The following is a 143716-nucleotide window of genomic DNA, read 5'->3' on the forward strand; positions in this document are numbered from 1 at the left end:
GTGGGGCAGGATCTCACTAACCTCTGTCTGCCTCATCTCATTGCTTCTCCTTTTTGTCTATTGTCAAATCTTCCTCTGCCTTCCTCTCATGAAGACACTTGTGTATTTAGGGTCAGGATAATATTCCCATCTCGAGATTCTTAACTTAGTCATAGCAGCAAAAACCCTTTTCCCAGATAAGGGACTATTTACAGGTTCTCAAGATGAGGACTTGGTATCTTTGGGGGACCATTTTCTAGTGTGCCACAAACACTGAACTTCAGAAAGCATTGATGTGGTTGATATCCTTCAGGTAGACCAGATGTAGGAAACTGGAGCCCAGAGAGAAGTGACCAATCCAAGGTCGTACAGCTTGTAACTCACTTGTGAGATTGGAATCAAGGCTTCTGATTCCAAGGCCTCTCTGGGAATCCTGGCTCCAAGGAATAGTGATACCTGACATTCACTGAATGTTACTTCCATACTGTTCTAAGCAGATGACATCTACTATCTCATCACTCTTCCAAACAACCCTTTGAGGTAGGGTCTCCTATGATCTTCCAGTTTATACATTAAAAAATTTAGGATAAAAGAGGTTAAATAACTTGCCCAACATGACAGAGTGAATTACTGGGGGAGCCAGGATAGAAACCGAGGCAGTCAGAGGCCAAAGCCTTCACTCACAGGTGGAACCTCCTCCAGTAGGGCTTATTCCAAATCTGGCCTATGAATCACCACTCTCTGATATTTTTTGCTTTCCTAGGAAATATGGACCCAAACTTTTCTGGCAGGAAAGGAGTGCCCTGTAGTAACCACTTGCCTTCTTCCTGCTCAGAGCCATGCCTCCAATTCCTTGGTGAATATTTGCTTCAAGCTGCACAATGAGCCTTCTTATCTCAGTCAATGGGCTTGACGCAAGGCAAGCGGATCTTGCAAAGAGGTGTGTGGAGGGGATGCCGGGGTGGGGGTAAAGATCCTAATGGATTTCTTAGGCTAATGGCCTGGGATGGGCCCTGGAAGGTTCCCAGACCCCAAATTATTTGCAAAAGGCAGAAGAAGAAGGTGGGGTAGATTGGCCTGGACCTTGGGTACATATTTGTCCCTAACCATGACTCACTTCCTTCTGGAACAGGGCCTCAGGTGAAATGTTTGTCTGCTCCACCTCCCTTAGTGCCTTATAGCTCCCCTCCCAGTGGAGCAGGTGTCTGAGAGTACGGTGCAGCCTTGCCCTTCTGTCCACCCTACAGAGTCCATGGCATGGCAGCCCAGGCGGCTGGTGTATCTAGGCAGCGGGCTGCCGCTCAAGGTCTTGGCTCCAACCAAAAGGCTTTGAAATACTTGGGCCAGGATTTCAAGACCCTGAGGCAACAGTGCTTAGACTCAGGGGTTCTATTTAAGGACCCCGAGTTCCCGGCATGTCCATCAGCTTTGGGCTACAAGGATCTTGGACCAGGCTCTCCGCAAACTCAAGGCATCATCTGGAAGCGGCCCACGGTAAGGAAGTGGGCTTGCTGTTGAGTGACATACAGGGTGGGGGGGCCTTACATCTGATCAGGAGGAACTGAGGGAGAAGTTGAGGCTGTGGATCCTAAGTGTCTGGATCTCACATTTCAGACCCCTCCACCACCCCCCCCCCCTTTTTTTTTTTTTTTTGAGACAGAGCCTTGCTTTGTCGCCCAGGCTGGAGTGCAATGGCACGATCTCAGCTCACCACAACCTCCACCTCTTGGGTTCAAGTGATTCTCCTGCTTCAGCCACCCGAGTAGCTGGGATTACAGGCATATGCCACCATGTCTGGCTAATTGTGTATTTTTAGTAGAGATGGGGTTTCTCTATGTCGATCAGGCTGGTCTCAAACTCCAAACCTCAAGTGATCCACCCACCTTGGCCTCCCAAAGTGCTGGGATAGCAGGTGTGAGCCACTGCACCTGGACCCCCCCACCATCTTTTGAACTCTTTTTTTTTTTTTTTTTTTGAGACAGAGTCTCACTCTGTCACCCAGACTGGAGTGCAGTGGTGCAATCACAGCCCACTGCAGCCTCAACCTTCCTGGGCTTAGGTGATTTTCCTGCCTCAACCTCCCAAGTAGCTGGGATTACAGGCATGTGCCACCACACCCGGCTAATGTTTATATATTTTTGTAGAGACAGGGTTGTGCTGTGTTTCCCAGGGTGGTCTTGAACTCCTGGGCTTAAGCCATTTGCCCACCTTAGCCTCCCAAAGTGTTAGGATTACAGATGTGAGCCACCATAGCCAGCCTGAACTCTTGTTCAGAGGCAGTGAGGTATAGAGAGAAGAGCATGGATGAGCTTTGGAACTAGGTAAGTTAGATATGAATCCTAGCCCTGCCTGTGTTGTCTTGGGCAGGTAAACTCTGTGAGCTTTAGTTTTCTCATCTGTAAAATGGCATTTACTGGCACCTTATTTTTCAGGATTGGTATGAGAATTAGAGATAAATCTCAGGGCATAGTGCCCAGAACATAATAGATGCAGAATACATAGTTGTTATTAATGCATATGGTCCCTGGACCAGTGCACAATGGAGCAACTCAGTGCTGGATACAGTTAGCCCGCTGGTAAATTGTGACAACATCATTGCTGAAAGGGGCACGGTTGCTCAAGGTCATGAATTGACATTCCATCAGGGCTGGTGAGTGGAGAGGTGGGAGCTGGGGCTCTGGGGATGCAGACGGAAGGCAGGGGCTCCTAGATGTAGTTACTGATACTACCCAAAGCTCAAGGGCAAGGGGTGGAGAACGGTCCTCCCAAAACCTCGGCCCATGACCTATCACTATGTGACCCTTGTCAAGTGATTTAACCTCAGGGTTGAGAACCGCCTCCATACAGAGTGGTTGTGAGAATTGAGCTCATCCATACAAAGTGCTCTGTTCAACAGAGCTCATAGCAGTGTCTCAGGAGCAGGACTATGAAACGACCTGGGCACCTTTTGTCTTCTAAGCCATGATAGGGAAATCAAGTCAAGGTTCCTATTTTCTTGGCAGTGGTTGAAACAGGAAGATAAAGGGAGAGCACTTCTTCTAAAATGGTCAAAATCACTATTTAACTCCAGCTACCTCTACCCTTTTTGCTTTGATCCTGCTGATTTTGCGCAACAGTTTTCATCTCTGAGAATAACTCCTTGGCCATGCTGCCCTTCCACACACCGTGGTTCATCTTCCCATTCTCCTCTGAAATCTATGAGGTTACCTGGTATGTTGATAAAATCCAGATTGCGAGTTACGGTTTTATATTCTAATTTCAAGACGGCCACATTTCATTTCAACGGACAGTTTTTTTGGGCTTCTGTTTTGTGCCAGGCATGGACTCTGCACTGATTGGGAAGGTGGTCAGGGAGAAACTGAGGAATGAGCTGTGGTCTCAGCTCTGATGGAAAGTGTGGGGAGACACAGGTGTGAATAAAGGACTGATGCCCAAGGCAGAATGAAGTAAGAACTCTACAGAGGCATAAATGATGGGCCATGGGAACCTGGGCTGTCACCACTGGGTGGTGAAAAGCCTTAGGGAGGGGTACTATTGCAGATCCCAAGGGTCTTGGGGTAGGGGAAGGAGGGGGAGAAAAATTTCCTTTAGAGACCAAAGTCAGGTTTCAGTTAACCTTTGCTTAATTTTTCTCCTTTCTTTGAAATCCTTAGAGACTTTACCTCCTTAACCACGTAGCCTATTCTTCCCCAAACCGTGTCTTCACCTGTTCTCATGGTCTGTGGAAATGCGGTAATTGTAGACTGGATGTGCTGATTTGTGGCTGTCAATGGAGGAAGTAAAATTCAGAGCATGAGGCAGTGGAACCTGAGTAATGTGGAAGGTGCAATTGAAGGGCTCCTATCTGGAGTATTCAAGTGTGTGTTGAGTAAATAAATGTGTGTCAAAATTTAACCTCTCCATCCCTAATCATCAGTGAAAAATGATCACACAGCTGCTTTTGGGCAGGCTCATGCTCATATACCACAAGGTTACATTAGAGAATGCAGACTTATCCTCTAAGATCTTACAGGTTATTGAATAGACTCCTGAATCAGTAAAGATTCTGATCCTATCTCTATGAGGAACATACACTGAACGCTGAGAAAATTAGCCTGCTCCTAAATGGTTCATTATTATTTTTTTCCTCCCAAGAGGCCTTTCAAAGGTTTGCAAACAGATTGGGGTATCCAGAAATGTGATGCATTATAAGTTTACTTGTTGCATTTACTTATTTATTTTTAAATTGTGGTATGATACACATAACATACAATTTACCATCTTAACCACTTCTAAATGCACAGTTCAGTGGCATTAGGTACATTCCCATTGCTATGCAACCATCACCACCCTCCATCACCAGTATTTTTTTTATCTTGCAAAACAGAAACTAAATACACATTTAAAAACTTCCCATTCATTCTTCCCCCAATTTCTTTCCTTTTCTTTTTTCTTTTTTTTTTTTGAGATGGAGTTTCTCTGTTGCCAAGGCTGGAGTGCAGTGGCACAATCTCGGCTCACTTGCAACCTCTGCCTCCCGAGTTCAAGCGATTCTCCTGCCTCAGCCTCCCAAGTAGCTGGAATTACAGGCGCCCGCCACTATGCCTGGCTTATTTTTTGTATTTTTAGTAGAGATGGAGTGTTGCCATGTTGGCCAGGATGATCTGGAACTCCTGACCTGAAGTGATCTGCCCACCTTGGCCTCCCAAAGTACTGGGATTACAGGTGTGAGCCTTTGCGCCTAGCCATTCCCCTAGTTTCTGACAACCACTGTTCTACTTTCTGTCTCTTTGAATTTGACTGTGCTGGGTACCTCATATAAGTGGAATTATACAGTATTTGTCTTTTTGTGACTGGCATAACTCACTTAGCATAATATCCTCAAGATTCATCCATGCTGTGGCATATGTCAGAATTTCCTTCCTTTGAAGGTTGAATAGTATTCTGTGGTGTATATAGACCACAATTTGTTTATTCACTCATCCATTTTTGGTCTTGGGTTGCTTCCACCTTTTGGTTATTGTGAATCATGCTGCTACAAACATGGGTATACAAACTTCTCTTTGAGACCCTGCTTCCAGTTCTTTTTGTTATATACCCAAAAGATATGACCTGTGGCTGGATCATATGGTAGTTCTATGTTCAAGTTTTTGAGGAACCGCTGTACTATTTTATATAGTGGTTGTGCCATTTTGCATTCCCACAGCAGTGTACAGGGTTCTGGTTTCTCCACATCCTTGCCAGTGTTTGTTATTTTCTTTCTTTCTTTCTTTCTTTCCTTCCTCCTTTCCTTTCCTTTCCTTTCCTTTCCTTTCCTTTCCTTTCCTTTCCTTTCCTTTCCTTTCCTTTCCTTTCCTTTCCTTTCCTTTCCTTTCCTTTCCTTTCCTTCCTTTCTGATGGAGTTTCACTCTTATCACCCAGGCCAGAGTGCAATGGCGCAATCTCGGCTCACTGCAACCTCTGCCCCTCAGGTTCCAGTGATTCTCCTGCCTCAGCCTCCTGAGTAGCTGGGATTACAGGCACTCGTCACCATGCCCAGCGAATTTTAAATTTTTAGTAGAGACAGGGTTTTGCCATGTTGGCCAGGCTGGTCTTGAACTCCTGACCTCAGGTGATCTGCCCCCCTTGGCCTCCCAAAGTGCTAGGATTATAGGCATGAGCCACTGCGCCAGCCATTTTCTGTTTTTTGATAGTAGCCATCCTAATGGGTGTGAGGTGATATCTTATTGTGGTTTTGATTTGTGTTTCCCCAAAGATCAGCGATGGTGAGCATCTTTTCATGTGCTTATTGACCATTTATAGACATCTTTGGAGAAACGTCTAACCAAGTCCTTTGCCTTTTTTTTTTTTTTTTTTTTAAAGGCAGAGTCTCACTCTGTTGCCCAGGCTGGACTGCAGTGGCGCAATCTCAGCTCACTGCAACCTCTGCCTGCCGGATTCAAGTGATTCTCATGTCCCAGCCTCCCAAGTAGCTGGGACCACAGACTCCCACCACAACATTTGTCTAATTTTTTTGTATTTTTAGTAGAGATTGGGTTTTGCCATGTTGGCCAGGTTGGTTTCAAACTCCTGGTCTCAACTGATCCACCTGCCTCGGCCTCCCAAAGTGTTGGGATTACAGGTGTGAGCTACTGCGCCCAGCCCCTTTGCTTATTTTTAATTGTGTCATTTGCTTTTTTGTTTCATTGCTGCTTTTGAGGGTGATTTTGTATTTCTTCAGTGTTGGGGGCTTTAAGCCAGCTGACTAAATGTGACTCCTATGATCCTGGTTCCCACACAGACGTTAACTTCTACCGGCCTTTGGGGGAAAGGAGATGAGATGTGCTGAACGTATATGTACACATGTTTTTGTCCTTTCAATAATAAAATAAAGCTTGATACTTAGATGTTTTCTGAAATCATACCATTTGACATCTTGTCACTGCTGGGTGTTTCTGCCTATTCATAAGCAACTGAGCAAAGATTTGCTTGGGCTCTTGTCCCAAGGGTTTCAGGACAAGTTTGCCCAGAGAAAGGGCTCAAGGTCAAGCATGGGTTCTCAGGATGAGCTTTTGGTTATTCACAGTCCTGAGACTATTTAGGGCTGGGCAAGAACAATCCTATCACAAACAGCATGGTTGGCTATGCGAGATCAGGGGGTGTTCTTAGCAGGCAGATTTTTGCCTCCTTATTTTCTGACTTCCCTTCTGTGCTTGGTCAATGCCCAGCCCAGGTCCTGTGGTTTGAGGAATGCCCAGCATGAGCGGGCCCTGGTGCAGCGCAGTCAATGATATTATTCCCTGAAGTGTCCACTTTTTGGCAATTAAGTGGTTTATTGATCTTAAGGAGAAATACAGCAAGACAGCAATGAAGTGATGTCAGCTGCATAGTAAGGACCCAGTTCAAGAGAAATGTCAAGGGGATGAATTGTTGGGAGGTTAGGGTAAGGATGAGGGTGAGAGGCCTCAGCTTGGAGCCACTCTTTCTTCAGCTGCTATGTCTTGGATTAGTGAATCTGGAGTTTTCAGTTTAGCCGTGATTTATTGCGTGCTGGTTGTGTTCAGATGCTGGAGAGGAGGCTTTGTGGAGCTTTGGCTCATCAGGGAGAGACATATGGACAGCTGGCGGGCTGCAGAGTGGTTAAGAGCATGAGCTCTTGCGTCAGGTAGATCAGGTTTCTGGTCCCCTCTGTGCCATTTGCTAGCTGAGGAACCACGGATAAGTTACTAACCACCCCAAGACTCAGTTTCCTCATCCATAAAATAGGGATAATAATATTACCCACTTCACTGTTTTTTGGGAGGCTTGAATGAGGAAATCTAGCTATTATTACAAGACAGAATATCCAGAGGGTGAAATAAGTAGAAATATGAACAAAATGCATGGGAGTTCAGGGGAAGAAGCAGTTAATTTTGACAGTGAAATTGGGGCAGGTTAATTACTGGAGACATTTGAGTTGGGATTGTTGGAAGAGAATCGGGAGAGAGACTGAAGAGAAGGCGCAGGTGTGGGCAGAGGCACTGGGTTGTGGCAGTGCATCGGGAGCAAGTGTATTCAGAGGAAGGTGGGAGTCCGTTGTGATGGGAGGAGAGTCGTAATCACTCACTGTGGGAAACTGACAGACAAAGCTGGAAACATCCGGTGGGGCCAGATCACAGAGGGACGGAAGTTCTGGGTCAAGCAATGTGGCTGTCCTTGAAGGTGATGATGATGAAGATGGCAGCATCTCTGGGGGTTCTAAAAACCAGAGCTCCTAAAGTGCAAACCAAAGCTATCAGACATGGGTAACGCTCTAGGAGAGCAGTGTGGCCAAGTAGTCAGCATCACTGAGACAGTGTGGATTTCTGTCACTTACTGCCTTGGATTCTTAACTGATACCTGTATTTCCTTAGGCCTGGTCGTCAGAGGCTGATCCTAGGTTAGAGTAATTTGTATTTATGGAGTGTTTTAAAATCTTCGCTTGAGTAATAGAAAACAGTATTACTAAAAAGACACGGTTGTTATTAGGAAAGATTAAAAAAGGGTTCCAAGTGTGGGTAGGTGTGAGGCTGCCTCTTTACAGAATTCTGCCTCTTTAAAACCTCTCTGACTGCCAATTACTTTGTATTTCTGATCTGTGCTTCAACAGCAACTTAGGAATGGAGAGAAGACTTGGGGTAAGTTCTTTGGGCATCGTAGTGAGATGGAATCTCCTTGCAAAGCTGGGGATTTTCTTTTTCTTTTTTGAGACAGAATTTCACTCTGTCACCCAGGCTGGAGTGCGGTGGTGCAATCGTGGCTCACTGCAACCTCTGCCTCCTGGTTTCAAACAATTCTTATGCCTCAACCTCTTGAGTAGCTGGGATTACAGGTGCACGCTACCATGCCCAGCTAGTTTTTGCATTTTTATTTGTAGAGACAGGATTTCACCATGTTGACCGGGCTGGTCTCAAACTCCTGATCTCAAGTGATCAGCTCACCTTGACCTCCCAAAGTGCTGGGATTACAGGCATGAGCCACCATGCCCAGCCCAAAGCTGGGGACTTTCTGTGGTCCCTGAAAGATTCATGCAACGTATTAGTCATGACATTTATTGGTGTGTGTGTATGTGTTTTTCTAGGGTGGGGATATTTTTGAATTATACTGAGTACCACATAGTAAAATGGACATTCCATCTACCTACAAACCACTTAGCACCATTCTGTATATTTCACTTTCAGTTGTCTGTAGCCTTTGCCAATCACTCTGTCTTCCAACCCAAACTCAACATTTTAATAGAACTTGGGAAGCTTATTAGATATGAATCTAATGAAATTCTATCTCATGAGCACTGTGACACAAGTAATTGAAGATACAGCTCAGGGAGTTATTTTGGAAGCATCAGCATATTCTGCGGTTAATAGTTGAAGCCATGGGGTTGAATGATGTCACCGAGCAAAAATACTTAGGAGTGGTACTGCTGTATGAAATGGGATAATCTCAGAGGGTTCAGGACCAAGAGTCAGGGGTTCCTTGGTACTTAGGGGCAAGCACAGTGGAGGAATGCATGAAAGAGACTGAGAAGAAATGCTCAGAGAGGCGAGGAGAAAATCAAGCGTGAGTAAGGGTATGGAAGTTAAGGGAGCAGAACTTTCAGAGAGGAATAGCCAATGGTACCAAATCCAAAGAGAGGTTAGTTATTGGTGACATGGGTGAGAGGAGTTTCATGAAGCTATGGATGTAGAAGTCAGATTTCAGGAGACTGATAGATGAATGGAGAATGAAGAACAGGAACCTATTTATCTATTTATTTTCTGAGACAGAGTCTCACTCTGTTGCCCAGGCTAAAGTGCAGTAGTGCAATCTTGGCTCACTGCAACCTCTGCCTCCCAGGTTCAAGCGATTCTCTTGCTTCAGCCTCCTGAGTAGCTGGGACTACAGGCGCCCACCACTATGCCTGGCTGATTTTTGTGTTTTTAGTAGAGACAGGGTTTTGCCCTGTTGGCCAGGCTAGTCTGGAACCCCTGACCTCAGGTGATTCACCTGCTTTGGCCTCTCAAAGTGCTGGGATTACAGGCATGAGCCACCACGCCCAGCCAAGAACCTATTTTAAGAGAGTTTTTAAGAAAAGAGATTCTTCCAAACCTCTATAGAGTATGCTGTCTTTTCTTCCCTCTTGACAATACAGCCTTTTCCTTCTTTTGTTTTTAAGACAACATTAAAATTAAATTTTTTTTTCTCTTTCTTTTTACTTATTACTCTTTCAGATCTCTCTGCCTTTTGTTTGCCAAAAAATGACTGCCTGGAGACTGGGAGCTCTTGAGCACCCAGGGTGAACATTTGCAGCTACAGACTTTTAGAACACCCAGATTGGCTGGTGCCACCTTTCTCTTTAAGTTGCTGCCAGAGATTGCAAAAGACTGAAAGCGAATGAATAAACAAAAAACTAAAGGTCCACTACTAGAGAACTTTTATTTACAAATAAATAAATAGAAACAAAATAAGCAAGCTAAATAATGTGTGGTACTTTTAATGAAGTTACAAAGCTCTCTATGTCCTAAGAAAAGATGCATGTACAAGACATATGTGATAAAAATGTATGTACGTATATAGATGTGCTTTTATATCAGAAGACAGTTTCTGGAGGGACACTTAAGAAACATTACCAGTGCGGACTCTGGGGTGGAAGGGATTGTGTGTTTTACACCATTATTTACTCTTGGGGATTTTCTCATGTTCATGTGCTAATTTTTCAAAGAAAAACAGGTAAATAAATTTTATTGTTGTTGTTGTTTTTGAGACGGAGTTTCACTCTTGTTGCCCAGGCTGGAGTGCAATGGTGTGATCTTGGCTTACTGCAACCTCTGCCTCCTGGATTCTCCTGCTTCAGCCTCCTGAGTAGCTGGGATTATAGGGGTGCACCACCACGCCCGGCTAATTTTTGTATTTTTAGTAGAGGCGGGGTTTCACCATGTTGTCTAGGATGGTCTCGAACTCCTGACCTCAGGTGATCCGCCCGCCTCGGCCTCCCAAAGTGCTGGGGTTACAGGCATAAGCCACTGCACCCGGCATACATTTTTTTAATATTTGAAAAAAAAAAAAAAAGTCAGCCCAGAGGAACTGTTTCTGCCATTTCAGCAGGAGCCGTCACCTTACAGAGGCTATGGGGCTGCCACCTGGAAGGGTCCACCTCCCACAACAGAATCCCAGAATCCCTGTTGCCAGCTCCATCCAGACCCCAAACGTCTGCCCTCAGCCCACCCTCCTGCTTCCCGGTCCTTTTTGATCTGCCCTTTCTTCACCTCTATGAAGTAAGAACGAAATGATTCTCTCTCTCTGTGGCCAGACAGTCTTTGATGTAGTGCAGCCCAGGATGCCTCTGATTAAATGTAGGCTGACTTCCGTTTTGTCCGTTGAGGTCCTGTCCTTTTCCCCTTGTAGTTTGCCTGGTGAACAGGTAGACCCACCTTTTCTTTAGGAACCAGTACATAGACTGCTCCTGCATCCTACCTTTCTAACGGACAGGCGTCATCTCCCACCCACTAAATCTCGCAGCCATCATCCCTGTTGGGCCCTTCTCATTTTTCTCTCTTTGTGTTTTTTCTCCTTTTGTGGATATAGCCTACATTCTATTATTATGCACTAGCCTTTTTTCTCTGACTTTTTCATAATGTCAATCTTGGTTTCCTATATACACCACAAGCACCTTGAGGCCAAGAACTACGTGGTTTATTTCTTTTCTTTCTGCATTTCACCATGTTTCCCTCTTTCCCCTGCCTGCCATGGTTCAAAGGGTACTGGATACAAAATGGGCACTCAAAAAATCCTTGCTGGGTAAACAAAGAAAGGATGACTAAAGCATGTGTCATTGTGCCCCAACAGAGCACCAGGGCCATGAGACTGCTTGTAGGCAGATGCCAGTTGAGATAGGTGAGTGGAGGAAGTGCAGGTCAGGTGTGAATGTATCAGAGATGAGTTCTCTTCTCAGGATACATGGTACTTCTGACACCTCAGTGTGTCCATCAGCACATGGGGTCATTATCATTTAGTCAAGACTTTAACGAGTGCCCACAGGGTGCACAGCAATGTGCTAAATATTCTTCTAATCTTCTCTTTATGTAAATAGGGGTGTTTTCTGAATAGGTGATATCATTTTTCATCACATATTATCTCAGCCTTTGCCTTTCTCCTACCTCCGTGTTCCTCACCACCTTTTCACACCCACACACCCACACCACACATATAGTATTAAAACACTAGTCCTATCTGGGTACTGTGGCTCATGCCTGTAATCCCAGCACTTTGGGAAGCCAAGGCAGATGGATCACTTGAAGTCAGGAGTTCGAGACCAGCCTGCCTATAATGGTGAAATCCCGTCTCCACTAAAAATACAAAAAAACAAAAAACAAACAAACAAACAAACAAAAAAACATTAGCCAGGTGTGGTGGCACGTGCCTGTAATCCCAGCGATGTGGTAGGCTGAGGCAGGAGAATCACTTGAATCCGGGAGGCGGAGGTTGCAGTGAGCCGAGATCATGCCACTGCACTCCAGCCTGTGCAACAACGCGAGATGCTGTCTCAAAAAAAAAAAAAAATAAATAAATAAATAAAAAATAAACAAAAAATGAAAACACTAGTTCTGGCAGGGGCTCTGGACTCCAGCTCCTGCTCTGTTCATCCCCGGCTGTGTGACTGTGGGCAGGGCTCGTCTCCTCTCTGGGCTTCAGAGTCCTCAGCAATAAAACAATGTGTTGGACAGTAGACGATCTCCTGGGTTTCTTCCCGCTCTGCACTCTGGGACTCTGATGTTCCTTTCCCCAGGCTGCCACCGTCACTGAGCACCTTGTGACTTGTGTTTTGTTCCTAATTGCTTTCAGGAGTTGTGTCCCAGCCCTCAGTTTGTCACTGGTGGAGCCACACGCACAGACGTTTGTCAGGGCAGTCTAGGTGAGTAATTGGGGAGAGTCTTATTTGTTTTGGGAGAGGGTGGGTCTGTATGTGTCATGAGTAAACATCAGATGAAGCTGTGAGACTTCACTGAGTGAATTAGCTACCTGATGCATCTGTCTGGGTTTGTGCTTTTTGAGACTACATCCTTCACTGTGGGTCCAAATGCTGGAACTACCTCTTGGCTCCCCCTAATGAGAGATTTTGCCAGCTCACTTAACCACTTTAATGCTAGAGCAAGGAGCCAGGATTACAGGCGTAGAGTACCTATCTGTGCTATACCGTGTTTTTGTTGTAGTTTCCTTTAAGTAGACATAATTTGTCCTATGGAATGACGGGCGGTCATAATAAGTGCTTTTATAATTAGTAGGAAAACAAGAATCTTATTTTTCTAGCCAGGCATTCTTTCATAGGCCTGGGATCCTGTAATCAAAAACCTTCATTTCTGACCTTATCATATTCGTTTTAAATTGGGGGCAGTTGAGTTTAAGACATAATTTCATTTAGTTTTGTAAGGTCTAGTCTCCATTGTCAGAAACCGAGGCTCTCCTTGGTAGCAGACGAGCTTTATTGATCTCATTAGCTCTCCTGATACCAAGGCCTCACAGATGGGAGTTTCTGTGTTGAATTGGACAATCCTTACACTTTATGGACAACATGGCTCTGAATTGAATTTGAGGGGCTTCCAAACCACCCTCCAGTGACAGTTACAAAATACAGAACTGGAAATGAAGGCGGAAAAGAAACAAACGCTGCTCACTGAAAATCGGCAACACACACAGAAACCTCAGCATCACATGGATCCCATAACCGCCCCCCCTTTATTTTTTTCAGGAGGTTTTCTCTTTTTCTTATTCTTATTGTAACCAGAAAAGCCCTTTCTCTTCAACCTGCTGGAAATGTTCATGATTTTGAAAATCACAAGGCGTTTTATTTTAAATGCTTCCAATGTTCTCTCCTTTAATGAATATAGCAAATATACCTTAGAAAGAGCTCACAGAGCGTGACATCAAGCAGCGGGAATGATTCGGGGTGCCACATGCGAGCGCGTGCCCGGTTCCCTGAAAACCACAGCCTCAATTTCCCGAGCTTTTGTGTGAGGGCTCACAGAGGGGTAGCGTTCTGACCTTTTCTTGTTCTGGGTAAGTGTGGTGCCTTTTTACTTCCAGCTCCACGTTTAACCTAATTATGCCTGTGTCTCAGGGACACACAACCTCGAGTGCGCCCCAAACAGCTCCTTGTTGGAGATGTGTTAACTGTGGGAAAGGTATTTAATAAGTACCTTTTCCTTGATGGGCTTGGATGGATTTTTCTTTGAATAGTTTTAAGCAAGGAGAAGTGAGGGTTTCCAAAAAGCGGCCTGAGCGTTACCATGGTGAGTGCGTGCTGCCAATGGAGACGGAGGCTGGAAGCACAGGAAACGAACCCAACCAGCTCTCCGAATCCAGCTCACATCAGAACAAATGGGGCAGCCTCTGTGGTGGCTGCCCCGGGGAGCCCAGCCACTGCGGTGGTTTTTAATGAACAGAGTGGAAAGGGGCTAGGGAGTCCAACCTCCTGAAAGGAGCCAGGTGCAGACTGAGCCTCTGCCAGTAGAAAAGAAGATTCACAGCGCCAAGGCTATAACCCAGAGCATCAGGGTGGGGAGCTAGGGGCTGAGTTGCAACAGCCTCTGTGGCCTGAGGGATCTGAGTCAGGGCTGGTCCTGAACAGTGGGTAAATTGTGAGAGATTAAGAGGAGAGATTTCCCACTCGACATACTGTGTGTATTCCCAAAGAACAAGGGAGCAGCACACAGCACTTGTTGAATTGGGGCCTGATACGCATTAACGTTTGTTAAATGTTCTGTTGGCTTTTCAGAGTACAACACAGCACAGTGTAATCTGCTCTAAGGGTTTCTTAAAAAAATGTGTATATATATAAATAAATAATAAATAAATATAAATATAAATAAATATATACATTCATATATATTTATATATTTTTATATCTATATGTATTTTTTTTTTGAGACAAGGCCTGGCTCTGTCTCCCAGGCTGGAGTGCAGTGGCCCGATCTCGGCTCACTGCAATCTCCTTCTCCTGGGCTCAAGTGATCCTCCCACCTCAGCCTCCTGAGCAGCTGGGACAACAGGCGTGCACCAACACACCCAGCTAATTTTTTTGTATTTTTTGTAGAGACAGGGTTTTGCCGTGTTGTCCAGGCTGGGTTTTTTTTAAAACAGTTTATTTGTATGATGAAAATGATGTCTTTTTCATAGAGTTATGTGTTATTATTTCATCATTATTTTGAATACACACAATATAAAAATTAAAGCAACTGAAAAGCACCCAGTGAAGTCTGTTTCCCAACTGTCTCCACTGACTCCATTGCTCACTGCCTTGCAGCCACTCAAAAAATCTCCTCCGTGTTTCTTTATGCAAATTCAAGCAAATCTAAGTACATATTCTAAATATCCCTTTCTTGTATTGAAGGCAGCACACTATCAACACTGTTTGGCACCTTGCCATTATTTGGTGTTATTTCACTTAATAAAGTATTTGGGAGATCTTTCCACACCAGTCTATAAAGAACTTGGTTCTCTGTGAACCATTCCAAGTGTTGCACTCCGTCGTGAGTGTGCACTGTGGTGGATTTATCCTGTCTCCAAAGCATGGACATTTGAGTTATTTTCTTTCTTGCATTCTTATAGAACACGTGGCAGTGGATCTCCTTGTTCGCACTTCATATTGGCTGTGTGAGTCTATTTGCCAGCAGGTCCAAAGTCTGGCTGCTTCTGTCAGGGTGGGCTATGTGTTGTCCCTTCCTCCCTGCTGTCCTTGCTAAGCCAGATTTTCATCCTAAATGTGTGAGTCTCTTGGTTACCATCAGATCTTATGCTTACATGGAGCCCAGGAGCTGGCTTTCCTTGAAGACATATTTTAGGAAAATAAAGATTGAGGAAGCTGAATGCCAAGGATCCAATTGTTTCAAGTAATTTTTTCCTGTAGAATATGACTTTTCTTTGCGCAGCTCAGTCCCTGAAGGAGGACAGTATGATTTTACCTCCACTTAAGTAATTAAATGACTAATCCTTTGTTGAAACAGCCCTCAAATGAAAGCCCTCCCACAACACTCAGGCCTCCTGGCACACTGAGAAGGAGAGTTCTTCTTCAAAGTTGCTGTTCCTGGCAATCCCAGCCTTTCCTTGCTCCATCTTCTCAGTGGAGCCTGTTCTCACCATGTCTAGCAAGGGCCACCCACACTCAGTGTCTTACTGGAGTGCAAGGCAGACTCAGGGCTGCCCCATGTGGTGATGGAGTAAGCTGTAAGTGTGTGGTCCCCTGTGGGTCATGTCTGTGGGTGCTTTTTCCAGTGGATGCTCAAGGGTGCACATCACTCAGGAAACTGCAGGGACCCAGCCAGTCCCTCCACTGCTTATTCCATCACAGTCTCTCTCCCTTGCATTTTGGCCTATGCACATTTCAGAGCATCTCCAGACCTCTGTGGCCACTGAAATAGACTTTGTCCTATGAATATAGTACCCATTTCTGGCTTTGTGCAACGCCTTATAAGTCATACCCATATATCAACTAGAACTCCTTTGGTCACTGGCTTTCAAAGTCCAACCCAACTATTAATAGCTTAAGGAAAAGGAGAATTTACCGGCTTATCCAACTAGATCATGGAAGGGGAACGGCATTGTTGGCCTCGAAGCCTGGTTCCAGGGATCTAAATGTTCCTGGCACACTCTCTGCCCATCTCTCTTCTCTGTTGGTGTCTACAGGTTGGCTTCATTCTCTTCCATGGCAGACAGGACCTATCTGGCAGGAAACAGGACCACTAATGATTCCAGACTTTCTCTCAGTATAATCGTAAACCTGCTTTGGTTTTACTGATCTCAGAAAAGGACTGTGATGTTATGGTTTGGGTCTTCTGCCACTCCTTGAGCCAGTTACTGCAGCCAGGGCAGTGAGGTGCCATACGGTTAGCCCAGCCTGGATCAGAGGCCCATTCTTTTTGTTGGGAGCCTCTTGTGACTGGGAACCTTCTCTAAAACCACAGGGAGAACTATCCAAAAGAAGGGGCATGGCCATGGCTCTGGGCAGACAGAATAAGGCAGGTACACCCCAACATGTAAATGGAGGGGGATCCCAGGTCTGGTCCAGCCTGCACTCTCCCTCTCCAAGGCCACCTCTTCCCTCTGAGCCCCATGGCCCTGGCATCTTTCCCCCTCTCCTAAATCCATCATTCTGCAATGCTCCTGGAAATGTCTTTGCCAAGGGCCCCTCCTCTCTCTCTCTTGATCTACCACTAGCAGCATCTAATTCAGTTTGCACAGGTAGTCTTCTTGTTGCACCTCTGCCCTCCCCATCTCAGATTTCACAGCTGTAAAGTGCGGATATAATCAAAGCCAGTTGGTCAGGTGGCTGTGATAGGTAGAGAGTTGACACTTGGTTCCTTGTCCTCTAGGAAATGGGGGCTCCCATGGGTGGAGGGGTATGTTAATAACCCTGGGAGCCCTGACTGTGCGCTCCATGAGACTGTCTTACACATCGATATATCCATGGTGCCTGGTGCCTAGCAGGGCTCCATAAATGTCTGTTGCACTTTTGATCTGTTGGTGTAAACCCTCTGCCTGTCATCGTTATTAAATCATTTGAAAACACAGATAGCCTACATCCAAGGGTTTTTGTATTTTTCATTTTCCTTTGCCAGTATCACTCTTGGCAATCAGGCTGGATCAGGCATTTAGAATAAAAATTCCATCCTGAGGTTGCCTATGTGTCTCTATTTGCAAAAGATTTCAGAGTTTCATGCAAACCAGCTTGTCTGCATGTCTGTCCCCAGCTTGCTGACACTGCTGGGTGGGTACATTAAGAGGGTTGGAAGTTCTGGCTGATCCTTGACAGTGGAAGGATGTCCTGGGAACAGGTCATGAAGGAGACTGTCCCCAGCCTGTGATAGTGGCTGTGGATAAAGGAACACAGTGCTCATTGCATCCTGGGGACCCCAGCAGGACTCTCAGAGTAAGCCTGTCTCTCACAGGCTCAGCAGTAACTGCTAACTGTACCTGCCATGCAAGCTCCATCCAGTTCTTACCTGAGTGCATCCACAGGTAGGGAAACACTAAGGCATGGTATCATTTGTGCCTATGGTTGTGAAAATGCAACAGGACTTGAATCGTCTTTATGTGTAACTAGGCCCAGAGGCCACATGAGCAATGCTACATATAAAAGTAGAAGAACTTGGTCTCTAAAAACTGAAATTTGATGCTTGCTGCTTTCAGGAATGGGGAGCAAGAGACTTTCTTCTTTCCTAAATAAGGACCAGAGACTTCCAGAATGTAGAAAGAAATTAGAGTGCTTTTTGAGTAACACATTGCTAATAGGTTTATCCAAACTTTGAATCTAGTGGGTGGTTTATTTTCCACTGGGATTCATGAGTGAGATGAGCTTTGCCTTAAGGGTTTGGTAAGTGCCGGGGTTTCTTTCTCTGTCTCCTGCCTTACCCGTCTATTTTTCACTCTGTCTTATACTGCGTGTGTTTGTGCTTGTGTGTGTTTTTCTCTTCTAACTCCCTTTTCTCTATTGACCTGATTTTTCTCTTCACCTCTATGAAATGGATGTCTTTTTCATTTTTGTTGCATTTATTGAGTAGAGTTTTATATTCTGTATTTCTGTTTTGTAAAAAGAATGACTGGACCTTTTCATATGTCTCTAAAGGCAAACAAGGAACCAACAGCAACAACCGAAATCCAGTTGCCTTCTCTTCTGCATCCTGCACATTGATTTTCCTCTGTGAGTCCACGCTTCCCCACGGAGCCAGGCCTGGACTCCTGGAACAGGGGCCTGGCATGCACATCACTAGTCAGTAATTGGGAGTAGTGTCAGCATCTTTAAGATCACTTTCCTGGACACCTTTTGATCTGTAGCATCCTTCGAGGACTGTGGCAAAGTAAATCAATTCACTAGGACTGAGCAGATACTTTTAATGAGCAATCAGGGAAGCCTCAGGGAACGTAAAGGGCCAAATCTACTCATTGATTCTGGAGAGCACAGGGTCAGGCCTCCGGCAGGTGGGAAAAACTGCAGATGACAGCTCCATGCGATCCAGGGGGCTTAACTGATTCAGAGGAAGTTCACTTTGCTACCCGCGGTGGTTCCCTTTCTCCGCGGCACATCTTTTCCCTCAATCTTGGGTCCTGGTGCTCATCCCCCTCTGGTTTTGTTACACTAACACCACTCTCCTTTCTACTCTGAACAAAGGGTTCAGGACAACTCCTTCCACTTTAATGAGAGTTTGAGGTCGTGGATTACAGGAGGATTTGCATATTGCACGTTATTTCAGGAGCACGAAAGAATTCTGCTTTGCGTGGAGAGTTCCACAAACCTTCACTAACTTAGCTCCTTGCAGTATTACTGCAGGAGATGAAGTACAGTCATGGACATCAGGGGTAATTTTCATATCACATGACAGTTGCTGCAAATATCCAAAACCTCACGTCTGCTCACTGCCATTTCATAATTATGTTGTCTATCAGGCCCATCTCCAAATCTTTTGTTCAAGACATTAATAGAAAAGCATAGCATTATTATACTTTTTAATAAACATATTTTGATAACTTTCAGTATAATTGTTTTTATGGCCCTATTTTTAGTCTGAAGCATTTGCCAAAGAGGTCCTTCCTGTAAACCAAAAAGTGACCGCAGCAAGTCTCAATCAATTTGAGGTTTTATTTTGCTAAGGTTGAGGACACATCAGGGAAAAAGAAACACAAGTCACAGTAGGATCTGTGACCTGTTCTTTTTCCGAAGAGGGTTTTGGGAACTTCAACATTTAAAGAGGAAAGAGCAAGCAGGAGGGAAGAAAAAAAAGGAGAGGGTAGGCAATGAGGCAAGTGGTTACATTCTTGTGAGGCTCTGATTAGTGCTCAGTGAATCTACATTTTACATGTGAAAAGAAGTGGGCAGAGGAAAAGTCATTTATGCATTTTTCTTGTGTTCAGTAAATCTGCATTTTACGTAGGATAAAGCAAGCTTGTGAAATTACAACTATCTGTTTGGGAAGAAAAGAAAGGTAGTTCTTGGGCAACTCAATTCCCAAGTTCAAATTTTCCTTTACCATAATGAGTTTGGGGTCCCAAGATTCCACTTTTCTTTCACGATGCACAGGAAAGGTTAAGAATCTTGCCTTACAGGCATGCTGGGCTCCTTCTGCTAGGGGAGACTTCTTTTTGCCAGAAGAGAATTTTGTCAGCTTTCTCCAGTTTCACCTACTCAGAGGTGACCTGACTATTCCTCACTTTGTAAGAAAAGTGCAAAATTGCCAGTGAGCCTGAGTCTCCAGGAAGACACCTTCTGAACCTTATGAGAGGTGGCAGGTGGTCCCAGGCTAGGAGATGCTCTCTGAGCTCCAGCTCAGCTGGGCCGCCTGAGGTTTGGGTCTGAAAATCAAGTCCTAGAGTGTTGCTGATTCCTACTGAGAGGGTTGCTTGTTAAAATGAATCTGTTCTGCATTCTAGGGGATAATTATTTTAACACCTTTCACAGACCCCAGTGGTAGGACTTGACTTCACACCTACCAGCTCTGCTCTCTGCCTGTGCCTTCAGTTTTGCAGACATCATCCCAGGGCCAAAGGACAATTTCTCTGTCACAGACTGGCCGTGAGTCTTGGGTTTCTTCAGCTCTCTCTGACTTATTAGGGGTACCCTGCTGCCCTGCCTCAGCCATTAGTTCCAGCACTTGTGGATGGTTCTTAAAGGGGACAACTAAAAGAGATCTGAAGACAATGCAGTTGATTAAGCATCGTAATGCAATGTTCCAGTCCCCAAGGCTCAAGGGAGCCTATGCGTGCTCTCTTGGGGATGTGGTTGAAGAGAAAAAGGTGGAGGCAGGCTGGTGCAGAAGTAGGAAGCGTGAGGTTACAGGCTGTGTTAAGGCCTCTGTCACATTCAAGGCAGCTCTGGGCATTTACTGGAAGCCCTGGCAGCAGCATCTGGCACTGGCTGGGAGACGTACACCCTCAGTTCTTCAGTAGGCTGGCTCCCGCCATCCAAGGAATAGAGCAGGATGCTCCCAGAAAAGGCTGATCCTTCTGGAAGCAAATCCATACCACCTGCTCACGGGAGAAAGGACAGGTGATGCCCTTCTAAGAGGCCATGAACCTGAGGAATGGAAACAAGTCCCATCTAACAAGTCCTTTGCAGACACTGTTCTCTCTCTAGTGCTTTCTCTTGGCCCTGTGGTTGCTGTGTCACCTCCCTCTTGTTGTCTCAGCTGTTCTTGCTGCTTCGGGCTGGGCAATCCCTCGCCAGCTGGCAGAAGTGGATTGGGTCTTCCCTGTATAGAGTGCAGTCTATTTTCCCCACAGTACTCCCATAGTCACCTTGTAAATTTACAGGTGGCATTTCTTGCTGGCTTAGGGAATGGGCTGAAGCCACTCCATACTTTGCCCCAAACCTGCTCCTTGAAAGTGGAGCACTTTGGTTTACCCTCTCCCTTCTGCTCTGGGAGGCCTCTTCGTGCCTCCCTCAGGGGTCCCATAGGGTAGCTAAGCAGCCCTGGGATGTGTTCTCTGGCTTCATGACCCAGTGCCTGGTTACTTTGGTCTGCATTCTTGTTCAACCTTGGTCCCTGATGCTCTGCCACCTGGGACCCCAGCCTTCTGCTCTATAGTGGGAGAGAGACCTGGGGATCCCTCCCCAGTTGCATCTGGAGCCCCTTCTGTACATGTGTTCAGGACTCAAAAACTGTGTTTCTCCATCATTTAACAGGACAATGCCTGGAGTGGTCCCCCCATCCCCTTCAGACTTGGCTTAGGCTCATATTTCCTCAAATTCCATTTGCTCTGACTTGTTTTGCATGTCAGCTTGGGAGCAGTGTCTCCTTTCTCTGCTGGATCCTGGGTATCCAGAGTTGGAGGGTGTGATGGTTAATACTGAGTGTCAACTTGATTGGATTGAAGGATACAAAGTATTGTTCCTGGGTGTGTCTGTGAGGGTGTTGCCAAAGGAGATTAACATTTGAGTCAGTGGACTGGGAGATGCAGACCCACCCTCATTCTGGGTGGGCACCATCTGATCAGCTGCCAGCGTGGCCAGGATAAAAGCAGGCCAAGGAATATGGAAGGACAGCGCTTGCCAAGTCTTCCCAACTTCATCTTTCTGCTGTGCTGGATGCTTCCTGCCCTTGAACATCGGACTCCAAATTCTTCAGCTTTTGAACTCTTGGACTTACACCAGTGGTTTGCCAGGGGCTCTTGGGCCTTTGACTACAGACTGAAGGCTGCACTGTTGGCTTCCCTGCTTTTGGGATTTGGGGACTTGGACGGGCTTCCTGGCTCCGCAGCTTGCAGACAGCTTATTGTGGAAATTCATCTTGTGACCGTGTGAATCAATACTCCTTAATAAACTCCCTTTCACTATATCCTATTAGTCCTGTCCCTGTAGAGAACCTTGACTAATATAGACAGATCTAGGGAAGGATTAACTCTGGGGGCCACAACTCCGATGCCTACAGAGGCCACATAAATGAGTAAAATAGGCCAGGAGGAGGTAACAAGAGAGGGCAGTGGGGACTGTGGCAAACCCGAGAGCATGTGCTGTGTGAGGAGGAAGCCATGAGCGAGGAGGAGGAACCACGAGCGAGGAAGTCACCTCGCTCTAGCTGGATGTCACCACACAGGAGCTGGGAGACCTTCCCAGACTGCCCTGCGTTTCCTAGTGCTCCCCTAGAAACTCTCACTCCCCTCACCCTGCTCTGGTTTCTTTACAGGATTTACCACTACCTGTCACATGCGTTTATGTATTGTTTGCCATTCTCACTAGTATGTATACTCCATAACATCAAGGATTTTATTTTTCCCCACTGTTGTATCCTTAGGGCCTGGAATAGTTGGCACAGAGGGAATGCTCAGTAAACATTTGTAGAATAAGTAGAGAGAGAAATTTTGGCCAGATTTTGCAGTTTTTCTAAGAAATCAGAAATCTAGGAAATTCCATCATGGTGTACTGTGGTCAGGGCCAGAAAGTGCAGAAGGTTATGACAGAGCCCATCAATCTCATCTTCAGATTCTTACAAAATAGATCCCAGATTCAGGTATGGCTCTATGAGCAAGTGAATATCTGGATAGAAGGCTGTATCATTGGTTTTGATGAGTATATGCACTTTGTATTAGTTGATGCAGAAGAGATTTATTCTAAAACAGAGTTAAGAAAACAACTGGGTTGGATCATGCTAAAAGGAGATAATATTTCTCAGCTACACAGTGTCTCCAACTAGAAATGATCAATGAAGTGAGAAATTGTTGAGAAGGATATAGTTTGTTTTTAGGTGTCCTTTGTCCAATATGAACATTTATTCATATTGTTTTGATTACCCTTTTGTTATTACAAGATGACAATAAGTACTGTGGGATTATTTGTATTAATTTTTTTTTTTTTTTAAAAAAGGAAATCAGAAGTCTAGATTTTCTAGAAATCTAGAAATCACTACGCTGGCCAGGACTGTATGTGCTGGACAGACTAGATCTGCAAGCAGGTTAGGACAGGTTTATCGCCTTCAGTCTACATCAAGCCCCTATTGGGCCTGAATTATGGTGCGGACCCTGGGGACTTTCTACATTCCAGTCAGCTTTCACCTGTGATCTGCATTGAGCTACTGCGAGCTGTCCTCACTTTGGTGTTTGGAGAAACTCTGTGCTTCTGTAGATTGTGTTCCAGGCTTCTGTGCAGTCAGAAGGCTTTCTCTGCAGTTGCCCTGCCCACCAGCCTGGCCAGGGTCCCCTCTACTACTCCCTTTAAGAGTTTTGCTTCCTTTCTATTTCCTTTCACATATTTTTACTCTTCAGCATTGTACTCAGGATATTTTCCCCAGCCTCAAAATATCTTGTTTTCTGCTCACATCACCCCACTGGGTTCCTTGGCATTTTAACATTTGAGGGCAGTTCATCTCATCTCAGTATATTTGAGCCTGGAAGACCACTCTCATCTTGCTAGGAGATGCCATTATCTCTGTTTAATATTTGATGCAATTTGAAGATCTCTGTGCATTTGGAAACCTCAGGATACCTAGCCCGGAGTTGGAACTGCCGTGCCACTTAGGATCATTTTTGGAGGGGACGTTTGACAGTGTGTCAGGACTGTCCCCAGCAATAACGACAACGTGCCATTTTTGTATCTCATCATGTGTATTTCAGCCATGGCTGGAGCTAACAATTCCATCTCAGTGCTCATCTTTTCATTTCTTTCCCTGTTACACCTGACTTCTAGCATTTTTGTCTTATTTTTGAAACCAAAGAGCATTATAATTAAACTCAGTAAGCAAGCTGCTTTCCCTTGAAACAGGCTCTGAGATGTATTTACATAAGCCTCAAATATATTTACTCAGTGGGTTTTTTCCCCCTCTGGTGAATCAATTCCATTTTTTAATTTACTAAGAAAAATTTTTCCCTCTAAGCAGCATTAAAGGTTTGATTTAAAGCTGGAGGTGAGGCAGAAAGTCCTGAAGCTGTTTCATGCCATTCAGTCTTATTCCTTCCACAATCACAGAAACAAGATGGATGAGAATTGGCTTGGTGGGCTTCATAAGCAACTAGGAGGAGCTCTGAAATAATCTGAACAAGCTTCTTCAGCTGTGAAGAGTTTGCTTGCTTTTTTTTTTTGCCTTTCCCTCTCCACTGAAAACTTAGAAGGTAAGGCAAAAATGGCTTCTGATTCAAAGATGACCTGCCAGCCTTTCCTGTTCTTTCCTCTGTTTTGAAGTACATTAACTCTCTGGGGTGCTCTGTAGCTCCTGGAAGCCAAAGACCCCCCTGGCCCAGAATTGTCCTCGGCCAAATGCAGTGATGTGTGATAGCTGCCCTCCCTGTGGAGCTGGCCCCCACGCTGCTATCAGGTCTGACATCAGGTCTGAGAGGTCCCTTCTGGGTCGTCATGGGAACCAGGAGTGGAGGTGCCGGGAAACCTTTGGGGGGCAGCAGAAGTGGATTATTTAGTGTGCCTTATTATATGTAGCATGACTCCAAAGAGTTATTTTGAGGCTACAAAAAATATAGTTGCCATAAATGAGTCATGTTACCACTGTTCAGAAAAACACCAGTACTTTGGGGGCCAATCTTTGAAACTCTTTGTTTCAGAAAAATACCAGACTTGGGGCTAATCTTTGAAACTCTTAGTGACTTTCTTCCCTGGGTGACCCCAATACCCCACCATCTGCTGAAAACACAGCACTTGGGCCCTTTTGAGTTTTCTGGGTATCTGTTATGCCCAGGATTGGTGTTCTCTATAATCTTGCTTCTAGAACACTGGTAACTTGCTATCATCCACTCTAAAAGGAGGATGATGTTCTAGTAAGGTGTGCCAGGTTCTTAATTTACAAGTACAGTAGGAGGTGGGCTCACGGTGTTGAATGGTGGTGGATTGAAGTACTGTTGGTTGGTTGTGGATGCTTACAGGAGTGAGGAAACATGTGGTTTATCTGACATACTCATTTGTCAGAATCAGGAAGAACTTTCACAGCCCACTTACTCATTTAAATATTTGTCAAGTGTCTTCTTCATGCCAGGAAACAGCAGAGAACAAATAGGCACTCTTTCCTCTTCTAGGAAAGAGGGTGGGGAAGAGGGTTCCAGGCTGCAGGAAGGAGATGAATAAAGGTCCTTTGGCTAGGAAGTGCATAGCACTGGGGCAGGGGACTTGCAAAGTAGTGGTAGGACCGGGGCAAACATGGAGCAGTCAGTGCAAAGGCTGAGAGTGGAGAGGGGGCCAGTGGCCAGATCACGCAGGGCTCCAGCACTGTGTGAAGAATTCTGGACTTTATTCCTAAGGGCAATGGGGAATATGGAAGATTTTAGAGCAGGGCTGTTTATAGCCAGATTTGCTGCAGTGTGGAGAGTGCAGACACCAGAAAGAGACAATTGCAAGACAGGAAACCTTCATTATTTGCAGATAACTGATATTGGAAAGGGACCACTGAAAGTAAAATGGGGGCCCATATTTCTTAGTAAACAGTTTTTTTTTTTTTAAAAGGTTTGATTAGTATCTTACTTTGAAAAAAATACAAACAATATAAAAAATTTTCATGTGACTTCATATTTCTTGATACTTATGTAATAATTGCAGCTTTGTGCTAGCTCTTAGAACAAGGAATGAGTCAGTTATTGACTTTTTGGAGGGAGAACTCATGCTGAAAAGATGACAAGACATCAGGATGCAACACTTTTCACTTCCCGATTGAGTTTTGAGGAAGAATCATGAAAACTTTCAAAGATTTCATTAGTTTCTCTAAGGCCCTCCTTCAGTACTTTGACACTCAAACCATTCCCTTTTCAAGGACCAGTCCTGCCTTGAACCTCAGTACTTTTCCTTCCTCAGCTGCAACCGCTTTAACTCTGCCAACTTCTTCTTGGTCAGTGGCACTGAAGTAGATCTCCAGTATCACTTTCATCGACTTCATGAAATCCAGCAATTTGAGCAGAATGTTCAGTGTCACTTTGCAACCACCTTGCATTGTATCTGCATGTGAGGTGGGCATGGTTGGTAGTTCTAGTGTGTCTAGTGTTAGGTGGGGAGGGATGGTTGGGTGAAAACTCATGAATATTTTCACATCATGACAATTTTGCTTCTTTTTGCAACCTCCTAATTACTGCTCCTGGATAATGACTATTTGGAGAAAGAGGGTCCCTTAAAGTCTTACTGGGAGTGGAGGCAATGGCAGTAATGTTAGGGAGGAGGATAGGATTTGAGAGCTATTTAGGAATAAAATCAAAAGCACTTGGGAAGCAATTGGATACGAATGGAGTGAAGAAAAGGAATCAGAATGGCTCCTGGGCTTCAGCAACTGACAAACTAGTGATTCTGATGCCTGAGACAGGACACCTGGACAGGAAGGCAGGTGGTGGGAGTGAGATAGTAGTCCTACATGCTATACCAAACACAGGGGTGGATACGGAAGGACACCAGCAACTTCCTGGTATCATTTCAGTTTTTGTTTTCCTATAGGCAGTAGACGCTCAATAAACATTTGCTGATTCACTTGTTTGGGTTCCCTGGTGTTTGTGTTAATTGTATGTTGGGTGATAACAGTGAATAATAAGGAGGTTTATTGAGGGCTTTCTATGTGGCAGGCACTCAGCTATGCACCTTTTGTATCTTATCTTATTTTTATCTTTATAACAACTCTAGGAGTCAGGCTGTTTTATGTTATTGCAATGTAAGGAGATGCTATTTCATGAGGTAAGTCAGAGGGTGAACCAAATGCTAGCAAAGGATGGGGAGAGAGGGTGGTTGGTGGCAATTGGAAAGTGAGGATGAAAAGGGGCTGATGAGAAGCTATGTGTAGGTTTACAGGAGGAGGGACTGTTCCTGAAATTTCTTTTTTCTCTTGTACAGAGGTCTAGGGCATTTATTTCAAATGATGTGAATGTATTTACTTCAGCTTCCATGTGGCACTGCAAGATTTGGGAAGGCAGAAAACTCATCATCTTGCTAGAACTAGTCCTGGCTCTGACACTGTCCGGCCTTCAGGGTCCCTTGAGCTCAGAGCCTCAGCTTTACTTGTCTGGCAAATGGTCATTAAATAGCCACTTTGTCTTATGCAAAGCACAGGCAGATTGAAATACAGGAAGTGTTAAAGGAAAAACTTTAGACAAAATAAATGTGACAGGGTTTATTCAAGCAAAGAAGGATTCGTGATTTGGGCAGCCCTGAAAACCAGAAGAGGTTCAGAGAACTCCGCTGCAGCAGCGTGGGCTTTAGAGGCTGAATATGGAAGTCAGAGAAATACAACACATTTGATTGATTACATGGAAAGACTGGTTTTAGGGATTAGTTGGTGGTTTCTGATTGGTAAAGTCTCTAGTTTCATTTTACTGTTTGCATCGGGCTTTGGCTTGCTTAGGTAAAAACTTAAAGTGGTTTAGCTGCCCCAGTCTAATGGCTTCCCGATTAAAATGTTTGTAACAGAAGCCACTCTCCTTGTGCAATACACTGATGAGGGTGTGGCTTATGTGATTTCAACTCTTGGAGGGTAAAAGTCTGAGCCTACAGTACATTTTTTTTCTCATGTGCACTTTCTAGGAACTTACCCTGTCCAAAAGCCATCTGATTAATCTACTTTATTTTATTTACTTATTTATTTTTTGAGACAGAGTCTTTCTCTGTGACCCAGGTTGGAGTGCAGGGGCACTATCTCCGCTCACTGCCATCTCTGCCCTCTGGGTTCAAACAATTCTCCTGCCTTAGCCTCCTGAGTAGCTGGGATTACAGGTGCGGGCCACCACGTCCAGCTAATTTTTGTATTTTTAGTAGAGATGGGGTTTCACTATGTTGGCCAGGCTGGTCTCAAATTCCTGACCTCAGGTGATCCACCTGCCTTGGCCTCCCGAAGTGTTGGGATTACAGGCGTGAGCCACCTCACCTGGTCGGATTAACCTACTTTAATTCTACATTAGCAGGATTTATTGTGGGCAACTTCCAGATGTGCAAAGTCCATTAGGCTGAAGTACATTTGCAGGTTCAAAGAAGGTGCAGAGAATGGTGCTTTAAACCTGACTCAGAGCAGGCAGGTGGTAACGGGGTGAATGGATTAGGACAGAGCAGGGCCCCAGCATAGGGACTCATGTTTTTAACTGTGCATGTGAGCTTCTGCCTGAGATTATTTCCTTTGGTTCTACGTTGTTTGTTTGAGGGAGAGTAGGGACCACAGAGCCTGGGGTGTCAGCAGAAGGCCCTGCCTACAATTCCCGGAGGCACTGAAGGTCCTATTTTGTCCTGAATATGGAAAGGCCAGGGAATTGTTCCTTATCAGCAAAGAAGCAGTTGCTTATTGGAAGAGATTGTACTCAGTTGGGGAGAGAGAAGCTGGCTTACCCTTGGGGGAACATTAATCAAGATACTCCAGAGGCGCTCTAAAAATATCATACCTGCTGTTACATATACACTCATGTGTATCTTTGATATCTTTTATGTCATGATGTCCTCTCTAGCCAACTGGAGACTACACACACACACACACACACACACACACACACACACACACGCCCCATACACAGTCTTCCCTCTGTATCTGTGGTGTACTGGTTCCAGGATCCCCATGAATACCAAAATCCACAGATGCTCAAGTCCCTGATATAAATGATGTAATATTTGCATATAGCCCATGCATATCCTCCCATATACTTTAAATCACCTCTGGATTACTTATAATACTTAATACAGTGTAAATGTTATGTAAATAGTTGTTATATGGTATCATTTAGGGAATCATGACAAGAAAAAGTCTGTACGTGTTCAGTACAGACAAACCATCCATTTTTTTCAAATATTTTCAGCCTGCAACTGGTTGAACCCATGGATATGGAACCCATGAATATGGAACCCATGGATACAGAAGGTCAACTGGAGATATATACAGATATCCCTAAACATTTTTCTTGTTACAAATACGCCCTTTTTGCTCAGTATCAGATGATCTTGTACAATAAACTATGAGGTCCAAACTCATTTTACAGATTAGAAAACTGAGAATCCTAGGAGTCAAGTGATTGCTGCTGGTCACTCAACAGGTAAGTAAGGGTCTGGGGCTTTGAACACAGGCTTTCCGAGTCCAAAACCTGTGCTATTTCTACTCTTCTAAGTTTGTAGCCTTCTCAAGGGCAGAGACAGTGTCCTTTAGGTCTCTCTTGTCCCAGTGTCCTGCAGATGGCCCCACACATGTTGATGCTTGGTAAGCACTGGTGAGTGATGATGGCATACAGGAGCTACCCCTTAAGCCTGAAGGGAGAGGACCTCCAGGAGGGTTGGAGGTTGGTGCAAGATAGGGGAGATTTACTAAGTGATTCTAAGAAGATGGGAACTTAAACAGAGGATCCTGCTTAGGATGCTCAGGAGTAGGAACATGGCTGACTCATTCACTCCCCAGTCCCATGTGCCACCTGGCCAGCCTGCCCAGGTGCTGCTGCTGGATGGTGATGGGAATCAGGGGAGCAGGTGACAGGAGCAAACAGGAGTACCTGAGGATGCTAAGAGGCCATGGCAGAGCTGGAGCCATCTGTGCTCCAGGGCTAGGCTGGGGAAGAGGGCAGAGGTGGAGTGTGGCTACAGATAGTGCTAGGGCTACAGGGCGGGGGCACAGGAGACCCAGTTGAGCTGGTGTCTGCCAGGTTTAGAAAAGTCTAGGTTCACCTCTGGTCACAGTGGGTAAGGATTGGCATCTGTATCATTTGGAGAGAATGAAGAATGGTATAATTACATGGCTTGAGGGAAGTCAAAAGGTCAGTCTCTCAAATCCAGGTAGACCTGAGTCTAACCATGATACACATAGAGTCTTCAGAGAGGTGGGTGTCAGAAGGTGGGGGAGATGAGGCTCTTCTTGAGGCATGGGGACCAAGCTTGAGAAGCAAGTCAGAGCCTTTCTTTGAATGTCAAAATTTGCTTTTAGCCAGAGAAGGCAGAAGTGAGAGAAAAAGGGGCGAAGCAGAAAGTGGGTCCCAGAAAGCTTTACTAGTGACAGGCTACTCAAGATCTGAATTTTCAAATCACCTTTGACACAATTATACTGAGGTGAGTTCAGTCAGTAAGCATTTTATGCTGGGGTCTGTTAGAACCACTATGCCCACTGTCTGCCTCCAGGCAACTTCCAAGTCTAGCCAGAGAGATGGGAATTGTCAATGAAGCAAATAGAGATAAAAGTCAATGTGTGGGTCGACTCTGGGCACACTGCCTATGAATTAGCCCTGCTCCACAAGGAGTGGTTTAAAAAAAAGTCTGTGTGTGTGTGTGTGTGTGTGTGTGTGTGTGTGTGTTTTAAGGTAGTCAAAATGGCATGAATTAAACGCCAAGGGCTTCCAAAGGCATGTTCACCAAGTGGGGGAAGGGAGGCTCTGTGACTGCTTCATGGTAATGTACAGAGCTGAAATAGCTCCCTGTGTACAAAAACATTTAGAGCAGCCTTCTGTGGAAGAGTAGGCTAAGGATGCTTCAGCTGTGATAAAATATTGAAGATGGATTTTTAAAAAACAAGCATATATTAGCAGGGTCAAAATCTTTACATTACACTCAGATGTGCAATCAGCACAGCATTCATTATTTTGCTCAACTACTCTCAGCTTGCTGTGGAGCCCCAATTTCCATGGACCATAAGTAGGAAGGAAACATAAACTAGCCGATTAAAGGTATTATGCCTCTCCCTGTTTCAAGTTCTTCTCTCTTTTAGATAAACATTGCTTTTAATTACTCTATTTGAGTGGTGCTATAGACTGAATGTTTCTGTCTGTCCCCCCTCCCGCCATTCATATGTTGCAATCCTAACATCCAATATCATTGTATTAGGAGGTAGGGCCTTTGGGAGGTGATTAAATCATGAGGACAAAGCCCTCATCAATGGGATTAGTACCTTTATAAAAGAGGCCCTAGAGAGCTCCCTCACCCGTTCTGCCATTTGAGGACACAACTGGAAGACAGCCATTTATGAACAAGGAAGTGGGCTCTTGCCACATATCAACTCTGCTGGTGCCTTGGTCTTGGACTTTCCAGCCTCCAGAGTTGTGTTGTTGTTTCTAAGGCATCAAGTGTATGGTATTTTGTTATAGCACCATGAATGGATGAAGACAGGTGGTTTCTCACTTTGTAAAGTCTGGTTCCTCCCCCACCATCCCAGGATGGCACCTGGGTATAAGGAAGGTCAAACAACGTCCTTCCACCAATGGGAGAAGCCTGCTAGTCAATCTCAGCTCAATCTTATGTAATACCCGAGGGAGACTTGGGGGGCACTTCCATTGTCTCTCATCTTCTTCTTAAGTGCTCCATGATGCCATCTTTACTCTGCTCCTGGATTCCTGAATGGGAAGCAGGACATACGTGTTCTCTGCTTTGGCTTCTGCTTCCAACTATCTGAGGCTTTACTCTTGTTTCCACTTCAGCCATTGTTCAACCTCAAGGTAAGGTAGGGGCCACCGCAGGGATTCCGATGTCTGACCTCTCTTCTTTCCTTCCTCTTTCTTTCTACCTGCAGTCCAGAAGCATCTCCATTTCTTCCCTTGGTGTTTGGGAAATTCCGTTAAGCTATAGCTTGAGTTCTTGCTACCTACAGTTTATAATAACATTAGACATCAAGACCTTTAAGCTTTGATTTTCATGTGTAAAGGGAATTTTTGAATTAAGGGATTTTTTTTTAAAACAATGTTTGATTCAGGATTATTGTCTCCTGGTGGATTTTAATTTTTTTTTTTCTTTTTGAGGCGGCATCTTGCTCTGCCACCCAGACTGGAGTGCAGTGGTGTGATCTTGGCTCACTGCAACCTCTGCCTCCTGGGCTCAAGTGATTCTCTTGCCTCAGCCTCCCGAGTAGCTGGTACTACAGGTGACTGCCACCATGCCTGGCTGATTTTTGCATTTTTGGTAGAGACGGGGTTTCACCATATTGGCCAGGTTGGTATTGCACTCCTGACCTCAAGTGATCTGCCTACCTCGGCCTCTCAAATACATTTTTTTTTAAGAGAGCATTTGTTATAGTTTTGTGTTTTTTTTTTTTTTTTTTTGAGACGGAGAGTCTTGCTCTGTCACCCAGGCTGGAGTACAGTGGTGTGATTTCGGCTCACTGCAAGCTCCGCCCCCAGGTTCACGCCATTCTCCTGCCTCAGCCTCCTGAGTAGCTGGGACTACAGGTGCCCGCCACCACACCCGGCTGTTTTTTTGTATTTTTAGTAGAGATGGGGTTTCACCGTGTTAGCCAGGATGGTCTCGATCTCCTGACCTCGTGATCCGCCTGCCTCGGCCTCCCAAAGTGCTGTGATTACAGGCGTGAACCACCGCGCCCAGCCTTGTTATAGTTTTTTAGAGAGCATTTATCTCCGTTTGGGGGACCAGACACAGGCATTCCCATCCAGGTCTTCTAGTCTCCCTAGAATAAATGTAACCCAGTGCATGGGAAAATGTGTGTATTTGAAAGGCTATTCCCAACCTTATTTTGGAATTCCTTTTGTGGAATTCTTTTTTCAGAGCCAATTTATGGGGCATACCAAACCACTCTGTAGTCATGCTTCCAATATCAGTTAGAAAAACCTTCGGCTACAAGAAGCATAAAACCCACTGTTGTGGTTCAGACAAATGGGGGCAAGTTCTTCTTTTATAACAAGAAAACTAGAGGTAGATAGCCCGGGGCTAGTGTAACTTTAATAATGCCCTTGGAGAGCTAGACTCACACTGTGCTCTGCTCTGCACTCTCCTGTGCTGACTTTCATCTTGCACCTGCAGCCTTGGGATTGCAAGCTGGCTCTGCACCTCCAAGCACAATGTGGACTTTCCAGATGGGGACAAGGGGGAAGGGCAATGGGCAAAAAATACTGCCAGCCAAGCCTGCCCTACTTCATCAGGACATGGAAACCTTCCCTAAATTCCCACGGAATGCATCTCTGCTTAAAGCGCATGAGTGAGGACTAACTCCTGAGCAGCGCTAGCTGGAAGGTAGCTGGGAGGAGGGACTTGTCTATCAAGGTATTTCCCAGTGTTTTTTGTCCGCCTTATTCACCACCTAACTAGTATCTTAAAGCCTCCTGACTGCTTTTGAAATTAAAAAAATTGAAAATTAGCCAGGTGTAGTAGCTCATGCTTGTAATTGCAGCACTTAGAGAGGCCAAGGCGGGAGGACTGCTTGAGGCCGGGAGTTCAGGATCAGCGTGGGCAACATAGTGAGACCCCATCTCTGTATTTTTAAAAAATAGCTGGGCATGGTGGCACATTCCTGTAGTCCCAGCAATTTGGGGGGCTGAGGTGGGAGGACTGCGTGAGCCCAGGAGGTCAAGGCTGCAGTGAGCTGTGGTTGCTCATCTGGGCAACAGAGGGAGACCTTGTCTCAAAACAAAACAAAACAAAACAAACAAAACAAAACCTATGCTCCAAGATCAAAGCTGTTTTTCTGCTGGCAGGTCCCCAAACAAGTTTCTGAAATGTGAACAACAGAGTAAATGTCCATCTTCCAGGGGACTCTGAAGGGAAGCACATTTGGACATATTCCTTTGAAAACGCATTCTCGTCATGACAATCCATTCACACTTCATGCAGTAACTGACAAGGATCCAAAAGCCTACACAGCCACGGCATCTCCTCGAGCCTCTGTGCTTGCTTGCAAGAGCTGGGTAGACCCTGTGAAATGTCAGGAGTGAGGTAGATGAAGAGAAAATTAAACTCTCCTCCAGCTGGGCCACCTCTTTGATGTCAGCAACGGAGGGACATTTTGTTGCCGTGACTTGAATTGTAATATCTAGGGAGTGCTCTGGGTGGGCTGTCGGAAGAAGCTTAGACAGGGAGCCAGAACCTTCACATCAGAAGGGAACCAGGACCACGCCCAGTAATGAGGGCTATATGGCCGCTCTGATCTCTTTGAGAAGCCACTTGCTTTAGAGGTGTTACAGAGCAGTCGCCCCCCTTCACTCCCCAGAAGACTGGGCTTCTGTGCTTGGCTTACCTTGTTTATCTCCCACTGCCTGATGCTGGTGGAAGTGAAATCTGTCAGGTTCGATGCAGATTCTTGTTGAATGTCACTTCCCTACAGACCTGGGAGGTTGAGGTGCAAATATATGTAAGATGCTGTTGGAGATTTGCAGAAGAACAAAATATGATTCATTGATTCATGTGGTCATCTGCTTATTTGTTTTTATTCATCAAACATCTGTTGAGCTGCTTATATGTGTCAGCCGCCTGCTGGGGATGCCGAGATGAGTGAATCCACATTGCTGCTTTGCAAGAAGAGGTCAGAGAGTGAGAGAGAGAGGGTTGGGGAGAGAGATAAACAGATGTACTCAAGTGGCCTTAGAACTTGCTGGAGAGGTGTGAAGAGGAAGGGCTTGGCGCTGGTGAGACAGGCCAGGGGCAGGGGTAAGGAAAGCTCTGCCAAGGAGTTGATGCATAAATGGGGTTTTGAGGCCACTCTGGGTGTGAATCGTGATCTGAGGCAGCTTGTGATAACTCTGTGAGAGAAGCGTAAATAAGGTCTTTAGGACACATACAAAAAAGAAGTGACTTCTGGCTGGAGGGTAGGAGGTATCAGAGAAAGCTTCATGGAGAAGGGGTAAGATTCAGCAAGAAGTTTGCAAGCAGAGGGAACAAACAAGAAAAACCACATCAGTGAAAAAGACCAGGGTATGTTTTGTACATATCCAAGTTTGATTGGGAGATTAGATTCATAGCGGGGAGCGTAATAGGAAAAAGACTGGAGAAGTAGGTTGGAGTCATATTGTGAAGGGTGTTGATGCCCTGTTAGATTGCATTTCATTGGTGAGCAATGGAGGACAGTTGCAAGATTTCGAGCAGGGGAGTGACATGATCACAGGTGTTCATAGAAGAAAACTGGGCTGAGAGGAGTTGGGTGGGAGGAGGAAAGTGTGTTATTTTGCTCAACCTTTCGAAGTTGCCTTTTAATAAGATACAGCCCTGCTTGAGGCTTCTTTGGTGAGAAGCAACATAACTCATGCCAGTCCAACCACATCAACTCTGTTTCTCTCAGCTACCAGGTCTAGTCTCACCTAGGAGCCCTGTTGCCATTAGGAAGATAGTGTTTGTCTGTGAAGGAGAGCCTGGTGAGAGAGTGAGGCAGGAAGCAGGTTGCCTCCTGGATCAGAAAAGATCTTCAAAAAGTAATATGACCAGGCATGGTGGCTTGCACCTGTAATCCTAGCACTTTGGGAGGCTAAGATAGGAGGATCACTTGAGTCCAGGAGTTCAAGACCAGCCTGGGCAACATAGCAGGATCCCGTCTCTATGAAAACATTTTTAAAAATTAACCAGGCATGGCATGCACCTGTAGTTTCAGTGACTCAGGAGACTGAGGTGGGAGAATGACTTGAGACTAGGAGGTTGGGGCTGCAACGAGTCATGATGGTGCTACTGTACTCCAGCCTGGGCAACAGAGCAAGACCCTGTCTCTTAGAAGAAAAAGAAAGTAAATGAGTATCTGTGTGTGTGAGACAGAGAGAGAGAGTGAGAGAGCGCGAGAGTGCGCGCGCGAGAGAGAAAGAGAGGAATTAATTAATTTGGGGTCAGATCATGAACCTCTTTGTTGGGAAAGATCCACGCAGACAGAGGCCAGGGCTTTCTAGGCTGACCTGGTGATGCAGCAATTCTGAGTGATGATGAAGATGATGGCTCCTCAGATGTGGGTTCCTGGCTTACTGCTTGCTCAGGCAACTGGTTTTCTGAGAAAACCATAATGTGTTCACACTTACAATATGTATGTAGCTCTGGCCACAGTGTTAAAAGAAAACTTAGAGTGAGACAAGGTCCACAAATGGTCTCTAAAAGGTTGAAGGGCCTTACTTCTGAACACACATTGAAAAGATTCAGATCTTTTATATGGAAAAGATAAAGGCTGAAATGCACAGGCAGGATTTTGGAGCTGTTTGAATGGAATGAATAGGAGAAATAGGGACTTGTTCACCAAATCTTAGACTACTAGAGCTAGGGATCTACAGTGGAGGTGGAAAGAAGCAGTACCAGGCCAGAAAGATGCCATAGCCTTTCACACGATGAAAAGCACACTTGAGGACACTGAGACCTCAGAGGTTGATGTGAAATAAGCAAATAAGTAGAAGTGAGCAAAGTTACGTCACTTCCAAGATGACAGATTTGCCATAGGATGCTAAGGTAGGCAGTGGAGGCCTGGAGCCTGTGCTGCTTCTTTTGAAGTTGACACTGCAAGGGACAACGATGGCTCCCAGGGAAGCACCACTCAGTGGCATCAGTGTGGTGGGTCCCAACTTGCACAGAAAGGGGTTTTCTGTTTTCTTCTGCATTTCCTTGAATCTCCAATGTGACCAACATCAAACCGCAGGATTTGTAACCTCTCTTGACTTTTATTTCTTCTGCCTCAAATTATGATGATTTAATGCTAAGCAATATCTCAAGGGAGTTTTAAGCAATGAGGCATCAAGGCTCTCCTCGTGAACTCTGAAACAAGAAAGGGCAATACTGTAAACAGATCACGCAGAGCCAGCTCTCCATTATCCAAGGTCAGGAGGGGCAAGGAACACACACACACACACACACACAGACACACACACACACACAGACACACACACACTCTTACATGTACACATCGTAGATTGGATTAACAGCTTCAATATTTCCCTCAACCAACTTAATCAGAGCTGCTAATAAGGGGCCAAACGGACTTGACTTCTCTTCTCTTCTCTTCTCTTCTCTTCTCTTCTCTTCTCTTCTCTTCTCTTCTCTTCTCTTCTCTTCTCTCCTCTCCTCTCCTCTCCTCTCCTCTCCTCTCCTCTCCTCTCCTCTCCTCTCCTCTCCTCTCCTCTCCTCTCCTCTCTCCTCTCCTCTCCTTTCCTCTCCTCTCCTCTTTTCTTTTCTTTTTTCTTTGTTTTCTTTTCTCTTCCACTCCACTGGCTGAGTGTGTAGGAGTGGGGAAATGATCAGCATGTGGGGGAGGGGCAGCCACAGGGAGGAGCAAAGGATGGACTCCCGAGTAAACAAATCCCAGGGAGGCAGGGGAAGCTGATGACTGCAGGTGCACTTCCAGCACCGGAAGAGGAGACTCTGCCTGACTTAGAAGGGAATGGGGCAACGCAGGCTCTGGGTTAAATGGGACAGGGTCAGAGAACGCAGGGCCCCTGCAGGCTGGGCCTGACCAATCTGTGTCCCCCGTGACATTGTGCAGGTGACTGCTGGCTTCTGGCTGCCATTGCCTCCCTGACCCTGAATGAAGAGCTGCTTTACCGGGTGGTCCCCAGGGACCAGAACTTCCAGGATAACTATGCGGGAATCTTTCACTTTCAGGTACTGTGCTCTGCTCAGGCCCTTTGTCGCTGCTTTCCGTACCCTTAGGTCCCACCGCAGATCCACTGCATCAGAAATTCTGGGTTTGGGGCACAGTGATCTATGTCTTAACAATCCCTCTAGGTGACTTTGATGCACATTTCAGTCTAAGTACCTACTTCAATGCATCCATCCAGATATCCACACATCCACCCCGTTCCCAGCTCCCCCAGGCCAGGTGGCCTTGAGGAAAGCACTGTAGACTTGAGGGTCAGGAGGTGTGGGTCTGAATCACTTCCTGCTGCCACTGGGTGGCGCTGGGCAAGTTCTCTGGTGCACAAACGCAGACTCTAGACTAGATGTTCCCGGGTTCATCTGGCATCTCCTATGTGCACAGATAAGGCAGACACAGGTCCTGCTCCTACGGAGCCAAGATTTGAACACTGATGGCACAGAGTCCCCACGTGAGGTCCCCTGGAGGGACTCCCTTTACACATCTGCTTATTCATGTGAGCTGCCGCTGTGTCGCCTCTCCCCAGTTCTGGCAGTACGGAGAGTGGGTGGAAGTGGTCATTGACGACAGGCTGCCCACCAAGAATGGACAGCTGCTCTTCCTACACTCGGAGCAAGGCAATGAATTCTGGAGTGCCCTGCTGGAGAAAGCCTATGCCAAGTAAGTGGGGGAAGCCAGGAGCTGGGAGACACTGGAGCCTCCCTGAAAGCTCTCACCTGTCCCTCCCACGTCTGCCTCCCCACCCCAAACTCAGGGCGTCATGGCCACGTCTTTCCCAGCATCCAGACCCCCATGAGCTGGAGAGAGAGCACTTTTCAGTAACAGAAACAGAAATCTGGGCGGAGAGTTTAGCATCTCAGCTCTGCCTCGGGTGAATGTGTATGTGGTGGGGCGAGCCTCCCTGCTCCTCTGGGCCTGAGCTTTTCCTCTTTCAAATCCCAAGGTAGGTTCCTGGGGCAATGTAAATGTTTGAAAGAATGATGAAGAATAATAAAACAAATGTACTAGATAGCAAACTCAACAAAGTGTCTGCTCTTTCCTCAGGAGTTCTTCTCACCGGCGTTTGATGTTCAAAACCTTCTTTGGGGTTCTTTTAATTATATTTGTTTACTGATATCCTTTTCTGCAACCCCAGTTCCTTTCTAGTCCTATTTCCCAGTAAGCCTCAGCAGATGCCTCTCAGCCTTAAGGGAAAGTTCTCCTTCTCCCCATCTGTGGCCCCAGCCCCAGAAACCCAAGCAGCTGGGGCCAGCTCTGGAGGGATTGCCTTTGGCTTTGTAAAGGAGAGGGTGGCTGGAGAGAGGTTGGCTGAGGTCAGTTCTTAGTGAAGTGCTGAGCTGGGCACACGAAACAGTGGCCTAAGCACCTTCCTGGCCCAAAGGCAAAATTGGCAAAGAGCCCTCCTTTATCTTCCAGGCCACAGTGCATCCTAGCACTGTCCCAGTCCCCAATCCCTGGGTCTCCTTGCTGGGGGTGCTAATGGGGCATGTGTTCTTTCTTTTCCAATAGGCTCAATGGTTGTTATGAGGCTCTCGCTGGAGGTTCCACAGTGGAGGGGTTTGAGGATTTCACAGGTGGCATCTCTGAGTTTTATGACCTGAAGAAACCACCAGCCAATCTATATCAGATCATCAGGAAGGCCCTCCGTGCAGGGTCTCTGCTGGGCTGCTCCATTGATGTGAGGCATATGGCTTCTGTACTGCCCCATCTCCCCACCACGGCCACCCCTTGTGTGGTAGGGAAGGGACGAGACAGCGGGAAAGAGGCATAGGAAGGCTTTGGGTCAGAGCAGAGTCTGGGGCTTAGTGGGCAAGTCTGGTGACACATAGGCCTGCACATGTAGGGGCTGGTGAAGACCTAATTGGTAGGTAGGAACTGGGGTTAGTTGCATTGCGGGAGTCCCAATTTCCCTCTCGCTGTTAAAGCCCCTTCAGTACTGCTGGAATGGTCCTAAGAACATAGTTTAGGATCCCTGGATCCTTGGCCACCCGTTTGCTACGTCCTTTTTGCTAAATAATCTTGAGGTTTTGGAAAACAAATGTGATGCTTGATGATACCTGATGGATCTTGAGATCCCTGAAGAAAAGAGAAGTTCTGAAACCAGAGGCTGTGGCCGGACACCAGGCTGAGCTGTGTGGATTTCCAAGGTGGCTGTGGAAACCAGAGACTGGAGGCCCCCAGCCCTGAGGTCCTGTCACCACCTCAGCCTCCTGTGATCAGCTGCCTTCTGGCTGCTCTGTCTTCCTCTCTTGTCCTTATCTGGTGATTTTAGAAATGTGAAAGACAAAGTGAGAAGATCCTCCTTTTTTCCTGTCTCTGCAAACCCCAGCAGGAGACGTGTGTTTTTGGTGGAGGGGTGGCATGGGAGAGAGCGTGCTGAGGAAATGGGAAGGATAATGAGGAGTCGGCTCAGGGAGAACCTTGGAGGACTGGGACCTGTCCAGAGCCATCAGCATGGAGAATTAGCCTTCTTCAGGCAGCCGGGGGTCACTCTCAGAGAATAAATGACTTCCCAGTTTCTTGGTGGCATTTTGAAGGCTGGTAACTTGTCTTTCAGGCTTGGCAGGCACCTGCACTGGCCCAGAACTGCAGGACTAATTAAAGAGGGAGTCTGGTTGGAGATGGCTCTATTTACCTGAGGTTCATTGCCACTCCTGCACCCCTCGTCCCACACTGAAGCCCCCAGTGGCTGTGTAGTGTGTCCTTGGAAAGCATTCTATGGCCAGCCACTGAGAGGTAAGGGCCAGCCACTCTGAATGAACTTTCTCCTCTACCTAGGTCTCCAGTGCAGCTGAAGCAGAAGCCATCACCAGCCAGAAGCTGGTTAAGAGTCACGCATACTCTGTCACTGGAATTGAAGAGGTAAAATTTTGTGTGTGTAGGGAGAAGGTAACATGTGATAATATTTCCATGAATCCAAGCCATCCTGGCAGGAAGAAAGAGGTGATTACTACTAGAAGGTTCAGAATTGGCTTTTGAGCTTCATTGTCATGTTGGGGTGCACTCCGCCTGTGCAGAACCCCAATACCACAGATGTGCATTAGCTCTTGCTCATTAGAACAGCTCTTCTGGCCAGGTGTGGTGGCTCATACCTGTAATCCCAGCACTTTGGGAGTCTGAAGTGGGAAGATTACTTGAGACCAGGAGTTCAAGGCCATTCCTGGGCAACATAGTAAGACCTCATCGCTACAAAAAAGTATTTTTTTTTCCCCTAAAACATAAAAAATAAATACAGGCTCTTCTGACTCTTACTCACTTGAAGATGGACAACGTAACCTCTCTGAGCTTTTGCTCAATAGGTTTTAACTAAATGCAAGCCCTCTCCTTGGATGAGGCCAGCAAAGCTGTAGAGATTTTCGGTTAGATTCTACAGACATTCGAAAAAATATGTTTGTGTGGGCAAAACAGTGGGAACTCACAGAATCCCCAAATGGGAAAAGGGGCAGTAGTCCCAGCTTTTAGGGTGGAGTAGAGTCATGGAAAGGCAAGCAAGTATTCCTTACTCTCCAACCCAAGGAAAAAACAAGGGCTATACTATTCATTATTTTTATTTTCTACATTGTGTCTTCTTTCAAAAAGGATTTAAGGTGGCTTACAATTATTTTATTTATTTATGTATTTATTTATGTATCTATTTATTTAGAGATAGGGTCTTGCTCCTTTGCCCGGGTTGGACTGCAGTTGCATGATCTTGGCTCAGTCTCGACCTCCTGGGCTCAAGTGACCCTCCTGCTTCAGTCTCCCAAGTAGCTGGGACTACAGGCAAGTGCCATCACGCCTGGCTAATTATTAATTTTTTAAAATTTTCATAGAGGCACCATCTCTTTATGTTGCCCAGGCTGGTCTTGAACTCCTGGGTTCAAGCGATCCTCCTGCCTTGGCCTCCTGAAGTGCTGAAATTACAGGTTTGAGCCACCATGCTCAGCTGATGGTTTACCATTAAAAGAATAGACACAATAAAACCATATAAATACAGTAAAATACATCAATCCAGGCTGAAGGCAGTGCTATAATTGAGAAATTAATTTTGCTTTGGGCTTCCCAATGGCCAAGGCAGAAAGGGAAATGCAGTGAGTGTCCCACTTCTTGCTATTTATTTAAGTGAAATAGGCCAGGCATGGTAGGGCGTGCCTGTAGTTCCAGCTACTCAGGAGGTTGAGGTGAGAGGATTGCTTGAGCCCGGGTAGTTGAGCCTGCAGTGATCGCACCACTTCACTCCTGCCTAGGTGGCAGAGAGAGGCCCTGTCTCAAAAATAAATAAATAAATAGTGTTAAATGAAATATATGTTCTTTACATGTGTTTGTGTTTCATAGATACGCATTTTTTTTTTTTTTTTTTTAGATGGAGTCTCTCTCTGTTGCCAGGCTGGAGTGCAGTGGCACAATCTTGGCTCACTGCAACCTCCAACTCCCTGGTTCAAGTGATTTTCCTGCCTCAGCCTCCTGAGTAGCTGGGATTACAGGCATGCACCACCACACCCAGCTAATTTTTTTTTTGTATTTTTAGTAGCAACGGGGTTTCACCATGTTGGCTAGGATGGTCTCAGTCTCTCGACCTCGTGATATGCTGCCTTGGCCTCCCAAAGTGCTGGGATTACAGGCATGAGCCACTGCGCCCAGCCCAAATACGCTCTTTAATGAAGTTAATCTCATAAACGGGAATTGAACATATACATGTAAACATTGGGCCAGGCGAGTTGGGGGATACACAGGAAATGAAGACAATGAGGACCTAACAGCTTATGCAGTTGGTGTGTGCATATGTGAATGCAGGTGTGTGTGCAGGGCGCAAGGGGCTTATGCTTGAGTGTTCAATAAATAGGGGAAAGCAGTATATGTGGATTTAGAAGTGTGGGCTTTGGAGACAGACTGCCTGGGTTCCCAGCCTGCGCTCACCACTTACTAACTAGATAATCTTGGATAACATAACTTCTTTAAGTCTCAGATTTTTGAGCTATGAAATGAAGATAATTCTTTATCTTTTCAGGATTGTCGTGAGTGTTAAATGAGGCAATAACGCATCTTAAATGCTTAGCCCAACACCTCATCTATAGTACCTGCTCAATAAATGTTAACTGCCATGCTTTGGGGTTTGTTGGGAGGGTGTTTATTATCATTAGGCCTCATGTATTAAGAGCTCAGTCAATCTTAGTCAACTATAAAATCTAAATCTGAGTTAAAGCAGACATAAGCTTGTTTTTGGGTTAGACTCACTCTTCATTTATTCAAACAAATTATGAAAAATAGAGTACTTGGCTCAAGCCTGAAAAGATGCATTAAGGGAAAATAAAAGTGTGGTCCTTTAGGAACATTTGAACAATTTAATGCAGATCCTCTCAGGTGCAGACATGCCTGCAAGGCAACAGGAACATAGTAATTCAGCTGCTTTTCTGTGTGGAATTTGCAGGTGGATTTCCAGGGCCATCCAGAGAGGCTGATCAGACTCAGGAATCCATGGGGTGAAGTGGAGTGGTCGGGAGCCTGGAGTGATGAGTAGGTTTTTTCCCTGCTTCTCCAATCCTCTCTCCCTCTGCGGAAGGGTGTCGTGTAAAACACGCAATTATGAGAACGATGTCACAGTGAGTTCAGCAGCACGTCCTGTCTGCAGATCACACAGTGTGTTCAGCAAAGAGTATTAAATGGATCCAGGCTGAGGAAAGCAAAATAAAAGCCACTGGGCTGTAGTCTTCGATTCTGGCTTTCTGCTTTGGCATTTGAAAGTTTGGCGGCTCTGTGGAATTTTGCTTTGCGCTGAAAGGTTTTTGTGTTTTTTTACCTGACACACTGTGCTGGTCCAAAGGTCAAATCGATCACTCACAGTCTGTTTCTTTCCACTCCACAAACACTGGACACTCTGACAAAGGCCAAATCCCTCAGCACCAAGAAGAAACAAGGATGCTGAGAAAATGAAATTTGACCCTTGGAGCCCTGGGCCCTGGCAGCAGTGATGAATGAGGCAGCGGCACTCGCTCCTGCCCTGTGCAGGTTTCATCACTGACTGGAGAGACTCCTCTTGGGCGGGCCTCTTTGCTGAGTCGGTCAGAGGTGGTGATGTCCCAGGACAGCTGTGCCCTAGAATCTATGTCCCCATGATGCAGGAGGGTGGAAAGCATAGGATGGTTTCTGTCCAGTAAGCACAGCTGGCCTGGGGGAGGCAGGTTAGTGTGGGGGAGGAATTAGAATTAGCCAGTCTCGGCCGGGTATAGTGGCTTACGCCTGTAATCCTAACACTTTGGGAGGCCTAGGCAGGTGGATCACTTGAGCTCAGGAGTTCGAGACCAGCCTGACCAACATGGTGAAACCCTGTCTCTACTAAAAATACAAAAATTAGCTGGAAGTCACTTGAACCAAGGAGGCGGAGATTGCAGTGAGCTGAGGTTGTGCCGCCGCACTCCAGCCTGGGCAACAGAGCGAGACTCCGTTTAAATAATGATGATAATAATAATAATAATAATTAGCCAGTCTCATGGACAAAGAACCACCAGAAATGAAATTGGTCACAATAATGTCCCCTCCCAATATATCCTTAATCCTTAAGTGCTGTCGGTACTCTGTGATGCCACCAGGGCTCTCTAAGGGCATCACCACATTTAATCACAGCATCGTGACTGGTCATGACTGCACAGAGGTGTAGTAACTCCCTTCAGGGTTGTGTCATGAAGAAACACATGTCTCTAGGGCCACACATGAGCTTCCTGTAGGAAGGATTTTTCATTCCACTGCCTAAGTTTGAGCAAAACCCAAAACCTCCGTTCCGCCAACTTCCCTAAAAGGATGATAGGGCTATGTGAAATTGAAACCCTGAATTTGGGTCATCCTTACCAAAAGTCACTTACCGAGCTGTCCAAAGGGCTTGTTTGACTTTCTCTCCTTTCCCTGAGCACCTGCTGCCTGGCAGGTGGGAGGTGGTGACTGTCAAGGCCTGGAGGCCCCACCAGCTGGAGATGCAACCTGGGATAGTTACATATATCAGCTATTGGAGAAGGAGGGCGCTGAATCTCTAAGGCGACATCCCTAAGCTCAGCTCAGGGATTAGTGAGATTTTATTAAAAAAAAAAAAAAGTTTAAAAAAAAAAACCAAAACCAATTGGAGCAGTAGGTCAGATCTAGAATTTTCCAACTCCTGCCCTAATCTTTGTTTATAACAAGCACATTCTGAGATTTGGTTTTAATCAAATTAATGTTTCAATGAATTGAAGAGGCCCTGGGAACTGTCCTGCTGACCCCCGGGGTCTTAAAGCCTAGCTTGGAGGGAGAGGCTGGGCTGGAGTGCGCCCAGCTTTATGCTGGGGAGAGAAGGTGCTTAGGTTTTGCAGAAGGTATTCAAGCAGGGATTTATTTTTTTATTTTTATTTTTTAAGGTGGATCTTGCTGCTGCTCTGTTACTTAGATGTCACATACCTATTTCAGGAAAACCTAACTTTGTAAAGGTCAGGAAGCTGGAGATGGCATTTGAACAAAGTGCATGGATATTCCCCTTGAAAGGCTACCAGCAGGAGGTCTCACAGGTTGACGTTACTTCTGGGAAATTGCCGTAGTACTGGGCTGGATGATCATTCTTGCAGGTGGAAGGAAGTGAACCAAGTCCATGTCCCCAGAGCCGGTTAGACTCTGTCAGCATATTCACCCCAGATTGCTGGATAAGCCAGAGTGACAAGTGACTAATGGGTACTGGAGTGCCTGCCTTTCTAGTGACAAGAACTCATCCATGTCCTCTCCTGTGCCTCCCCATTCCTGAGAACAGGGGCCTGGGAGTCTTAATTAGAAATGTCAAATGTGTCTAGAGAGTAAAAATTAGAGAATAATGTTTGAGCCCTAATGTTCCTGTCGCATGTCCAAGGCCACCCTGCTAGTACCCATGGAGTACATGTCCTGGGTCTGTGTTCCTTCCCTAGACTGTGCTCACCCCACACTGTCCATCTTGCCTTTCTGTCTGCATGTGGTGCTTTTGGTATTTTGTTTCTGGCTCTTAGGGGGAAGTTTGGGTGCAGTAAACAGCTTGCCCTGTGTGTAGAACCCCTCAGAAGCGACCACCTCTGCTTGTTTTCCCCTCAGTGCACCAGAGTGGAATCATATAGACCCCCAGCGGAAGGAAGAACTGGACAAGAAAGTTGAGGATGGAGAATTCTGGTGAGTTTTCTGCTGAAGCGCTGTCCCATTGGTGATGGGTCCATTTTCCGTTCTGATGTGGGTGCAGCCAGTATCTAGGTCTTCCAGGAAGGCAACGTGATTCCTGACCATGATGAATTCATTCTTCTCCTCCTTTTGTCCTGGTAAAATTCCACCTCTATACCAGCACGTCTAAAGCTCTGAAACCATGATATCTGGGCCCTCAGCCTGGCTTAACTATCAGCCTGTCTTTCTCCGTTCTACTATCTTTCCAATGAACTGAGAGCACTGCTTCTATCTGTTTAAGCTAAGATTTACCTACCATCAATATGGGATAACTTCCTTTGCTAGTGAGCTAAGGAAGATAATAAGGATACTCCTTGAATATGGTACGGCTTAACTGTACATCACTCTGAATTAAACAAAAATAAACCTCTTGTGAGCTTAGACTTAACCCAACCTAGAGGCAGAGGCTTTGTTGAGATGACCTCCTGGGGTCTTTTGCAGTTTACAGTTCAGATCCTTTGCTTGGCTGTTAAGATACGTGAGGGGGGCTCCCTATAAGAGCCAAGAAGCTAGTGCTAGTGAAGAATGTGGACCGTCGTCTCTGCGTGTTTGGATCAGTGTGCTGCAGGAAAGATCAAGCTAGCCCACGGCCTCTAGGGCCTGTGCCACGGCTCCTTCCTGTGCCCGGTATGCGTGCCTTTAATCACAACCCAGCCCTCTTCACTGAGAGCCCTCTGGTACCTCTGCCCCCAGGATGTCATTTTCAGATTTCGTGAGGCAATTCTCTCGGTTGGAGATCTGCAACCTGTCCCCGGACTCTCTGAGTAGTGAGGAGGTGCACAAATGGAACCTGGTCCTGTTCAATGGCCGCTGGACCCGCGGCTCCACAGCTGGGGGCTGCCAGAACTACCCAGGTAAGGTGAAGGGCTGCCTCGGCCCAACCTCCTCCAGCTTATCCTCCCTGAGCTGGGTCACTTTATATAATTTTTTGTTGGTATGTTGTGTGTTTTTTTGAGACGGGACCTCACTCTGTTGCCTGGGTTGGAGTGTAGTGGTGTGATCTCTGCTCATCACAACCTCTGCCTCCCAGGCTCAAGTGATCCTCTCAACTCAGTCTCCTTAGTAGCTGGGACCACAGGCACGCACCACCAGGCCTGGGTAATTTTTAAAAAAATTTTTTGTAGAGACAGGATCTCACCATGTTGCCCAGGCTGGTCTCGAACTCCTAGGCTCAAGTGATCCACCAACTTTGGCCTCCCAAAGTTCTGGGATTACAGTTGTGAGCTGCTGTGCGCAGCCCTATATGTTAATCTTTGGATAAGGCCTTTGGACTTTGTTCTTTGACTTCTGGGCACCCTCTGGAGGTCCTGCTTCTCCCTAGGGCTTGGGGGCCAGGGTTGTGAGGGTGGGCAGTGGCTCTGCAGCCGCTCAGCTGCAGCCTGAACTGTGTGTTCAAACCATCCCTGCTTCGCCCACCCTCCCCTCCTCCAAAGGATGCGCTTTCCACACTAACGCTGCTCTTGGCACCTTATGCTAAGGCCTCCTGTTCTTCCCTTGGGTTTTTGCCCCTTCCTCCCCACTCCCGCAACCCACCTGGCTAACAGTCATCCCGCTGAGCTCTGGGACAGAGTGGCTGATGGTGTGCTAGGGGAACACGGGTACAACATCTGCTGTTTCAATAGACTGCATCCATTAGAGCTGCTGTTTCACTGTGTGTTTGTGCCTGAGTTGGAGGTGGAGGGGCAAAGACAGCGTGGTCCATGGTGGCCACACACAGGGCATGCATGTCATGGGGACTCAGTCCCTGGTGGAGATAGCATGGTGATAGTATAGGCATATAGCATGGCCTCCGCACTAACCCTGGGTCCTCACCTGATGAAAGGTGGGAAGCTTTCCTGGCTCACAGAAGATCACTAATGTGTCCCCTGTGTAGGCTCCTCCTAGGTTGAATCAGCTGAGGCAGCACCTGATGAAGAAACTCGGGAAAACAGCCCCACATCTCTAAGCAGAAATGAAGAAAAGCAAATCCTGCTCTCTCTACTTTTCACCTCCTGCTCCCCATGCTCCCTGCCTGGTTTGCTGTTGATGTGTTTATTGACTTAGACTGTAAGCACATGAGGCAGGGCCAGTCACTTTTTTCTCTTGAACAGAGCTCACTGCAGGGCTGTGCTCAGTGCTAGGGAAGCAGCATTAGAATAAAACCCCACCTGGGTGCAATGCTGGGTCTTGACAAGTTCTCTCTTCTTTCATCACCTATCCAACCCAAAGCTCCCAGTTCAGGCAGCTGTGACCAGAGTGCTGAACAGAGAGGAAGGAAAGGGGTCCATGTCCTGCCCTTGTTGTTTGATTTAGACCCTGGGAAGGGCATTTCCCTCTTCTGAGCTTCAGTTTCCTAATCCTCCAGATGGGGTTCGACCTTTGAACCTTACTGGGTCACTGTGAGCCTTGGAACACAGTGTAGGGAAGCACTTTGTAAACTGTGTAGCATTATGTAAACAGGACGCATTGCTTTATGGCCCATTCTCTTCCTCCAGTACTGTTAAGGAGTAAACAAAATATGTATGGATTGCAGTAATGTTGCATTTGGGAGAAATTAGAATCTGCTCACCATTAGCAAGCTCTTAGAAAATGTGTAGGAGATTTGCATGGATCATTTTCGGAGCTCAGAACCGTAGGGGGTGCCCAAGGTATCTGCAAACACCAAATCACAATCCCATCCTTGCCACCAACTAGCTGTCAGGAAGACATGGATAGTTCCTGCCCTTTGGTAGTGATGGAAGTATAGGCGATTACGGAATTTTTTCTGTCTCCTCTGGAATCCACAGATATCTGACTTTAAAATCCATACACTTGAGCCCTAAAATCAATCAATCAATCAATCAATCAATCAAACAAACAAACCTGGAAGTGGGGATTCTGGGAGGGTGGAATTGAATAAGAAATCCTACTGTAAAGAAAAGTGATAATCAATGGCTCTTGGTCAGCTGTGAATGCCTTGTTATTTTTCAAGTTAGACTCCTCCTTAAAGGATGTAAGGAAAAATCCCACGCCCTTCCACTTCTTTTTTCCTCCAGGGCACATGATTATTGAAATTGTTGAGGCCCTAGAGTGGAGACACCTGTCAGGCATGTCTTCTGCAATTATGCTCTGCCACTGGACTCTGTCATAGACTTGCTGCGTGTCCTTGGATGATCCTTTTAACCTCTCTGTGGCTTGGCTTGTGTACTTACTATTCTGAGAGATTTTTAAAAAGCCATCTTTGAAATGAAGGAATCTTTTTCAATATCCATAGGTGGTGTGGCAGGACTGCTTCTTAACTGCCAATCGTGATTCCTCATGCATTATTAAATGACTTTCTCTTGAAGAAAGTGTGTCTCGTCAGTTGGCTGCGACACTGAAGCCATCCTGTAAGGACCCTGGGGTGATAGACGGCAGATTAGTTCTCAGGGGTGCTGCCAGCTGTGCTCTGCAGCTGGGGCCCTCTCAGAGGGAGAATAGGTGTCAATCAGATGGCAAGAGCAGTTGTCTTTATAGTGTCAGGCAGAGACCTCTTTCTTAGCTAGTCTCTTCTGGGACTTTCTCCTCTTCTGTCCTGGGGACATGGTTTTTACCCAGAGATCTCCCTTCCTCCAGAAGGTGGGTTTGCCTTCACAGGTCAAGTGCTGAGAGCAAGGTGATGTTAAGTCTTTCCCCAGGAAGACTTGGAGGCAGTGCTGCCCAGTGTGGCCCTCGGATCACGGGATCCTGAATAGTCCCAGTCAAGCGCTTCTGGGCTCCTCATTGATCAAATGGACAAGTACACATTTCCAAATGCGATGGGATATGTCTGTGTGTGTGGATGTGTAGGGAGGTAGGAGGAAATGTCTGACCACCTTGTAAAGAACACTTTCTGAGGCCTGCTTACTAGGCACAGTTTGGACAGAGCTGTGCATTCATTAGGATGATCAAGGTTCTTCCTTTTACTTTATTCTTCTTCATCTCCTCACCCGCTACATGGGGAACCACCATCACCTGGGTGACTTCCAGCCACTTACTGGACCAATCCTCAGTTCAAAATCCATTTGGATGAAGTGGATGAAGACCAGGAGGAGAGCATTGGTGAACCCTGCTGTACAGTGCTGCTGGGTCTGATGCAGAAAAATCACAGGCGACGGAAGAGGATAGGACAGGGCATGCTTAGCATCGGCTATGCTGTCTACCAGGTACTGCTGTGCTGGGTTTGTCTTTCATTACTCACTTGATGTTTTGGGGCTGCATATCTTGGCCAGTCATTGTAGCACATCTTTCTTATTGCTGGAGTATTCCTAATCGAGAAGTGTCCTTGCTCCCCTATATAACAATCCCAGTGGCCTTACTGAGGCCTGAATTCCACAATTAGAGATTCATTGCTATGGCTTAAGTCTCTGCTGTTAACACTGAGATGTGTGACACGTTAACCTTTGCCTGTCATTGAGGGCTCAGTGTACAGGTGTTCATTGGACTCTTTTCCAAGTACAGGCTTCCCCAGGGACAAGAGCCAAGAACATGGGGGCATAAGGCACTTGAGGTGGCACAAGGAGGATGAGGGGCATCACTGAGTCAGGGAAGGAGGCTGGATATGGGAGCCAAAGACAACTATTCCCTGGGAGGCCTTGAGACACTTGGAGCACACAGGGCATGAGCTGGGGTGATGGAAACCACGCGCCCATTTTCAGTTCTGGTGTCTCTGGACTCTGGAATACAGCTGACTCTGGGCTCACGCTACAGTCCCTGGCTAACGTGCCAGTTTTCCTGGCAGCCACCCCTCTACAGACTTAACAGCCTCACAGATATATTAAAGTAAGACCTTTGTGTCTTGACAAGTCTAGCCAGAAACAAGTTGGAATCCACTTTTTTATACAGGCAAAGACTTCTTTTAGCAAATTCCAGCGGGGCTTATGGTGGTGGTTTTTTAAAACAATTTTGTTGAAAGAATTTCTTGGGAAAAATACAATTCTAATCAGGAAGACCAAGAGCTGACTGGAGGCCCAATATCTCAGTATAAATTAATGTATAAAAAAAATTGTAATAAGAAACCAGTAAGGAAATAGTGCAATTGTCAAGATCCTATCTGCATCCCACCCTTTATTTCTCATATTCTGGAATTTAGGGCTTTAGCGTTTAGGGTGTATATGTGTATGTGTGCACATGCACGGGCACGTGAGTGTATTTTATGTTGAAGAATGGGAGTTGGAAAATAATTGCTAATTGATGGCAGGAGAAAGGAATTGCAAATAAATAAGTTCCAATTCTACTCCAGCTTAGCTCTTTCATCTCCACCTGGAATGTTAGTAGCACAAAGCCAGACTCTGTTTGAAGAGATAAAAACCTGTTTAGGCACTTAGTGTATGCACATCAAGTCAACAAACTTTAATGAGCATCTACTATGTGCTGGGTGCTGTACTGTAAGCTGAGGACATGGAGGAATATCACATAGTTGCTGTCCTCAAGGTGCTCACAATCTGAAGTGGAGAGTCAGATGCACACTCCACTGGCAACAGAGCAGGGCAGATCTGCTGTCATGGGGACCAGACACAATGGGCTGGGGTCACCTCAGCTTCGTGGAGGAGGAGATTTTGATGAGAACCTTGAAAGATGAGCTGGATTTCAAGGGAGAACATTCCAGCCAGAAGGACATTTCTTGACAGCTTGAAAGTTAAGTGATGGTTTTGGAGAGTCGATAGTAGGTGGGCATGGATGCAAGGTGGGCTACTCAGTTCTTCATCCATCAGGTCTACCTTTTTTTTGAGATGGAGTCTCACTATGTTGCCCAGGCTGGAGTGCAGTGTTGTGAACTTGGCTCACTGCAACCTCCGTCTCCCAGGTTCAAGCAATTGTCCTGCCTCAGCCTCTTGAGTGGCTGGGATTACAGGTGCGTGCCACCACATCTGGCTGATTTTTGTATTTTTAGTAGAAATGGGGTTTCACCCTTGTTGGCCAGGTTGGTCTCAAACTCCTAACCTCAGGTGATCCACCCTCTTCGGCCTCCCAAAATGCTGGAATTACAGGCGTGAGCCACCGCACTCGGCCAGGCCTACCTTATATAACCAGACCAGCAAAGCATTCTTTCAAAGGGACTGAAATAGCTTTGTGTGGCATGACATTTGCACTTATAAATAATATATAAAGCATATCAGTTTTTTAGTCATCAGATTACTGTTGCTTAAACAATATTCCAGTGTATGTGATCTGTGGTCCTTCTACATCTGGCCAGAGGCATATAATTTAGAGCATGACATCCGTAAGTGAAAACAGTTTAAAAGTCAGGTTAAGAGGGTATCAGGAGTAGCTGGGGTTATAGGGAGTAGCTGGGGTTGCAGGGAGTGGATGCCATATTCTTATTCCTGTATTTCTCTCCTCTTGCTTTAACTGGAGTTTGGATTGAGGATGAAAACCTGCTGCTGACTGAGAAGCAGCCAGGCGCCTCCAAAGGCTAAAGAGCCCTCCTTGTCTGGGCTCCTCTCTCTCTGCATTATCTTCCTGCAGTGATGCCAGGCCAGCCTGTCATTTGCAGTCAGGATACTGCATTTCAAAGATGACTGTTTCTTTCCATCCACCCACGGGCAGTGGCTAAGGCCTGCTCCCTTACCTCGTTGCTCTGGATTTGTGCCACCAAGAGGCCCCACCTGCCTGGCTCAGTTCCTGTCGGGTGATTCTTGGCAGGGTGAATCTGGAGCATATTGATGGCAGCAGAGGTGGTCAAGTTGTTTGTGAAAAGATGGCCCACATGGTTAGGAAAACCCCTGCCAAGGGTGTGTAAAGGCTATTAGACCAGGAACCAAGAGGAAGATACTTGTGAGGCCTCCGCATGGGTGATTTTGGTTTTACACTCAAAATTAGAGGAATGATTGTGACCCTGGACTCTTCTGCTTCTGCTGCCAATGACACAGGGGGCTCCAGAAGTGAGCATGCTAGCATTTTCCCTAATATTGTTGTTTCTGAGAGTTTTCGGCAGTTGACCATAGACCTAAGTCACGAACAATGGTTATACTGGTCTTCTGGTCAAAAGGGCCTATGTGTCAGGGACAAAGAATGGAAAGGGACAAATTGGGGGGTTTGAATCCTCTTCTCTAGCCTGGCATAGGAACCCCAGGCATGGGGAAGCTCCTACTCTGGATCTGAGAGCTACTCTCTTGTGGGAGTCAACACTTCCAGTTACATAAAATAGAGCCTAACTTGAGCTAGGGTAGTGAAAAGAATGTACCAGCTCATGAAACCAAAGCAAGGGAAGGAGATGGAGGCTTGGGACAAGGGACTTAGATACTACCAGGATTATTTCTCTTGACATCTCCTCCCTAGTGTTGATGACATTGTGCTAGTCTAGATTTCTTCATTCCCTAATATCACTAGCATTAAGAAAGGATCCCCTTCTGTTAGTTCTGATTCAGAAATCCCAGAGAAGTAAGTCTCTGATGGGCTCAGCTTGGGTCACGTGCCTATTCTTGACCCATTTCACCACAGCCAAGGGCAGAATAAACTATGGCTCAGGTTAAGTGAGATTCCCTCACTCTGGTCAAGGTCTTGATCTTGGACTCTAGGTCTGTAGGTCTATAAGAAGAGATTAGCTCTCATTGAAAGTCCAAGGCTATTACTCTTGAAGAATTTGAGATCTTGGTAGATCCTACAACTAGAAAAGTATGAAAGTAGAACTTAGAAATCTGGTGGGCCCCTACCAGGTTTCTAGGATCCTGTTTATAGATGGCCTTGAAATTCATCAATAATGTTCCAGTTTCAGAAATGCTGACTGGCTTCTCACTTTAGCACAAACGTCTTCCTCAGTGGCCCCAGGACTGCATAGTCTGTTTGCAAGACATAGGAAGGGAGGAAAAGGAGCAGAAGGAGGACCTTGGAGCTCTCAGGTGATCTACTCTTTTCTTCTGCCCCACAGGTTCCCAAGGAGGTATGTGAGTGCTGACAGAAATTCCTTCCTTTGGTGAGAAATAGTTTGGCTGCCTTCAGGATGGGCAGCCGGCAGCATCTGTTTCCTGCGATAGAAGCTGGTTGTTCCACAGCTCTTACATGATCCAGTCATGAATCAAACCACATGAGTAGGCTGGTAGCTCTGAGAGTGGGTGAGGACCATTGCAAGTCCCATCTGTCAGGCCCTCATGGAAGGAACAGTGGTGACCTTTTCCCCCATGCCCCTGGTGGTCTGAACAACGTGATTCTAATGGGCAGCCAAGGTTGAGAACCAGTGTTCTATCTGGGCTTCCTCCAGCTGGAGTCAGTTGCACTAATTAGGTAGAGGTGTATCCACCCTGCTGCAGCTTTACCCCAGTTCTTCTGGGTTTTCAAGCTTGGCTAGCCATGAAGCATGTGCCAATAAGGCTCAATTCATCAAGTCTAGTTTATGCCTTGGTCCAAGGCTGCAGATTACTGGTCCACCTGCCCTTGGCTCACAAAGTGCATGTTATTGATTATGGAGGGAACAGACAAGCAAGTGAATGGTTTAGAGCAAATACCTCTTACTGATGCAGGACAGGTGAGCCCTCAAATTGGGGCTTAGCCTGGGAGGGTTCTTGGCTTCACCCAGGAAAAAATTCAAGGACCAGCCAGTGGTGTTAGACAGCAACTTTTATTGAAGTGGCAGGGTAGAGCAGCAGCAGAGGTCCTTGCAGAGCAGGGCTACCTCATAGCCAGTGAGCCCAGAGTAGCAGCTGACAGGCAGTTCCACACTCATACCAACTTTTAATTATATGCAAATTAAGGGGCAGATTATGCAGAAATTTCTAGAAAAAGAGTGTTAACATCTGGGTTGTCAGATTGTTGCCATGGAAAGGGGCAGTAACTTCTGGATGTTGCCAAGGCAACAGTAAACTGATATGGCACACTGGTGGTTATGTCTTATGGAGAGGTGCTTTCACCTCTTCCCTGTTTCAGCTAGTGCTCCATTTGGTCCAGCCTCCTGCTAGGAGTTGAGGCTTACCTCCTACCTCACTAGTACCAGAAAATAATTAAAACCAAAGCTGAGTTAAGTCTGGGTGATGGTGGTTCCCATCAGAAATGCCCCATTTCTATGAGTGAGAGGTGACATACACACACAATGGAGCTCTCTCCACCAGCACCTCACAGTGCCCTCAATTTGTCACCCTGGATCCTGTGCTCTGCAAGTGCCAGGCGGCCTTCAGGACAACAGTTGTCAAACTTAGAATGTGCTTCTGAATCCCCTAGAATGCTTTTTAAAGCACAGATTTTTGGGCCCTGCTCCTGGAGTTTCTGATTCTTTCAGTCTAGGGTGGGGCCTGAGAATTTGCATTCTAACAAGTTACCCTGGGGTGCTGCTGTTGATCCTGACCCCACACTGACAGCCACCCTTGGTTAAACCTGCCCAACCTCCATCCTGTCACTTTGAGCTCTGCTATGTCATGGGCAGATGTGGGGACCAGGGACCTTGTGGCACCTGCTTACTTGGGGTTCCTGGTAGGAGAGAGTCTTACCCGGATTTTGCCTCAGGGTTCTTCAATCCCCACTCTGGCCTCCCAAATAGGACTTTTCTAACCTGCTCCACCCTGGATTCTTGCTGGAACTCAGTTTGCCCCCTTCCCAACCCAAGTCAAATTACAGTAGCTTCCCTACTTCAACTCTCCTGAGTGCTTTCTCCTGCCAGTGCCCTGTCTCCTCCCTTTGCTACCATCAGGTATGGCAAGAATGACCTTTAACTCATGACATGTAGACCTTGGTCACATCCTCGCTGGCCACACCGTCAGCATTCTCCTGCCCAGAGTGTAAGCATTTTTAGGGAGAATCTCAAGGACTGTGGGCACCCTAGTGGCGGGGTCAGTGAGGACTTCCTGGGGGCTCTATGTGGAGTCCTGGCTAGGGTAGTGGGGGCAGGTGGCCTGCTTCCTTCTTTGCTTAGCAGGTCTGTAATCCAAAGAGGGTCTGATGACCACGAGTGAACACTGTCCACTCTGTGGTGGACATTTCAGCTCCAGGTCACACAGAAGTTATAGCCCTTGCAGCGTATCAGCACCTGGCCTCTGTCACAGGCATCTTGATGAAGATTGATCGTAAAGACGCAGTGCTATGGGGAGGCTTAATTACAGCAATAATAATGTTGGCACCTGTGTTTTGGAAGCACTCTGCAGTCACTCATTAGCCTGTGTCATGCACCAACAGCCTCCCACCTCCCCGCAACAAATAAGTGGGTCCTGGAGAGCATCATCGCCTGTTGAGGAGAGTCGAGGCCCTGGGGAGGCTGGGGGGACTCTGGATTAGGCCTAGCTGTGGCTGCCCCCTCTGCCTGTCTCTTTTAGAGCTGCCTCCCTGGGCTCCCAGACTGACCATCGTAGTCTCTTTGCAGAGCAGTTTTCCCAGATAGTCAAAGGTGAGCAAGTTTTTGTGGCAGCTTTTGCTTGAGGACTAGGATTTAAGCTCTTTTCTCCAGCCTTGGGCCTATACTGGGAAGGTCAATGCCACACTCCCAGAGACAGCTGCAGAATAAAAGAGTCTATTGGATTAGAGAGGAAAAATATCCAGGCAGAAGCTGAGCGCACACTAGAGATCCTGCTACTCAACCTTCGTTTAACTGGGGAGGCCCACAGGTCAAGGTCACAAAGGCAAGATCAATGCCTCAAACAGGGCCTGGCACCCAGAAGGCACTCAAAATACACTTGATGATTGACATACAGTGAGTTCACAATAGAATCCGTGGCCTCCTGATTCTTAGTGCAATGGTAAAAATCAATAATTCCTAAATCAGCATGATAAAGCTGAACTCTTGGGCTCTCATCTTCCAGGATTTAGCAATAAATTGACTCTGCCTGTTGTTTTGTGCAGCTGGAGAGCCACACGGAGGCACACGTGGGCCGGGATTTCTTCCTGGACTACCAGCCCTTGGCGCGCACCAGCACCTATGTCAACCTGCGGGAGGTCTCTGGCCGGGCTCGGCTGCCCCCTGGGGAGTACCTGGTGGTGCCATCCACGTTTGAGCCCTTCAAAGACGGCGAGTTCTGCTTGAGAGTGTTCTCGGAGAAGAAGGCCCAGGCCCTGTGCGTCTCCTTCCCTCCGTGGTGGGGAACAGTTGTCTGTGGGCCCACAAAGGGAAGTGGCCCCATGCAGGTGCAGGTCCCACCCCAGTTCCCAGTATATATTCCCAGAAAAAAGCTCGAAGAAACTACAAGGCCAAAGGACCCTTCGCTTGGTGTCCCCCTCCTACCCCTCCACCTTGCTCTATAGGTCAAGGAGAGAAAGGGAACCAGGAGACCAGCAGCGGCCTGGACTGGGGCTCCCACCCCTGCAGAAGGAGCATGTGAGGCCCTGAGAGCGGGACCTGGACCAGAGTACCCCTCCTCCCCTCACACACCCCCCCCATATACACACCACACATACACACATACACACCACATGCCACACACATACACACCACGTACCACACACATACACACCACACACATACACACACTCCACACAAACATGCACCACATACCACACACATACATCACACACACACCACACACCACACACATACACAACACACACACGCCACTCACACACACCATGTATGTACACACCACACACATGCACTACATACATACACACCACATGCCACATATACACACCACAAACACATACACAACGTGCACATTCTCCACTCACACACATACACCACACAATGCTCCCCTGACACACACCATGTATATACCACACACATATACACATGACATGTACCACCTACACACATATACATACCACATACCACACACATACTCCACTCACACATAACATATACACCACACATATCATGCACACACACCACACGTACATACCACACACACACCACACATACACAACACACACACACCAGGTATACACCACATGTACACACCATGTGCATACAACATACCATGATACACATACACCATGTACACACACATACACACACTACACACCAATCATACACTGCACACTATATACCACATACATTCCCCATACATAACCTGCCATTTACACACACCACGGACACACCATGCACACACATACACCACACACCACACACACATGAACATTATGTATTACATATCACACACATCACATACTACACAAACTATACACACTACACATACACACCACACATATACATCACACACACAACATGTATACCACACACACAGCAAACATACTATAAGCACATGCACACCACACATTACATATCACACACACCAAACACACCACACACCATAGGTATACGCTGCACACATCACACATCATACAGTACACACACCGTACACCACTCACACACACCATGTACATACAGTGTACACTCCACACAATCACACAGCACAGCCTCATACCACATACACACTATATACATATCATTCACGCACACCACATACATATGATACACACACACACACCCCCCACAGCACACACAACCTCTATGCACCCCTGCAACGACTGTGAGCTTGCTGCCTCAGTCCCCAGAGGACATGTCAACAGGGATCATCCTTCTGGGGAATTCTCTCCCTACCTTACCCCAGTTACCATTCTTGTCCCTGGGAGTGACCCATCAGGGTGAACACTCTGGAATCCTTGAAGGGCCAATTGCACTGGGAAGCTCTTGTCTCTGATGAAAAACTCTGGGTGGGGTGGAGGTTGAGGAGGTGAGGGAGACGAATCCTGGCTAAAGATTCTGTTTATACAGTTTTTAGTAGGAAATGAAGTCTGGGGTGTGAGGCCAATCTCTCAGCAGGGCCAAAATCTTCCTCAAAGAACCCAGCCATTAGCTGTACTTTCTGTACTCATGTTAGGTTTATTTCTTTCTTTGTATTTCAGAGAAATTGGGGATGTGGTGGCTGGAAACCCACATGAGGTATGCAATCTTTTTGTATGCCAAACTCTGACACTGTTGCATAGCAGTCATTTCAGGTTTCTTATTGATTTCTCAGAATTCTTTATGTATTAAGGATGGTAACTTCTTATTAGTTAGGGCCACAACATTTTCTAGTCCCTGTCTCTTCCTGAGGAAGATGAGACAGAAGTAGCCCTGGAACCCAGGCTTTGTAATATATCCCTATCCCCTGGGGGAGGTCTTAGCGTCATCTTGCACGTTTGATAAGCAGGACCCACAGATAGAGCACCCACTGTGCCTAAGCTGTGCTGTGAAGGATAGAGAAGTCCATGGGAGAACAGATCCAGTGTCCTGCTCTTGGATTGACCTCCAGTCTTTTGGAGGACAAATGATGAAAATATACACAAAAGATGAAGAAAAGAACACACCAGAAAACCCATCTAAACTTGAGGACATGTAGTCTGAGGGGTGCTGGGGGAGTGCCTAGTCTGGGAAAGCCCCATGGAGGAGATAGTTCTGAGCCGACTTTGGAGGAAGAAATATGTAGGGTTTGCGGTGTGGGTTCACCACCTGACTCCCTTTATCCCTCACTGTGTCTTAATGTACTGTCCTTGCCCTCAGATGGTGGTGTGCTGGGTGATGGGTATGTTGGGTGCTGCTGCTCCCTGAGAGCCATGCTGTGTCTGTGGCCAGTGGGCCTGGGGTGGGGCAGGACCACCTACATGGGGGCACAGGCCCAGCTTGCACCCCTCCGTCCAACACTGACGTGTCTCTGGCTGCAGATGCCATGCGGAGTGCTCCCAGCTGCTGGGCTTGGCATCTTCGGCTGAATGGGGGTGAGGGCAGACATATTCTGTGATTTGACACGTGTCAAATTTACAGGCTCCTGTTTCTGCCGATGCATGAGATGGTGCCAAATAAGGATCCATCTTGCCCTGGGGGTTTTTACTGTGAGTTTATCAGATAGAAAATGCATGTCCCATGTCTGTTTTTTCTTTTTTTTTTTTTTGAAGGTTTTTTTTTATTATTATACTTTAAATTCTAGGGTACATGTGCACAATGTGCAGTTTTGTATATATGTATACATGTGCCATGTTGGTGTGCTGCACCCATTAACTCGTCATTTACATTAGGTATATCTCCTAATGCTATCCCTCCCTCCGTCTCCCTCCCCACAATAGGCCCCGGTGTGTAATGTTCCCCTTCCTGTGTCCAAATGATCTCATTGCTCAATTCCCACCTATGAGTGAGAACATGCGGTATTTGGTTTTCTGTTCTTGCGACAGTTTGCTGAGAATGATGGTTTCCAGCTGCATCCATGTCCCTACAAAGGACACGAACTCATCCTTTTTTATGGCTGCATAGTATTCCATGGTGTATATGTACCACATTTTCTTAATCCAATCTGTCACTGATGCACATTTGGGTTGATTCCAAAGTCTTTGCTATTGTGAATAGTGCCACAATAAACATACGTGTGCATGTGTCTTTATAGCAGCATGATTTATAATCCTTTGGGTATATCTCCAGTAATGGGATGGCTGGGTCAAATGGTATTTCTAGTTCTAGATCCTTGAGGAATCGCCACACTGTTTTCCACAATGGTTGAACTAGTTTACAGTCCCATCAACAGTGTAAAGGTGTTCCTATTTCTCCACATCCTCTCCAGCACCTGTTGTTTCCTGATTTTTTAATGATTGCCATTCTAACTGGTGTGAGATGGCATCTCATTGTGGTTTTGATTTGCATTTCTCTGATGGGGAGTGATTCCAGTGAGTTTCTGAACTGGTGTGACTGGTTCCCTGCACACTGTACTTCAGCCAGTGGTCAAAAGCGGCCCCTGCCTCGAGTCGGTGGCAATACCTGGCACCAGAGGCCTTTTCTGTGCTTGTGACTCTTGGTGATCTGAGATGGGCAGAATTTTCCCTCCTACCCCTCGCCTCAGTTGCCGATGCCAGCTCAGCCTTCTCACTGCTCCCAGGAGGACTTATCGCTCACAGTGGCATCTCTTTCTATGGGTCCCAGGCATATTAGAAAGGCTGCCGTTTGCCAGTGTAGAGTATGGAGCTGAGCTTGAATTCAGGTGCTAAGAATTATTCTCCCTCCTTTTTTGTGTGGGAAGGGCAGGGTTCTGCTAAATCAACTTCAACTGATTCTAAGCCCCCCTTGCACCAGGTTGGCAGGAGTTCAATCTTAGTCACTACTGGGACTTCCCATCTCCACCTCTCATGGTATTGGGGTATTCTAAAGCCCCCAAGCAACAGGAAGTCTCTTCTGGTCCTGGGTCCATACTGGTTACCCCTGTGGTCAGCTCACAGGTTCCTTTATGACTGACAGCTCTTGGGCTTCTGTGCTCAGCATGGGGCCTAGAATCTTTGGTGAACTGGGAGTCCTCAGGCCAATGGTCCAGCCTCCCCTGCTGAGGTATCAGGACATGGCTCTGGAGCCATTCAAGGGTTCCCATATACTCAAGATCCTGCAAACTTCAACATCTTCTTGGTCTCAGGGAAACCCTGCTTTTTCTCTTTAGGGCACCACTGTGCTGTGACTCTGTCTCTCTCTCTCTCTCTCTCACACACACACACACACACACACACACACACACACACACTCCAGAATACACAGATAATGTCCTCAGGGGACTCAGGACTTAACAGGAGACAGGAAGGGCTATTGCCTTCAGGAACTTCTGTTTTACTCCCTGCAGAAATCTTCAAGTCACGAACAGTTGGACATTCGAAGAGCAGAATCACCTGCTTTGAATGAGGGAAGGAAAAATTACACGGTGAACAAACACACTCTTGGAATTTAGCCACGTTCACTTTGAGCAGGGTTGTAAAGATATTCCCAACATGTGATATAATGAATAACAAGAAAATAATTCCTTGCTTTTGCCATGCTGCCATACCATTTGCAAAGCATTTTCATATAGATTGTATCAGGGAAATAGAAAATTCCACTATAATAAGTTCCTTGAGAACAAAAAATATGCCTTGTTCACCATTGCATTCAGACGCAGGTTCTGAACAGTTCCCAACATGTGCCAGGTGTTCAGTAAATCTTTTTTTGAATGAACAAATTGTGAAGAACCACAGTTGCAACCATGTACACACGTTTCCCTCATTCCCAGTGTCCAAAAATTCCCTCATATCCAATGATAGCCAACAGTCCCGGGGTGCCTGCTCTGCGCCTGTGTGTGTCCATATCCATATACTGTTTTGTTGTTGGTTTTTTATATGCAACTTTATGCTTTTTCCCCAGAATAATAGAATATTACTCCATGTCCAGAATTTATGGACATCTGACAAGATTTTGGTATACTGTATTACATGAATGATATAATGTTGTTTTGTCCCCTACAAAACCACTTTAAAATCATAGATGTGTGATGAGATACGATGTGTTTATCATGTTTTCTTCTAAAAATCTAGATGTATTTTTGGATTAGCACATCTTCTATGTAAAACAGCATGGTAGACGTTAATATCCTCATTCTACACGTGAGGAAACAGCCCCAGAGAGGCTGAGAGTAGTCAGATGCAGAGAGCATCTTCTGTGATGATCATTCCAGAGGGTGGTGGAGAAACACACAGGCTGGAGTTTAATCTGGCTTCAGTGTTTACTAGCTGTGTGATCTTGGCCTGTTATATAACATTTAAAATGAAGTAACATTTAAAATTCCAGTTTATCCATTGGTGAAGTGTGGACCGTAATGAGACGAACCTCACAGGACAGTCATGAATATTAAATGAAATAATCCATGCAAAGTACCTGACAGGTAGTAAGTACTCAGCAAAGACAAGTATTATCACTACAGTGGTTATCCTTATGAGTACAGCATCATCAAGCTATATTGGGCCTTTTGTACTCATCTTAGTGATAGTTTTGGAAGAAATTGACCCGGCTTTCTAGAAATTTCATGTCATCTGGGAAGCTGTCACTTTTCCATTCTGTCTTGTGGTGACAGCTGGGCATTGTTCTATTTTGGGCAGAGCCCATTGTCACATCAGAAAGTCTCTGGACAGAAGCATTTATATATTGGTTTGTAATTTCCAAAGGACTTTGACTCACATTAGCTCTCATTTGATTCCCAAAATGGCCCCATGAAAATGGTCAGGTTAAGTCAATGTTAGAGTAGAGGCCATGGATGTTCAGAGCCCTGAGATAGTATCCAGTAAGGGGCCAATATGCTATTAGAACTCCTGGGTTCTAGTTCTGCTCTTTCTACTAGGCGATGTTCTCAACTACTTTTGAAATCATGTTGCTCTTTGTGAATCCGATGAAAGCTAAAAAAATTTTTTTTTCTGAGACAAGGTCTCACTCTGTCACCCAGGCTGGAGTGCAGTGGTACAGTCTTGGCTCACTGCGGCCTCAGCCTTCTGAGCTCAAGCGACCCTCCTACCTCAGCCCCCCAAGTAGGTGGGACTACAAGTGTGCGCCACTACACCCAGCTAATTTTTGAATTTTTTGTAGAAATGGGGTTTCACCGTGTTACCCAGGCTAGTCTCAAACTCCTGGGCTCACGTGACCTGCCTGCCTCAGCCTCCCAAAGCATTAGGATTTCAGGTGTGAGCCACCGTGCCCAGCCAAAAATGCGTTTAAATATGACCCCAAGTTTTCACGCAATTTCTGGAGTTCAGACTCCTTGGAAAATTATCAGTGATTCCCTTAGGAGTCCACAGATTCACACCAAGATTTTCTGGTGTCGGTGTCATTTTCTGAAAGTGGTTCAGGTGGTAACCTGAATTCAGAAATTCTGGGTTGGTGGGGCTCACTGCCCCAAGTCACTTAGAGAGAAAACTGCTAGGCCCCAGGGCTGCCTCCCTGCTCATCCCTGCTGGAACGTAAGCTCCCGGGGGCCGGAACCTTGGCTGTCTCTTGGTTTACCACCATGTGCCCCCACTTAGCCCAAAGCCTGGCACACAGTAGGTACATCATAGATACTAATGGATGAAGGAATGAATTTTAAATCTTTGTCTTTCATTCTCCTTGATGATTCCCATTTTAACTTTGCAAATGTCCTTCTTTTTAGCCACATCCCAGTGAGGTGGATCAGGAAGACAGCCAGTTCAAGAGCCTGTTTGAGAAGCTGGCAGAGAAGGTGAGTGGAGGGCAAACACGGCTTCCCAGGTGGGCAGGAGAATATTCAGGAATGTTCAGGTCACTTCAATCTTTACTCCCGGAGGTCTCTAGGAGTAAAAAGGGTGAGACTCAGATCTCAGGGGTCCCCAGCTTCTGTGTCTATCACCATCCTGTCTTAAGATCGAGGACCTTTCCTACATTGCTTGGGAATTGGTACTGAGGCCACGTTTCTTGCTGCATTGACTGATTCTTGAGAAAATAGAAAAGCCAGATCTCCAGGTCCTGCCAAATGCTTGCTGTTTGCAAATTGGCCCTGTCAGATTGGGGCCTCTGAATAAAAAGCTGGGACGGCAAAACCTCTCCAAATCGATATGCTTCAGAGTGGGGATTGCCCAGTCGAAGTGGAAGCCAGCTCAGCTAACCTGGCTTGGGATTAGTGTGCAGGACTAGCCCTGTTCCCTGTCACTGTCCTACAGCCCTGCCTGCCCTCTGGGAGACCAGCAGCCTGAGGAATCCAAGCTTTGCCTGACACGAATGTAACTTGGGCACCTGGAGCAGAGAAAAAAGAACCCCTGATCCTTCTCCCCTGCCCTGGCTTGCATTCACTTTGGTAACAGCCCGGTGGGGGCCATAAGTCAAAGCATAGCCAGGACTTGAAATGTCAAAACCGGCCCCATAAATACAGTGAATGTGTTGCTCTTTGGAGGATAATAAAGTGTGTGAAAAGGACCCTGAAGAGGAAAAAAACAATGGTCTCCACCGCCCCCCCCCCAGGGAAGCTCAGGGCGACTTTCTAGACTTAAGGATAAAATAGAAGAAAATACATCAGAATCCCTCGCAGGAAATAAAACCTGGGAACAGTTTCTTTGCATAGCCATTGAATAAAACCCTTGCAAAGATAAGCCAATTTATGTTTTAGATGGATTTATAGGCCAGTATTTTTGCTAACAAAACCTTGTTTCCTTAGCTGCCAAGGGGTCATATTTCATTAAGAACATCAAGAATGATGAAAGGAAAAGCTCATATTTGCATAGTTCTTCATGCACCTTATCTTACTTTTCTCTCTGGCTGCATGGGGCAGTATTGGTCACTCTCCTTGCTCTGCTTGTAAAGTGACCTGCACAGAGAGGTTAAGGAGCTGGCTGAAGTACAAGGCTTCATGAGAAATGGGGTCAAGGTCCAAATGTAGACTCTCGACATCCCATTTCTTTCCTGGCAGGCTAATGGGGGTGGTCTTCTAACCCCAGAGGCTTTTTAAAGCGGCCTTAGGTCTTTTTTTTTGAGACGGACTCTTGCTCTGTGACCCAGGCTGGAGTGCAGTGGTGTGATCTCAGCTCACTGCAACCTCTGCCTCCTGGGTTCAAGCGATTCTCCTGCCTCAGCCTTCCAAGTAGCTGGGACTACAGATGCCAGCCACCACGCCTGGATAATTTTTGCATTTTTAGTAGAGACAGGGTTTTGCCATGTTGGCCAGGCTGGTCTCGAACTCCTGAGCTAAGGTGATACACCTGCCTCGGCCTCCCAAAGGGCTGGGATTACAGGTGTGAGCCACCGTGCCTAACCCAGGTCCTCAGGCCTTATTATTGGGACTGATCACTCTGTGCTGGGGTGAGGCCAGTTGTCTTCAGAGGAGACATTGCTTTGTGCAGCTCTCGCCTCTCTCATTTCCAGTAGAATTGCCAGGGTCTGGCTAGTGGAGGATGGGAAGATGGAAAGTGACTGGGCTAAAGTCACATGATGAATAAGGGACTGGGTTCAGACTGGGACCCAGACATCAGCCCAGCACCCTTTCTCTGCATTTCATTGGTCATCCTGCCTGAGATCTGTCCTCTGTCTGAGAGTTAAGGGATGACTCTTCCCTCTGACTCAGTGTTTATCCCAGATGCACACAGAATATCCTATTCTCTCAATCTCTGTCCCCAGTTTGAGATGGGCTCCTGTGTGAAATACCAATTCCTGTAGGTGCAGTGGGGAAAGCTGGCACTTTGGGGTGACCCAACCTTAGGTTTCCAAGTCCAGTTCTGCCTCTTGGTAGCTACAAACCACAAGCAATTACATCACATGAAAGTGACAAATGATGTTGTATGTATACAGTGCTCAGCAGTTTACAAAATCGTGACTTCCTTAACTCAAAAATGGCTGTGGAACTGTTATGAGGATTTAAGGATCTTCCACACTGGCTCTGGCACATCTGGTTCAATCCTATCATTGCTGTTCCTGTTACTTTATCCCTGTTCAAGAGAGCCCTGTGAAAGGCAGCAGCGCCCTGGCATGTCAGTCTTCTGCCACACTGCATACCACACTCATGGCACTAACACACCTCTGGCCAGGCTGCTGGAGTCCCCAAAAGAAGAGGAGAATTTGAGTTTTTAAAGATGTCACCTGCTTTTAAAATCACAGGGTTGGCCGGGCACGGTGGCTCATGCCTGTAATCCCAGCACTTTGGGAAGCTGAGGTGGGCGGATCATGATGTCGATGAGTTGGACATCATCCTGGCCAACATGGTGAAACTCTTGTCTCTACTAAAAATACAAAAATTAGCCAGGTGTGGTGGCATGCATCTGTAGTCCCAGCTACTTAGGAGGCTGAGGCAGGAGAATCGCTTGAGCCTGGGAGGTGGAGGTTGCAGTGAGCAGAGATCGCACCACTACACTCCAGCCAGGGTGACAGAGCAAGACTCTGTCTCAAAAACAAAAACAAAAACAAAACAAAAGTCACAGGGCCAGTGGACCCGGTGTCTGACTGTGAGGAAGCACTGCATTAATTCACTGTCTTGAAACAACTTGTCAGGGCCTGACATGGCTTGCATTTGGGTTCCTCTTTCTAGGATTCTGAGATTACTGCCAATGCACTCAAGATGCTTTTGAATGAGGCGTTTTCCAAACGTAAGTTCCTTCTTGGGGTCTTTCAGAAAATCTTAGGAGATGCTGGGACAGGGTGAGGGAGGGGCAGGCAGGCATTGGGCTGGGAGCACTACAGGTAGGAGAAAGGGCTTTGGTGTCTGACCCCAGGGGTCCTGATTCAGTCCAGCAAGACAAGAGGGGAAGAAGGAGAGGCAGGAGAGGGGGAGACGACGATGGAGTTGAAGGCGGCGCTGGCGCTGGCGACCAGCCAGCCCCTGCGGGAACAAAGCTCCATAGTGTCAAATGAAATTGCAGGCTGAGTCCCAGGAGAAAAAGAGCTGGGCTGGGATTGACTTAAGTGAAATTTTTTCACAAAATTAATAACTTGGATATCGTGGAAACCTCTGCAGATGAAAGATCTAGTTTTGTAGTGCATCTTGGGGGAAGGAGGAAGGAGGAATGATTCTGACTCTCCTAGACTGTCCTCAGTTCCCCATCTTTAGATTTTTGCAAGCCTCAGAGCTGTCAGAGGGTCAAACTGCAAATCTTTCTGAGCCCCAGCCCATAGAAGGCCACAGGGAGTTGGTTTCTCTCCGAGTCCAGGGATGGGCCAGGTTAAGTCTTCCAGTGAGTGATGGGCTCTCATTCACTCACTGCAGCAGGACTGGGCTTGAGAATTCAGGAAGCAGAGGCTTGGCCCAGGAACCAAGTCATACCCTTCCCAGGGATGAACCCAGGGCTGAGCAGATGGATCCCCAGGGCTCAGAGCACAGGCCCATCTCCTCTCCAAACCACTCTTGCTCCTGCAGTTGTGGAATGGTGGAGAGAAAGAGAGGGGGTTGCAGGGTCTTTGGCACCTGTCTTGGCTCCCAGGTATATGGAAGGTGAGGGTGGAGGCCAGGGATGGCTTGAGCTCCAGTGACATGCCTGCAATTTAGTAAGGAAGGGCAGCAGCTGTCATTGAGTGGCTGTATGTTGTGATTAAAAGCTCAGGCTGTGGAGATGGCTGGCCTGCATTTAACTCCTAGCTTTGCTCCCTACTGGTTGTGACCTTGAGCAAATCATATAATCGCTCTGGGACTCAGTTTCCTCATCTATAAAATGGGTATAATGATAGCATCTACTACATGGAGTTATTTTGAAGAGTAGCTGTGCAGTGCTTATAACAATACCTAGCCATATAAAGTTAGTTGTTTTATTAAGAACTTATCATATATCAAGCCTGGGCTAAAACTTCACTTCTATTATCTCAATTAATACCCAACCAGTCTTTGGGGCAATTATGGTCATTGTTACTGTTATGATTATTCCCATTTGATGGAGGAGGAAATTATAGCACAAAGATATTAATTTGCTGAAGTCTGTGGCTTGTGGGGAGCCAAGCCAAGGTTCAGATGCTGTACTTGGATGCTGGTGCTTGTGTGTCCTATCTCCCAGGGCACCAGGAGGCTCAGGCATATCTGCCCACAAGCCTGCCATGACGCTGTCCTCATTTGGCAGAGACCAAGTTTGACTCCACACTCTTGGATGGTATCTTTGGGGGTCTTCTACCTTGGTGGTTCTTTCCCTCACCTTCAAATGATCAATTCCCACTCTCCTTTTCTATTTAAATCTTTAGGAACAGACATAACATTCGATGGATTCAACATCAACACTTGCAGGGAAATGATCAGTCTGTTGGATGTATCCTTTAAATGTTGCATTATTTTTTTACTTTCGTCCTGTTTTTAAAGACTCCTCCACCTTTCCAGCTAGAAGGAAGGGAAGGGTAAAAAATGAGAAGGGGAACGAGCAGGCATGGAGCATATGTCAGGGATTGTACTTGAAGCCTCAAAGGAAAAATGTATCATATCATGGATGTGCCTCAAAAAGCTTGAGATTATCTCCATTTCACAGGTGAAGAAACCGAGGTGTGTAGTGTTTAGGTGACTTATTTAAAATCATGTAATCTGGAGGTAGCAAGCATGGGGCACTTGCGTACCTCCTTCCTCCACACTCTGTTCATCTCTTCATCTTCCTCCTCCCCTTCATTTCCACCCATCCCCACCCTCACCCTCTACTGCTCCCTGCTTCCTGAGCTATCCACATCACTATCTGATCTTTGCTTCAGAATGTTAACATGGCTTGTGGACAGCCACTACTGATGGTTTAGAATTATCACACAAGATAAAACCTATTTGTTCTCCCTGATCTAATTTAACCCTCACTTGATATTGAAGTATGATGTGTTAGGCTGTTCTGGCTGCTATAACAGGAGACCATAAACTGGGTGGCTTATAAACAACAGAAATTTATTTCTTGCTGTTCTGGAGGCTGTGAAGTCCAAGATCAAGGTGCTGGTAGATTTTGTGGTGGATGAGGGCCGGTTTCCTAGTTCATAGATGGCATATTCTTGCTATAACTTCACATGATAGAAGGCGTGAGGGAGTTTCCTGGTGTTCGTTTTATAAGGGCACTAATTTCATTTCTGAGGGTTCTACCCTCATGACCTAATTACCTCCCAAAGCCCCATCTCCTAATACCCTCACATGGGGATTGGGTTTCAGCATATGAATTTTGGGGGACAAACACACTCAGTCTATAGCAAATGGGCAGTAGTTTTTGGGAGGAATGGAGGTTAAGGCATTCTAGGTGGAAGGAACCTTCTAGGTGTGAAGGCACAGAGGGTGAGTGGTATAACATCACTTCCTTAGAGCTTTGCCTACGGTGGGTCCAGGTTGCCATTCATCACAGTGCTGATGGTGAAGGTGATTTCTTTAAAAATTGAAGTCTTGGAGGGTCCTTCTCCGTTCCTTGGGGCCGCATCCATGATGAGCTCTGTTAATCCATGATGATCTTTACTGTGGGTTCTTTCATTAACTGCAGGGGAGGAAGGATTTTCCTTTGCGTGGTTGTCATGCAGTGTGGTCCTGGATGACAGAGCGTGTGTGCACACCTCTGCAGGGCTGATCTGCCATGGAGGTCTGGTGCTATCTTTTGGCTTCTGAGCTTCAGGCTGCCACTCCCTGCAAAAGGCTGGGGCTCTTTAGCCCTCGTGTCTTTTCTCCCTGCTTAACAATTTAATTTGTGGGCCACAAGGAACTGTTAAGTGTTGATTCACTTTACTGCAAATAGTTCCTTGGTTTCTGAATCACTGTCATCAAACCCTGTCTGTTGACTTCAGTTTAGATTTGAGAGTTGCCTTGTAATCTACCCATTCATTATTCCCAATGGTATTTGTGTCTTTCACGGTTCCAAGAGGAGTGTGACTCTCTGCCACTCTTCAGGAGTTTCTGTTCCACAGTTTAGGTGGTGTGGGGCAGTGGTTCTGAATCAGCAGAAATACCCATGGAATCCTTAAAAAAACAACAGCTCTATTGAGATATCATTTACATACCATACAATGCACTCATTTAAAGTATATCAGTCAATGGCTTTCGTGCATTCAGAGTTGCGCAACCATCATCACATAATTTAGAACATTGTCATTACCCTAAAAAGCAACCCTGTACTCATATTACCAGTCGCTCTCCATTTCCCCCAACCCCCACCCCCATCCCTAGGCAACCACTAATCTACTTTCTGTCTCTGTAAATTTGCCTATTGCGGACATTTCATATAATGAAATTATACAATATGTGGTCCTTTGTGATTGGCTTTTTTTACTGAACATGATGTTTCACGTACTATAGCATGTATCAGTACTTTATCACCCATGGGGTGTTAAAAATACAGTTAAAAATACAGGCTTTCACATGTCCTACAAAGTGATAGAAAACAATTATAAAAATTGGCTGAGCACAGTGGCTGATGCCTGTCATCCCGGGACTTTGGGTGGCATTGGCAGGCAGATCACTTAAGGCCAGAAGTTCGAGACCAGACTGGAACACAGTGAAATCCCGTCTCTACTGAAAATACAAAAATTACTTGGGCATGGAGGCACATGTCTGTAATCCCAGCTACTCGGGAGGCTGAAGCACGAGAATCGCTTGAGCCTGGGAGGCAGAGGTTGTGGTGAACGGAGGTCGCACTGCTACACTCCAGCCTGGGTGAGAAAGTGAGACTCTGTCTCAAACAACAACAACAAAGACAACAACAACAACAAACAAACAAAAACCCCTGATTCCTGGAGATCCTGATTCCATAGGTGTGGTCTCTGCAAGCAATTTTGTCTGGAATTGAAGACCACTGGTGTTCCGGGACAAAGGCTTAGAAACAGACAGGGGTCTAAATTCTGGCTCTACCACTTATTGAGGTATATAAATTTGGGGAGGTTGCTAAATGCTCTGAACTTCAGTTTCTCCTGGAAAATGGGATAATGATACCTAGCTTGTGTGGCTATTGTTAGGATGAAATGAGATACAAGTCTGTAGAGTACCTAGACCCAAGTGTTAGCTTCCTTCGCATACTACTCTTCTGAGATGTGTTGGTTGAATTATTAGTAAGGATTTGAAGGCTATGATGCATTCAACACTCAGTGCAGATTATAGATCCAATAACACCGACTTTCTTAAAGGATGAGGCTTACAAGACTTTTTGTTTGGCTAGTTAAAGGAGGTGAGAGTGATAGTCTGTTTTAGAATTCTAATGATTTGTTCAGAGATGGGGTCTTGTCATGTTGCCCAGGCTGGAGTGCAGTGGCTATTCACAGGCACGATCTGAGCTCACTGCAGCCTCAAACTCCTAGGCTCAAGCAATCCCCCTGCCTCAGCCTCCCAAGTATCTGGGGCTATTTCAAAATTTTAACATTGGTGCTGTAATGTACATACTGTTTATTGATTAGTTGTGATTGGTGAGAAAATTGCAGAGTCTCTAAGAGACTTAACTTTAGGAGCGTAAGTGCAGTTCAAAACGAAACCCCTGTTGACTAGCACAGTGTTAAAAAAACAAATAGTTGTGGCCCTTTGGGAGGCTGAGGCAGGCAGATCATTTGAGGTCAGGAGTCCAAGACCAGCCTGGCCAACATGGTGAAACCATCTCTACTAAAAAAAAGAAAAAAGAAAAAAAAATTAGCAGAGTGTGGTGGCGGGCGCCTGTAATCCCTGCTACTTGGGAGGCTGAGGCAGAGAATCGCTTGAACACTGGAGGCAGTGGTTGCAGTGAGCTGAGATCACACCACTGTACTCCAGCCTGGGCGATAGAGTGAGACTTTGTCTCAAAAAAAAAAAAAAAAAAAAAATGTTGTGGAGTAAATGTAAATTGGACACAGAAAATCCCTCATAATATCCTCCTGTTTGGTTGTATATTGGCCTATCGGCAGATCCTGTGGCTTAGACTCCCAATCCCATGGTTCCTGGCTCCTGATGTCTTTTCCCATAATATTTTGACATTCCAATAAACTCTAATTAGCTGAATGATCAATCACAGAAATGTAAATCTAGAAGCAAATTTACAGATCATACAGCTCCACCCTGTAAATAAACCAGGATGATTAGGGTATTCATGATTTTGCAGATTGGCCAGCTCATGACTTGCCCTTTTCTCCTAGCTCTGTGCTTGGCCTCAGAGGAGGGTCTTGGTGCGTGTTTGACTTTTAAATCTTTATTTGAACCTGTTACACACTGTCACCCCTACTGCTCTGCTTGCCACAGACATGGAAGGTTCACTAAGGCCTTAAGGCACTCGTGCAAGCTCACAAGAGAAAGAAATCCTTAAGGCATGTAGAATTTGGACTCAATCATGTTGGTCTTTAACGTGCCTAGAGCAATGGAACGGGCACTTTGGGGCTGGTGGAATTCAAGATGCTCTGGCTGAAGATTCAGAAGTATCTGGTAACTCTTCTCTTCCTTCTGGGCATCCTCTCTTCTGTTCTAATCCTCACTTACACTCATTCCTGGTCCATCATAGTCTGACCACATCCTTAATCATGGTCAAAACTATTGAGACCTGGGCACATTGGTCATGAAGGAACAAGAAGGCAATGAGAGACTCTCATGCCAACCACTGCCCTGAAAGCCCTGCTGTTCAGACAGCGAAGGGGCCAGCATTGGCCAAGTTCTTATCTTTGCTCTGAAACCTTCTTGGGAGGAGTCAATAGGGTCTCTTTTTGAATGTGTCCCTGGCCTTTTGAGGAAGCAGTGTGGTGGAGGGAGATGATTCTGGTAGGGGCTGTGAATGGCTGTTTTCTATTTGGGATTTCTTTCCTGCTTTAGGAGATCTATCGGGAAACTGATTATAACCACTCGGGCACCATTGATGCCCACGAGATGAGGACAGCTCTCAGGAAGGCAGGTGAGGACACATCCCATAGACAGGGTCTTGGGATCCAGGTGTGCACATTGTAAATATTTATTCTCATGATAATGATTGCTAATGATCATCATTTGTAGCTATCTTATATGGGATATCAAGGCAACAACAGAGCTTTGTTGAGTATCTTCTCTGTCCAGGAAAGGGAGAATATTGCTGGATTCCATATAGCATAATATTTTAGAATTTTTCCAAGATATCTGCCTGTTACTGGGAAGGTGACAGCAATTACAGAGGATGGGGCTATGAAGGAGACAGAGAGGAACTGGCCAGACAGGCAGCTGCCTCACCTTCTCTGCTTTCGCTTGCTGATGTCACCCATGGCTGAGTTGGTGCTGGTGCTAGTGCTGGACGTGGAATGAGGCTGAACCTGATGAGGAGTGGCTACAAGGAAAGGGATGGATGGCAGGACGCCTTCTGGGATCCCCTGGAGAAGGCAGAGTCAGACCTGGGTTGCAGATTGATACAGAACCACAGAGGGGCCCCTGCGATGTCAGCTCCTTGAGTGTTTATGGGAGACGGTGCTGAGTCCTCCGCTCCACCCGTGACCCAGGCCCCCTCTGCCCTCAGGTTTCACCCTCAATAGCCAGGTGCAGCAGACCATTGCCCTGCGGTATGCGTGCAGCAAGCTCGGCATCAACTTTGACAGCTTCGTGGCTTGTATGATCCGCCTGGAGACCCTCTTCAGTGAGTCACTCTGTCCTCCAGCGCCATCCTACTAATCCCAAGGTGCAAGGTGGGGCAGGGGCAGGACCAAGGGGCAGAACCAGACATTGCCTTTAGGAGGCCAGGGGCCCAGAAAATGATAGACAGGATTTCTGTAATGCTGGCATCTTGGGGGTGAGAGGCAACTGGACCTGAAGGGGCTGAGGAAGTCCAGCCTGGCCAGATCCAGGACGGAGGCTGCCTGTTTTTGGAGACTTACAAAGCTGCCATCCAGACTACTATGTATCTACAGTGTGCAGTCACTAGGCCAAGATGAATGAGTCCCAGTAACTGTTCTTAGATGGCTTCTAATGTCTATTTATATTTGTTTTTCAATACGGATCATATTGAGAGCATTCCTCCCAGTGAAGGGATGGAGGGGTCCCTCTGGAAGGCAATAGGCATTTTCCTGCCGTATTGGGCCTTGAGATTAGATATCTTATTAGGGAAGGATTTTTTCCTTGCACTGAGGTTTGGTAGGTGTTATGTTCTAGTGAGTCAAAGTCAGTTAGCCAGAGACAATGCTAAGGGGCTGGATTACCCACAAGCAAGACAACCACCATCTGTCTGACAACACTGCACCTTGATAAAGTAATTGCACGTTTCTGATATAAAGCTTCTGAGGATGGAGATGCCAAAGGGACCATCTCTGCTGGCAATGGGGTTTGTGTGTTTTGGCAGGGGGGCATCTGATCCCCCAAAAGCTCATTGTGTGCCCTGGATCTAGCTTTTTGAGGTCCCTGGGGCTAGGTGGGGACTGGAAGGGAAGAGGTTGTAAGGGAAAAGGGAGTTCCCCAGGTGGGGATGGGGCAGACAGAGGCAGCTCTCTGACAGTTCCCAAGTCCAGGAACAGCTTTATCTAATTTCATTCCTTCTCTGGTGTTTTAGAACTGTTCAGCCTTCTGGACAAAGACAAAGACGGCGTGGTGCAGCTCTCTCTGGCTGAGGTAAGTGTCCTGAGGTTTGATGAATTGCTGGCTGAAATTCTTGGACCACGTAGTTGCCGAGTGGTGCTTATTCCTGTTGACTGTCTTAGTTCCATGTGAATACCGTGCACATTCTGTGGCAGGCACTGGGGGGAGGAAGGCAACTGTTATACAGTTTTCCAAACATTTTTGTTTATTATTATTATCATTGTAACGATAAAGCTACAGCTACATTTCAGATAATTTCAGAGATGCAAGCCCTTGTTAATTTGGATGGAACTGTGGGTGGTGGGCACAATATAAAGTGTCTGGCTTCTAGGACCAGCTGTCTTAGAGGGACCCATGGAAGGATATAGGAAACAAAAATGAAATTGCAACAGGTAGAATGAAGATGCAAAATGAATGGGTGTTTTTACTGTGTACAAGCCACACAATGTTTTTGCAGAAAAAATCAGAGTACTTCCCCTGTGGACACTGCACCCCTGTATGGCAGAGGCCTTTACTGGCCAGAGGGGACAGCAGGAAGTGTGGAGATGTCTCTAGGGTCCAGGCAGGGGAAGGCATTGGCCTTTGACTTGCTTCTGAGGCGGTGGAACTAGAGCACCAGGTTATTACTGGCTGTGCCCAGTTGTCCATGCCCATCCACTTTCTTTTCTTCTCTAAAGTGGGAGTGCCATTGACCTCTTTCCTGTAGCCCAGGAAAGGACTTCCTAGAAATAGACCTGTGGATTCTTACAGATACCTGGACAATATAGTGTGGAACCTAAAATGGAGTGTGGTTGCGTGGGTGCATAAAATATACATATATACACATACACACACAAATATACATATATAGGAATATATAGATACATATAGAAACAAATACATATATAGGAAAAGATATATACACATATATAGGAATCTATAGGGATATATAGACACATTTTTTGTGTATATATGTGTGTATATATTAGTATACACTATTGTGTGTGTATATGTGTGTGTGTATGAATATACATGCACATACCTATTTTTGGAGCTCCCTTTGGGTCTAGAACTTTTTCTGAGTCACGTTTCTGTAGTGCCCTTGTTCAGGAGTTAGTGACGTAGTGAAGGCCTTCCTTGCTTCCCATGTTTGAGCAAGGCACTTACTGGAGAATGGAGATAAAAAGTTCATTGCCATGTGAGGCAGGAGAGCATTGATGGTGAAAGCACCCCAGCCCCTGAAAAGCCAAGAACTCAATCTCATCCTTTTCCTTTGCAGTGGCTGTGCTGCGTCTTGGTCTGACCTGGGGTTTCGGACATCAGTGACACTCCCTGCCCCACTGCTTGCCTCTTGTCACCCCTTCTCTACAATTTTATGAACATTTATGCTCCAGTGGCATTCACTGGTTGTTCATACCTTTTTTGCCCTGGGTCTCTTTCAGCAGCACTGAGCTATGAGCTATGTAAGCCGACCCAGTGGGCCCAGTGGAGGGAAAGCAATCAATTAAAGTTGTGAGCCAGAATGGTTTCCGCCTTTCTCTCGTGATATGCTATCTGGGCTGTATCCTGGGCTTTTTATCCTTTAGGGAAGAAAATGTTCTCGGGAAATGGCACAATACAAAACTGCTGAAAGATACAAAATGTAGGTTAATTTCTCAGAGGAGAGGTCTTCTGTGGACCCAGAGGCATCCGGAGGCCACCTTCAGGAAAGGAGCCCAGGAAGGGAGCAGGGATGGGATGCTGGGAGAACAGGGCTTTCTTCCTTATTTGCAGACACAGGAGGCTGCTGGACTGTACTGAGGAAAATTCTTACCTGGCAAATAGCTAGAGGGGAAAGGCAGTTCAGGTTAGTTTTGCTCACAGCTGAATGCTGGCATCTTTGTTGTTGGTAAGAAAATAGATGGCACAGCCATGGTGTCCTAAGGGAGGAATGGGGACAGGGCTGGTTGTTCTATGCAGACACAAAATATCAAGGAGAACACACACACACACACACACACACGCATGCACACACACACACGCCTTGGCCCTGGATCAGTCTGATTGATTATGGATTAATTTTCTCTTTCTGGAAGTAGATGTAGATGAATGTTCCTTATAGGAATATGACTCCTAAGTACAGCAAGCACTAGTTGGCTTCAATGCTGCCTTTGAGTCTCCCAAGACCCAGTCGGGAGGAAGGGGCAGGCCCTTCACCGAAGAGAGGAGCTTTTACAAGCTCTGGGCCCTCACTGATCAGGGAGGGGCTGTGCCATCACACCACTGCAGGGACGGCTCTGTTAATGTGATGGGAGAGAAAGAGATATAGTTGTTTTAGCAGCCTGCGGGTCCCAGAAGAAAAGGGGTCCTTCCTCGTCCAGTCAGGGATAAGACAGAGACGCTTCGGCAGCAGGACTCAGCAGGTGTGTGCCCGGCCATGCTCCGTCTGCCTGGAGAGGCCATGCAGCCTGCTCCTGTGCCCAGCTGGTGTGATTCTCATGCTCATCGACATGCCAACCAGGAACAAGTCTTTGTTCTACCCACTGTAGAGGACCACAACCAATTCTCCCTAAGTAGAAAGTGCTATGTTATAATCAACTTGCAACAGGTAGCTTTATTTTGAAGCCCTGCAGGGTTCAACAACTTGAGGGAATAGTCTGGTAATAAATAAAATACTGTCTCATTACAAAACATCCTTTGCTTTCAGGGTCCTGGGTCTGAGGTAAGGACTGTCCTGGGGACTCCTTACCAATACAGCCCAAGAAGCAGGTTAAAGATCCTAGCACTACACTTTCCCTCTCAAACGCATGAGAGTGTGCCTTTTGCTTCCTTCTCCCCAAAGATGAAGGCTGTGGGAGATGATGCTTTTGGTCATGGCCTTGTCCTTGCCCCTAGATATGGCTGCATCTCAGGAAAGCTCAGTGTCTCCTGGAATCCACAGCACCCACAATGCCCTGCACTTCCCCTCCGGGAGCTGGCACCACACTTTATTGCATTAACATGGTGACTTGCTTGTCTTCCCCACTCCAGTTGGATAGTCTGTGGATGCAGAGATGGAGTTTTCCTTGTTCCCTCAAAACCTAGAACAATGCCTGGTGCTTAATGAATGTGAACTCTGTCTTTCCCTTTGCAGAAGAGGAGGCTCTGTAGACTGCAGAGCCGGTGCCTCTCTGTGTTTTCCCAGCAGAGAGGCTGTGTTTGCACTGGTCCCTCACAGATGACACAGCAGCGCCTGACAGCAGAAGCCCCAGTGGGGACTGCCATTGATGTGCAGATTCATCAAAGCTGGGTCTCTGTTGGCAGGGAGGTGCTGGGAGTTGAAAGGCTATGGAGCTCTGGGAGGAGATGTGGCCCCTGCAGGGACTCCTGCTGAGCCAGTCCCTCCCCAAACTTCTCCCCACCCTGACAATGCCAGGAGGAGAGAAAGCCATGGCTGCCTCCCACGTCAGGGGTCTTTGATTTGTTCAGAGAACCCCAGGGAGCTCTGATTCCCCCAGTGGGAGTAGGGGTGGGGTGAAGTCAGCCTGGAGTCACGGGGGTCTTCCTCTGTTGCACTCCCACCCTCCTTAGCCTTCAGAGTCAATTCGTGTCACCTCTTAAAGGCACAGTTTGTTTCCTTATTAGTAAATAGGAAGAAACACAAGCACCATCAACTCCCAGACTCAACTGAGACCTTCTGGAACACGGAAGCTGACATTTCGGTGAAAGGTGTTTGGGGTGTCCGAAATATTCTAGGTAATTCCACCACCACAAGACCATCTTCAGTGAGCTCCCGTTTCCTGCTGAGAGTTGTGGATTAGCTTTCTCCTCACATCCACCTGCCCAGGCAGGACTTTTTGTAATTATGCACAATCACAGAAGCAGCTTGGAGCAGGGCTGGGAGAGCCAGGCAGACAGCCCATCCGCAGGCAACAGGAGGCTCTTCCTGGCCAAGGTCCTGACAACAGCCGTGTCTCAGCAGCCCGGCTTTGCGGGGTTATGCACAAGGGCCCAGCACAACTGGCGGACAGGCTCCCCGCCCGCCTGGGTGGTCTCTGTCTGCCTCATTGACTGGCTTCTCTCTCATACCAGCTGTTATTCTGAGTCAGGGCAGGCTCAGCCCGCCAGCTTCTCCGATGTCCAGCATCTCTGCAGCTTTGGATGTTCTAATTCCCTCTGAGCCCCAGCCCCTGTCATTGCTTCTAGCTCTGGCTCTGGGATGTGGCAGTTCCACCACACCCTAACCTACCTCTTTTCTGCTCTCCTCTCAGTCTCCCAACCATGTCTTCCATCCATATGTTAACCCTTTCCTTCAATTTACGTATGAGGTTGGCTGACCTTGGGAGTTGACATCATTGATGGTGAATAACCAAGACGCCCACTGACCTCTCTACTTCAGAAAAGATAGCATCAGAAAGAACCCACTTAGAGATGGACCCCGCTGCCACCTTTTCACTTTCTCTCTCTCTTTTTTTTTGAGACAAGCTCTCGCTTTGTCACCCAGGCTGTAGTGCAGTGGCGTGAGCTCAGCTCACTGCAGTCTCTACCTTCTGGGCTCAAGTGATTCTCCTGCCTCAGCCTCCTGAGTAGCTGGGACTACAGGCATGCACCACCACACCCAGCTAATTTTTTGTATTTTTGGTAGAGATGGGGTTTCACCATGTTACCCAGGCAGGTCTTGACCTCTGGGACTCAAGCAATCCGCCCACCTCAGCCTCCCAAAGTGCTGAGATTACAGGTATGAGCTACCACGCCTGGCATAGGTTGTAAGTGGTGTGACTATAGAGGCCATCTATGTGTTACAATAAGTGCTATGGCCTGAAGGTTTGTCCTAGGTAACCCAGTCCTGAATTCATACATTAAATTCTAACCCCCACTGTGAGGGTGTTTGGAGGTGGGGTCTTCGGGAGGTAATTAGGTCATGAGAGTGGAGTCCTCATGAATGGGATTAGTGCCCTTCTAGAAGGCACAGGAGAGCTTCCTAGTCCCTTCCACCCTTCCAGGACATAGTGAGAAGACAGCCCTCTATGAACCAGGAAGGGGGCCCTCACAGACACCAGATCTGCCAGTGCTTTGATCTTGGGCTTCTCAGCCTTCAAAACTATGAGAAACAAATTTCTGTTGTTTATAAGGCACCCAGTTTACAGTATTTTTTTGCAGCAGCCAGAACAGACTAAGACAACAAGGATGAAGAGACGCATCCTGGATATCCTCTGCCAGGAATCCGGTCTGATGTGTGGCACTCCATGCCCGAGCTTATTCCATTGGCTTTGGTCTTTGGAAAAGACAATGTTAGTCACTTACTAGTGGCAGTTGCATGGAGAAGGAGGGCTCACTAATGGGGGACAGGGTGATCATTTGGAGTTTGCAAGCTGTGAAGACAGATGTTGGCTCTTCACAATTTTGGAAGGGTTCACCAGTTAAGTGTAGGACCTTATGGGGAATGGAAATAAGGCAGAGGCATGGTTCTGGTCACTGAGTTCCTTAAGGTCTGCTGAAGGCTGCCGATGCATCTCTCACTCCCTCATTATGCTTTGGAGCAGAGCCAGGGGCTGGAGGAATGTGGGGTGATCCTTTCATTAACCACCATCTGTTGACACTTTTATGTTTCTTTGTGAAAACATTTATATTTATATCTTTATATTTAACATTTTTATTCTATATAAATCATTTTTTTTATTATGTACTTGTCAAATTATATACAAATTTATATATTTATTTATGTATTTAGATATTATTTATTTATTTGAGACATGGTCTTGCTCTGTTGCCCAGAGCTGGAGTGCAGTGATATGATCTTGGCTCACTGCAGCTTAGACCTTCTGGGCTCAAGTGATCCTCCCACCTCAGCCTCCCAAGTATCTGGGACTGACTACAGGCATGCGCCATCACGCCCAACTACTTAAGAAATTGTTTGTAAAGGCACAGTCTTGCTGTGTTACCCAGGCTAGTTTCCATCTCTTGGCCTCAAGTGATCCTCCTGCCTTGGCCTCTCAAAGTGCTAGGATTACAGGTATGAGCCACTGCGTCTGGCCCAAATATTACTTATATTATACAAATCTAATATAAGTAAAAGTAAAAGAACAGTATATTGAAGCCCCATCATTATGAATTAGGACAGAGCGAGACTCCATCTCAAAAAAAAGATATTAATATTTTATCATACCTATTTTGTCATTTTTTGCTGAAGTAAATCAGAGATACCATGACATTTTACCCTTCATTATGGATGTCTAGGAAAGGACATTTTATGACACAACCACAGCACCATTCTCCAGCTAAACAAAATTCACAAGAATTCTTTAATCACATCGAATAACCAATTTATATTCAAATTTCCTTGATTGGTTTCAAAATATACTCATAGTTGGTTTATTTGGATGACTCAAAGAAGACCCCTAGCTTGCACCTTTTAATCTAGAGCAATCTAGATTGAGTGATTGACAAATAATTGGACCTTTAAAAAGGGGCTCTGGCAATATGAATGTGCTTTACATGTTTCTCAGTCTAATTAAATCTCACGCGAAGTTCCCATTCTACCCAGCTTCCTCCCTCTCCCCAGGGCTACACAGAATGGTTTACAGGGGCAGCAAAATGGGAAAAGGGTGTCTAATTTTCCCTCCGCCGTGGTTGCTGTCGAAGCCTGCTTGTTCTTGGAGGTGCCATCTCCTGCTTCGGCCCCGTGGGCTCCAACACTAACTGGGCTGGGAGCCACTGCCTGGGTGTGGGAACGAGTCTCTGCTGTGGGAATCTTTTTCCTGGACTCTAAGAATCCCCCTTTCCTCTGAATCTTTCCTCCCTGACTACTCCTGACTCCCTTCCAGAGCTTCAGCTTTGAAAGAAGAAAAATCACAAAGGCATTCTCCTCGGGCTGCTTCTCTTGGTCACTTGTTGTCCCCTGAGGCCAGAGAGCACACAGCTTGACCACCCGCTGACTTGACCGCAGAGGGAAGGAAGCTTGAGTCCTTTGTGAATTATGCTGCCCATTAAAGAAGCAGCTCACCGGTGGAGAGAGGAGAAGAAGAGAAAGTTTACAGTCCCTGAAAGGGCTTCCCTGGGCTGAAATTTCATTTCATTGATTCATTCACTATTAAAACATTTGATTTCTACCACCCCCTCCCTCTTCAAAAAGATGTCTACGGATTTCCTCGACTGTCATCTTCCTTTCCCTGTGCCTCAGTTTCCTTACTGGTAAAATGAGATAGTAATAGATATATACCTTATAGGATTGTTGTTAGGATTAGTGAGACACTGTACAAAGGCGTGCAGAAAGTGCCCATTCCCCAGGAGATACGCCATAAATATCAGTGATTATTATTATTGCTTTTGTAGTTATTGTTAGAAGCAGAATTCAGGTCTCTTTAGCATCTATTGAGCCTTGTCTGCTGGGCTTCCCTTTGGTCCTGATCAATTTTCAATATAAGACAGAGGATCTTGAGGTTCAGCGATACTCTCAGAGTTGTACTATCAAGTGTTCCTGTTGGCCTGTGGGGGCAGGGCTGTGCTAATCCTGGCCTGTCTGAGGCTCTGAAGATGCCAGGCTCAGGGGAAGGGCATTGCCAAAGAGAATCAGCTTCTCAATTTCCACGGAAGGGAATAGTTCTGTTAGTAAAAACAAAGGAAAGCAGATGGAAACTCGCCGGGATTTTAGAAGGTTCTGCAGTTCTGTGTATATTATAAGCCTTCAATTTAGGCATGTTGAATTGAATTCAGTTCAACAAGGAAGAGAGGATTAGGAGATGAGAGGCATGATCTGGTGATGAAATTCAAGCCAAAAATCATCCCGCAGTCAAAATTATCCTGTGTATGCTCTGGAAGGGATTGCTGGGGAGTCTGTTCCAGAATTTCATGGATACTAATGAGTGGATTTGCACAGTGGATTTACCAAGCAGGCATGGGCTGCTCCTGCTTGGCTCTTCAGCTTCTCCTGGCTACCTGAAATGGGAACCCCCACCACCCTGAGGGGAGCGGACAGTCTCTCAGGTGATTGAGTCACTGTCTTTAATTCTGCTCAGTAATTCTGTCAATAAACATTTCTTAAGCACCAACTACATGTCAGGCTCAGTGTTTGCACGGAGAGTTTCTGAAAAGAGATGCAAAGATGAATAAGACAAGTTCTTGCCCCCAGTAAGCTTGCCATTGAATGGAGAAGACAGGTCCGTATACAGGTGGTAGTAATTTGAAAAGGCATCGCGTAAGTGCTATAGGAGACATACAGAAAAATCAAGCCAGCCAAAAGGAGAGAGAGGTTAATGCTGACTCAGGAAACAAAGCAGGCTTCATGCAAGATGGGTAGAAATTTGACAGGTAGAATTTCACTCATTCATCCAGTAAATATTTATTAAGCATCAGCTATAGTCTAGGTACTGTGTGAGGCCCCGGGAAAGGAGAGGGAAAGGTATTCCAGACAGAGGGAACAGCATGAGAGAAGGCAAGAGGATGGGATAAACTGGAGCTTGCCTGGGGAAGCCCACAGTCTTCTGGAGGAGATTGAGCTTCACCTTGTCTTTGAGACTGTCACTGCAGCTCCAACAGGACAGCCAGGGCCAGGAAGCAGTCGTCTTCCTTGCTTAGTCCTGTCTTCTGTTCCATGAACCTGTCTGTGTTACCAATGTGATAATTTTCCTTTCTATTTCAGAGAAATAATTTCAGGCTACTCCCCAGAGAGAGGAAAATCTTTGGACTCTCCAAGATTCAGGTTGCATGGTAACATCTACCCCATCCATTTCCTGGGCTGGAAGGGCCCTGAGAGCTCTTTGGGCAGCAAGAGACACCTTCTATGGCTGCTGCCTAGCAGTGGCTCAGAGCACCTTGATATGCAGCCAGCTTGTGGCCTTTGTAGCTATATCCTCACCGCTGAGGGTGAAGAAGGGAGTGCCAACCCTCAGAACCATAGAGGCCAGGTGGCATCCTTTACGGCGGATGTCCCTGGGTGAGCCCGAGATGCTTCCCTGGAGCTGGAAACCAATCCAGATGCAAGGCTGATGGAACGCAGTTGGCTCCCACTTCCACCTGCATTCTTGAAACATTTACTACTAATTAATTTCTGAATTACACAACAATGCACTTCCTAATTACACAGGGGAAGCACCAGCAGCTATAACAGGGTTGTTATCTATTGCACAAGTGATTCTATTAGATGCTGTATCAGAAAGGAGAGGAGGGAGGAAGGGAGGGGAAAGGAAGAGAGAAAGGAAGAGAGAGAGAGAGGGAGATGAACAGATTGAGACTGAGAAGAAAAGCCTGGCTGATAATGCTTTCTAGTCTCAGGAGGGAGGCTGGCTGACTTGGGACCTCAGCATCCCTTCCAAGAGATGTGCAGCTTAGAGAGAAAAGGCTTCCTCAAAAACTCTGACAACTGTGCAAATATCAACACAGAAATATAAATAATAACATGCAGACTTCATGAAACATAATTATGGCCCAACATTATGAGGAAAGAGACTCACCGGAGACTGGCCATATTTCTTTTTATCTGAAGGTTTGGTTTTGCATGGGGGTGATTAAAGCAAAGACTCTGGTTTCTTTCTGTCTCTCTCTTTTTTCTTTTTTTGGTTTTTACTGCCATATGGATTTTTAAAATATTTATGTCAGGTTGGACTGTTCATTAAAATGAGTGGCTTTCATATCCTGTTGAAATATCTGGGTTGTCAAATGTTTATTAGGCTCATTGAATGTTACCGAGCAGCTACTATGAGTGGGGCAAGGGTGAAGTATGCAGGGCAGTAGGGCTACAGATATGAATAACATATGGCCCTGCCTTTGGGTGCGTCGCCAGTCTGAAGAGATGGACAGGTGTAAAAACAAGCAGCTTCAAAATGAGATGATAGGAGCAATGGTGGGGACAGGTGTAGGGAGTGGTGAGGGTACAGGGAAGCACGAGCTTCATGTTGGGGTTCAGAAGAGGGTCTGTGGAACAGAGGAGAGTGTGAAACAAGAGTTGCCTCCAATGGAGGCTGGATTGGGAGGGCCAGGGAGCCCTTGCCCATCCTCTGTGCCTGCGTTACAGGTATGAGGCCAGGCAGGAAGGCTGTAGGCGCAGGTGCTTATCCTGAATGGTGGCTTGTATCTGCCATGTCCATCCATTGGGAGACTAAAACTGCACCAGTTATTTGGACAGAAAGAATTTAATGCAACAAATTGTCAAGAAAGTATAACATTGTAACTAGTAACTGAATGGATAAAAAGAGTACTTCAGGCTGGGCACAATGGCACATACTTGTGATTCCAGCACTTTGGGAAGCCAAGACAAGCAGATCACTTGAGGCCAGGAACTCGAGACCAGCCTGGCCAACATGGGGAACCCCATCTCTTCTAAAAATACAAAAATTAGACGTGGTGGCATGCGCCTGTCTCAGGAAGCTGAGGCAGGAGGATCACTTGAACCCGGGAGGCAGAGGTTGTAGTGAGTCAAGGTCGCACCACTACACTCCAGCCTGGGTGACAGAGCAAGACTCCGTCTCAAAAAAGAAAAAAAAATAAAGCACTTCAGGGTGTCACGGAGTTAACAACTGTAGGAGGAAGCCACTGCCTGTGGGGCTGAGTGAACAAAGGGATGAGGTCGGAATTATTAAAACTTTAAAAAGAGACCCTGTCAAGCTGAAACTCAGACCTCTGATGAGTTGGTGTCTTGGGGAGGACCAAGCTATGCCACGAGGGGAAGGCTGATTCTACAAATACAGGAGAAACTGCAAAGTGGATTCAACTGCTGCTTGCGCCCTCTATTGGCAGAACCTGGCATGGAACAAGGGGCAACTCATCACAGCTGCCATAGAAGGTGGCATCATCCCGTAGGCTGCAGTCAGTCATTCTACATAGATGTTTGAGCACCCACAAGATGTCAGGGACTTTTCTAGTCCTCGGGACACACCGGTGAACAAAAAAGACAAATATCCTTGTCTTTAGGGACTAACATCCTAATTTAGGGAAACAGAAAATAATCAAATACATGAGTAAATTATGTAGTATCGACAGCATCTTGTAAGAAGAGAAATAAAGCAGAGGGTGGGGAGAGGATAAGGAGAGGAGGTGTGTGTGTAGAGAAGGGGTAAGGGTTCAACTGTAAATTGAACGGTCTGAAAAGGTCTCTCTGAGAATATGGCCTTTGAGTAAAGACCTGAAAAACGTAGAGGAATATGCTGGGTGGATATTCAGGAGGAGAGCAGGTAAGGAGAGGAAGCACAGGAACACAGACATGAGAAGTTTAGAAACAGCTGGGAGAGAGATGGAGGGAGAGAGCAGGAGCTGTGTTATGTCAGGCCTTTAGGTCATTTGAACAACTTTGGATTTTACTCTAGTGAGATGGGAAGTTGCTATGGTTTGAATGATGGTGTACCATCTAAAATTCATGTTGAAACTTACTCCCCATTTTGATAGTATTAAGAGATGGGGCCTTTTTGGAAAGTGATTAAGTGATGCTCTGCCTGCATGAATGGATTAGTGCCTATAAAATGATAGGAGGGAACTAACTCAAGTGTCCTTTCTGCCCTTCTGCTATGTGAGGACATAGCAAGAGGGCCCTGACAAGACAACAAACCTGCCCAGGGCCTTGATCTTGGATTTCCCAGCCTCCAGAACTATGAGAAGTAAATTTCCATTATATATAAAATATCATCTCAGGTATTTTGTTATAGCAGAACAAACAGACTAAGACAAAAGTCACTCAGAGTTTGAACTAAAGAGTGACTAGGCCCTGCCTGCATTTTATTAGGACCTTTCTGGCTGTTGAGTGGAGAGGTGATTTTTAGGAGCAGCAGTGAAACTGCCAGGAGGCTGTGGCCACGCACAGGTGAGAGGGGACAGAGGCATGGGCCAGTCTGGCTGCAGCAGACATTGTGAGGAAGAATTGGATTCTGGACACATTTGCAAAGAGAGTTTATAAGCTTTGTGGTTCTGTTAAATATGCAGTAGAAACAGAGGGAGGAGTTGACAACGATGACAGTGTTTTTGGCTGGAACCAATGAAGGATGGAGGTTATATTAATGGAAGTTTTTATTTCTTTATAATATTTCAACCATCTGTGAACCCTAAATATGTGAGACAGGTCTAAGTCAATTTAGAAAGTTTATTTTGCCAAAGTTAAGGATGCATGCCCTTGGCACAGCCTCAGGAGATCCTGATGACATGTGCCCAAGGTGGTTGGGGCACAGCTTGGTTTTATACATTTTAGGGAGACATGAGGCATCAATGAATATATGTAAGATGAACATTGGTTTGGTCCAGAAATGCAGAACAACTTGAAGTGGGTAGGGGAGCTTCCAGGTCATGAGTAGATAAAAGATGAACAGTTGCATTCTTTTGAGTTTCTGATTAGCCTTTCAAAAGGAGGCAATCAGATATGCACTTACCTCAGTGAGCAGAGAGATGATTTTGAGTTCTCTCTTTCCTTTGTCCATAAGGAAATTCCTTGTGAGGTAGGTATATAGCTTTTTAATCTTAGTAGCTATCTTTTTAGGGAATAGAATGAGAGGCAGGTTTGCCCTTCCCAGCTTGACTTTTCCCTTTGGCTTAGTGATTTTGGGGTCCCAAGATTTATTTTCCTTTCACATATCTATGATTTTAAAGTGATGAAAAAAGATTTTGTTTTATTTCATTAGGACAGGATTAATCTGAAGAGAGCAAAGTCATAATGATCTGAGGTATATAAATCTTCTTTTTGAATAACTCAGAAGAGACTACAGTCATACCACCTTGAATGCATCTTTTTTTATTTTTTTTATTTTTTTAGTCAGGGTCTCACTCTGTCACCCAGGCTGGAGTCCAGAGGAGCAATCTCTCTCTGCACTGGAAACTCTGCCTCCCAGGTTCAAGCAATTCTTGTGCCTCAGCCTCCCGAGTAGCTGGGAGTACAGGTGCGTGACACTTCACCTGGCTAATATTTTGCATTTTTTTTTTCAAAGTAACGATGGGCTTTCGCCATGTTGGCCAAGCTGGTCTTGAACTCCTGACCTCAAGTGATCCACCTGCCTCGGCCTCCCAAAGTGCTGGGATTATAGCGTGAGCATCTGATCTTTTCTGAATAACTCAGAATATTCGCATGTTGTTTTTCTCAACACTCCTATGCCTCTCACAGAAGTAGAAATTCTTATTTCCCACATAGGCCCTGGGAGTTGAAGCAACTTTGTATACTCTGGGGCTCCACTTTCTCATTGTCCCATCCCTCCTAGATTTCTTTTTTTGACTCTGATTACCTATGGGTGGCTTCGCCATCTTTAGCTGTCAAGGACTTGTCTGTGCTGTCTGTCATCAGCTCTGCATTCCCTTGGGTTTCCTTCTCAGTCTCCTTCTCACACTCCCTGACGCTGTCAACTCGCAAATCCCCACCTCTTCTTCAGCCCAAATATCTCTGACTTGGTCTTGGGTTTCCATCTGTCTTCTGGGGATTTCCACGAAGTTGTCTTCAGGATATCTGAGATTCTCCATGTCCCCAAGTGAACTCACTCTTCTTCCTTTGTACCTCTTTTTTCTCCCCAGGTCCTTGATGCCACTTAATGTTACCACATAGCTATCTGGGCTACAAAACTCATTCTTTTTTCACTTCTTCCTCTTCCTCATCCTTATGGCTAATCCATCGCTGATTCTTGTCAGTTCTCTTTTTATTCTGTTCTGCTTTCCTCTATCCTCCCCACAAGTGGAATTCAGGCTGTTACTCTGTCTCTCCTGACCTGCTCATGTGCAGAGACCTCCTAACAAATCCTTCTTTTTTCAAACTCTTGCTTCTGTGTCTCCTGTATTAGAAGTTGCTTCCTACAGCACCAGGTGCATCATTTCTTCTCTTCTCAAAACCTTCAGTGGTGTCCTGTTGCCAACAGAACGAACATCAGACTCCTTAGGAGAGTGCTCAAGACCCCTCTTGAATGGGTCCCAAGCCATTTTTCCAGACTGTTCTCCAGCTTCATTGCTGTGTTTTAATCACCCAGGATAAAACTTGGTATTAACAAAAGTCACCAATGTGCTGCTATGGTTTGAATGTGTCCCTGCAAATTCATGTACTGGAAACTTGATCCCCAATGCAACAGTGTTGGGAGGTGGCTCCTAATGGGAGGTGTTAATGGCAGAGCCCTCATGAATGGATTTGTTACTCAAAAAACTGGAGTCCATTTGCCTGGCAAGTACCAAATGGCTCTCCACGAGAATGCAGGTTTTGGTCAATAGGAATTTAATTATTTGTCACAGGTAGGAAGAGGATTTTCCAAAGCAGTGCTTCCAAGGGAAAGTGACAGGAGGGTTTAATGGGGCGATGGAGAGGGGAGAAGATGCATCATCATATGTAGAGGAGAGTCTCACTGGAGTAGGTGCAGTGAGTTATCATGCTGGCACTAAGCCGTATGTTATGATAATGAAACTATACATCCTCCTGCGGTGTAGACTTTAGTATGGTAATGAAGAAAGTTTACTCCAATTCATCTGTAAGTCGCTGGTCTCTGTCAGGAGCTGGTTTCAGCTGACTAGGAGACCACATTCCACACAGGGCTTGAAAACATCAGGCTATAAGACAGGAAGCTGTAAAGCAGGTGGATTGCTCAAACTAGATGAATTTCTGTGATCCCTGAAGACCCTCCCTATCTGCTTACAGATTGTCATTATCTTGGGAGTGAGTTTGTTACAAAAATGAGGTAAGCCTCCTCTTGTCCTTTCTGGTACACTCTTTCACCATGTGATGTCTTCTGCCATGTTATGACACAACATGGCAAGAAGGTTCTAACAAGATGCAGACGCTTGATCTTGGACTTCTCAGCCTCCAGAACCATAAGAAATAAATCTCTCTTCTTTACAAATTACCTAGTCTTAGGTATTTTGTTATAGCAGCACAAAATGGACTAAGACACGTACCCACACCCTTGCTGGGACTAATCCTTCAACCTGTGCCCTCCTTTCCTCCTTCTTCATCCTCTACAAATTATCTATCCACACTGCCAACATCACCTTTATAGCAGAGCAGAATATGCAATCCCAAAATATGCCTCTGTGGCACGAGGATTATTTTAAGATTCAGCAGCCATAGGAGAAGCCCTTGAAAACAGAGTAAAAGTTATTCTTTTGTAGGAAAAATTTATATCTATAAAGAAAATCTCCATTTATAAGGGTATCTCCCTCTCTGTAGCAGAAGGAAAAGAATGCTATTAAATCACTAGAGACTCTTATCATTGGAGAAGGTACCACCTTAAACCTGCATAACAAACTTCAGCCTTGTTTACCCTGCTTTTCCTGGGTACCTCCCCTCCATCACTGCCTCCTCCATATCCTTCTTTCTTTGTGTCTGCTGAAGATGATATTTAAATCTGAATTCAAAGTCACCTCTTGGAGATTTCCTGTTTTCCCTGGTTATCTACCAGGTATACATAATAATAAACTTCTGTTTGTTTTTCTCATGTTAATCTGTCTTTTGTTATAGGGTTTTAAGGGTAGAGAAAAATTATTTCCTCCCTATACCTCCCATACCCACTACAGAAAGGAAAAGGAAGAGTTTCTTTACTTCTTTCCAACGTGCTAAAACCCCAATTATGTCCTATTCAGTCTGAGCCCCCTAGTCTGGAAGAGAGAGAAGAACAGGGCCCTGAACCAGAGGAGGGGCATGCAGGGCCCTGAACTTGAGCCAGTGAAGACCCATCTGCCCACCCCAGGCACAATTTCGGTTCCATCTGGAAAGATGGTTTTTCTATCCTGTCCCTTACCCTCTCTGGAGAAGGAGGCATTTCCCTGAAGTCTGCAATGGGCAGGCCTTTGTATGGAATTAACCGCTAAGTTCCTTGTATCCAGCCAAGTATCTGCAAAGCCAAGCCACTGCAGACTGAAGGGTGCATCTTCCAGGCTGGCTGTGACCTCAGTTTTTGTTTTCAAGAAGGAGAAGAGCCTCTACTGAGTTCTTGGTGTCCCCAGGTCCCCAGTCCGGCCTCTCTTTAGCACATCTCTCAGGTCAGCTTCCCTGGATCTCTTTTGCCAGCTGGGGCAGGGCACAGCCCAGTCTTGTGTTCCTCTGTCATCTCTGCTCCTGCTGGGGCTCCGGAGGAGAGAGCTGCCTACTCCCGGACCCCCAGTCCTGGCTGTTCTTCCCCCAGCCAGAGCTGTGGCTGCTTCATTGGCTTTTTTCCCCATTTGCACTTTAGTGGGTATTTTTATTTCTCTCCCTCCCCCTGCCTCACTTCCTATCATGCCAGACCAAGCAGACCAGGATTAGAGCCTATGCACCCCAGGGACATGCCCCCGGGGACCACCCAGGATATGCCCCAGCACCTACTGTCCTTGGGACTGGCTGCTCCTGGCCTCTGGGTTTTCCAAGGAGAAACAGATTTGAGCCAATACAGGTAGCTTAGTGGCTATCCTGAGGCTCCTCCTGTCCAGCTAGGGAGGAGAGTGTGTTTCAGTAGGGCCTTGAGGCAGCTTCACCCTGAAGATGGCAACAATTTGTAAGGCTGGGAGTTAGGAGATGTGGCTCGTGGTCCAGGCTGTGTTGCTGACAGTTCAGTGATCTTAGGGAAGTCCCTTCACCTCTCGGGCCACAGTGCCTGTGAAGGCTGCTCTCGGAGAACTTGTGTCATGGATCTGTGTTCTGGCTCTGGGTGGGCTTTGTGGAGGGCTTCTTCTGGTGGCTCCTGTAGCAGCTCCTGGGTCATGCTGGCCACCGAGGTGATTGGCTCCCTCCATCATAAAGACCTGCCTGCTTGTACATTGAGAGAGGCTGCATCCCAGCTGCTGTCCTCCCTTCCTTGAAGCCTGGGGCTCTGTTCTGCATTTCAAGAGTGTTGATTATTAAGTTTAAATTCAGTGCCCACCTTCTTTTATTTTGTTTCACATACTGAGTCTTTGGAGACCAACATGCAAATTTATGGAAAGCGACATGCAAATAAGAGTGTAGGATTTCCAGCATGCTGTAGAGAAAAAACTCTGAACTGTCAGGGGACCCAGACTCCCTGCAGGGCTCTGTTCTCACAGGCTCAGTGACTTTTCCAGGCCTCAGTTTCCTCATCTGTAATGTAACGGGAGTTGGGTTAGATGGTCACTCAGCATTCTTTCCAGCTCTCCAAAACTAATAATCTGTGTTTGGGAAAATTATTAGTGTCTATGAAGGGAGCACCTTCTGAAATGGGATTCAATACTATGACCTCTTTCAACAGGGATGTCTTGGGCAAAAATGGGAAGCCCGTAAAGTTAGGAGCCTAGGGTGTAATGAGACAGGGATTTAGCACAGAACCTGTTTCTGAAGGCTCAGGTCACAAAGACCCCTGCTGATAAAACAGAATGCAGTGAAGAAGCCAGCTGAGACCAGCCAGAATCAAGATGGTGATGAAAGCAACCTGTGGTTCTCCTCACTGTTCATTATATGCTAATTATAATGCATTAACATGCTGAAGGAAACTCCCACCAGCACCGGGACTGTTTACAAATGCCATGGCAACGTCTGGAAGTTATCATACATGGTTTAAAAGGGGGAGGACTCTGGGAATTTTCCACCCCTTTCCCGGAAAACTCATGAACAGTTCACCACATATTTAGTACATAATCAAGAAGCAACTATAAACATTGCCAGCTAACAGTCCGTGTGCTGCTACTCGGAGTGCACTGCCTATGGGTTAACCCCACTCTACAGGGAGCAGCCACTGTACACTGCTGCTTCTTCAGTCAACCTGCTTTCTTCTACCGCCAGCTTGCTCTTGAATCCTTTCCTGAGAGAAGCCAAGAGCCCTCCTGGGCTGAGCCCAAAAATGAGGCTTACCTGCCCTACATCGTCAAGGTCTCTTCCAATCAAAAACTTGTGTGTTTTTACCCCCGTTTGGCTTTTGTCTCCATCCTACTATTTTTATTATGCATAATTAACCACAATAATAGCTGACAATTATTGAGTTTTCCTAAGTGCCAGAATGTCTACTAAATGTTTTATGCATTATCTCATTTAATCCACAAAGCTTAACAGCTAGGAGCAGGGTTGTAAAGGTGGCCATCCAGCTTCAGAGTCTATCTCTGCCACTCACTGGCTGGGCCAACTGGCTATTTTTGACCTTTCTGTCCCTAAGTTTTCTCATATGAAAATGGCAATAATTATTGTACCTACCTCTGAGTTATGGTCAAGATGAAGTGAATTGGTCTATGTGTTCAGAACAGTGTCCAGAATATGGTAAATATGCCATTAAAATTTAGCTGCCGGTCAGGCATGGTGGATCATGCCTGTAATCCCAGCACTGTGGGAGGCTAAAATGGGCAGGTTGCTGGGCTCAACTCAAGTGTGAGCCCAGGAGTTCAAGACTAGTCTGGGCAACATAGTGAGACCCCATCTCTGTTTTTTTGTTTGTTTGCTTGTTAATTAGCTATCAACACTGCAAATGATAGTCTTCACAATAATCCTATGAGATAGATGCCATCATTCCCACTGACTGCTCAGGAAGTTGAGGCTTAGAGAGGTTAAAGTGGGGTGCCCAAGATGCATGCCTCCCCTTCTCCCCTTCCCTCAGATCTCTGGCTGTTCTTTGAGATTCTCAAATGGAGAAGAAAGCAACTGATACGTTCATTCACATGATTTTCCCGTGGAACCCAAGAGGGAGGCAAAGGACAAAGCCAACTAGTGACAAGGCTATTCACAGGCTGCTGCAACCTTCAAAGGTAATGCCTAGCGTTGAGGGGTCCCAGATTTGGAAGATGTCACCAAAGGGCCCATGGCCATGCTGCTGAACTGCAGACTCGAGCCTCCTGGATGCACGTGGGCTCCCCGGCACATGTGCCAGGGAAGAAGAGTTCGTCTGTACCCAGGGCACACACAACCACTTCGGTTTATCTACAGCACTAATGAATTCTGCCAATGTGATAATCAGCAGGAATGGAGGAGTCAACCAGAGCTAATTCTTTCAAGAGTGCAAGGTAATTAATTTGAAATGACTTATTTAGTAAAATGGTAATGATGAGGCTAATGTTATCGCCCCAGATGACAAGCCTATTAGTTGTATGCTGCCTTTGGGGTGGAGCAGGGGGCAGGGCCGTTACACAGAAGTGTGGGTGTCTTGAAGGGCCTCCCCTTTATCTCTCCTTCCCTTGGCCCTGCCTTAGCTGAAGGTTGATGGGTTTCTGCTCTGACTAGGACAGAGCAGCCATAGCAGCCCACTTCCCTCACTGCCACTGCCACTGTCCACAGTCCCAGGAGAGACAAGCCTATTGCATTGTCCAGGTGATGCCACGGTGACTGAAGAAGAGCCATGGCAGCTGATGGACACCTCTCATTTGGGAGGAAGTTCTGGCCCTAGAAGAACATCTGAGATGCGCCCCTGGGACAGAGCTCAGGAGAGCCTAAATATTAATACAAGACTTAGAAGGTGCCTTCAGAGACTGGGTACAGTGGTGCATGCCTGGAATCCTAGCACTTTAGGGGGCTGAGGAGGGAGGATTGCTTGAGACCAGGAGCTCGAGACCAGCCTGGACAACACAGCAAGATCTGTCTCTACCAAAACAAACAAACAAACAAACAAAACCCAAAAAGCAGTGCCTTCTGTCTGGGTAGGCCTAGATTTAAGTCTCATCTGCCACCTCTCAGCTGTGTGACCCTGGGCAAACCTCTCAAACTCTGGCCTACTTCTTTACGTGTAAAGCAGAAATGGTAATACCTGCCTCCTGGCACCGCTCAGGCTCCCCTTCCCTTCTTGGCTACAAGGGGATATCAGGGACAAAGTTATGGCCACACACAGCGAAGAATTTATGTAGCACATTTTGCTCTTTAATTTTGGTTTATGTGCTCTGTTATTTCTCTTTATTCTTTTGATTCTGCTTTTAATTCATACTAAGTTGGTCTTTTATGTAGTCTCATAAGGCTTCTTAACTCATTTCTGGAATAAAGTGGAGGATAAATAAATTACAAGTTGTTGTGAGGATTAAGTGACAATTGCCAAGTGTCTAGCACTTTATGGATCCTCCTTCCTGCTCTCCCCAATGGGATTCCATTGTCGGATTCCCGCTGTAGGTGGGAAGGGCCTGTGGATGGCTGCACAGCTGTGGGGGTGCCCTGTGAGGCTGGGGTGCCGGAGAGACAATGAGCAAACAGTGGAAACAGAGTCTGAGGGGGCCAGGGCCTGAGTTGAACAGATGGTCATCACATAGTTAGATGGAAAAGGCAGAACCCAGGAGTGATGTGAAGAGCCAAGTTTAACAGGAGCTGGTGATATGGACAGTCAAAGTGGGTGGTGTGGGGAAGGCGGACAGACTGCTGCGGTTCCTATGCTGATGTGCTGGCAACTGCGGCAGCTTTATCTTCGGTATGTGGAGTACTTAAAAGGGCGGGGGAGCGGGGTGGACTCAAAGTAGGGAGGTCTGCTAGGGCCCCATTTGATAACTACTGGTCATAGATGACCTGGGAGGTTTCTTTGTGCCCAGAAAGGATGAGAATAGGGTGTTCTGGGGGACCCAGGGCACTGACTAAGCCCAGAGGGGTGAGCGGTCTGCTGTAGGCCAGGGAAGGACTGTCTGTGAACAGAATCTCAGAAGAGCAGCCCTAAGCCCTAATTAAAGTTCAGCAAGTACTTCTCAGTCTCAGTTTTGGCCAAATGAAAAAGTGTTAGGATAGGCCTCTCGAGAAAGCACAACGAGGATGGTTAGACTGTCACAGGTCTTTAATCCTGATGCCATTCAGCAACAAGGCTTGGGTGCTTAGGGCTCTGACATACCTTGGCAGAGAAACCAATTTCTGGAAGTTTGCACTTTGACTCAAGAAATAAAAGGAGTATCTGAAAGGACAGAAAGTTCTTTCTTTGTCTGGGCAGTTCAGTTTCCTTAAGCCTGGAAAAAATGAAGTATTAGAGGCAGCAGAAATAGATAAATTGTAGACAAAATTCCAGAAAAATGTCCAGATATGACCGAGCATGGTAGCTCATGTCCGTAATCCCAGAACTTTGGGAGGCCAAGGTGAGTGGATCTCTTGAGCCCAGGAGTTCGAGACCAGCCTGGGCAACATGGTGAAACCCTGTCTGAAACAAACAAACAAACAAACAAACAAACAAACAAACAAACAAACAGCAACAACAAGAACAAAACTCAAAAAATCCCACAAAAATTAACTGAATATGGTGGTGTGTGCATGTAGTCCCAGCTACTCAGGAGGCTGAAATGGAAGAATTACTTGAGCTTGGGAGGCAGAGTTTGCAGTGAGCCAAAATAGCGCCACTGCACTCCAGCCTGAGCAACAGAGCCAGACCCTGTCTCAAACAAAAATGAAAAAGAAAGAAGTCAGGATGTGTAGTGGCTAAAACTCAGGCTATGAGTCAGACAAATTTTGGATACCCATTTACTAGCCATGGGACTTTGGATGAGTTACTTAATGTCATCAACCCTCAATTTCTTCATCTGTAAAATGGGGTAGTTAGTAGTGGATCCTGCTGACCTAAGTTACTGTGAGAATTGAATGAATTAATGCACATCCAGCACTGAGTTCAGGGAGGAGCACTGGGCCCACACTCCATAAGCATCAGTTCTTCCTCTTGGTTTTAGCATTAAAAGTAAACTTCACATAAAAAAGCTTTATATTTGTTTTGTTTTGTTTTTGAGATGGAGTCTGGCTCTATCACCAGGCTGGAGTGCAGTGGCACAATTTTGGCTCACTGTAACCTTCGCCTCCCAGGTTCAAGTGATTCTCCTGCCTCAGCCTCCTGAGTAGCTGGGACTACAGGCGTGTGCCACCACACCCAGCTAATTTTTATATTTTTAGTAAAGATGGGGTTTCACCATGTTGGCCAAGATGGTCTCAGTCTCTTGACCTTGAGATCTGCCCGCCTCAGCCTCCCAAAGTGTTGGGATTACAGGCGTGAGCCACCGCACCCAGCCTAGAAATGTTTTTGTTCTTTAAAAATACATTGTCTTTCTCTTTTTGACATTAGAAGGCACTTAGTCCAGAAAAATATAACTTTCTTTGTCATGGTAATGTTGTTGACGTCTTCTACTCTCTAATTTTTTTTTTTTTTCATTTTTCTGGGAACCTGATAAAAGCTAAGAGATGCTAGACTGCTGAAGAATTCAGTTGCCTAGAGCTCCATTAGAAATGAAAATTGAAAACATCTTAAAGTGAATTCTATTACATTTAAAAAATATTGTGTGAAGAGGGGCTCGTTTACATCTAATTCACCAAATATAATAATTGCAAATGCAAACAAGCTAGACACAATCTATTCCTCATAGATTTTAGAAGATTTTAAAAATATAACTTGTGCTGGGCATGGATGAAATGTTCTGTATATACCTGTTAAGTCCATTTGTTCCAAGGTATAGTTAAATCCGTTGTTTCATTGTTGACTTTCTGTCTTGATGACCTGTCTAGTGCTGTCAGTGGAGTATTGAAGTCCCCCACTATTATTGTGTTGCTGTGTATCTCATTTCTTAGGTCTATCAGTAATTGTTCTATAAATTTGGGAGCTCCAGTGTTAGGTGCATATATCTTTAGGGTTGTGATATTTTCCTGTTGGACAAGGCCTTTTACCATTATATAACGTCCCTCTTTGTCTCTTTTAACGGCTGTTGCTTTAAACTTTGCTTTGTCTGATGTAAGAATAGCTACCCCTGCTCACTTTTGGTGTCCATTTGCATGAAATGCCCTTTCTCCACCCCTTTACTTTAAGTTTTTGTGAGTCCTTATGTGTTAGGTGAATCTCCTGAAGGCAGCAGATAGTTGGTTGGTTAGTTCTTACCCATTCTGCGGTTTTGTATCTTTTAAGTGGAGCATTTAGGCCATTTACATGTAAGGTTAGTATTGAAATGTGAGGTACTGTTGCTTTCATTATACTCTTTGTTGCCTGCGTATTTTTGTTTTTTTGTTTTTTTCTTTTTAACTTGTATTTTTATTTTATAGATCTTGTTTGATTTATGCTTTAAAGAGGTTCTGTTTTGATGTGTTTCCAGGATTTGTTTCAAGATTTAGAGTTCCTTTTAGCAGTTATGGTAGTGGTGGCTTGGTAGTGGCAAATTCTCTCAGCATTTATTTGTCTGAAAAAGACTATCTTTCCTTCATACATGATGCTTAGTTTTGCTGAATACAAAATTCTTGTCTGATAATTGTTTTGTTTCAGGAGACTGAAGATAGGGCCCCAATCTCTTCTAGCTTGTGGGGTTTCTGCTGAGAAATCTGCTGTTAATCTGATAGGTTTTCCCTTATGGGTTACTTGGTTCTTTTGTCTCACAGCTCTTAAGATTCTTTTGTCTTAACTTTGGATAATCTGATGACAATATGCCTAGGTGATGATCTTTTTGTGATGGATTTCCCAGGTGTTCTTTGTGCTTCTTGTATTTGGATGTCTAGGTCTCTAGCAAGGCCAGGGAAGTTTTCCTTGCTTGTTCCCCCAAATATGTTTTTCAAGCTTTTAGAATTATCTTCGTCCTCAGGAACACTGATTATTCTAGGTTTGGTCATTTAAAATAATCCCAGACTCCTTGGAGGCTTTGTTCGTAATTTTTTACTCATTTTCTTTGTCTTTGTTGTCTGATTGGGCTAATTCAAAGACTTTGTCTTTGAGCTCTGAATTTCTTTCTTCTGCTTGTTCAATTATATTGTTGAGACTTCCCAGAGCATTTTGCATTTCTATAAGTGCATCCAATGTTTCCCAAATTTTAAATTGTTTTTTCTTTAAGCTATCTATTTCCTTGAATATTTCTCCCTTCGCTTCTTGTATCATTTTTTTTGGATTTCCTTCCATTGGGCTTTGCCTTTCTCTGGTCCCTCTCTGATTAGCTTAAGAACTAACCTCCTGAATTCTTTTTCAGGTGAATCAGGGATTTCTTCTTGGTTTGGATCCATTACTGGTGAACTAGTGTGATTCTTGTGGAATGTTAAAGAATCTTGTTTTGTCATATTACCAGAGTTGGTTTTCTGGTTCCTTCTTATTTGGGTAGGCTCTGTCAGAGGGAAGGTCTAGGGCTGAAGGCTGTTGTTCAGATTCTTTTGTCCCATGGGGTGTTCCCTTGATGTAGTACTCTCCCCCTTTTCCTATGGATTTGGCTTCCTGTGAGCTGAACTGCAGTGATTGTTGTCTCTCTTCTGGGTCTAGCCACCCAGTGAGTCTACCCAGCTCTGGGCTGGTACTGGGGGTTTCTGCACAGAGTCCTATGATTTGAACTGTCTATGGGTCTCCCAGCCGTGGAGGATACCAGTGCCTGTCCTGGTGGAGGTGGCAGGGGCCGGGGGGTGTGGTGTGTGTGTGCTGCAATGGACTCCATGAGGATTCTTAGCTTTGGTGGTTTAACGCTCTATTTTTGTGCTGGTTGGCCTCTTGCTGGGAGGTGGTGCTTTCCAGAGAACATTGGCTGTGGTAGTATGGTGGGTGGGGCCCGAGAACTCCCAAGATTATATGACCTTTGTCTTCTGCTAGCAGGGTGGGTAGAGAAAGACCATCAGGTGGGGGCGGGGCTAGGTGTATCTAAGCCAGACTCTCCTCAGGCTGGTCTTGTGGGGATGGGGGTGAGATTCCCAGGTCACCAGAGTTGTTCACCTAGTAGGTTTAAGGCTGCCTCTGCTGAGTCAAGCAGGTTGTCAGAGAAGTGGAGGAAAGCCAGCCTCCTCCCAGCTCCCACACCTGCCTTTTATTTCTTTCTAAATCAGTGAGTTAGGTTTTTTAGGAAATTTTTCAGTTCACTTACGTTTTTAACTTTATTGAGACAAAATTTTTCCTATATTTTCTTTTTCTTTTTTTTTTTTAGAAACGGAGTCTTGCCCTGTTGCCCAGGCTGGAGTGCAGTGGCACAATCTCAGCTCACTGCAACTTCTGCCTCCTAGGTTCAAGCCGTTCTCATGCCGCAGCCTCCCAAGTAGCTGGAATTACAGGCGCATACCACCAACCACGCTAATTTTTGTATTTTTGGTAGAGATGGGGTTTCACCATGTTGACCAGGCTGATCTTGAACTCCTGACCTCAAGTGATACATCTGCCACGGCTTCCCAAAGTGCTGGGATTACAGGCATGAGCCACCGCAAGGCTGTTGTTCCTATATTTTCTTACAATGCTTACAACTCTGCTGTGTTTGTAGTTAAAGCCTGTTTAATTCCATTATATTTTATTTGTGCTTTCTCTCTTTGATCGCTTTTTTAGGGTCTTGTCCCTATTTTATCATCAGTGTTTCAAAGCTTTGGCCTATTTGTCCCTATTTTAGAACAGGCTTGGCTTGTCACAGGGCTCTGCATTTGACTCTTTTATTTGCTTGTTTTCAGCTCAGAGGTAGAACACTAAAGTTATTACACTAAAGGATTGTGGGCTTTACACTGTCGTATTTTATTTCTGAAAATTTTCTTCACCCTAAGAATAAAGCTATCCCAACTGTCCTACAGAAATGGAGGGAAGTGTGTGTGTGTGTGTGTGTGTGTGTGTGTGTGTGTGTGTGTTTTGAGTGGTTTTGTTTGGCCTTTATTTATTTATTTATTTATTTATTTATTTATTTATTTTAACATTTTATTCATTTTTTTTTGTCACTCTGTCACCCAGGCTGGAGTGTAGTGGCACAATTAGGGCTCACTGCAGCCTCGACCTCCCAAGCTCAAGCAATCCTCCTGCCTCAGCCCTCAGAGTAGCTGGGACCACAGGCACGTGCCACTATGTTTGGCTAATTTTTGTATTTTTTGTAGAGACGGGGTTTTGCCATGTTGCCCTGACTGGTCTCAAACTCTTGAGCTCCAGCGATCCACCTGCTTTGGCCTCCCAAAGTGCTGGGATTACAGGTCTGAGCCATGGTGCCCAGCCTTGTTTGGCCTTTAAAAGCTGCCTTTGTATTAAATACATTGTCTAATGAATACAAACGCCATGCTATTAGGGGAAGGATTACTCCCCTTTAGAAGCCTCTGTAGATGTGGAGTGAGTAAGAAAACTCACAAACACAGATAAGATTGCAAAATAGTAGTTTTGTTTTAGTCTCTCACACTCTTTAAAGAATCAAAGGCAGGAATCAGTGTGATCTATGTCATCATAAGTTCCCCACATCAGGGCTGTTGCAATATTTTAAGTGAATTTCATTGCTGGTGATTTAAAAAACACATAAACACATCTCCTGTGGTCTGCAGGTGGCAATGGGGAGATCAAGAACGGGACAGGTCTCTGCTGACATTTAATTCTCAGTACACCGCAGGTGCCTCCCCACTGGAAACCTACTTTCCTGGCATAGATATGTGTGTCTCTGCTGCCAGAGATAATTTTTTCTGCCATCGATAGCATTTTATATATGTGACAATCGCTTACACAAGGAGTTATTTATGTGGCACTTTGCAAAGTGCTTTAAAAATATAATTGCTATTCAGTTATTCCTTACCAATCCCTTGTGAGGCAGACCATGTCTCCACATCAAGCTTTAGAGCATCTGGAGGCATAATGCTTCGTGCTTATGTCCCACCAGAAGTTGCAAGTAGGAATCTGGGTTGCCACCCCAGGATTGCCCACAGGCTCTGGATGTCTCTATTTGTGCTGGAAGCTTTCTCTGCAGGAGTCATTTCCAATTCAAATGAGGGATTAGCAGGGAATGGAAGGGCCTAGAAGTCGGGTAGCTGGTGTTTGGTCAGGGCATAGTGCTTAGGACACCCCAAGGCCCTTCCCACCTGTGCCCAGAGTCCAGGAGAGCTGTGGGGCAGAATGGCTGGTCGCTATGAACAATGATTTTCCTGAAGACATTCTTCCAGAATAGTCCATGTGGCTATTGTTCTCATTTAGATAATCACTGACTACCCAGAACCCAGACAAGGATGGGTCCTGTCCAGCCCTTCCCAGGAGTAGGCATGAGGGAGGTGGAGAGGCTGTCCCTGGTCCATGAGGGCCAGCTTTGCTCCTGACATGTGATTGAGCCTGGGAACAGGCCCAGGAGCCCCCATGAGGGCAGGCCAGGGTGGGATTGGAAGGAAGTGGCAGGAGGCATGAGCCCCAGCCCTTACAGCAGCAGCTGCCATCTTCCCCGTGGCTCTGGGACTTGGCCTCTCTATGGGGACAAAGGACAGATGGCTCCGAGCAAGCAGGAGAGGGAGGAGTTGTGCATCCTCAGAGGGCTCAGCCCCACTGGCCAGGGTGGCCACAGTCCCGTGTGGGGAATACTGGGAGTGGGTCCCCTGCCTGCCTGGTCTCCCTGTGCTGACAGCCTCTGAGTTGGGTGAAGAGAGAGTATAGTGTCCACACAGTGAGGATGCCCAGCCACCTGCTGCCCCCAGGAGCCCTGAGGCAGTGTGGGGAGGTAGCGGGGGAGGGAAGCTGGTCAGAGACTTCCCAGTCCGGGATGCGCCACCCCTGCACGCCTCATCTTGTCCGATGCTCACAGCAGCCCTGTGCAGCCAACGTTATTAACTCCATTTTACAGACGAAGAAACCAATATTCAAAGTGGTTATCAACTTGTCCAATATGATACAACTAATTAGGAGTGGAGAGTGGGCTCATTAGCTTCTCCAATGAGCCGGAGTAACTGTGTGTCTCTCTCTGGGGCTTCAGTTTCTTCAGGTATTAAATGAGTATCTTTTGTATTTCTTCCGGCCCCAGTGGCCTGTGGCTTCCTGGGAGGCACACAGCATTCACTTCAGAATTATCTGTGGCAAAGGACCTTTCTGATTTCTGCACTTGGTATGATCTCTAGTGAAGCCTTTACCTTTTCTCTGCTTTCCTGGAAGAAGCTGAGTGCACAGACAGAATGCTGGTAAGAGGCCACGGGGCCACTGAGATCAGTGAGTTTTCATCGCAACTGCAAGTTGAAGAGGCTGTGACATTTCAGTGAGTCCCCAGCTCCATCTTGAGGAAAAAGGGAGTGTCTTGGCCCACAGGTCCCTGCTGGGGATGGGGCTCTCCAAGCGTCTGACAAAGTTTGTCTCTGAACTACTGTTCTCTTCTCGTGAAAGCCATCTGGTTTTAGCTCCTCTAAAGGGCCCTGTGTGAAGCATCTGTTTTAACTCGAGCGTTCTCCTCAATTTCCTTGGGAACATGAACAAGACCCTTCTATTTCCCGATCCAAAGGCTTTCATCTCTGCGGCGACAGCTTTGCTCCTGGCAGTGGCTCTTCTCCTTCGGGGGTCTTCAGGTTTCCACTGCCAGGAAAGTCCGTCTCTTGCATGACTTGAGAACAAGATAACAACAAAACCTGGAAAGGCTCCTTTACTTGTGGTGTGGGTTGGCCTGACCAGCCACTTCCTGGACAAGAGGTGGGCAAAGGGGGACCGGTTCTTGGTGTCTGTGTAGGAGGCTTCTATATCAAAGGCGGAAATGCCCATTAGGAAATTGAGATTGATTGAGTGAGCACTGGTTTTCACTGGCTCTTGGATGTTTTATTTCTTAGCTTGTGTTTGCTGAACACCTGCTGTGCCAGAACCTTCGCCTATGGCTTTAGTGGAGAGCAAAGTCAGGGTGTTGTGGCAGATATACTTGGTTTCTGAACCAACAGTGTTTCCCAACCTCCTTCTTCCTTTCTGGCTGAGAGCGTCACTCTCAAGATAGAGGCAGTTGCAAATGCCATCTCACTTTCCAGGCTTCCTCAAAGCCATGGAGTGCACGTCGAACCCAGCGTTGACTAAGGAACCAGCAAGGGAAGCCTTCTAGAGAACTGCTAAGGAGGATTATCTCTCTGACAACAAGAGAAACGTAAAAGAGAGGCTATGCTCCCTTCCTTCTGATGGGCTTGTGTGAGGACCAGTGGTCAGCGGCCATCCGGCCACCTTGAGGGGACCAGATGACATTGAGGATGGCGGAGTACAAAGGGAGGAGGCAGCAGGTGCCTGACGACTTAATCACACAGAATTAACCAAGCCTAGAACTTCCTGTTTCCAGACAGCTCGACCTGTGAGATAATAAATGTCCTTATTGTTTAAGCCTTTTCAGTTGAAATATTCTGTACTCACAGCCAAAAGCATCCTAGGTGATACACACAGAAAACAGAGTCTTCTCACGTAGGAGATTAACACCCAGGGGAGACAGGAAATGCACCCATCAGGCATCTGAAAGAGCATTTACCAATCCACGTGGTCCCCATAATTTACAGCTGGGTCTTATTTTAGAAAAGAGATGCATTCATAGAAACAGTGTGTGATACAAGTTATAATTCTCCATTAATTTCATAAATGTTTCTGAGATGCCGTGTCTACATTCTTAATTGGTCTTCAACTAACAATAGCTCCTAACACTTTGGAGTTTCTTTCTTCTGGTTTGACAAGTAGTAAATATCTGGAAATCCCTACCATTAAAGTAAAATTATTTTGTAAACAAGGTATCCTTTTTACCAAATGAGTATTCATTCTTTAATTTACCCTTCTGATAATTTCAGATTTTGGAAATAAGGGTCCTCAGGAAAGCCCCACCTGAATGCCAGGCTCTGTGACCATGTCTGTTATTCTCAAAGACCAGACAAGGGTAAAGCATGTAATTGTGTCTGCATCTTAGTATTCCAAGTGTTTATTGTAGCCTTAGCTGTGATTGGTGTAAGGGGATGATAAAATGGTGCTTGTGGCTAAAACTCCTGGATAATACATCATTCAAAGGAAGAGGGAGTTTTTTGCAGAATTTACCATGGAGCTCTCCACAATCCCATCACATACATCTCAAACCCCTCATCCTTAGTGAGGGCCTCAAAGGCTTCGGAGTTGAAAATAAGGAAGTGGATTTTCAGAGAGAGTCCTGGTGAGCCCCATGGGGGATTGGTTCACCTCCTCCACCTCTCTCCTGTTCAGGAGCCTGTTCCCGGACTCCCTTGTTTGCAGAGTGTTGAGTATGGTTTAATTCTGCCAACAAGTGCCTTGAAGCTATACTAGGAAGCCAGAGTGGAGGCTGAGCCATTCTTCCTCTTCCAGCATGGTGGCAGATGTATTAACTCTGGCCAACATGAGTTCTTACAGAGTATTTTTTTTTTCCCAGTCACTCTTTTGCCTTAGGGTTGCTGGGCAGCTGTAAACATCAGCAGCAGTTTCTGCAGTTTTTTGACTCCCAACTGCAAAGTTAGAGGGGACAGCCTGCCTGACTGCCCTCACTCTGACACCAATCGCAAATTCAGGAGTTTCCAAAAAATCCTGAAATTATTTTCTAGAAGGCCTCACAGAACTCATGAAAAGCTGTTAGACCCCCGGTTACGATTTATTACAGGAAAAAGATACAGATTAAAACTGGTCAACAGAAGAATCCAGAAACATTCCAATGCAGAGCTTCTGTTCTCTTCCCAAAGTCAGGATGCATTAGTCTTCTGGTATTGATGCGTGACCACATCCATGGAGTATTGCCAACCTGAAAAGGTTCTACTGTTTCATCTTTTAAAATTAAAGTGATCAGCTGGGTGTGTGCCTGTAGTCCCAGCTACTAGGGAGGCTGAGGCGAGCCCAGGAGTTCGAGGCTATAGTGAGCCACGATTGTGCCACTGCACTCCAGCCTGGGTGACAGAGATAGACTCTGTGTCTAAAAATTAAACAAAACAAAACAAGTGGGTTCTATTTTCCTATATGATAAGGCATGGGAAGTACATCTTTCTTCTCCTCAAGTCAAGTTGGAAAACTTTGAAATAGATCATCCAGAAAGTTCAATATGGTTTCCCCGCAGTTTGGGGGACACATTTGACCAGGGTCTGAGCCTCCTTGAAGCACAAGTTTTTGCTGCACTGGGATTGGCCTGTACTCCAGGGGACTGCCAGGTCAAAGGATGTGGAACCTTGGGCCCTGTGTGAGAGAAGGTCATTGTTGTTCCATCTTAGGTCCTGTCCAAGGGGACCATTTGGAGAGACAGACAGACCTCAGCTGCAGGGAGCTGGAGTAATTGCTGGTGACTGAAAGGCTGGGGAAAGAGTGAAGAACCAACCCAATGGAGATGCTTTCATGTATATCAAGGGCTCTGATGGCATGAGACCCTCAGCTTTAGGGTGTCTCCAGAAAAGCCATGAAAATGCGTATGAGACAGAAAGTCTCGTTAGCTTCAGAAGGAGTCAATTGAGTCATAGTTTGTTGCTGTTGTTGGTTTTTGAGGCAGGGCCTTGCTCTTCTCCCAGGCTAGAGAGCAGTGGTGCAGTCATGGCTCACTGCAGCCTCAACCTCCTGGGCTCAAACAATCCTCCTGTCTCAGCCACCTGAGTCGCTGGGATACCAGTGCACATCATCACACTTCCTTTTTTATTTTTTGTAGAGATGAGATCTCACTATGTTGCCCAGGCTGGTCACGAACTTCTGAGTTCAAGTGATCCTCCTGCCTCAGCCTCCCAAAGTACTGGGATTAGAGGTGTGAGGCACTGCGCCCAGTGAGTCATAGATCCTTTGGGTTGTAAGACACTTCTCAGTCAGCTATTGCCATAGTAATTTTGCTTAACTACTCAAAACTTAGCAACCTAAAACAATAAGCATTTATTTCTGACTCCTCTGTCTGCAGGTTGGCTGGGTTCAGCTGCTCCAGTTTAGCTGGGCTTCAGTGTAGACCGTGGGTTGGGTCTAGGTCCATGCATCTCTCATCCTCTTTGTGGTGGTGGACACCCAGGGCATGTTCTTTCCATGGTGAAAGGCAGGCATACAAGATGGCAAGCCCAACCACTCCCATTGGCCTAAGTAAGTAACACAAGCAAGCCAAGAGGCAAGATGTGGTGAGGTGCACCCTGCTCACCCTAAAGCCACAGCCAAGCATGGATGGCTAATACTGTAAGAGAGGAGTACAGATTTGGGGCCAGTCATTCGACTGACTTCAGTACCATTTAAAATTTTAAATCCAAACTTAAAGATAAGTCATCCCCTTTATGTGATCTGGGTTCTCAGCCAAGCAGGAGGGAGTGCTGGGGCTGCCACTGGGGACTGACAGTCACTGGGGACACTGGGACACTGGGACACTAGACTTGGCACCAAGAGTCCCCAGCCTCACCCTGCTGAGTGAGCCAGAAGAAAAGTGATGTGAGATACCTGAATGCTCTGGGCTGGGACTCTTGTCTGCAGAATGAGAGGGCCTCAGCCTATGCCACTGAAACTAGTGCTAGTAAGGTCCCACGGGCAGGCTGACCTCGAGTTCATGACCTGTGTAAAGAGGAAGCTCTGGGTTTGGTTTAATGCTCTGGTGTTGCTGTCTCGGGATTCTGAATAGTTTTTAGACAACAAGGTTCCACATGTTCATTTTGTACCAGTCTTCAGAATTTATGTAGTTGGACCTGCCCATGGGAGTGCAGATTGCCTGAAGATTTACTCATGTAACCAGTAAATCCAGCCCCAGAGGGTCTGCTGCTCACTGTCATCTCATTCATTCTGCAATACTAATGAAGATTACAGCCACCATTTATCCAGTGTCCACTAGGGGCCAGGCACTGTGCTAATTAGAGCTTTACAAACAACATTCTAAACCTCTACATTAGTCCATTTTGTGTCGCTGTAAAGGAATACCTGGGGCTGAGTAATTTATAAAGAAAAGACATTTAATTGGCTCATGGTTCTGCAGGCTGTACAGGGAGCATGGTGCCAGCATCTGTTCAGCTTCTGGTGAGGCCTCAGGGAGCATTTACTCATAGCAGAAGAGGAAGTGGGAGAAGGCACATCACATGGTGAGAGAGGGTGCAAAAAGTGGGGGCAATGTGCCATGCACTTTTAAACAACCAGTGACATGGTTTGGCTGTGTCCCCACCCAAATCTCATCTCGAACTGTAATCCAAATTGTAATCCCCACGTGTTGAGGCAGGGATCTGGTGGGAGGTGATTGGATCATGGGGCCAAATTCCCCCATGCTGTTCTTGTGATAGTGAGTGAGTGCTTACAAGATCTGATAGTTTAAAAGTGTTTGGCAGTACGCCCCTCTCTCCTGCCACCTTGTGAAGAAGGTGCTTGCTTCTCCTTCCCTTTCTGCCTTGATTGTGAGTTTCCTGAGGCCTCCCCAGCCATGAGGAACTGTGAGTCAATTAAACCTCTTTTTCTTATAAATTGTCCAGTCTCAGGTAGTATCTTTAGAGCAGTGTGAAAACGGACTAATACAACCAGATCTCATGTGAACTCAGACCAAGAACTCACTCAGTATCATGCGGACAGCATGGAGCCATTCATGAGGGATCTGCCCCCATGACCCAAAGGCCATGATACCTCCCACCAGGCCCCATCTAACATTAGGGATTACATTTCAGCATGAAATTTGGAGGGGACACATATTTAAACCATATCAACCTCACATCAACCTGCACGCTTTTCAGATAGTGAGACAGCTTCTCTGTTAACATGTAGCCCACCCAATATCACACAGCCAGGATATGAATCCAATTTTGTTTCCCTCCCAAGCCTTTCCAGTAGACAATTTTGCTACCATAACTGCGGAATTGTGTGTACATCTGGGAATGAAGAGTACAGTCCCTGCCCTCAAAGGGTTAGCATCGTGCTAACAATACTAGCAAACACGTGCATGGCATGGCACTTCCTGTGTGTCAGACCCTGTTCTTAGCAACTTACATATATTAATTCACTTAATCCATGTATTACCAATCCATTGTAGTGGGTACTAATATTGGCTTAAGTAACTTGGCCACAGTCACGTGGCTGAAGGGCAGCAGGGTCAGGCTTTAAGCCAGGGTCTAGAGCCCCAGAGCTTAAGCACTTGCTCTACCAGCTCTCCCCTGGGCTTCCATGGTTACTTTTGCCCAGTGAGTCTTCTGCCTGCTTTGGTGATGAGGATAAGAAAGTAAATGAACTGTTGAGCTTTTTCCCAGGAGTTCCTACACTGGATTCTGGGGACTCAGATTCTGGAGATCAGCTGAGAACAGGACACAGCCCCTGCCCTCATGGAGCTCACCCTGCAGAGGGAGAGTCGGATGAGGAGAATGTGAGAGCCATGAAGTGGCCCTCGCAGGGCTTTCAGCGAGTCCTGAGAGGTGGAAGTGAGCCTAGACTCAGGACGGGAGAAGGAAGGCTGCCTGGGGAATCTGGAAGGGTGAGAAGGAATTAGCCAGGCAGGGGGCAGGGAAGGAACAGTGTGGACAGGGATGAGTGTTTGGGGGATGCACTTTGTTCAGAATGGCTGGAGGGAAATGCCTGAGGGGCCCTGGCACTAGATGGACTGGAGAGTTTACATCTTATTTGGAAGAAAATGGAGCCTTAGAAAGGTACCCTAGAAAGGTGGGGTCTGCCTTTTGGAATGTTCACTGTGAGAGTGGAACGGAGACCGAATTGAAGGTGAGACAGGGAGCAGAGAGGCTGGCTGGGGTGGAGACCAAGATGTGACAGGTGGGGGCCCGAAGTAGGGAGTGGCCCAGGGTGCAGGTACTACTGGGTTCATCCCATGACATGAGTTAGCAGGCTCTGTACACCCAGCTGGGGGAAGCTGCTGTGTGACTGAGATCCCGAGCCTTCTGCTCCAAACATGCTTGCTGCTCTTTCTTGTGTCTAAGTCCAAGGGGATTTATTTTCTCACCTCTCTTCTCAGCAGATGGTCTGATTTTACTGCTCACTTTCAAGAGAAAATCTCTGCATCCAACTGGATCCTGGGTCTGTTGGTGCTATTTGTTCCTCCCCAGGAAAACCAGACCAGAGGAAGAACATAGCTGGGTAGAGCTGGCTCCATGACCCACCTGTGACAGGGTACTCAGTGGGAGGGGTGTGCCACGTGGCCCCCACGTATCTCCACAAAACACCTACCTCATACCAGGGCCATGCTCGCAGAATGAAGTTCATTTTAATAGTGACCTAACACAGGCAGCTGGGAGTAGAGATTATAAAACCATTGCCAACATATTCCAGATAGCACAGCCTATGGTTTTGAAGTGAGTCCTGACTACTGCCTCCCATCTCGGCACAGGTAACTGAGAGCTGATGGGCATATCTTTACTGTTGCTTAGGGAGTTAAGGTCTACTTGGAAAGAGAAATCCAACTTGGCTTAGGAGAGCCTGCAGATTAGAAGGGGCTGTGGAGGGGAATGAAAGCAGAGGCCAGGTGATAGGAGGGAGGAGAGGGCTGGAGGACAGGAGAGGGATGGGGAACCCTGGATGGAAGCCCCAGCCTGTAGCTCCATGCAGAGGTTTTGAGGCTGGACAGACACATTCAGAGGAGGGCTGGGGTCCTCTCTAAATAGTCCTAGCAACCCAGATGGCCCTGGAGTTGAGCTCTTTGAGAAAGATTACACCCCATGAGAACATCCCCACTGCAGATCTGTGTTGCTGGCTTGTCCTAAGACAGAGTCAATACCAGAGAGTTTCTGGGCTGAAGCTTACAGTGGGCTGTGAGCTAACCCTCCTGGATGTGGCAGAAGCCCTCTCCTTCCCCAAATCTCTGACCATCCCCAGCTCCCAGGCACCATCTCCATACTTCTCCATGCAGAGAAAGGGTTCCCTCCTTCACATGGCAGTAGGCTGGTCTCTTCCCTGCCTCCTGTGCTGGCGCCCAAGGCCCCTGATGGCTGGGGCTGTGTCTCTCCTTCCAGAAGGCCTGCCTCTCAGCCTGGGAGCAGGAGACAGAGACCAAGGGGAAGGGGAGACAGACACAACTGAAATCATTTTCCCTCTGCTTCTATACATTTCTTCCTTTGGATAAAGATTGAGGCAAAGCCAATGAAATGCAAAATTCAGTACGGTTGGGTTGAGAAATTAAACAGAAAATCAGACGATGCAAGCATTACATTTCTTGTAGGAATATTAACTCAACTTGGTGGTGGTATTTGGGCTGGGTAGTGGGTCTGATAATTTGGAAGCCTCAAGATTGCTTATTCACAGTGCAATCACCATCATTTCCTATCTCAGGCATTTATAAAACAGTTTCTGAGTCTTCTTGCCCAGGTCACTATTGTAAATGAGAAGTTATTCCCAAAGGATCTTATCTAGTACAATAAATGGATAAAATTATTGAATTTATTAACATCTAAATTAAAAAGTCTGAAAAATTGAGTTCTAATTAATCAACTTGCAAACAGCTACCCCCAAGGATAAGATAACAGAGCCTTTAGCAACAGCTCATGATTTGAGACATATTATTTTTTTAAACAATAATAATATTTTCACAGCAGCTCATATCCGAGGAGTTCAAAGCCGTTCCACAAATGTTAATTATTTAAAGACTTTCTGAAACTGAAGCAGATAATTACTATTTTCTCGGGCCCTGTAATGAGGAAATGGTGCTGAGAGGCAAGGGTGAGTGCCTTTGCCCAAGGTTGTAGAACGGCTTGTCAGAAAGAGAGAGGAGCAGGACGCGGGCACTTGTCTGACCTTGGCCCTGCTCTGGCCTTGAGCCCTTTGGTTTTTTAGTTCCTGCTCTGAACTCCATGATCAGCCTCGTTCCAACCCATCCATCCCCATCCTCCATCTTCTTCTGGAGAAGAAGTCTGGAGACCTCACTGTCCTCCCTGCTTTGGAGCTGACTGGTGAAATTATCCCGCAGGGCCCTCTGTCATTCACACACATGAGACGCCAGCCAGTGCTGAGAGGTCCACCTTGTACTTTCCTGAAGCATGGTGGGGAAGCTGTGCTCCCTGTAAATAATGGGTCACAGAGCACTTTCATACTGGATACATACCTCTGTTCACTAGCACCCAGGCTCTGAGAGGTAGGAAGAGGCAGGCAAGATTAATCCTATTTTATAGATAGAGAAGGGAAAATTTTTTTGGGGTAATATTGTGTTGGGTAGTTTTATATATGCTGTCTTACTGAGTTCTTTCAACATTAGTTTTACTCTTTTTTTTTTTTTTTTTTTTTTGAGACGGAATCTCGCTCTGTCGACAGGCTGGAGTGCAGTGGCGTAGTCCTGGCTCACTGCAACCTCCACCTCCTGAGTTCAAGCGATTCTCATGCCTCAGCCTCCTGAGTAACCGGGATTACAGGCACGCGCCACCACACCCAGTTAATTTTTCGTATTTTTATTAGAGATGAGGTTTCACTGTGTTGGCCAGGATGGTCTCGATCTCCTGACCTCGTGATCCACCTGCTTCGGCCTCCGAAAGTGCTGGGATTACAGGCGTGAGCCACTGCACCTGGTCCCCCACTTTTTTTTTTTTAAATATGAAAATTTAACATCTGCTCAGAGGTTAAGAAATGTAGCCAACGTCACACAGCTAGTTAATGAAAAGCCAAGATTTGAGCCTAGACTGTCTTCCTCCAAACCTGGGCCCTTCCTGGTGCCTTCTATAAGGTCAAATAAGTCTCTTATAGTATCAGGTCAAGGAATCAGGGAGAGTGGGTGCGGTGGCTCACACCTATAATCCCAGTGCTTTGGGAGGCTGAGGTGGGAAGATCACTTGAGGCCAGGAGTTTGAGACAAACCTGGGCAAAATAGCGAGACGCTATCTCTACAAAAATTAAAAACAAACAAACAAAAAATACCCTGGCATGATAGTGCATACCTATAGTCCTAGCTACTTGGGAGGCTGAGGCAGGGTGGTGGAGGCAGGGGGTCCTGTGAGCCCAGGAGTTCGAGGCTGCCGTGAGCTGTTACCGTGCCACAGCACTCCAGCCTGGGTGAAAGAGTGAGACCCTGTCTCTATTTAGAAAAAAAAAAAAGGATTGAGGACAAGAAGCCCAGTGTCTTGATGGCCAACTCAGCCTTCTGTCCTCTACCCACTCCTGAGGGTGAGGTAGGAACCCATATGAAGATCGCTGATGGTCACCATGTAATCCAGCTAACAGTGGGTTGGGTGGTTCAGGAGCAACTTCAAGGGAGGCTCCTTTAATCCCTGTCTGGGTGGTGGTTCTGGCCCCTGGGGGAATGAGAGGCCCCTCGCCTCCTACCTGCGCAGATGCAGAAGGACAGAATTTTGTGGGGCCTGCTCAGCCTTTATCACAAGCCATCAACTTCCTGCAGTGGGAGTAATCAGGCTCCTGCTCCGTTTGCTGTGAACTAATTAACTCTCCTCCCCTGGAGCTGTTCCCAGAGCCCTTCGTCATCTAAAGAGCTATAGCTCTGCATTGGGGGTTGTGCCCATGGTGGGAGGACATGAGGCATGAGCAATGGCAATGATTTCCTCCATGAGTTGGAGAAGGGGCTGGGGTCCAGGCCCACTCAGGGCCACAGACCTCTGCTTCAGGGATTGGACTGTGCAAAATGGGGATTGAAAGGACTTCCTATTTCTGCTGATCACACATGCTTTCTTAGTGCCCATTCATTCTCTCCTTCATTCACTTACTTGCTGTGTGAACTTAATGCATTACTTGACTGTGTCTTAGTTTCCTCATCTTTAAAACGGGAATTCTGTTAGCACGACCTCAGAGCGTTGTTGTGATTAAATGGGATGATGTGTTACACCCTTCAGACAGTGCCTGGCACATAATCAATAGTCAGTGAGAGTTAGCAATCATTGATATTATTATTGACAATATTCTTAACGTCAATATTATTAACAACCTCTCAGAACTTCCATTTCCTCAGACCTGAAATGTGGACACCCCTATGCACAGGGCTTTTGAGGAAGTGAGATATAATGTAAGTAAGGCACCTAGAAGAGCATTTGGCCAGAGCTGAGTAGATAGAATGGCTTTCATTATTTTCATTCATTCAGGTGCATTCGTTAACTGCTTGTTTAAAATCTTGAGGACACAGAAGTAAGACAAGGTCTCTGGAGACAGTGCAGTAACTGTAACTGTATCTATCACCTGAAGCATGTTCTGTGAAGCAAAGGATGATTTATACTGCATTCACAGATACTTTTTAATTCTGCAAATGAATAGGGCCTTGTACCAGGCATATACCAAGATGAAAATCCCTCTAATGTGGGGTGTGCCCTTTAATTTATAAGTCATTTTCTTATCTATTTTCACATTTGACTTTTACATTAACCCAAGTAGTATGTAGACATAATTACCTCCACTTTATCGATAAGGAAACCACAGCCCAGGACACAGAGTCATTTCCATTTAGTCCTGAGATGAGGGTGGTTATTACCAGCATCACTTTGTGGGAGGTTTTTTGGTTTGTTTTTGTTTTTTTGAGAGTAGGTCTTGCTCTGTCACTCAGGCTGGAGTGCAGTGGCACAATCTCAGCTCACTGCAACCTCTGCCTCCAGGGCTCAAGTGATCCTCCCACCTTAGCCTCCTGAGTAGCTGGGACTACAGGTATGCACCACCACACGAGGCTAATGTTTGAATTTTTTGTAGAGATGGATTTTTTGTCATGTGGTCCAGGCTGGTCTTGAACTCCTGAGCTCAAGGAATCTGTCCACCTTGGCTTTCCGAAGTGCTGGGATTACAGGCATGAGCCACCACAGCCAGCCCATTTTGTTATCTATAAAAATATTATCCACCCTACCCCACCCTCCAGCTGGGAGGCAGAACCACTATGAGTTGCCTGTGATGGGCAGGGGAAGGGAGAGAAAGGGCTCTGATTCATTCATTCACTCATTCATTCACTCATTCATTCATTCATTCATTCATTCATTCTCTCAACAACTAATTGTTGAGGACCAATATGTTGCAAGTTCTCTGAGGTCCCCTGGTGTCTCTCAAGTGGTTCCAGGCATGAGAAATAAGGCTGGGGCTTAAATTTGCTGGTAGAAAGAACTAGGCAGGTAGAAGTTCGGGTTTGGAGGCTTTCAAAATTTCCATCTTCCTCCTGAGGGACCTGGGCCCCCTCTATGCTCAATGAGTCACATATTCCTTCACCGAGAAAGGAACCACAGTAGACTTTTTAATAAAAATGTGTGGTATAATGACTTTCAGGCCAGGCACAGTGGCTTATACCTGTAATCCCAGCACTTTCAGAGGTGGAGGTAGGAGGATCACTTGAGGCCAGGAGTTCAAGACTAGCCTGGGTGGCAAAGTGAGACTTTGTTTCTAAGGAAAAACAAAAAGAATAAAATTAGCTGGACATGTTGGCTAATGCCTATAGTCTCAGTTACTTGGGAGGCTGAATCAGGAGCATTACTTGAGCCTGGGAGGTTAAGACTGCAGTGAGCTGTGATAGTGCCACTACACTATAGCCTGGGTGACGAGCAAGGCTCCATCTCTAAAATATATATATTACGCGCACACATACACACGTAATGGCCTTCATTATTTTCTACCAAATATCAACAGAGGGAGGTGTGTAGGTTAAGATGCGGTGATAGAGGGCAGGCGGATAGGAAAAAGGGGCCGTTCGTGGACACACACGTGATGCTGAGAGAAGAGATCTCACTTGATCCCACCTCTGGTCCTTCACTCCAGCCCCTTCCCTATTCCCCTGAAAGCCCTTCCTCGTTTTCGTCTATCTAAATGCTTTCATTTCAACTTGATATCCTTCAGTAAAACAAATAAAGAAAGAAATGCCTTCCTTCCCCGCTTGGTTAACACTCACCTCTCTCCCTGATGTGACTTCTTAGACTTATCTTACCCATGCTTGATCTTTCCTTTCTCTGAAATTGTAATTCAGGTGGACTCAGGGCTACCCCCGCTAAGTTGATTGCCTTTGAATGTGTCACTGTTTACAGCTCACATTTCCCCAGGTTAGGAGCTCCCTGTAGGCAGGGCCATTTCCTAAACCCTGCAGTATGTTCACAGCATCGAGCTGTGAAGAATCTCATCTTCATTCCCATGAGCCTGCCCTAATGCAGGCCCTCATTGTGTCTTCCCTGGGCCAGGACAGCGCTGGCTCCTGGGACATCACTTAGCAGAAAGCACACCTCTGGTCCCACCTCTCTGCTTTTCAGATCCTCCCTCAGCTCCTCTCTCCTGCAGACTGACATTAGAGCATGTCTTCTGACTGCCATGTCTCACTGGCCACAGCCCCCATCGAGCACCTGATGATCTAGCCCCAGGGGCCCAAAAAAGTAGGCACATTGGCACCTCTCTGTCGAGCGCATTCCTGTTCTTCCGTGAGTCTGTCTGGAAAAATACTACTAATCTTTCGAGGCTGAGCAAAAATGTCACATTGTCATTTCAGAGCGCATGCTGCAGGCAGAGTTAATTCCCTCCTTCACCCTGATTCCCTGGCACGTTTTCTGTTTTTTTCTCTTTTTTTTCTTTTATTTTAGATGGAGTCTCACTCTGTTGCCCAGGCTGGTGTACACCTCCCCCTTCCAGGTTCAAGCCATCCTCCTGTCTCAGCTCCTACTAATAGCTGGGATTACAGGCACGCACCACCATGCCCAGCTAATTTTTGTATTTTTAGCAGAGACGGGGTTTTGCCATGTTGGCCAGGCTGGTCTCCAACTCCAGATCTCAGGTGATCCACCCACTTTGGCCTCCCAAAATGCTGGGATTACAGGCGTGAGCCACCGCGCCTAGCCACGTTTTCGGTTTTTAAAGCAGCCCATTCCTAGGCTCATTGGAAGGGGTCATGGAGCTCTGTGTCCCGGCTTAGTAGGTCCTCTGGGAGCATCAGTCCCATGACCCCCCAGTCCTTCCCTGCTTTGGCACTGAACCCCACATAAGTCTCTTTACAGCTCTTGCCCCCAAGCCTGCCCTCACCATTTTACTATTTGTGTCAAGTCGTCACCTTACAGAGACGCTGCCAAGACAAATGAGATAATATGTGACAAATGAGATAATATGTAAAAGTGCCTTAAGCTCCAGAAGATGGACTGTGTTATTATGGCTGTAAAGCTCTCTACTGGGGAAGTCAAACTTGATGACAGTAAATTGGGAAGGGGAAGATGAAGGAAGAGGAGGAGGGGGAAGAGGAGGAGGGGAGAGAGGAGGAGGAGAAGGAGGAGGAGGAGGGAAAAGAGGAGGGGAAGAAAGAGAAGGAGAAGGAGGGGGAGGAGGAGGGGGAGAAGAAGAAGGGGGAAGAGGGGGAGGAGGAGAAGGGGAGGAGGGAGAGGAGGAGGAGGAGAGTCAGCATGAGCAGAAGGACTGAACTGATCAAACCAATTCTCTTCTCCCAAACTCACCAACCAGAGGAGTCTTCTTCTGGGGGTGAGAGGGTGGTGGGCAGAGTGGGGCCAGGGACCTGGCACGGGGCAGGTTGCTCCTGGCCACCAGCAGGTCCATTGCCACCCGTTGGATGACTTGGCCAGCTAGCACTTGAAATCCCCCCTGCAGAGGTACAAATGACAAATGTAAGCAGCTGGGCCTCTTTAGTGGGGCTCCTGGAAGACAGAGCCTGTTCCAAGTAGCATGGGTGGGCGTGTTTACCTGAAGGCAGTGTTCCCTGGTCTCTCTGGAAACCACATGCCTTAGAAACAAAGGCGCTCGCACACAGCATGATTCAGGGCCACCGTTTGTTCCTCTCTGCCCCCTCCTGCAGTGGCTCCACTCATGGAAGGTGCCAAGGATATGCTCTCGGTTGCATGAGTAACTTGTTTTCCCCTCAAAGAGAGTTTTCATTTTCTCCCAGTCAGACTTAGTCATTACTTATTTGGTGAATACTTAAGTGGGCGACTGAGTGGACCGTGGAGGCCTTGGAGGAGGGGGCTCTTTCGTCCTTGCAGCTTGCACAGCTGGCAGCAGGACCCTGGAAAAATGAGAGGAGGGCGCAGAGTGCATGTGAGAAGCCTTTGTGGATTTTTCTCCTGACCCGAGCACCCACTTCCTGCCCCCAACTCCCTTCTAATGCTCTCGTTGAGAAGCTCCTAGCAATTTCTTCAATTCTGCCAGGGACCACCTCCTCTGGGAAGCTTTCTCAGAGAACCCTGATGCCCCCCGCCTGTCATTCCCCCCATCCCCAGTTCCCATGGCATAGAATTGGTGTATCTGTCAGCCTTCCCCACAGGATCCAGGGATGGTAGGAACTCTCACTCCTCTTTGTATCCCTGGGGCCTGATGCAGACCTGGAAATGCCTGTTCGTTGACTGACTGTCAGAGCCCAGGCAGGCACAGGCCCAGCCCCTGGGCAATTTGTCCTGTGTCCTTGGAGGAAATCAGGAAACTGTGCCCCAGGTCTTTTCCTTTTCGTCTCCTCACACAGCTGCCTTGTTTGGGAGCTTCATTTTGTTTGGAAACCTGGGAGGGGTGGCAGGGTCCCTAACCCCTCTGGGTGCCCAGGTCTGGTCCTGGCTCTCCACTGCTTCCCCCTTCCCTGCCAGCCTTTACAGACCCTTTGCCCTGCACCTCACGCCCCTCTGAAAGGGTGGCAAGCCTGGCCCCAGTGGCTGCTTCTGATGTTACTGATGAGGACTCTGGAGCCTTGAGCCATGCCCTTTTGGGCCACTCCGGTAAGTTACACATCACAGCCACCTTGTCTTTGGCAGATTGTATTCTTTTTTCCCCCTCTTTAATCATGGTAAAATGCACATAACGTAAAATTGACCATCCTAACCATTTTTAAGTGTACAGTTCACTTGTACTGATTATATTCACATTGTTGTCCAATCATGACCTCCCTTCATTTTTAGAATTTTTTCATTTATACTAAAGTGAAACCCATTAAACACCAATTCCCTGTTTCCCCCTCCCCCCATGCCCCTGGCAACCACTGTGGTTCTTTCTGTCACTGTGAATTTGTGGCTACTTATTTTAATGGTACAAAAGTACTTAAGCACAGGGTGAGCCTGGGTCAGGGTACAGACCACCCGTACCACATGGAGATTCCTTGGCACCAAGCCCTGTTCTGCTTAAGATGTGAGCTTGATTTTGACACTTCTCTTGTGGATGACAGAGCCCAGAGTGGAACCCAGGTTCATTTCATTCTAAAGCCATGTCCAAAACTCCAGAGAGTCAATCTTGAATAGGGGTTGTATTAGTTTGTGTTGCTATAAAGGAATACGTAAGGCTGGGTAATTTTTAAAGAAAATAGTTTTATTTGGCTCACTGTTCTGCAGGCTATACAGGCATGGCTTCATCATCTGGTCGGCTTCTGGTGAAGCCTCAGAAAGCTTTTACTCATGGTGAAGACAAAGGGGCAGCAGGTGTGGCATATGGTGAGAGAGGGAACAAGAGAGGGGAGGAGGTGCCAGGCTATTTAAACAACTAGCTCTTGCCTGAACTAATAGAGCAAGAACTCACTCATTATTGAGAAGAGGCCACCAAGACATACAACGAAGGGTCCAAACACCTCCCATGAGGCCCTACCTCTATCATTTCAACATGAGACCCAGGGAGAGCAAGTGGCTGGCCCTCGGACATACTTTCTGTAAGTGGTAGAGGCAGGATCCTGACCCTGCCTGTCTCATCCCAGTGACCGGCTTACCCCAGTCTTACCAACACCAAAGGCATTTCAGGAACCTTGTCAGAAGACAGCAGGGGGCTTGGGGCAAGCTGTGGCTTTAGAAAGTTGTGAGTTTGGAGTTCCTCAAATCATTCATACTTGACGGCTTACTCGTGAGACCAGTTGTGTCCATGGACACCCAAGTTTCACATTTTTCTTTCCTCCTTGCTGAAGGTTTACATTCATTCATTACAAATGAATGTTGACAGTGAGCTCTCCCAGGGGTGGTGCAGTCAATACCATTTCAGCCCGAGGCTGCTAGGCTCTCCAACTCAGCCCTGCCTCTTGGAGGAATAATAACCATACTCGCTCACTTTTATTAAGCACCTTCCATATGCCAGGCACTGGTTGACCCATGTAATCACATCTAATTTTCACAATTGTCTTAGGTTGGGTTTTTTAGAAGCAGATTTGAGATGAAGATTCTCATGCAGGTGGCCTGCTGAGTGAGTGAGTGAGTGAGTGCTAACAGGAGAAACTGACATGACAGTGAGGGAAGCCAGAAAGAACCGGCGACGAGGCCAGGCACAGAGGAGCCCCGTCTGGAGTCTTGCCTCAGCCCCACACAACCGGGCAACCTGCAGCCTGGGTGATATCTCGGAGTTGCCCTGCCTTGAGGCAAGGGCTTTGGTTCCTCTTATCAGTAGTGGGTGGGAGGGAGGGATGGGTGGGCAGGGTGTAGGGCTGGGGGCTGAGCTTCTCAGGAATCCCCAGGTGAGTTGGCTTAAGTGGGCAGAGGCAATTTTCCAGAGAAGGGTGCAGCTGGGGGCTATTAGCAGCCCAGACTGAGAAAGAGTGTCTTGGTGGGCCTTCACTGGCATCTTCTGGAACATTCTTCTGAGGTATGCTCTAACACTATCTCTAACACTATAGAGGAAGACTGAGGCCCAGGGAGGGCAAGTGCCTGGCCCTAGGACATACTTTCTGTAAATGGTAGAGGTGGGATCCTGACCCTCCCTGTCTCACCCCAGTCACCAGCTCACCCCAGTCTTACCCCAGGCTCACCCCAGTCACCAGCTCCTACACTACTAGAGACAGGAGGCTTCATTCCAGGAGCTGTGGCTGATTCTGGGAGTACTTCTGCCTTCCTAGCTCCAGCTTTTTGTACTGCATTAGTAGCGAATAAACCCGCAAATCCCCAGGGCCTACCACAATAGGAGTTTCTTTTTTGTTCACATGAAAGTCCAATTAGTGGTAAGGGAGGAGGTGGTGTCCTACAGTCATTCAGGGCCCCAGGCTGGTGGGGTTTGCCCTCCTCCCAGCACACCCCCATGGAAGCCCTGGGTATTAATATCCAGCTGGCAGATGAGGCAAATGAGAGCGTGGAGAACTGTGCAGGAGGCTCTGAGGGCCAAACAAGGAACACCACTTCTATCTTCATTCCATAGTTCAGAACCCGGTCACTGCCTCCTCTGAGATGCAAAGGGGACTTGGAAATGTGGTCCCCAGCCGGGCAGCCTCAACTCTGCAGAGTGGAGGGAGATCCTCAAACAGGTAGTCCACAGCTCCCAACTTGGCTTCATGTTGGCCTCCCAACTTGGCCCCACTTCTGAAGCAGCATCATTGTCTGGGGTAATATCTGAGGTTTGTCTTCTCATGCCAAGAGATGTCGTCTCTTGCAAGAGTGAGGGGCGCCCGAATGGGACTTTTGGCTGGCGGCGTGCACCGGACTTTATAGACAGGCTTGAGGAAGCGGTGTCTGCTTTACGTGGGGCCCACAGATTGGTTGGACCAGGTGTGACTTTACATAGCATGCCGTGAAGCTGGCCACCCCACCATAATCTTATTATGCAAATGGGCTTTCCACTTGGCGGGCGCCATGTTGTCTGCTCCTTATTGTACACGGGGCTGGCAAAGAGAAGGGAGGATGGAGCCGCCATGTTGGACATGCCTAGCCTCAGGTAGCCCTTTTCCTACTGGCACAACTGCTGGCATTCGCGGGTGCAAGCTTCTAACTTGCTTGTCTATGTCTGCAGCTCGATTTTACTGGCTGCTCTTTGTTAGAAAAGAAAATGATTTGGGGGCTGCTTTTTATTAAAAGAAAAACCTTACTAAGGACTTCCTTACCCTCACTACCTGCCTCAATAATTTCTTTTTAACTCCTTTATCACTTCCTTGGTCCTGGGTGGTCAACTTGGGCTGACATTGTCATTTCTTATCTCTAGCCCCATCTCCAAGCAGCTGAGTGTTCTTTTACTAGCAGTTGCCTGGGGTATATCTTCGGGGCTATTCTCAGGGTGGCACCTGGGCCCTGGAGCGTTGTTTCTGTCCATTCCTGGGAGGTGGGTGGGGTATGGGTGAGGATGAGGCTGCTGGGGGCTGGGAAGCTGGCTGGCTTCAGCATCAGCACTTTTTCAAAGAAGCCAAGTCAGACCCAGACAGAATGAAGATTTGAGGAAGGATTCTAACATCCTAACACTAAACAGAGTCTGCATCTCAGTAATCTGATGGAAGTCCTTGGACCTACTAGTGCTTCTAAACACATGTCCTAAGCCAGGCCCAGGTGATACAGAGGTTAGAGCCCCCACAGTGGAGCTCATGGTCCAGTAGGAGAGACAGAAACGACCGTCCACAGTGATGTCACAGCACAAGCAGCCTCATAACCGGGGGAGACCCCTGGGGCAGTGGGAGCCCCTACCTGAGGCTGGAGGAGTCTGGGATGGCTTCCCAGAGGAGGTGAGGCCAAGGCCCACATTGAGGGCTGATTAGGAGCTGTCCAATGAGATTTTGAGATCGGGGTGGGTAGTGGGTGAGTGCCTGTCCAGCATGGGGAATGGATAGGATCAAAAGTTGCATGGCTGGGTGATGGAGGAGAAAGAAGCAGGCCACTCATGGGAGGCCTTGAAGACTATTCTGGAAGTAGGCTTTCTCCTAGGGGCTGTGGGGAATCACTGAAGGATTGCTCAGGAAGAAACCTACCCAGGTCTGTGTTCCAACTATCAGGTGGAGGATGGTGAGGAAGGTGCTGCATTACTCTACGTGAGAAATAAGGACCTGAATTTAGGCAGTGACTGCAGGGACAGAGTGCAGGGGGTGGACTGCAGAGATATTTAGGGTAGAAGGGTGAGGAGGGAGGAGTGGGGATGATCCCCAGTTTTCTGGCTTGGGGGCTGGTAAATGGGGCCATTCACTGAAAGGGACCAAGGCCATAAATCCTGGGGCGGCATGGAGGCACTCAGTGTGGCGGGGAGGACACCGGCATGCAGCGCCAAGGCCTAGCTTCTGGTCCCCAGTTTCTCTTTAGAAGCCAAATGGCCTTAGGCGAGCCATTAAGCTTTCAGTGCCTCAGTTTACTCATCTGCAAAATGGCACCCATACCTGCCTTCCACCAGGGAAATGTGAGGATCAAATAAAATATGTGAGTGAGAGTGTCTTGAAAACTGCAAGGAGTTTGTGAATATAGGGAGTTAATGCAAAGAGAAGCGGCCACAGGAGAGGTCACAGATCCGACAGCCAAGACGTTGCTGGAGATCCCTGGCTTGGGGCACCATCTGAGATACACCTGAGCCAGCCCTGGTCTCAGAGCTCCCCAAATAACCTTCCAGCGTGCTGAGGCCTGAGTGCAGAGGCCTCACTGGGATATGGATCACTGGAACCATCCTACTGTTGTAGCCACTTGCAGGCACGTCCCATGTGGTGCTTCTGGGTGGGAGGTGGGATGACCTTTTCTCTAAAAGCCTCCATGGGCTTCGCAGGCCCCAGCAGCTTGTCAATTAGTGGGTTCTGAAGGCAGCAATGTTGCAGCCTCCACAATGAGCTGCAGCCCTCTGACTGCCCGGAGAGATTTGCAGGGTTCAGCCAAGGGCTCAGGGACAACGACCCTCTGGATTTAGATTCCCGTGAACACATTCCTCCCTTGCCTTTGAGAAGCATCTGTTTGCAGAGGCCGGTAGCTCCCCCTCCTTTGCTCTACAAAAAATGTTAAGCAAACATTTAGGGAATAAGGGCTTTATAATGATGAAAGTAAACATTGAAGAATACCAGCTATTATAAGACATAAGTGTTTTAAAAAACGAGAAAAGGAAAAACAAATGGAAAAATTCTGCTTTCCCTGAGGAGGCCAGTGTGTGGAGGAAAGGTAGAGGTTCAGCCTTTCTCACACCTTCTTATTTTGGGCCATAGCTCCAAGACTCAGGCCCGCAGAAGGCCCTTTAAGAGCCCCAGTGCCCAGGGTATTTTCAGTCCCAATGAGGACATTATCTGCCTGGAATCTTAGGCAAGCAGGACGGATAGAACACCAAGACCAGAGAAGATGAGCTCTGCTGAGCTCTAAATGGTGTGGAGCTTCAGGCTGCACACACTCTGAGAAAGAGATAAGGAGGGAAGGTCCAGAAGGAGACAGGACCACATTTGGGCAGCCTCCTGAGACTCCACCGTGCAGTCCAAAGTCTGGGAAGATGTGAAGGATTGGCGAGGCGCTCAGCACTTTGGGAGGCCGAGGCAGAAAGATCACTTGTGCCCAGGAGTTCGAGACCAACCTGAGCAACATGGCGAGACCTCATCTCTACAAAAAATACAGGAATTAGTCAGGCATGATGGGTGCACGCCTGGAGTCCCACTTGGGTGACTGAGGCAGGAGGATTGCTTGAGTTCAAGAGTTGGAGGCTTCAGGGAGCTATGATAGCACCACTGCACTCCAACCTGGGCGGCAGCATGAGACCCTAACTGGAAAACCAGTGATGTGAAGCATTGCCCTCCAGGAAGAGATCTTTACTCCTCTCCTCCCCAGTGCACACATACGCCACTAACTCCCTGTGTGCTGAGCTAAAGGAAGGGCCTGCAAGAGCTCCATGTCTGGCAGGCCATTTAGTCACCACTTAGCTTTATGGAGGTACAATGGATATACAAAAAAACTACATGTAATTAATGTATACAGTTTGGGGAGTGTATATGTACACACTTACGTTACTCATACCACACTCAAGATAATAAACATAGCTATTACCTCCAAAAGTTGCCTTGGGTTCCTTTCTTTTCAGTGCATGCTAAGAGTGCTTGTCTCGAGATTCCCTTTTCTAACACATTTTTAGGTGAAAAATACAGCAGTCCCTCCTTATCTGCCATATTGCTTTCTGTGGTTTCAGTTACCCACGGTCAACTGTAGTCTGAAAATATTAAATGGAAAATTCCGGAGATAAACAGTTCATACATTTTAAACTGTGCACCCTTTCATCGTGCTTCTGAGTAGCATGATGAAGTCTCTTATCATCTGCTTCATCCCACCTGGGACACGAATCATTGCTTTGTCCAGTGTACTCATGCTGTCCACATCATCTACCCTTTAGTTACTTAGTAGCTGTCTCAGTTATGAGATCGCCTGTCTCAGTATCACAGTGCTTGTGTTCCAGCAACCCTTATTTTACTTCATAAATTCCCCAAACTGCAAGAGTGGTGATTCTGGCATATTGTTATACTTGTTCTATTTTATTATTATTTTTGTTTATTTCTTACTGTGCCTAACTTACAAACTAAACTTTGTAATACATAGAGATGTATAGGAGAAAACATAATATATATGTAGGGTTCAGTACTATTTGCAATATCAGGAATCCACTGAGTGTCTCAGAACATATTCTTCACAAATAAGGGGGAATACTGTACCTTATTATTAACTATAGGTGCTATGCTGTACAGCAGACCCCTGGAACTTACTTGTCTTGTATAACTTCATACCCTTTGAACAACAACTCTCGACAACCCCTGTTTCTGCTCGGTTTTTCTCCTAGAATCCTTGCCCCACCTGTCTGGATGTAGAAGGTAGGAGTTTGAGAGACAGGGGTGCATCCTCATCCTGACTCTTTCTGGCTGTCAGCCCAGTCACTTACTGTCTCAGAGCCTTAGTAACTTCTTTACCTGTAAGTGGGTTCACAAAGGACCTACTGCACAGGTTGTTGTGAGGAGTAGATGAGCTGGATCATGGACCAGCTTGACCTGGGGCATAAGACATGCTCAGTAAGTGCCAGCCACTCTTAGGCCCCTTCTCTCTCCCTGCCCCAGGCCAGGATCCCCAGGCTAAGAGCCAGCGGTGGCCTTATTGCTGAGGTACACTTTCTTGGAATATGGGCTTGCTAGGTTCGCCCTGAAGCGAACCTCCCTGGGCTCCAAATTTGGTTTGGCCTCCTTCCAAACTGCTTTCCTAGCACCCCATACTATTCAGAAAGTTTAATGACTTCCAGGGAGTCTCTTTACCTCCCGCAGGAAGCCACTGTCACTTTGTAGAACGCCTTTAGAAAAGATGTGTTTCATTACATTTCAGCGCAGGAAGGGCCTTTAGAAATGATTCGCGGCCCCACAGGCCTCTCCAGCAGGAACGGGCTCCAGATGGGAGGATCAGCTGCAGATGGGGAGCAAGTGTGCCGTGGAATAGAGACGCCACCTCCAGAAAAGAGAGAGAGAAGGATATCATGCCTGGTGACATTTACTCTCTGGGAAAGTTTGATGAACTTTCGCTGGGTGCAGACTTTCAATTAGCTAAAGGCATTGGAAATTTGGGGGCTGTTGGTTCTCTTTGGGTTCCTTGGGGAGTTGAGCTTGGGAAAGTTGGGCAGAGAGGTGGAGGTTTCATGATGGAACCATTTAGGGAACTTTTGAAAAACACATATCCTCCCCTATGCTCTGCTCCAGGGTATCTCAGAACCTTCACTTTGGGGGAGTGTGTGCTGTGAAAAAGCTTCCAGGTGATTCTGATACACATCTCTGCCTCTGGCCAAGAAGCACAGGCCTAAGCTGTGGAACAGAGAATAAGCAGCCTCTCTAATGACATCACAGCACGGCCCTGTCTGATAGAGTAGGATGTGGGAAAAGGAGACCCCACATTTGTGTCATTTATAGTTGACCCATTCTTTTCACAGATGTCCCCTCACTTGATGCCCAAGTTTACACTCAGATAGTCAAGGCTGGCCTATCTCCATTTTGCAAATGGGAAAGTTGAGACTCTGTTAGGATGAGTGCATGCTGTGAAAAGGGAAGAACCGGGGGAGGAACCCAGCTCTTCCAAGTCAAATGGCAGCAGTCTCAATCCTGGGTGTACTGAGGGTGTGATGAGTGGCATTGTGGCCATTTCCAAGTGGAGGTGGGGAGACTTTAACATATGCTTTAAAAATGCATTCTTTGACCCCTTTGTCCAACTCACATGAAAAGCCCCAAGTTTCTTTGATGTCATTGGAGCCAGGCTGTCATAGTTCTCTTACGATCGTCTCTGAGCGGGCAGCCTCCAACAGTCATGCAGCGAGGGGAGCTTCTCAACTCTCCTGGCAAGGGCTGAGTGGTGAGATGATGTCCACACACATTATTCTTTGGTTTGATTGTAGCCCAGGAGTCTAGTAGGAAATAATTAAAGCCAGCTCCCAACTGGGGTTCAGGCACAGATAATAGCCTGGGTTTCCCCAAGTCAGGTGACTTGGAAGAACACATATGAGACTCCTGTGGGGAGGTGGCAGTGAGTGAGGCAAAGATCTGATGAGTGGAGCAGTCTAGGCAGCAAGGCCTGGTGCTGGAGGGAACTGTGGCCTACATTCCAGGTACGGTGGGAGACTGGCCTGGCCATCCTTACTCCGCCCTTCCATGGTACCTGGAGCCAGGGAGGCCAAGGGCTGGGGCATCAAGGTGAGTGCTGTCCCTTGTTACCCAATACCCCTTCTGAAGGAGCTGGTCATGAGAAGGGGACAGAACTTTTCTGCAAGCCAGAGGTAGGGCAGGAGGAGTGAGGTTGGCAGGCTGGAGGCAATCTGAAACCGCCTGGTCACTGGGCACACATGGGCCTGATTAGACTCCCATGGGCCTCTGAGTATGGGAGTTTTGGACAGGAGACAGAGGCAGCAGCTTTCTTATCTGTGAGCCCTTCTACTTCCCTGCCTGGGGCTTCTAGAGGCAATGACTCGACTGTACACCTCCCAAGAAAGCACTGGACTCTCTGCTGATCAAATAGGGATGTTTGTCAGTGCTACAGGTATGACATTGATAGACACCAGTGTGAAGCCTGCCCACATGTGAGTTACATTCGTTTTGGGAAGGATTTGTTGCAAATTCAGGCCATTTCTGTTGGTGGGACCTTGTTGGTCTCCATAGGCTGATGAAGCCTGGAGGGAATGGGGGCTGCAGAAAAGGAAGCTGGCACCCTGCTTGGGAAGTAATTTACCCAAGCCCACTGTAGTGAATGTTGGGGTGCACCCTTCAGATGCTCCACCTGGAACTGAGGTTCTCATCTCCCAGTCACTGGGAATGTTGCCTCCTGCTGGCTCACAGCTGAGTCCTTTCTGGGAATTGCCCTCAGCCAAAAAGAGCCCCAGCCAAGACCATGTCCCCTTCCTGGAATAGCCAGACTCACTCACCCAGCAAAGCTGTTGGTCCAAGAATACTGCCCAATAATATCCCTGCCTGCTAAGCTCTATCTCAGAGTCTGCCTCCCAGGAGTCTGAGTTAGGCAGCCCCCAGCCTGTGGGATTTACATCACTGCATGCTTCCTCCATAGGAGGAGAGACAGTGAACAGAGCCAGAGCCCTGCTGCCAATCTCAGGACCCTTAGATTTGAGCCGTGCCCTGAGCACTCTTTCAAAGCCTTGGAGATGTGTACAAAAAATGGAAGAAGCCCCTGGAGAGAGAGTGCTGCAGTTATCAGGAGCCTGTTTGCTATGTGTCCTCAGCCCCATGGGGGGCTTGTGAAAAAATGGAGACAGCAGAGTCTAGTCTAACTTTCAGACATGTTGGCTCTTTATTTACTCAGATGTCCAGTGGCATCGCAAGAACAAGCCATAGTAGGCCTTACTTCTAGCCAGAGAGCAAGTTTTGCAAAGATTTATACTTTGTTCAGCCTTTTGTAGTAGTTAGGGTTCTCTGGAGAAACGGAGTCAATAGGATGTTGAGAGGACAGGGAGATTTACCTTTTTTTTTTTTTTTTTGAAACGGAGTATCTCTCTGTCGCCCAGGCTGGAGTGCAATAGCATGATGTCAGCTCACCGCAACCTCTGCCTCCCAGGTTCAAGCGATTCTCCTGCCTCAGCCTCCTGAGTAGCTGGGATTATAGGCATGTGCCACCACACCTGACTAATTTTGTATTTTCAGTAGAGATGGGGTTTGTCCATTTTGGTCAGGCTGGTCTCGAGCTCCCCACCTCAGGTGATTTACTTTAAGAAACGGCTTCCGTGGTAATAGAGGCAGCTGGTAAGTCCAAAATTTGCAGCGTGGGCCGATAGGCTGAAGACCCAGAGAAGAGTTGATGTTGCAGCCGTAAGACAATGTGCTGGTGGTATTTATTCTTCCCCGGAGAGGTCAGTCTTTGCTCTGTTAAGGCCTTCAACGGATTGGATGAGACCCACCCAGAGGGCAATCTGCTTCGCTCAAAGCCTACTAATCTCACCTAAAAATACCTTCATGGCAACATCCAGATGTGTTTGGCCAACTATATGAGTGCCGCCAAGTTGATGCATAACTAACAGTCACATCCTCTACATTGTGAAATCTCCATTCATTTCAGTCCTGGGAGGCTTCTGCTCTCATTGCATTAACCAACCATATGTTCCAGAGCCTGCTAAGGTGGTGTCATTCTCAACTGGGCATGAATGTAAGCCCTCAGGGATCCTTCTGGGGCTTTACCTTTTCTTGTGCACGGTGCACATTTTTTGATCTATCGCATTTCTATTTACCAGGGTCTTGCAAGCTTGTTCTGTGAAGGGCCAGAGAGTAACGATTTTAGGATATGCAAGCCACATATATTTCCGTTGTATATTCTTCTTTGTTTTGGAACCCTTTGAAAATATAAAAACCATCTTAGCTTGCTGCCCACACAAAAACAGGCCAACGGCTGGATTGGCCTGCAAACTGCAATTTACCAGCACTTGATTTAAATTCCTAATATTTCACATGCGTCTAAATGCTTGACATTCTTGGGCCGCTCAAATCACTAAGTGCTCTCCTCCAAATTCTTCTGAAGCCTGGTTGTTCCATAGAAACCTAAATAACACAGACGCCGTGAGAACAACCAGAAGAGAAGAGCCTCCCTTTCTCAAGCTCTAATTACCAAAGTTCCCCCAAAAGATGTTTCAGAAGCTTGTTTTGAGAGAAGGAAAACTGCAGACTGTGGGGAAGGCATCTCCATCGTGAAAGCTTTATGCTGGGAGAACAAAGGGTAAAGAACACAGACCATCAGCCTCCCCAACCCTGTGGTTTCCCAGCACAGTCTCTTCCAAGTCGTTTCATGATAAAGGTCCCCAACAGAGAGCACTACCCCGAGTGTTCCCCCAGGCTGGGAGGAAGGGAGCCGCCTGGCTGTGACAGATGCCTCTGACTGACAGCACACTTTCCTGGAGCCTGGGGCCTGGGGAGGTGCCTGCTAGGTGGGCTGGAGCCACAGGCAGCCAGTGAGGCCCTCAGCCCCACAGAGAGCCTTCCAGGACCAGAGACATGGGCTATTAAGCCCAGCTTTTTGGTGTGTATGTGGAGGGTGAGGGGTGGCAAGGATGAGGGTTTTTACAAACCACCAGTGAATCAACTTAACTGCGTGATCCTTTATGAAAATGTGAACTCTTATCCTGGCGGATGATATTTTAGTGTGTGTGGGCTCCTCCCTGAATGAGAGTTCAGTGAGAATGGAAATAGCTCCATTCATTGCTCCCCTAGGTTTGTATTTGATCTTTGGTTTTAAAGAAGCCCTTTCTCATAACTTGAACTTTTCATTCTCAGGAATCCTTTCCTTCCCTTCCCTCTGTCCCTCCCTCCCTCTCTCCTTTCTTCCCTCCCTCCTTTCCTTCCTTTCTTCATCAATGATATGGTTTGACTTTGTGTCCCCACCCAAATCTCCTCTTGAATTGTAATCCCCCTATCCCCACACGTCAAGGGTGGGACCAGGTGGAGTAAATGGATCATGGGGGCAGTTGTTTCCCCCATGCTGTCATCATGATAGTGAGTGAGTTCTCACGAGATCTGATGGTTTTATAAGGGGCTCTTTTCCCTCTGCTTGGCACTTCTTCCTGCCACCTTGTGAAGAAGGTGCTTTGCTTCCCCTTTGCCTTCTGCCATGATTGTAAGTTTCCTGAGGCCTCCCCAGCCATGTGGCACTGAGTCAATTAAACCTCTTTCCTTTATAAATTACCCAGTCTTCAGCAGTTCTTTGAAGCAGCATGAAAATGGACTAATACAACCCCTTTCATCATCTGTCATGTACCTGTGATTGCAGGTGTCATGAGAGATAAGGTATTACCCCTACCCTCAGGTATAGTTCAGGGGAGGGCTTCCGTAAAGCAAATATGGAAGGATCTCTGTTCATTTGTGGTCTTCTCTTTCTCACCTAAAGTATTGTGCCTGTGATATTAATGGGAGAATGCAAATGTACCAAGCACTGGATTAGCTTGGGGACCCCTTCCGGATGAGAGCTGTTGCTACAGGTGGCATCCTTCCCTACACCTGCTCCCCTTTGTTCTGAGAGGATCCATCTTTGGAGCACCAGGCTGTGTAGGCTAACTGCCTTTCTCCTCACAGGGCTGGGCAGAGCTCAGCAGACAAGGGATCACCTGTCAAAGGGTCTCCACCCCACGGCTGAACATTGTGACCGTGTGGCAAACTCCAACCCTAAAGGGACCCGCCAGAGTGAGGTGCCCCAGAACAGAAGATCAGAAACAGACACAGAGACTGCCAAATACAGAGGGCAATATCTCTTAGGGGTTAGAACAAGAATAACTCCCCAAGACCTTTCCAGAAAGTGTAATCATATAGTTCAGAAAAATGCATCGTGTGTTTAGTAGATGAACACATATTTTGTCCTAAGTTTGTCTTTAGATTTGATTAAAAATGTATTGTTACAGCTGCTGCTGTTGGGGTCAATTAGAATCAAGCCTGTAAATGACTTTCTCCTACAGAGACTGTTCCAAGTCTGCCTGAGGTCCCAGAACTGTCCCCTGGGAAACCTGGGGACTGTGTGTGAGGACTTCTTTTTCTTTCTAAATGCCAGCATTGGACTGATCATTCTAGAGTTTGTACTTCTTTCCTAATTAATATAAAAATAAGGTTTTCGGAATCATCCCTTTTTATTACTTTTTCTTTGTGAAGTAGGACATTTAAACAGGATCCTCTTATGGTAAATCATTCAGATCCAGCTAAAGTTCAGGAGAATAATAATAGGTGCTCTGAAAATCATGGAGTGTGTCTTCAGAATTTGCAGCACACAGCACTATTTTAATTTCTGAGTTAATACAGGTTCTAACTCATGATAACAATGACTTTATGAAGACAGTCTCTGGATAACAAAGCTATTTTCATCCTTTACTGAATGGTTCAGAAATCATATTGCTTTAATCTGTTTTTAATATACTTTTTTCTTTGCTCTCTGACTTCTTGAAAAATGTTTTATGATTCAGGAAAGTAAGCCATGTTTGCATGATGGAAAGGAAGAGAGAAATGGCATTGTCATTTATTCACTTACTCGTCTCATTTATGTCTTCAATTTTTTAAATCAGTGAAATCAGAATAATAACAATACATTCCTTATAAGGCTGTTGGAGGCTTAGGGCACCTGCCATGCAAAACGTGAAACCTCAGTTTCCATCTTCCAGCTTCTTTGTTCCCTCTCCTCCTCAGTAACTAATAAACATATGCCATATGCTAGAGATAGTACTATATAAAGGATATACAATTTTAAGCAAAATTCCAAGTAAAATAGCAGAAATTATAATATAGAATGAAAAATGTTACAATATATACATAGTGGGAGATCCTCAATATTCCTCCCTTCTCCCTTTTTCTTCTTTTTCTGCTCCCATAAGGAGATCTTGGAGTTTCCTTGGTTTTTCGTAGTTGAGTAAGTCCTTTATGAGGCACTAAACGGAGCCTCTTTCACACCTGAAAAGGGGTGGGGGTGCTGGGTCCCCAGGAGAGGATCTGGGTCTCTGTGTTGAAGAGGGAGAGTGACTCCATCTTTGGAGAAAAAGGTGTTTTTAGACCCTTTGCATTTGGAGGCTGTTGGACCCCTGGCAATACTTAGGGTGACCACATTTCCAGGAAAGCTGTTGTCCTCTGTGTCCCAAGGCTGGAAGAGGAAAGTTGCCCTGCCTGCTGTGTGATGGGTCTTTAGGGAAGGCAGAACATGAAGACACACAGGTGGAGGCCTGAGAGGCTCCGCGGGGGCTCCTAGGATAGCTAGCCTTAGGGGGATGCCTGGGTGTGGGCCTGAAGGAGCTGAGCACCAGAGCCCTGAGAACTGAGGGAGCCACGTAGCACTAGGTGGGTGCACTCCTCCCTTGGAGATCAAGGAAGGCTGTTCTTGGTCAGAAGCCAGCACTGTCTTAGACTCAAGAGGACCAGCGTCAATGGCAGCTGACAGCAAAAAGCAGGGAGGGATACGGGGAGTACCAGGAGAGAGATTCTGGACTTCTCATTCCTCTGGCATGTGGGTCTGAGCTGGCTTTATTTTTTATTTGTAAAAAATAGAATAGGTATGACTTTCCTTGAGGCCTGAATTTGCAGAGCAGTTCACACTGGTTAGCTAAGCATATGCAGCAGGGCTATGGGGCTTGCTGTAGGGGAATCTTCCCCTCCCGCCACGGTCGTGTCTTCCTCGGACACTCATTCATTCATTCACTCATTCACTCAACGAACTATATGTCACAGTTGTTGTCTCAGCTCACTCCTTGTTCTGGAAGCTTCCACGGTTCCCCGTGATCCACTGCAATAAGGATAACCCTCTGCAGTCTGGCCCACACCTACCCTCATCTTTCCAGTCTAACCTCTCACTCCTTCACATGTACACTTCCTAGTCAGAATATAGACTCTTCCCAGATGTCCACACATGCCCTGGGCTGTCCTGCCTCATGCCCCTGCTGTTCACTGTCTCCTCCAACCCCTTCCAAAGCCCAGTTGTTCAACAGGAATCTAAATGACAGAGACCCTGTGAGGACACCGGAAGAGAAGGGCCTCCCTCTCCCAAGCTCTAATGACCAAAGCTCCCACGAAAGATGTCTCAGAAGCTTGTTTTGAGAGAAGAAAAACTGCAGATGATAGGGAAGGCATCTCCATCATGAAAGCTTTATGCTCGGAGAACAAAGGGTGAAGAGAGACCACTGGAAGAACACAGACCATTAGCCTTCCTCCCTCAGTGGGTTTCTCAGCATAGCCTCCTCCAGTTCTGTTTCATGCTTAGGGTCCCCAACAGAGAGAACTATCCTGAGTACCCTCCCAGGCTGAGAGGAGGGGAGCGGGCCTGGCTGACAGCTGCCTCTGGCTGACAGCACACTGTCCTGGAGCCTGGGGCCTGGGGCAGTGCCTGCTAGGCAGGCAGAAGTCACAGGCAGCCAGCGAGGCCCCTCAGCCCTGCAGAGAGCCTTCCAGGTTCTGAGTTACGGATTATTAAACCTAGCTTTTTGGTGTGTATTTGGGGGGGGTGGGGGGGGGTTTTTGATAAACCACCCGTGACCCTTGGGTGGTGTTGAATCTCTCTGAGTCTTGAGGATCTCTTTAGAAAAAGAAAAGGCTGTCACCAGACAGAGTTGCAGGGAAGTCAGCTTTGTACTTCAATTCCACTTGGTTGACTCAAACCCATTCACCATTAGGCTTTCCCTGATTCCTGATTCCGTGGTTATTAAATCTCTGACTTTGAACTCCTGCAGCATTAGGTTTGTAGCTCTCTCACGGCACTCGTAGCTGTGAAGTCGGATAGCTGTAAATTCCTGTAGGCTGAAACCGGCTCTGACAAATCTTTGTATTCCCCTGCCATAGCTGATGGAATGAAGTAGAAATTATTCACACTTGGTTGATTTGAAAGCTCACAATATTAACCAACATTTATGGAAGTTTGTTTTCTGTGTAGCAAGCAAGCATTTTGCACAGGCTTTTCTCATGTCGTCACAAGGAGACTTCATGGGGTGGGTACTCTGATGAGCCCCGGTGACATCTTGGAGAGGTGAAGTAACTTGGCAGAAGTCATTCAAGCAAGCAAGGGGTGCCTCGGGACTCAGCTCAGGCAGTCTGATGGCGGTCCACCTTCTCAACCTGCGGTGCTGTAGGTCTGCTAGTTCATACGCATGTGATGGTTTTACACCATGTGAAACCCCACCCCAAAAGGGGTTTCAGAAGGTTGTTTTGAGAGAAGGAAAACTGCAGACAACAGGGAAGGCTTCTCCATCATGAAAGCTTTAAGTTAGGAGAAAAAGGGAGAAGAAAGACCATTGGAAGGATGCAGACCAGCAGCCCCCATCTCCCTAACTGGCTGAGCTGATGGTTTGAGCTATCTTTTGCAGCTTACAGAAAATCAAGGTTCTCCTCAAAGAAGAAATGAAGATAACTACCCAAAAGACCGATGGCTTTACAGCTTGGCAGACATTGGGATCGCCTGGAGAACTCTTTTTTTTGACACCTGGTGAGGCCTGTGGAGAGAAACCTGCAAGGTAGTGTGAATCTTCCCTTGTTTTCTGTTTTTGCCCCTGGCAACCACCATTCACCTTTCTGTCTCTGTGAATTTCACTATTCTATGTACCTCATGTAAGTGGAATCATACAGTTTTTGTCCTTTTGAAACTGGCTTATTTCATTTAGCATAATGTCCTCAAGGTTCATTTATGTTGTGGCATGTATCAGAATCTTCTTCCTTTTCAAGGCTGAGTAATATTCCATTGTATGGATAGACCACATTTTGTTTATCCATTCAGCTGTTGATGGATACTTGTTTGCACCTCTTGGCTATTGTGAATAGAGCTGCTATAAATATGAGTGTGCAGATACCTGTTTGAGTCTCTGCTTAGAATTCTTTTGGGTATATACTCAGAAGTGGAAGTGCTGGATCATTTGATAATTCTATTTTTAATTTTTGAGAAACTGTTATACCATTTTACACAGTGGCTGCACTGGGAGGATTGATTGAGTCCGGGAGTTTGAGGCTGCAGTGAGCTGTGGTTGCACTACTGCTCTCCAGCATGAGCAATAGAGTGAGATTCTGTTTCAAAAAATAAAAATTAAAAAAAGTAGAGTGATGTAGATAAAACACACTTGCATTGATGGTGGCATTTAGTAAACATTCAGTAGATGCTACTCTCCTAACTGTTCCCCTTTCTTGCCTTAATCTCAGAATTCCACCTTGATACAAAACTGTATCACATGTGTGTACCTAGGGGAGAAGAAGAGAAACAGCTGGAAATGTGGATCTCACTGGATTACAGAGGGCCTTGAATGCTACATAAGGAATTTGGACTCTCTTCTGTGGATAGCTGCAGTAATGGGTTGAACTGTGTCCCCTCAAAATTCATATGTTGAAATTCTATTCCCCCAGTAATTCAGAATGTGAACTTATTTGGAAATTGGGTCCCCGCAGATGTAATTAGTTAAGTTAGGACGAGGTCATGCTGGAATAGGGTGGGCTCTAATCCAACATGCCTGATATCCTTATAAAAAGAGGACCTCTGGAGGCAGACACGCACACAGGGAGAGCACCAAGTGAATATGAAGGCAGAGATCAGGCAATGCTTCTATGAGCCAAGGAACACCAGATTGCCAGCAAACCATCAGAAGCTAAGCGAGAGCCTGGAACAGATCCTCCCCACTCTAAGCCCTCAGGAGGAACCATCTCTGCTGACATTTTGATCTTGGACTTCCAGCCTCAGGAACTGTGAGACAATACTTTTCTGTTGTTCTTTTTCACCCAGTTTCTGGTGCCTTGTTACGGCAGCCCTGGCAAACTAACACAGCTGGGAACCTCTGCAAGACAGGGAACCGGGGTCAATAGGAGCGGGTGCCGGTTAGCAGAATGTGCAGGGTGAGCTACGCTGGGGAAGCAAGAGATGCAGCCAGGTGGTGACAGGAGGGGATGGAGGAGACGAGAGAAGACAGGGCCATTGCTGAAGTGGTGCTGACAGATATGGAGATGAACGGAACAAGAGAAGGGGCTGAAGTGACAGCCCTGAGGTTTGGGCCTGGCAGGTACACAGCTCTGTTTGTGGGGTTGCAGCCCTTGGTGTGAAGGCGTGTGGGGAATCTCAAGCTGCTGCCCAGGCAGCTGTGGGCTCTGTCTCCTCCTGATCAGAGGAGCCCTCCAAGGCCTCTCCTAGGCTTTGCCTTTGATGTGCGTGTGCTGAGCCTTTATACCTTGTGGGGTTGAGAGATGCTTCTGTGCAGTTCACTGCCAAAGAAGACCCAGGGTGAGCTTGTGCAGAAGATATAAACCAGGGGTGACAGGGACAAGGGTTGGGGAGGGGTGGGGGATGGCAGTCATAATGAATAACTCTGTGCTCCTCCAGCTTCTGGGGACTGACAGCCCTTTCCAAAAGACAGGGAAGGAGAACAACATCCCAACACCCGTGGAATGAATCCTCATCATCTCTGAAATACAAAGATGATGCCAGTCCTCCCAGGCCTGAATGTGTCAGGCCAGTGGGTACAACACTTGGGACAGAGGAAGGGGCGGGGTCTCCTCACAACCTGAGACTTGCGTAGGACTTGGGATTGCATGGGCGATACTCCCACTCCCATAGTTCCAGTAGGGCCTAGAGGCCTAATTTCTTCCTTTCTAGAAACGAAAAGCCTACCCTTAGAATAGTTACTTTGTGTGGTGCTGAAATGTAGGCTCTTTTTGTTTTTGCATAGGGTCTTGCTGTGTTGCCCACGCTGGAGTGCAGTGGCGTTATCATAGTTCAAACCCCTCTACTCAGGTGACACCTCCGCCTTCATCTCCTGAGTAGCTGGGACTACAGGCACACACCACCACACCTGGCTAATTTTTGTATTTTTTGTAGAGATGGAGTCTCGTTATGTTGCCCAGGCTGGTCTTGAACTCCTGGGCTCAAGCAATCCTCCTGCCTCAGCCTCCAAAACTGCTGGGATTACAGATGTGAACCACAGTGCCAGGCTCAATGTATGTCCTCATGGCATGTACTGGATCATTTTTTATGGTATGTATTTTGTTGAGCCTGTTCTGTGGGTCAGGCATGTTGAAGCCTGGAGTTTAAAGGTAATCATGAAAGAGAAGGCACCTGTCCTTATAGAGCCTACACTCTAGCCCTAAGTAAACAGTGACTATGCAGTGTCATTTCTGGGGAGGGGTAGTGTCATAAATACCAATCGGCAAGGTAAAAAGCAGGGCACACATGCTGATGGGGGGTTGCTAATTTCTTAGCAACCAGGGCAGGCCTCTGAGGAAAGACTGGGGGCTGTGAGACAGCCAACGCTGGCCTGGGGGAGCACTGGAGACAGCACTGAGCACTGTGTGTTTGGGAATCAGGAGGTGACTGAGGCCCCATGGCGAGTGTGCAAGTATGCGTTTGGTCTCCGTGTGTTGGGCAGCAGGGGAACCATGGGATCCAACACACTTTTTAAATTTTATTTTTTGAGTTGGAGTCTCACCTGGTGGTCCAGGCTGGAGTGCTGTGGTACAATCTCAGCTCACTGCAACCTCTGCCTCGCAGGTTCAAACGATTCTCATGCCTCAGCCTCCAAGTAGCTGGGATCACAGGCACCTGCTACCACGCTGGGCTGATTTTTGTATTTTTAGTAGAGATGGGGTTTCACCATGTTGGCCAGGCTGGTCTTGAACGCCTGACCTCAGGTGATCCACACGCCTCAGCCTCCCAAAGTGCTGGGATTACAGGCATGAGCCACTGCACCCACCCCCAACACACATTTTGCAAGAGCAAATGCATGGAGGAATGTTCTGTTTGAGTGCGCTTGTAGCTGTTGGGCTCTGGGCAAAGCGTATGAGCCCTGAGATCCACAAGGAGAGGAGGAGTTCCTGGAAGTGGTGGAGGGGAGGGCGCCACCATGAGCTGCCTCCCTTCGGCATCCTCAAGTGGCGTCCTGACCCCTTCAAGTCAAAGGCAGACATGTTCAGGGAACACCTGCTATGAGCTGCTGCCTGAAGAGGTGCATGGGGTGGTCTCAAAAGGTGAAAAGACACAGTGAGGCCCTGCCCACACGGCCATCTCCTGCAGGCAGCAGAGGCTGGCTCACAGCAGCTCAGACAAAGAGCTGTAAGTCTGAAGAGCCAAGGGCGCTCTGTGCAGTGGGAGCTGGAGGAGAGCAGTGTCATTAACATCCCTGTCATTTGTCATCATCAAAAGGTATTTATTAAGCACCTAATTGAGCCTGATACTGTGCTTGTGTTTTATTTTCAGAGCTTGTAAGGACTAAACAATGTGCAAACAAGCAAAACAAATATCCATATAAGGCGGGTTACTTGTTTCATTAATTTTCCTTTTCTCTCTTCTCTTCTTTCTCTTCTCCCAGTTTTGAACTCCTCAAACCTGGCTAATTACAAATGACGTGTATGCAGAAAAGGTTATCATGGAGCTGCAGTTCACCGTCCAGTGATGACCACCTCACAGCCCCAACCCACACCCTCCACCAACACTCACTTGTATATACACAGTGCACACAAACCCCACACCACAAAATTACCCTCACACACATGCACAACAAACACACAGCCCAGACCACACATTCCTATACACCACATGCATGCAACACACATACCAGACACACACATACACCCAACACACTACACACACTACACATACCACACAACCCACAACACACCACACACACACAATCTGCAGGCTGTTTGGAGGCTGCTGCTGCTATCCAGGGAGACATTGTGAAAAGACCAAGCTTTTAGGGACCATGCAGGCTCAGCAATGGACAAAAGGAAAGCGCTGAGACAAGCAGGTGAGCTGAGGGCCACTCACCAGAACAGAGTCCCAGCAGGGCTGCCTCACACTGAGGAGACCTTCCCCAGCCCACAGTCCCACAGCCCCACAGAAGGCACCTCATGGCTCCCGCCTCCTCTCCCATGTCACTTCACTCTCAAAGAGAAGGGCTGCCTGCTTGGTCTGATTCTTACGTTAAAGCTGGGGGGCAGCAGGGGGTACGGCAAGGGTAAAGAGTGAGCGGATGAGGGTGCAGGGTGCGGGTGCCGCCCTCTGGCCCCTCTCTGAGGCTGGAGTGCGGAGGGCTCAGTCCCGGGCCCTCTGTCTCCCTGTCATTACCCTCTCACCCCCAAAACATGGGACAAGTGTCACTGCTCCCTTCTTACCATGACTGTGGGGTAAACCCTTCCTCACATAGGAACGGCAGCAACTGAAGTCTGGGTTTGGGAAAGCAGGCAAAGTACTCTTTGATCTGCTTGACTTGAGTTTCCCTGGCCCTTCCTTGTTGAGGAGAAAGGAGTCCTCTCTGCATCCCGCCTGGCTCCGGAAGGTCTGCATTGTGATTCGGGGGCAAGTTTGACTGTTCATTTAAGTGTTCCATTGCCTTATTTTGTCCTCCTTGCCTGGTGACTGGTGGCCCTGGGCAGGACCTAGGTAGTTGGTTTTCTCAGCTTGTGCTCTCCCTCATTCCCTCGCCTCCTCACCCCCTCACCCTCTCACCTCCCCGCCCTCTCACCTCCTCACTTCCTCACCCCCCCACCTCCTCACCTGCCCACCTCCTCACCTGCCCACCTCCTCACCCCGTCACTCCCTCCAATCCTCACCCTCTCACCTCGTTACCCCCCTCATCCCCAACCTCCTCACTCCCTCACCTCCTCACTTCCTCACCCTCTCACCTCTTCACCCCCTCACCCCCTCACCTCCTCACCCTCTCACCTCCTCACACCCTCACCTCCTCACCCCCTCACCCTCTCACCTCCCCACCCTCTCACCTCCTCACTTCCTCACCCCCTCATCCTCAACCTCCTCACTCCCTCACCTCCTCACCTCCTCACCCTCTCACCTCTTCACCCTCTCACCCCTCACCTCCTCACCCTCTCACCTCCTCACCCCCTCACCCCCTCACCCCCTCATCTCCTCATCCCACCTCCTCACCTCCTCACCTTCTCACCTCTTCAGCCCCTCACCCCCTCACCTCCTCACCCTCTCACCTCCTCATCCCCCCACCTCCTCACCTCCTCACCCTCTCACCTCTTCACCCCCTCACCCCCTCACCTCCTCACCTTCTCACCTCCTCACACCCTCACCTCCTCACCCCCTCACCTCCTCATCCCCCCACCTCCTCACCTCCTCACCCTCTCACCTCTTCACCCCCTCACCCCCTCACCTCCTCACCCTCTCACCTCCTCATCCCCCCACCTCCTCACCTCCTCACCCTCTCACCTCCTCACACCCCCACCTCCTCACACCCCCACCCCCTCACCCCCTCACCTCCTCACCCTCTCACCTCCTCATCCCCCCACCTCCTCACCTCCACTGGAGAGTATGAAGAGTATTGGGGCAGGTGAGGGAGTGCTTGGGGAATGCATGAGCACCTGGGGGAGATGCAGGACTGACTGGGGCCACTGCAGGGAACATGGTGACCTCGGGTCACTCAGGGGCCTGGGCAGAGTTCTAGTCAGTGGCAGGGAGGGACAGAAGAGGAGGCTGGAAGCCACAGCCTCATGTCCAGGAAGGAGGAGGACTTCCTCTTCCTCTCCCTTCTCCTCCTTCCCACACTTTCTCCTACTCCTCCAACTCCATCTCTCTTTTCTCTTGCCTTTCCTTCTTCTCCTTCCCCTCCGCTCCTTCCTCCTCCTGTCAATCAAAAATGATACACCAGGGCCCATTTTTAGGGCAGCCCTCCAGGGGTTCCTACAGTCTATGAAGGAAGGCAGGCAACAGGCGAGTAAGTCCATGGGTACCATGGGCACTGGCAGATGCTACAGGGACAGAAAACAGGTCAGTGAGACAGTGGGTGTGGAGTCACTTTAGTCAGGGAGCGCCACTCGTAGGGGGACATTTAGGTGGAGGTCTGGGCAAGGAGGAACAAGCCACCATGTAAAAATCTAGGGGGAGGAACAGCCAGTAGCAGGCTGGAGGGTGGGAAGGAGCTGAGGGCCAGAGGGAGGGAGGGGGGAGCAGGAGGCAAGACTAGGACAGGGAGCGAGGAGGGCTGGCAGGCCCCGTGAAGGAGGGCAGGGCGTGTTCAATCCTGATGAAAACTGGAAGGAGAGAGGTGATTATGCTACGTGAAATATGGACTATCAGCAGGCGAGGGTCGAGGTTGAGAGACCAGGAGTGGTGATGGTGGCTTGTATTGGGATGTAGCAGCGCTGATGATCATGAGAAGTGGTCAGACTTGGGATAGGCTTTAGAGGTACAGACTATAGGACTAACAATGAATTCAGTATGGGTGTGAGGGAAGACAAAAAGGAAAGAGAACTTGAAAATAAGTTTTTCAGGTGAGCCACTAAATGGTGTTATCTACTGAGATCAGGACATCTCATGTGGAGAGTGAGTTTGGTGGGAGGAGGGGTTGGGTGGAGGACCAGCTATTAGATTTTGGCCATCTTGGGTATGAGAGAAGGCATCTTGAGAAGGCTGCCCATCCTCCAGCCTGCTCTTGGCTGTTCCTTCCCTGAGATTTTTACATTAAGACAGCTGGCCATGCTGATGTGGAGTTTAGGAGGATGCCAGGCTATAAATTGGAGAGTCATTAGCACAGAGTTTAAAGCCATGACCCATGAGCTCACTTGGGAGGAGACTGTGGATAAAGAAAAGAAGGAGGCCAAGGACAGAGCTCCAGGGTTTCTCAAGATATAGAGGCCTGGGGGTGGCAGGTAGGGGGTCAAAAAGAAAGCTCAGAATGGGTGGCAGTGAGGTGGAAGTTGAGAGTGGTTCTGTGGAAGGAGTAATTGTCAACTCTTGGTGTGCAACAAACAACCTCCAAACCTCCGTGATGTATGAGGATGAGTGTTTACTCCACTTACCAGTCTAGTTTAGTTGGGCCTTGGCTCATCCATGCTGGCTCCGTTCTGCCATGCATGTCTCTCATTCTTCTCCCGGGACCAGCGGATTCTTCTCATGGTGATGGCAGAGGTGCGAGACAGCAGAGACTTTTCAAGTCTTGAGTCACATCATGCTGGCTAGCCCTCCATTGAGCAGAGCAAGTCATACTGCAGAAACTAAAGTTAAGGGGAGTGGGAAATAGACGCCTGCCCCTCTTTGGTGAGAGGAGCTGCAAAGTCACTTGGTGAAAGGAGTGCCTGCGGCAGGGCGGGGGGGTGGGGGGGTGGTGAAGAGCAGCAGCTGTCAGGGCATGTACCAAGGGAGACAGGGAGGAAATTGTTTCCAGAAGGACGGCTTGGCCAGTCATGTCAAATGCCTCTGAGAGGTCAGGTAAGATGAGGACAGGAACGTGGGCCAGATGGCCACCACTGGGGACCTTGACAGGGCAGTTAGTTCCAGCAGAGTGCTGGGGATGAAAGACTCGCTCAAGTTAGCTGAGGAGAGACAGGAATTGAGAAAGTAGAAACAATGTCTACAGACAACACTTCCAAGGTTTGCTGTGAGAGCCTGAGGGGCACAAAGTGTAGCTAGAGGGGGATGTAGGTTCCAGTAAGGGTCCCCCAACTCCTCTTTCTCCCCTCCTCCTCCTCCTTCTCCTCTTCTCTTCCTTTTCCTCTTTTCCCTTCCCCCCATCTTCCTCCTTCTCCTCCTTTTCTGCCTCCTTCTTATTCTCTTCTACCTCTTTCTCTTCCCTCCCCTCCTTCTCTTCTTCCTTTGCTGCCTCCTCTTCCTTTTTCTGTTTTACCCTTGCTGCTTCCTTGATCCCAGGAGTCAGCACTAAATCAATACTAATAATACTAAGTCAATATTTAACTATAGTTCTGTATTATAGATTAAACGAATTTCTGAAGTCCTGGCTACTAAATATTAGCATTGTTCTTATGGGAAGTTGTATTCTGCGTAACCAATAGCCAACTTAAAAAAATAACTTTTAATTTGGGATTGTAGTGTGTGTGTAAACATCCATTAATAGTACACACACCCCCCAGAAGTCCTTGTTTATGCCTTAGTCCTGGAAGTCACTCTCAGGTGTGTCTGATGAGAGAGAGGGAGGAGGCTCTCTGTGATGCTGATTCATTCGTGGGTAAGGGGCTGGAAGAAGGGGGATGAGGGCAATGAAGAGAAGAACTGTGGAGGCAGAGGGGGGTGGTAACTACTGTGGACATTGTGCTTTGGACCCAGGGCCCAAGAACTTCTGCCAGCTGTGGGGAAGGGACTGTGGGGAGAGGGAAAGCCTCTGAGGCCCAGGGCATAAAACAGGCTCCCGGGGCCCCAGGGTGACAAAGTGCTGGAACACAGTTGGAAACCAGGATGCTGATAGCAGGGCTAGTGTTGGAGAGAACAGATAGGCCAGAGTATAGCTGCGCTGGTGCACAACCATGGGGGCTCCTGGGCGTAATGAGACAGAAAGGACCTGGTTGAGTAAGTGGGAGCAGGCGCCAATGACATTTGAGTTGGAACTGATGCTACACCAGGGCTCATTTTTAGGTACCATATAGGGCCAACCTGTATTTGTTGGCTGGCTTATACACACGGACAATGATGTACACCCTTTAGCTTGTCCCCTGCGCTCATTTCAGTCATCCTTGCTAGGCATTGTGTGCTAGGGTGTACAGGACAATGGGCTTAAAGAAGTTTGGTGCTGCTTGTTTTTCTTGTGCAAGTCACTTAAGCTTGGTTGGCCTCAACTTCCCCATCTGTGATATGAATGTAATTAAATTTAACTATTCTCTAGAATTGTTTGGGAGCTCTTTGTAAACTATGATACACGTGCATATGTAATACATATCTATGTACCTCTGCATCTCTGTAAAGCACAGCTGTACCTGTGTGAATTCATGCTTATCTCAATTAGGATAGATTGTCTCAACTTCAAACATTCTGTCCCATCATATACAGGATGTCCCAGAGCACGTTTTGGCTCCAGGCTACCTTCCTTTTATTTCTCCAACAATTCTACTGAAATACCCTAGACTCAAGGGAATGCCATTCCTGATCTAGAATGTCCTCCAGCCTCACATCCACCGAATGAAATCCCACCCATCCTTTAAGACCCCCACTCCATGCCACCTTCTCCATGTAGGTTTCGTGGATCCCCTGTGTGATCCTTCCTTCATCCTCTGAACCTGCATGGTTCTTTGCACCTTCCTGTGGGATGGTCACATTCAGCTTTGGGTTATAGCTACTTTGTAAGTGACTCAGATTTGCATTTATCAAGTAAATGAATGAAGTGTGAATTACTCATTTCTTTAATAAACACAGAGGGAACAAAGATTGTGTCCCATTGTGGGAGACACGGTTCTGCCCCCAAGGGGTTTACAGTCTGCTGAGGAGTCTAATGAGTCATGAGCCTTTCATGGTGGAGGCCACATGCAAGGGGTGCCAGGCTCATCAGATGCCGCAGTTATGTGACCCCAGGCTTCTGCTGGGAGGCAGGGGTCATTTAGAATCTGTGTGGAACAAAATCATAGATGCCAGTTGGGCATGGATCGTTTAAATCAGCAAAAGGCATGTGGGGAGGTCGTTTGGGTGCAGGGACTACTTTAAGAGTCAGTCTTCCCTCCCCGGTTACTCCCACATTCAGGCCAATTTTCCCACTTTCCTTATATAGTTACAATTTTATCTCTATAAATTCCCCAAACTAGAACCTCATAGTGCATTAGGGCTTTGCCTTCAATGCATTACCACCTTAATTCATCATGCTGCTCTAAATGATGGCTGCTCAGAGCCCAATAAATCACTCTGCACTTCTGAGCTCACAGTGTAGTGAATATGGAGCTTTGGAAAGAGACGGAGTTGATTCTTTGTCTCCCTTCCCTGGCAGTCTCTTCCTTAGGAAAACCCATTTTAACTAAACTTGGGGGAAAGGTGGGGCAATGGTGGGATGAAGTGTGGGGGCACAGGACTAGGAAGCGGCGGAATTAGAGTCTAGGTTCCCTCCCTCCCTGCTTCCCTTCCTTCTTTCCCTCTTTTTTTCTTCCTTCCTTTTTATTTTAACAAGTATTTATTGAACGCATACTTCAGTGCAATAAAAGTATGCCTGAAATTCCAGAAACCAGATACCTGGGTTGGCTTATCCTTGCCTTAAATATATGCACCCTCCAAGAATCTTTAGTCAGTGTTGTCTCTGCTGGAGGGGTAGCCCCTATTAGCCATGAACGCCTCATCACAGTGTAAACTGGTGGATCAGATAAACCCTGGCACACACTGAGATCCTAAGGGACTGCAGCACACAGTGGGAGGGTCCAGGGAGTGACTCTGGGGAGGATGGGCTCAGGAATGCCAGCATGGTAGGGGGCTCTGATCAGTAAGAGATGAAGGTTTTGGCCCCTGATAGACCCCAAAAG

At 46.9% G+C, this 143716-nt stretch overlaps 2 protein-coding genes across 2 annotated transcripts; both read left to right on the plus strand.

Annotated features, from left to right (window-relative positions):
- Positions 1 to 1236: 1236 nt before the first annotated feature.
- CAPN8 (calpain 8) lies at positions 1237 to 75289 on the plus strand. Its single transcript, XM_007988351.3, has 21 exons — positions 1237 to 1473; positions 12274 to 12343; positions 36990 to 37108; positions 37627 to 37760; positions 38610 to 38778; positions 39879 to 39962; positions 42508 to 42593; positions 45156 to 45230; positions 45969 to 46129; positions 49242 to 49417; positions 53122 to 53133; positions 56013 to 56224; positions 58008 to 58044; positions 63056 to 63124; positions 65933 to 65990; positions 67567 to 67631; positions 71630 to 71698; positions 72080 to 72158; positions 72747 to 72863; positions 73770 to 73828; positions 75054 to 75289. The coding sequence occupies exons 1-21, from the start codon at positions 1237 to 1239 to the stop codon at positions 75075 to 75077; spliced, it is 2112 nt and encodes a 703-aa protein (XP_007986542.3). The 3' UTR covers positions 75078 to 75289.
- On the plus strand, positions 22231 to 22700 carry LOC119619584 (small nuclear ribonucleoprotein E-like). The gene has a single exon (XM_037985524.2). The coding sequence runs from the start codon at positions 22329 to 22331 to the stop codon at positions 22605 to 22607; it is 279 nt and encodes a 92-aa protein (XP_037841452.1). The 5' UTR covers positions 22231 to 22328; the 3' UTR covers positions 22608 to 22700.
- Positions 75290 to 143716: the final 68427 nt, after the last annotated feature.

Source organism: Chlorocebus sabaeus, chromosome 25, assembly GCF_047675955.1.
Source record: "Chlorocebus sabaeus isolate Y175 chromosome 25, mChlSab1.0.hap1, whole genome shotgun sequence".
Taxonomy (NCBI): domain Eukaryota; kingdom Metazoa; phylum Chordata; class Mammalia; order Primates; family Cercopithecidae; genus Chlorocebus; species Chlorocebus sabaeus.

Excerpts from the sequence above, each read along its gene's own strand:
- CAPN8 (XM_007988351.3), top strand. The coding sequence starts at position 1,237 with ATGGCAGCCCAGGCGGCTGGTGTATCTAGGCAGCGGGCTGCCGCTCAA. Across the intron at positions 37,761-38,609 it reads CTGGAGAAAGCCTATGCCAA|GCTCAATGGTTGTTATGAGG; the intron begins GTAAGTGGGGGA and ends CTTTTCCAATAG. Across the intron at positions 46,130-49,241 it reads GGGCTGCCAGAACTACCCAG|CCACTTACTGGACCAATCCT; the intron begins GTAAGGTGAAGG and ends GGTGACTTCCAG.
- LOC119619584 (XM_037985524.2), top strand. The coding sequence starts at position 22,329 with ATGGTGTACTGTGGTCAGGGCCAGAAAGTGCAGAAGGTTATGACAGAG.